Here is a 144,179-nt window from a genome sequence, read left to right on the forward strand (position 1 = left end):
CTCTGCCAGGTCTATAGGATGAGTCTCTCGGATTTCTGTTAAAGGGGTGAGGAAGCAGAAGAAAGTAAGTCATTTTCATGAGTGAAGGTCCACCTTGATGGGGTAAAGCTCAGTGTGTTCCTCTTTGTCAGTGGGAACATAATAAATGTGAAATTGTTCAGAGTAGCATACAGTCTGCCCAGAGACCTACTCCAAACAAAACATCTAAAAAGGTAATAAATATTTTTTAGAAAATAATTTTTAGGTGTGCTGTGTGAACACAAACATAATGGCGTTTTCTCAATTTTATTGCAAAAGTATATTTATACTTTAAGGGTCCATTTACATTCATGGAAGCACATTCATACACTCACATAAGCGTGAATGAGCGCTTATTGTATCGTTTTAATAACACACTAAACAGCAATGTAAAAATATGAACCTGTCACATAAAAATAGAAGGGGATTTCTACTTAAAATGTGTTTTCAGTAAAATTCATGTGTTTTACTGGAGGAAAATGGACAACTGTGAAAAGGCCTTAAGGCCCCATTCACACTAGCGCGTTTTTTGATGCATTTTGCATTTTGCAGAAATGCACGGGAATTTTTTAACATGGGTTCCTATGGAACATGTTCACATCAATGCTTTTTTGTATCTCCGCGTTTTTGGAAAGGGTCGGGGACTTTTTCTCATGCAAAATGCAGCGTTTTGCATGTAATGGTTTTCAATGGACAAGCATCAAAAACGCAAGTGCACCTTTTTTGCAGCGTTTTTGATGCGTTTTTGGTGCGTTTTTGCCGTTTTTTTTTTTTTTTTTTTATTTTTTTGTAATTTTTTTGTAAGACTGTAAAAAAAAATGAAAAAAAAAAACGCAAAACGCAAATCGCGGCAAAATCGCGGCAAAATCGCGGCAAAAACGTGGCAAAAACGCGGCTCAAAAACGCGGCAAGCATGAAAAAAAAACCTCCAAAAACGCTCAAAAGCAACATGCATAGGTGTGAATCGAGCCTAAAACCTAACTCCAACCAAAATTTTCTGGAAGTTAGGGGTGGAGTGCAGAAGAGTTAAACTTACAGTGGTTGTCAGACATGAAATGTGAACAAAGCATATGCCTCTATAGTGTGTAATTTCTGTCTGCTGCTTTATTCCTCTGCTATCTTCATGAGTCATTTCTGACAAGTTTTCCTGACACCAGGAGAAAAAAAGGTGACAGGGAACGGATCTTCAGTTGATTGATAACCCCAGCTCTGATTTTGTGAGCTGTGTGAAGGGGATGCATCCCTTCCCTCCAGTCGGCTCTCAGAGCTCTCCTCACTGAGCCCTGGAAAAGGTAATCTCAGCTCTGACAAGCTTCATAAATTCTGCACTTTGAACAGATGTAAAGAGGAGAAGACCGCAGATACAGGTACAACTTATGTAGGAGGATTTGTTTCATCTCTGTGTATCACCTGAGGCCAGTCACTTCACTGAGTATATATAAGGGTTTACAAACACTTCATCAGGTTTTTGTTTCTGTTACCCCCATTGTGTGGTGTAATCCATCTCTTAATATCTCCAATGATAACTGAGCAATAAGCTTTATGTACCATTGTCTGTGGGAGACGTGACACATTACTGTATGTCAGCGGGTCTGTATATGTTTAATTTACTGTACATTTTATCTAGGAAAAAGACAAAAAAAAGAGTCTGTTTCAGTTTTGGTTCATTGACACTTTGTTTTATGTTGAACTGTATACAAATCAAGCTGTGAACATTGTACTGAGTTGTATTACTCTGTATTTTGACTTCTCTTGTAATAAAACATGTTTAAAAAATAAAAAAAACTCACTATGCCTCTTAAAAAATATCTTGGGTTGTTTACTTTACAAAATATGGTAATTTTGTGTAGTTTCTACTGTCCTGGTGCTCCAGAGTCTCCAAAAATTTGATAGTAAATTAGATGCATAATTTATGTCCCTTGAACGCCTAAAGGTATTCCTTGAATTTCGAGCCCCTCTATGTGGCTAGACTGCAAAAAGGTTTCCCATATGTGGTATACCTATACTTGAGAGGAGTAGCAGAATATGTTTTGGGGTGTAATTCTAAGTATGCATATATTATATGTTAGCAATATGTTATTAATTGACAACTTTGTGTAAAAATAAATAAATAAATAATTTTCTTTCTTCATTTTCCAAAAAAATTCAAATAAATAAATTTTGAAAAACCCACCACGGCTCTTAAAAAATACTTTTTTTTTTACCAAAATGTGGTAATTTTGTGGGTGTCTCTGCTGTCCTGGCACTCCAGGACCTCCAAACTGTGATAGGTGGTCAGGAAATTGGATGCATAATTTATGCTTCTTCCAAGTATGATGGTGCTCCTTGGATTTTGGGTCCCTCTATGCAGCTAGGCTTCTAAAGAGTATTACACATGTGGTATCCCCATACTCAGGAGGAGTAGCATAATGTGTTTGATACTGTGTGTTAAGAACATCTTATTCATTTACAACTTTGTGTAAAAAAAAAAAAAAAAATACATGTTTATTTTCTTTCCACATTTTCTAAATGTTTATGGCAGAAAAATCAAATCTTAACAACACTCTCACCATGCACCTAAAATATATTGGGGTATTTACTAACAAAAATGTGTTCATTTTGTGGGTGTTTCTATTGTCCTGTGACTCCAAGGGCTCCAAACACTTGATAGGTAGTCAGGAAATTAGATGCCTAATTTATGCACATTGAAAGCTTGAAGGTGCTTCTTGGATATTGGGCCCCATTATGTAGCTAAACTTCAAAAGAGACTCATAAATGTGGTATCCCCATACTCAGGAGGAATAAAAAAGTGTGTTTTGGGGTGTAATTTTAAGTATGCCCACGCTATGTGTTAGAAATATCTTATTAGTTGACAGTCATGTGTATAAAATACAATTTAATTTTCTTTCTTCATTTTCCAAAACTTGTGGCAAAAAATGTGATCTTCTAAAGAAAGACTCACCATTCCTCTAATTAAACAGATTGGAAGGTCTACTTTGCAAAATGAGGTCATTTGGGTAATTTTCCTGTTCTGGCACTTTAGAGCCTCAAGAAATATGATAAATAATTAGGAAATCAAATGCATTATTTTTGCCCCTTGAAAGCCTGATTTTGGGCTCATCTATGCATCTCGGGAGTGAAAAAGTCTCACACATGTGGTACCCCCATACTGGGGAGAAGTAGAAGACTGTGTTTTGAGGTGTATTACCCTGTTTCCCCGAAAATAAGACATAGCGTGATTGTCGGTGATGGCTGCAATATAAGCCCTACCCCCCAAATAAGCCCTAGTTAAAGTCCTTGTAGGTCTCATTTTCAGGGTAGGGCTTATTTTCGGGGAAACAGGGTAGGGCTTATTTGGGGGGTAAGGCTTATATTCCAGCCATCACCGACAATCACGCTAGGTCTTATTTTCGGGGAAACAGGGTAGTAAGTATGCTCATGTTGTGTGTGGAATATAACTTGTTAAAATGGCAACTTTGTGAAATAAAATAAAATAAAATCGTATTTACTTTCGTATTTCATTTTGAGTGTTTATACTGTCCTGGCATTTTAAGGCCCCAAGAGATGAGACAGGTAATCAGGGTTGATAAACTTTCATATATACAGCACAAACCATAGTTTGTAGACGCTATGACTTTCCCACAGACTAAATAATATACACTGATTTGTTTTGTTTTTTAATTTCCCCAATAAATATAGCAGAATACATTTAGGCCTAAATTCACGAAGAATCATTAATTAATTGCAACGTTTTATAACAGAAACTAAGGAAAACATTTTTCTTCTGGGTTTTCTGTCTTTTTTTCTTTATATACTAAAAAAAAAAAAAAACAGTGGCGATTAAATGCCACTAAAAGAAAGCTCTGTCTCAAAAAAAGTATATAAAATTAATTTGGGTACATTGTTGCATGACTGAGTAACTGTGACAGTGCTGAAAACTTAAAAATGGCATGGACAGGAAGGGGGTTTAACATAGCGGTCTTCAAGTGGCAAAGAATCTTTGCCTCTGTGAGGGCTATCACATTTTAAAACTTTGTAACATTTTTTTCTCAGAGAATAGGTGCAGGAACTTCTCCTTTCTGAGCCACCCTTTGTTTCTGCCTCATACCCATCTCTGAGCACCGTCCCTTGGTTCCATCCCCTACCTACCTCCTGGTGCTGCCACTTTCAGAGAATACAAAACCAAGTGTTTCAGTTTACTGGTAGCTACAATTTGTCTGTGTAAAGTATTAATTGCAGAGTTAACTAGTCTCATTGACAATCACTCTCTGGCTGCTGGTGATTTTTCATAAACCAAGAAAAGTATGCAGCTCACCCTACTTGTGTTTCCTTCTCCATCTGTTAGTGCATGTAAATTCTCAGTCTCCTTCCAAGACATAACTGCAATAAGATAAAAGAGGCGCCCAACACAAGAAACTAGCTCAAAAATCTTCTTTTATTAGATAAGCATAAAAAAATATACAGGTGGAAGCTTCTGACAGGTTTCAGTTTACCAGGCTGATTGTTGTCACACCAGTTGGAAAATCTCTGTAAAGGGTGAGGCAAGGACTTTTGGGGAAAATTGGGTGATAGTCCTAAAACTATAAACAGCATGTTTTCATGTCAGTGTGAAGTTTATATACATACAGTATCTCACAAAAGTGAGTACACCCCTCACATTTTTGTAAATATTTTATTATATCTTTTCATGTGACAACACTGAAGAAATGACACTTTGCTACAATGTAAAGTAGCGAGTGTACAGCCTGTATAACAGTGTAAATTTGCTGTCCCCTCCAAATAGCAACATACAACCATTAACCACTGAGGACCGAGCCTCTTTCTGAGATTTGTTGTTTACAAGTTAAAAACAGTTTTTTCTTGCTAGAAAATTACTTAGAACCCCAAATCATTATACATTTTTTTTCCTAACACCCTAGAGAATAAAATGGCGGCTGATGCAATACTTTGTCACACCGTATTTGCGCAGCGGTCTTACAAGCGCACTTTTTTGGAAATAATACACTTTTTTGAATTAAAAAATAAGACAACAGTAAAGGTAGCTTTTCGTTTTTATATTGTGAAAGATAATGTTACGCTTCAAAATTGCGCCTGCTTGTGGAATGGTGACAAACTTTTACCCTTAAAAATCTCCATAGGCAACGTTTAAAAAATTCTACAGGTTGCATGTTTTAAGTTACAGAGGAGGTCTAGGGCTAGAATTATTGCTCTCGCTCTACCGATCGTGGTGATACCTCACGTGTGGTTTGAACACCGTTTTCATATGCGGGCGCTACTCACGTATGCGTTTGGTTCTGCATGCAAGCTCGTCGGGACGGGGCACATTTAAAATTTTTAATTTTTTTTATTTTTACACTGTTTTTTTTTTTTTTTTTTTAAATGTCACTTTTATTCCTATTACAAGGAATGTAAACATCCCTTGTAATAGAAAAAAAAAAGCATGACAGGACCTCTTAAATATGAGATCTGGGGTCAAAAAGACCTCAGATCTCATATTTAGACTAAAATGCAATAAAAAAAATTTACAAAAATTGTCATTTAAAAAAATTATTTCATAAAAATGGCCCTTTAAGAGCTGTGGGCGGAAGTGACGTTTCGATGTCTCTTCCGCCCAGCAATTGTATGGAGACAGGTGGGGGCCATCTTCCCCTCACCCCTCTCCATACCCAGCTACTGACAGGACGCGATCGCCTCTGCCGCTGCCGACAGCTCCGGTAAGCGGCGGAGGGAACCAGATCACGGCGCTGCCACCGATAAAAGTGATCTTGCAGCGAATCCGCCGCAGAGACCACTCCTATCTTGTAGCGGACTGCACGTTGAAGACGAGGATACCGGGGTTATGGCAGCTAGCTGCTGCCAGAACAACAATATCCTCCTTCAAACAGCTGCCGTATAACGACGGCGGGCGGTACGTAAGTGGTTAATGTCTAAAGCGCTGGCAACAAAAGTGAGTACACCCCTAAGTGAAAGTGTCCAAATTGGGCCCAATTAGCCATTTTCCTTCCCCAGTGTCATGTAACTCGTTAGTGTTACAAGGTCTCAGGTGTGAATGGGGTGCAGGTGTGTTACATTTGGTGTTATTGCTCTCACTCTCTCATACTGATTGTTGTCACGCAAGCTGGGATATCTTTGTAATGGGTGAGGCAAGGACTCAAGGCAAGGGAAAATTAGGTGATAGTCATAAAACTATAAACAGCATGTTTTCATTTGAGTGTGAAGTTTGTATACATACAGCATCTCACAAAAGTGAGTACACCCTCACATTTTTGTAAATATTTTATTATATCTTTTCATGTGACAACACTGAAGAAATTACACTTTGCTACAATGTAAAGTGTGAGTGTACAGCTTGTATAACAGTGTAAATTTGCTGTCCCCTCAATAACTCAACACACAGCCATTAATGTCTAAACCGCTGGCAACAAAAGTGAGTACACCCCTAAGTGAAAATGTCCAAATTGGGCCCAATTAGCCATTTTTCCTCCCCAGTGTCATGTGACTCGTTAGTGTTACAAGGTCTCAGGTGTGAATGGGGTGCAGGTGTGTTAAGTTTGATGAATGCCAACATGTACTGTGACATACTGAAGCAGTGCATGATCCCCTCCCTTCAGAGACTGAGCCACAGGGCAGTATTCCAACATGGTAACGACCCCAAACACACCTCCAGATGACCACTGCCTTGCTAAAAAAGCTGAGGGTAAAGGTGATGGACTGACCAAGCATGTCTCCAGACCTAAACCCTATTGAGCATCTGTGGGGCATCCTCAAATGGTAGGTGGAGGAGCGCAAGATCTCTAACATCCACCAGCTCCGTGATGTCGTCATGGAGGAGTGGAAGAGGAATCCAGTGGCAACCTGTGAAGTTCTGGTGAACTCCATGCCCAAGAGGGTTAAGGCAGTGCTGGAAAAGAATGGTGGCCACACAAAATATTGACACTTTGGGCCCTATTTGGACATTTTCACTTAGGGGTGTACTCACTTTTGTTGCCAGTGGTTTAGACATTAATGGCTGCATGTTGAGTTATTTTGAGGGGACAGCAAATTTACACTGTTATACAGGCTGTACACTCGCTACTTTACATTGTAGCAAAGTGTCATTTCTTCAGTGTTGTCACATGAAAAGATATAATAAAATATTTACAAAAATGCAGGAATGCCCACTAGCATGTCAAATAGGTGGTACTGTATATAAACATTAGAGTAATATAATATACCTATGTACACAGGCTTAAATACAAGAAAAACTTTAAGTAGCAAGTAAAGCTGAAACTCAGAGTAAACGTAAAACAATTATATAAAAGGAAAGTAAAATAATTGCTCTGGGAGAGATGCATACAACTTGTTGACTTTTGTCATACCCCCTATATTTACTCTTGCTATTCACAGGCCAAGTTTCAGATAAATATCAATGATAAATGGCTGAGCCATCTAACCAGAATGCAATAGCAAAAGAAATGGTAAGAAGTATTCAAGCCACACCAAAAGCAAGCACAATTGTTGTGCAAACTGGAAAGGGTGGTGAAAAGGTTAGTCCAAATTAGTCACTAAATATTGATTTTTATAGTGTATAAAAAATGATTCTGAGCAACGTATGTCCAGAATTACTACCCTAACTGTAATCAGTCTCTCCTGTGACATCACTTCACTTTTAACTTTCTATAAGACAAAACAGAATATCCAGTTTCTTTACTCTTACTTGTCAATATGATTGTTAAAGTGATTGTAAAGCTTTATTTATTTTTTTATTAAAATAATAAACATGGCATACTTACCTGCTCTGTGCAATCTGTTTTGCACAGAGCAGCCCTGATCCTCTTCTTCTGGGGTCCCCGCCGGCGCTCCTGGCTCCTCCTCTTTAGTGAGTGACCACCATAGGAAGCTACTTCCTAAATTTTGACGCAGGGTTCCCCTTAAAATCCATACCAGACCTGAAGTGTCTGGTATGGATTTTGGGGGGACCCCTACGCCATTTAAAAAAAAAATTGGCACAGGGTTCCACTAAATTTCCATATCAGACCTGAAGTGCCAGGTATGGATTTTAGGGGGACCCCACGGAATTTTTTTTTTTTAATTTTGGTTTGGGTTCCCCCTTAATATTCATACCAGACCCAAAGGGCCATGTAATGGACTGAGGGGGGATCCCATGCTCTTTTTTTCAATGAGTTTTATCCATATTGCAGAGACCCGACAATTCATTACAGCCGCAATCAGTTTTAGATGACAATTTTTCCTTTAGAAATGTCATTTTGCTGTGGTACTGTTCTAAACACAGGAAAAATGCGCCACTTTGCAGGCATACTATAGACACCCCCCAGGCACGATATTTAAAGGAATATTTCATTTTTATTGTTTCACTTTAAGCATAAAAAAAAAATCACTGCTCCCGGGAAAACAGCTGTTTTTTAAAAATGTTTTTGGATTGATACATGTCCCCTGGGGCAGGACTTGGGTCACCAAACACTTTTTATGACAATAACTTGCTTATAAGCCTTTAAAATTAGCACTTTTGATTTTTCATGCTCGTGTCCCATAGACTTTGACGGTGTTCCAGCAGTTTTCGAATTTGCCGCGAACACCGCATATTGTTCACTGTTCGGAAAACAGGCGAACACCGATGTTCGAATCGAACTTATGTTTGGCTCGAACATTGGGCTCATCCCTAGTGCCTCTTACCAGATCCCCATGATCTCTAAATTATAGGAGATCATGATACGCATGTGGTGAACTGATGTATGGACTCATCCAGTGTATATTCCGACCTCCGCGATAGATCAAACAGCCTGCTGATCAGCTTCCCAGCCTAGCACATTTCGATCTGGACTCACTCTGTACTCTCCACTCGATATATGTGTAGGGTTAAGAAGAGGGAAGGTTCATTGCGTATTATATAAACACAATGGATTTATTGGGCTAAAAATATGCACTTACAGTATCGTAAATAAAAAGAAATACCTATACTTAATGTGTATAAATAAAACATAACACCACTAAGCACTATTTGCATTAAACATACCCCATAACATTTCATCAAGTAGACTAGTGCAGAAGAAAAAGAGACTCCTGGTGAGCCATGCTGTGTTGGCACAGCTGGCATAGGAACTGCATCTTTTTTCAGTGCTCCCATAACATTTCATCAAGTAGACTAGTGCAGAAGAAAAAGAGACTCCTGGTGAGCCATGCTGTGTTGGCACAGCTGGCATAGGAACTGCATCTTTTTTCAGTGCTCCCAGGGTTCCAGCTGTCAAGTTTACTGCAGGAATGCACTATTAGCTTGACACCTAATCTGCTTTATGTATTTGGAGGACTATTGGAGAAGGAGAACTCAGCTGTCAAACTGACAGTAAAACCCAAGGTTTACAATGGTAGAGATTCTTTCTAAAGGCCCATACACACAATCTGACTTTTTGACAACAAACATGCAAATTAGCTGTTTTAAGGCAACATCCAACCGTGTCTACGCTCCAGACAAACTTTTTCGGTTTTCATCGAACAAATGTTGGCTGTTTGAACAGACAAACTTGGCGGCAATAAAAGTCAGACGTCGGCAAGTCCGATCGTGTGTACACAAAACCATTGGACTTTAGTACAAAGTACAAACACGCATGCTCAGAACCAATGCAAAAGATCAGACAACAATACTGAAGTTGACCAAAGGGTGGCGCCGGAGAATTGAACTTCCTCTTTTGAAGTGTCGTCAGTACGTTGAAATGTCACTTCGTTCGTGTTTGTTGCCTAAAAAGTCCTGCCGTGTGTATGCTTAACAAGTTCACGGCCAGCGCCCTTTGTACAGAAATCCACGGGAAAGTTTGTATAAAGTTCGATCGTGTGTATGAGGCTTTAGTGCAATCTTGACAGTCTAATCCTCCTCCATGTCTCCATATTGACTGCGGTTCCTGCATAAATGAAGGTCCCAAAGAAGTGACAGCCTTAATAATGTAACATAAAACTAAAGTTTTGCCTATTTTTTATTTATTTTGGATAGAGCAAACATGGGTTATAACCCGTCAGATTTTTTTTCGCCATCTGTTTCCCATTGGGGAGATTTCCCTTCACTTCCTGTCCCATAGCCAAAAAGTAAGTGAGAGGAAATCTTTGCAAATTAGGAGAATTTCTTAGAAACCCCCAGGTCCCTATTGGAAGATTTTCCCTCTATTACTTTTCTGGGGCCAATCCAAAATTTGGGATTTTCTTTTACTTTAATTTTCCTTGTTAAAAGGTTTTATTGAGTTTACAAATCACTACAGATATGATAAATAAACAAATGAACGAACATGAACAGAGAAAGTGAAGCTCAGTACAATGTGGTCCATTCGATGACCAGAACTAATAATAAATAAAAAAAATCACTATATAATTCTGTATAATGTAGCGGTCTCCCTGACTTCCAAAGGCCTAATGGTGACCCCCAGAGCCAGGGAGAACTGACATTCCTCCTCAGGGTGCAGGTTACTATGCATAGTGAAAATATTGGGCGCCAGTCACTTTTTGTAAAATGAACAAAGAATTTTATTTCTCTTAACAGGAATGGTGGGGAGAGAGGTTTAGAGCACAGGACACCCTTAGGCAAATAACAATAGCAATTAAGGCAAACTCCGCAGACAAAAAATAGGATTTTTATAACAGCTTACCTGTAAAATCCTTTTCTTGGAGTAAACCACAGGACACAGAGCCACAGTAATAACTGTATGGGTTATATAGGCCACCTTTAGGTGATGGACACTGGCACACCCTAGACAGGAAGTTTAACTCCTTATTAAACCCCTCCCCTTACCTGGAGTACCTCAGTTTTGTAGCAAAGCAATACACGTGTAACCAGAAAGAGGGGAGGGACCTCTGTGTCCCGTGATGTATTCCAAGTAAAGGATTTTACAGGTAAGCTGTTATAAAAATCCTATTTTCTTTATCGTACATCACGGGACACAGATTCACAGTAATAACTTTATGGGATGTCCCAGAGCAATGCTATCTGAGGGGAGGGAGACACAAACAAAAGTAGGACCTGAGGACCTATACTGCTGCCTGCAGCACACTGCGCCCAAAGGCGATATCCTCATGCCTTCTTACATCTACCTGATAGAATCTGGTGAATATATGAACTGAAGACCAAGTTGCAGCCTTGCAGATTTGAGCCATGGAGGCTTGGTGATGCACTGCCCACAAAGCACTAACAGCCCTGGTGGAGTGCGCTTTGATTTGAAAAGGTGGAACTTTCCTCTTCAAACCATAAGCTTGAATAATTACTTGCCGAAACCACTGAGAGATAGTAGATTTCAACGCTGCCTGTCCTTTTCTAGGACCTTCAGGCAACACAAACAAAACATCCATTTACCAAATCTGAGCAGTCGCCTTCAAATAGATTTTGACTGCTCTCACTGCATCCAGAGAATGTAGTGACTTTTCTTCCATAGAACAGGGTTCTGGAAAAAAAGAAGGTAGAACAATATCCTGGTTTAGATGAAAACCTGAAACCACCTTCCACAGAAAGCTAGGATGAGGACGCAATACTATTCTATCCTTGTAAATAATTAAATATGGCTCTTTACAAGAATGAGCAGCAACTCTGATACCTTTCTTGCAGATGAATATGGCTACCAGAAAAACTAGCTTCCTTGTCAAAAGGGAATATGCCATATTGGCTCAAAAGGCTGTTTCTGTAATGCTGACAGAACTAAATTCAAGTCCCAAGGGTTCAGGGGTGACCTAACTGGTGGATTAATCCGCGTTACCTCCTGCATAAAGCTATGGACCAATGAATATTAAGCAAGTGGTCGTTGAAACAATACCGATAAGGCCGAGACCTGGCCTTTGATAGTACTGAAGGCCAGCTTCATCTCAAACCCCATTTGCAGAAAGGCAAGGATTCTACCTATGACATTTTTTCTGGGATGCTAACCCCTGAATTCACACCAGGACACATATGCCTTCCAGACTCTATAATAAATGACTCTGGAAGCTGGCTTCCTTGCATTAATCAAGGTAGATATCTCTGAGCCTGAAAACCCACGATTCTTAAGAATGTGGATTTCAATAGCCAAACCGTTAAATTTAGCGTTTGTAAGGTAGGATGGGAATACTGGTTCCTGGGTCCCCTACCCGCATCCTTATGATCTCTGCATACCAAGATCTTCTGGGCCACGTCGTGGCCAGAAGCACCACCGACTTCCTTTCCTGCTTGATCCTGCGAAGAAGCCGTGGTAGCAGCAGAATAGGAGGGAATGCATAAATCAGTGATAACTGATCCCACGGGGTCACCAACGCATCTGTTCCGCATGCCTTATGGATCCCTTGTTCTTGACACAAAGTTGTCGACTTTGCTGTTAAACCTGGACCCAAACAGATCTACATCCGGGATCCCCCATCTTTGGCATATAGCCAGGAAGATGTCGGGGTGAAGGGACCATTCCCCCGGGGACAACTGCTGGCGACTCAAGTAGTCCGCCTGCCAATTCCCTATCCCTGGAACGACGATTGCCAGTATTCATGGCACATGCTTTTCTGCCCAGGCTAGGATATGGTTTACCCCTCCCTGAGCTGCATGACTTCTGGTGCCCCCTTGGTGATTGATATAAGCCACTGCTGTGGCATTGTCAGACTGAATTCTGACAGGATAATTCTGCAACCTGAATGTCCAGGCCCTTAGGGCTAGACGCGCTGCCCGAATCTCTAGAATGTTGATGGGCAAGGTCCTTTTTGTCCTGGACCATTTTCCTTGGACAGTGGCTTCTTCCAGGACTCTCTTGTCTTGTCTATTGTTTCCACCTTCCGGGTTACTGGTAAGAAGGATTTCCCCTCCTGAAGATTCTTGGATATCCTCCACCAACTGAGGCTCTGGTGCACCCTTGGCGACAGACGCATTGGAAAATCTAGCGCTTGGACCTTCTTGTTCCAAGCAGATAGGATACTGTTTTGCAGCAGTCTCGAATGAAACTGAGCATAGGGGATGGCTTCGAATGAAGCCACCATCTTCCCCAACAACCTCATGCAAAGGCAAATAGAAGGACCCTTCTTTGCCCTGACCACCTGAACCAGCTCCTTTATGGCGCTGATCTTTGCCTAGGGTAAAAACACTCTCTTATGGGCTGTATCTATGACCAGACCCAAGTACTCTAGACTTCTTAATGGTTTTAAAGAAGATTTCTCTAGGTTGAGGACCCAACCTAGGTATTCCAGGTAGTTGACTCTAGTGACCATGCTTTGGTCTAAGCGGGCTACCGACTGGTCTATCAAAAGCAGGTCGTCTAGGTATGCTATAATTGTTATACCTTGAGTCCTTAATCTGGTCAGATGAAGGGCCAGGAGTTTCGTAAATACCCAAGGTGCAGTAGCTAGACCGAAAGGCAAGGCTACAAAATGAAAATGTACTTTTCCTACTTCGAAATGCAAACATTTCTGGTGAGCAGGGAAAATAAGCACATGCAGCTATGCATCCTTGATGTTGATTGACGCCAGAAGTTCTCCCCTTGTAGGATGGAGACAAAAGATCGGATTGATTCCATGCGAAAAGAGCGGATATTCAGGAATCGGTTTAGATCCTTGAGATCTAGAATGGGTCTGACACCTCCATTTGGTTTTGGCACCGGTAAAAGGTTTGAATAAAACCCCAACCCCTGCTCTTTCATAGGGACTTTTTGAGACAAAAGTCAGTCTAATGCTTGAAAGAGAGATTTCTTTTTCTCTGGATCTTTGGGGACGTTTGACCTGAGGAAACGAGGAGATGGGAATTCTCGGAACTCTAGTTTGTAACCTAGAGCTATTGTGGAGACCACCCATCTGTCTAAAACTCTTCCTGACAGACCCTTGAGAACTGCAGAAGTTTTCCCCCCACTCAAGCGAGCAGGGGCACCCCTTCATAAAGAGGCTTTAGTGTTCTGTCTTGTAGGTTTCCTCCCCCAGGACTTCTTTTGTCCCTGGGGTTAATAGTAAAAAATGGACAGTTTCCCCGGTGGGGCTTTAGACAGCAAAATCTTGATATTCAGAAATAATAAAAAAATGTATAACCAGTAAGTGCTTTTATTGAACCATGAACAATTGTAATGCTATAATTCAATTGGCATTACAACATAAAGCACTGGCCAAGTAGTACAATACATATTCCACAATATAAAGTCGACACATCTTTACACAAAATTATATACAGTCATACATTTCCGGGCTGTTGACGGTATAAATCCCCGACGCGTTTCGACCTGTGTACGGTCATCATCAGGGGGATAGCTGGTTCTATAAAATACATTGAATATCTTCAAAATTTAAGAACATGTCATCATAAATCTCATTGTAAGGTTAAAAGTGGTAGTATATTTACCGCTGAAAAGTAGAGGGAATAATCCTTTGGCCAGTAAAAGCCGTAAATGGATCCGGGGGGCCCCCATATTCGCCCCTGTCTCCCCAGAGCGCATGAGTCCAGCCCAAGGGGCTTACAAGGAGCCACATAGACGCCCTCCAGGGGAAGGAGAAGTCAGCACCTGCGACAAATACCCAATCAGTCAAAATGATTCTCAGCACATTGGCAAAAGTATGAAGTGTATGGGCTAACTGCAATCCTAGTGATCAATATATATTGATCTGGTGTCCTAAGGTTTCATGATTATAATTAATTATATAGAAAATGGCACAACCATAAAAGAAATGGTTGTATAGTTATAGGGTTGTTTGAGTGGTGTGGTGTGTAAACACAGGTGAGTGGGAAGTGATATGTGGTACAAGGAATATGAAAAACCCTTTGAGTGATAAAGTAAAATTAAATGGATGGCCAGCACAATGCTGACTACAGTGCCATGTCCAGGTGAATGAAATGAGTGTGTAGTGTCAGCCAACACATGGTGGAATAAAAGTGAAAAACAAATCAAAAGGAAAGTGTGTGAATGAGTAAAACCAAATGAAACAATCAAAAACATGTGTGGAAGATCTAAACTGATTATAGGAATAGGAGTATGAATGTAGTGTTGTAATATCAGAGTAGTAAGGGTATATGTATAGTATAATAATTTACCTTGTGCCACAGTGTGGCTGATGTAGTAGAGTTTGACTTGTGTGAACCAAATTGCAATGGAGCAAAAAAGGTAAAAGGCTGGAGCCAAAAAAAAGGATTTGTGCAGTGCCATCCATTACGGTCTGCGTGGAGTCATAACAAGACTCACAGGCAGCCGATCATGGATATATGCCTAAAGTAGGCAATTAATTGAGTAGGCACAGGTGCTGATCTCCTCCCCCCCCAGAGTAAGCAGCCCACATGTGGCTCCCCCGGCATCCCTGTAGGCGAAAAAAAAAAAAAAAAAAAAAAAAAAAAAACCCCCGGCAGCTGCCGTCAACTCCGCCGCAAACCGCGAGATGTCGCGGCGCCGTGCACACGCCAAAGTAACTCGCACATGCGCACCTCGCCGCGGCTCATCCGGAGGTGATCAAGGGATGCCGCCGGCAGAGTGAAGCTCACGTCGGCGGACGATGAATACAAACGTCCGTCAATCAGAGCATGGGGGGGGAGAGCTCAGATCCTGCATCACCCCCACATTCTCACCCTGCCGGGAAGCCTTCAATTGGACCAGGACTCACCTCCATGAAGCCGACAGGGGCGGCAGAGGTCCACCATGATCCATGACGGCCATAATCTAAAGTACATATGTAAATGCAGTAGGCACTAAATTGTAGATGATAAGGTGATCATTGAATTTATGCAGGAGCTGAGTGATAGCTCACTGACCCTAGATCCTAACATGTATATTTACAGAGCAGGTGTTAGTTAAACATCTGATCTACTGCAATGCAGGAGTCTAAAAAAGATCTATCCTGATGCATGAGGTGGGGAAAGATACAGTTGCGATCTACTCCCCCATTTTGGGGGGCGTTTCCTCCACAAGAGGCAAACAAAGTGTCACCCCCAAAATGCGTATCGTATCAAAAGAGGTTTTAGACATGTGAGGGTTTGAAGGGCCGTGTGAGCAACACAAAGCTCCTGCCATGTCTCTCATGTGTCATAGGGGGGAAGGGGTGTTTAACCACCCAAAATTCAGTAATAAAGAGAAAAACACATGTGGGAGAGACGCATGCGCTGCACACCCCGAAACAATAATAGTAAAAAATGGACAGTTTCCCCGGTGGGGCTTTAGACAGCAAAATCTTGATATTCAGAAATAATAAAAAAATGTATAACCAGTAAGTGCTTTTATTGAACCATGAACAATTGTAATGCTATAATTCAATTGGCATTACAACATAAAGCACTGGCCAAGTAGTACAATACATATTCCACAATATAAAGTCGACACATCTTTACACAAAATTATATACAGTCATACATTTCCGGGCTGTTGACGGTATAAATCCCCGACGCGTTTCGACCTGTGTACGGTCATCATCAGGGGGATAGCTGGTTCTATAAAATACATTGAATATCTTCAAAATTTAAGAACATGTCATCATAAATCTCATTGTAAGGTTAAAAGTGGTAGTATATTTACCGCTGAAAAGTAGAGGGAATAATCCTTTGGCCAGTAAAAGCCGTAAATGGATCCGGGGGGCCCCCATATTCGCCCCTGTCTCCCCAGAGCGCATGAGTCCAGCCCAAGGGGCTTACAAGGAGCCACATAGACGCCCTCCAGGGGAAGGAGAAGTCAGCACCTGCGACAAATACCCAATCAGTCAAAATGATTCTCAGCACATTGGCAAAAGTATGAAGTGTATGGGCTAACTGCAATCCTAGTGATCAATATATATTGATCTGGTGTCCTAAGGTTTCATGATTATAATTAATTATATAGAAAATGGCACAACCATAAAAGAAATGGTTGTATAGTTATAGGGTTGTTTGAGTGGTGTGGTGTGTAAACACAGGTGAGTGGGAAGTGATATGTGGTACAAGGAATATGAAAAACCCTTTGAGTGATAAAGTAAAATTAAATGGATGGCCAGCACAATGCTGACTACAGTGCCATGTCCAGGTGAATGAAATGAGTGTGTAGTGTCAGCCAACACATGGTGGAATAAAAGTGAAAAACAAATCAAAAGGAAAGTGTGTGAATGAGTAAAACCAAATGAAACAATCAAAAACATGTGTGGAAGATCTAAACTGATTATAGGAATAGGAGTATGAATGTAGTGTTGTAATATCAGAGTAGTAAGGGTATATGTATAGTATAATAATTTACCTTGTGCCACAGTGTGGCTGATGTAGTAGAGTTTGACTTGTATGAACCAAATTGCAATGGAGCAAAAAAGGTAAAAGGCTGGAGCCAAAAAAAAGGATTTGTGCAGTGCCATCCATTACGGTCTGCGTGGAGTCATAACAAGACTCACAGGCAGCCGATCATGGATATATGCCTAAAGTAGGCAATTAATTGAGTAGGCACAGGTGCTGATCTCCTCCCCCCCCAGAGTAAGCAGCCCACATGTGGCTCCCCCGGCATCCCTGTAGGCGAAAAAAAAAAAAAAAAAAAAAAAAAAAAAAAAAAAACCCCGGCAGCTGCCGTCAACTCCTCCGCAAACCGCGAGATGTCGCGGCGCCGTGCACACGCCAAAGTAACTCGCACATGCGCACCTCGCCGCGGCTCATCCGGAGGTGATCAAGGGATGCCGCCGGCAGAGTGAAGTTCACGTCGGCGGACGATGAATACAAACGTCCGTCAATCAGAGCATGGGGGGGAGAGCTCAGATCCTGCATCACCCCCACATTCTCACCCTGCCGGGAAGCCTTCAATTGGACCAGGACTCACCTCCATGAAGCCGACAGGGGCGGCAGAGGTCCACCATGATCCATGACGGCCATAATCTAAAGTACATATGTAAATGCAGTAGGCACTAAATTGTAGATGATAAGGTGATCATTGAATTTATGCAGGAGCTGAGTGATAGCTCACTGACCCTAGATCCTAACATGTATATTTACAGAGCAGGTGTTAGTTAAACATCTGATCTACTGCAATGCAGGAGTCTAAAAAAGATCTATCCTGATGCATGAGGTGGGGAAAGATACAGTTGCGATCTACTCCCCCATTTTGGGGGGCGTTTCCTCCACAAGAGGCAAACAAAGTGTCACCCCCAAAATGCGTATCGTATCAAAAGAGGTTTTAGACATGTGAGGGTTTGAAGGGCCGTGTGAGCAACACAAAGCTCCTGCCATGTCTCTCATGTGTCATAGGGGGGAAGGGGTGTTTAACCACCCAAAATTCAGTAATAAAGAGAAAAACACATGTGGGAGAGACGTATGCGCTGCACACCCCGAAACAATAATAGTAAAAAATGGACAGTTTCCCCGGTGGGGCTTTAGACAGCAAAATCTTGATATTCAGAAATAATAAAAAAATGTATAACCAGTAAGTGCTTTTATTGAACCATGAACAATTGTAATGCTATAATTCAATTGGCATTACAACATAAAGCACTGGCCAAGTAGTACAATACATATTCCACAATATAAAGTCGACACATCTTTACACAAAATTATATACAGTCATACATTTCCGGGCTGTTGACGGTATAAATCCCCGACGCGTTTCGACCTGTGTACGGTCATCATCAGGGGGATAGCTGGTTCTATAAAATACATTGAATATCTTCAAAATTTAAGAACATGTCATCATAAATCTCATTGTAAGGTTAAAAGTGGTAGTATATTTACCGCTGAAAAGTAGAGGGAATAATCCTTTGGCCAGTAAAAGCCGTAAATGGATCCGGGGGGCCCCCATATTCGCCCCTGTCTCCCCAGAGCGCATGAGTCCAGCCCAAGGGGCTTACAAGGAGCCACATAGACGCCCTCCAGGGGAAGGAGAAGTCAGCACCTGCGACAAATACCCAATCAGTCAAAATGATTCTCAGCACACTGGGGTTGACCATGAGATTACCTCTTGAACCTGACGGTGGAGGCCGTCGTGACTGCCTGGAGGCTGATGCCCCTGGCCCCGGAGAAGGAGCTTGTTTAAATGAGGGACGTTTATTCCTTTTCTTAACTGGCAAAAGGGTACTTTTTCCACTTGATATTTTTTGGATATATTTGTCCAAATCATCCCCAAACAGCCTTTCACCACGCAAAGGAAAACCAGCCAGGAGCTTTTTGCATGGCGCTTCAGCTGACCAACTTTTCAACCATAAGATTCTACGCATATGCACCAACCCAAGAGTGAGGCAAGAGATCTGAAGAATAGAATCTCTGATCGCGTCAATTGCAAAACACAAAGCCCCTGGCAGCTCTGCTAAATCCTGGGCCTCCTGCTCAGGGAAAACCTTGAGCACCTGTTTCAAGTGGTCTCTCAAGGATTAACATACCCCAATTACCGCAACTGCAGGTTAAGCTACTGAACCTGCCAAAGAGAAAATGTTTTTTAACAGGAATTCCAATTTTTTATCGGTTGGATCCCTAAGCATTTGTACATTGTCAACCGGACAAGTTAAACTTTTATTCACAGAGGATATAGCAGCGTCAATTGCTGATATACCCCACATCTTTGTAAATTTTTCCTCCATAGGATAAAGTGTTCAGAACTTTTTAGAAGGGAAAAAATGCTTATCTGGGTGATCCCACTCAGAATACATAAGCTTTTCTAGTAATGAATGGACAGGAAAGGCATGCAAAGCTTGAGGAGACTTTAGTGAACCCAAACAAGAAGTGGGCTTTTCAGCCGACTCAGTTAAGGGTAGCTTAAATGTGGAGCAGATAATTTCAGTAAGAGATTGCACCAGCAATTTCTCAGATTGTGAAGCTGAAGAAGGTCCTTCCCCACTTGATCCCTCGGAAGAGGAGTCATCAGCCTCTTCATGGTCCCCTGAGAGGGATTCATCTTCCCCCTCCCACTGCTACTCTGTTTGAGGGTCCTGGGTGGTAGAAGGGGACCTAATGCATTTTCTCCCACTCTGGGAAGATGCGATTAAAGTCGCTAACTTTTCTTCCAATCCCAACATGGCTGAGGAAAAAACCTCCTCAGTAATATAGACAGGGGCTGCAGTGTTGGAAACAGTTGCAACCCCCTGACGAACCCGATGGCTCACTCTGACCAGCCTCCCCAGGCCTTTCGGGGGGGATAGTGTCGCAGAGGCAAGACCAGGGTCCTCAGCCTGAGGGAGATCCCTTTGAGCCCCTGTTTTTTGGGGTATTTGTACCTCCCCTTCTGCCAACCATAGTGCTAAGCACAAATGCAGAGGTACTACCAAAAAAAAAATGCACCCACTGCTGAGCAAATAGTCCAGCAACTGCCACTGCTATTAATGCTCAGCCTGATGCTAAGAAAATGTGCCTTGGGAATGCCTGTGTCGCCAACACTCACATGCCCCCCTCTGCTCTGTGTCCCTCCGTCAGCTGAATGCACCTGAAAAAGGTGCACTTGTAGTTTACACAGCCCCGCGTTGTGGACGCTGAAGAACGCCGACGCAGCGATAAGCCCCACCCCCTCCCTCCGACTTCCCACCGTGCCCCCCCACTTTTTTTTTTAAAAGAGACTGTTTTCCCTTGCGAGTGTGCCTCTGATCTGAGCGGATCGGCATGTGCGGGATTCTTAAAGGAATCTTACTCTTAAAAGATTTTTCAACATCCAATCCTTGAAGAACACGCCAGTCGACAATAACACCACGTCTGCCAATACAGTTCCTTTGGAAGCCACTATAGAAGATCCCATCTATAGTTCCATCAGTATATATGATTCTGATTTAGATTTCGACGAACTAGATTCTAGTCTAGAATTTAAATTACTTACTCAGCATCTTCAGACCTCACCCCCAGTCAGACATACACGGTTTAAACCTAAATCTATTTTTTTATCCTACCAAATCTAAGGACCCTTATTTGTAAAGCATTTTATAGAGTGTTTTTTTCAGATTTTCAAAAATTGTACACACTGAAATCACACATAAACATCGGCATCACAACCTAAATCCTGGTGAAAAGGTTGCACTTAAACTCTTTACCAACAATCCTGAATTAGTTTTTAAAACTGCAGACAAAGGGGGTGGGATTGTTATTCAAGATCGCATCACTTACATTGAAGAAGCACTAAGATTACTCTCAGATCCCAATACTTATACAAAACTCCCTTCAGATCCTCTGCCTCAATTTAGACTAGAGGCTGAGGCATTATTCAATAAAGGTATCTCTGACCAAGTTATCAACAAAAATGAAGCCTCTTTTCTATGTAAGGAATTTTACAGTACACCTTATTTCTACCATTTACCAAAAGTGCACAAAAACCCAGTGCATCCTCCGGGTAGACCTATTGTGGCTTCCATGAATAGTGTGACCAGCGTTTTTTCCCAGTATGTTGATTCTTTTTTACAGCCTCTAGCTCAGAACCTCCAATCCTATGTGCGGGACTCTATACAACTAATGGAACTTCTGACCCCCTATACATGGCATGATGGCTACTCCTGGCTGTCTCTCAACGTCAGCTCCTTATATACATCTATTCCCCACCATATAGGCCTACGGGCAATACAACAGTTCTTGTCATCAGATCCTATGCTCAATACAAAACAAGCGATTTTTATTATGGATGTTACATCCTTTTGTTTAACCCATAATTCTTTTCATTTTGAGGATAATTTTTACCTACAAACCCATGGTACTGCCATGGGAACAAATTTCGCACCGTCTTATGCAAATGTAACCATGAGTTTGTGGGAAGACTGGTTCATATGAAACAATAACCCTTTCACCAAAAATTTGGTGCTTTATGGCAGATATATAGACGATATTATCATCATCTGGGACGGCCCCTTACCCCTAATTAATAATTTTGTCTCCCACTGTAACACTAATCAAGTCGGCCTGTCTTTTACATCTGTATACAATAGATAAAGCCTATCCTTTTTAGATCTGGAACTTTTTCACGAAAATAACCGTATTCTCACCCGCAATTATACTAAATCCACTACGGGTAACTCATATTTACATTTTGACAGCTGCCATCACCCACAGTGGGTCAAGAATATACCCAAAGGTCAGTTTTGTAGACTAAGACAAAACTGCACTAGAGATTGCGATTACATTTCTCAAAGTGTACATCTTAAAAACAAATTTTTGGAAAAAGGATATCCTGATAAATGAGTGGATCAGGCCTATACCACTTATTTTCCAGGCAAAAAACCTAAGACCAAAAAACAACCCGACAATGAGACTGTACGTTTTGTTACCAGATATCATGATAAATATAAGAAAATGGAGCATATTCTCTATAAACATTGGAACATTTTACAACAATGAGATAATGTGATAAAATTCAGCGCTGACTAATATAACAATATAAATGCAAGCAGGCACTAAGGTCAACTCAAAAAATACCTCAAAGACATGTATATAAATAGAAAGTGCTGCGCAAATAAAGTTCATAGACAACTAATAAAATTGTAGTGTGGTAGCAGTATAGAAGAGCAGGAACCACCGGTGACAATAAATATCTGAATGGTGACTTTATCCCTCCACCGCTCTTAGATGGCCCCTCACCTCAGATATTCGACCTGAAACAGGTCACACCGCTTATAGGATTGAATGGATAAATCTGTAAGATACTCCTTCACTTCCTTCAGCTCACAATGCAGTCATTAGATGTGGTGGCTGCATTCATTTTTATTTCTTCATTACTTCATTTTCAGGAAGTATAGAAAACACCTGCTGATCCTGCCAATAATGCAGTGTCTTTGTCACTTCCTGTGAGCTGAGTGCCTCGAAAAAATGTCTTCCGCTGAGAGCTCACGCATGCGCGCATGCGTGAGCTCTCAGCGGAAGACATTTTTTCGAGGCACTCAGCTCACAGGAAGTGACAAAGACACTGCATTATTGGCAGGATCAGCAGGTGTTTTCTATACTTCCTGAAAATGAAGTAATGAAGAAATAAAAATGAATGCAGCCACCACATCTAATGACTGCATTGTGAGCTGAAGGAAGTGAAGGAGTATCTTACAGATTTATCCATTCAATCCTATAAGCGGTGTGACCTGTTTCAGGTCGAATATCTGAGGTGAGGGGCCATCTAAGAGCGGTGGAGGGATAAAGTCACCATTCAGATATTTATTGTCACCGGTGGTTCCTGCTCTTCTATACTGCTACCACACTACAATTTTATTAGTTGTCTATGAACTTTATTTGCGCAGCACTTTCTATTTATATACATTTTACAACAAGACCCTCTCTTGAATACCAATCTTGTTAAATACCAATTTTGTTATCTCATGTCCTGTGCGCTGACATATGTTTGGTGCTTTATGGCAGATATATAGACGATATTATCATCATCTGGGACGGCCCCTTACCCCTAATTGAAATTTTGTCTCCCACTGTAATGCCCCGTACATACGGTCGGATTTTCCGATGGAAAATGTCCGATCGGAGCGTGTTGTCGGAAATTCCGACCGTGTGTGGGCTCCATCGGACATTTTCCATCGGATTTTCCGACACACAAAGTTGGAGAGCAGGAGATAAAATTTTCCGACAACAAAATCCGATCGCGTCAATTCCGACCGTGTGTGGCCTGTTCCGACGCACAAAGTGCCACGCATGCTCAGAAGAAATTCCAAGACGGAACAGCTCGTTCTGGTAAACTTAGCGTTCGCAATGGATACAGCACTTTCGTCACGCTGCAATGTTAAAAATGGTTTAATACAGCGCACTCTCTTCTTCTTTATAATGTGACAAGAATTAAGTAGTTTTCCTGCTCATATTCACACACGCTTCTCACAAAGTTTTATTTTTGTTTTTTTATTGGGATTCCCTGAATATATTGTTATTAGTTGTCACATCTGACAGAATTTTTTTTTATTTAATTTTTTTGGGGATTTTAAGCCTTTTTTTTTTTTAATGTTTGAATTTTTTCAAAGGCTGATCTTTGTTCAATGTTATTTTTATTTTTACTCCAGAATATTTTTGTGTGTGTTTTGTGTGTCAAGTTACCCCAACACCATTGATATCTTTTATTATTTAATCTCAAGGAGATTGTTTGGTGTTGGTGTCCCTTGTTCATTTCACATTGTATATTTGAAATGTACCTGAATCCTCACAAACCAACTGTCCTTTTTGAAGTAAAACACATAGGAGAGTATAATTCAAAACAAAAATCCTTTATTAAGGGCTCAGAACCAAACAAAGAGGAAGGCAACACTGGATCAACAGGAGAAATTAGCGAAGCCTGGGACCCCCAGGGCAGACATCAATTCTTGAACATCAAAATTGGTGGCCTGAGGAGTCCATATGTAAGGGAGGGCAGTCTGGTCCAGAATTCGCAGAGATCCGGATAGCAGCAGATGACATGTGTGTCCCCAGGCTGTGGTACCACAAGAGGCTGCATTTTTTGGCCGACCAGACTGGATCCAGGGTCCTCACTTTCTGGTCTTCCTTTCACGCTTCATTCTGGGCTGTGGCTGTGCAGTTGGAGATGTGGCAGGAGGAGGAGTAGGACCTGGAGGAGGACTGTGAGGACCTGGAGGAGAGGGAGGATGAGGAGGAGGACCTGCAGGAGGAGGAGGAGGACCATCGCAAAGGTGTGTCTGAGCTGTCATTTGGCCCCTCATACCTTTGTTAAGAGCCTCCAATATGAGCGCCTCACACAAGACTTGTTGGCCCTCCTCCATCCTCTGCATTTTATATGCAATGACGGCAGCAATGTGCTCCTCCACGGTCTGTCGTGCTCCCAGGACCTCTGTAGCCCTCCAAAAGAGTCCTCCGGTAGCCTCCTCTAGGGCACTCCTCCTACTGTTACTTTCTCTTTTCAGGGGGGGTGGAGGGACCTGCAGATCAGCCAGCCGGCTCGGCCCGGCCACCTCCTGGCTGAGACTTCCCTGTGTATGAAAAAGGGACATGGTTGTAATGTTTTGCTTCATCAATCACAATCCTAAATTAGTACTCCAAACTAACATCTAGTTAACATCATTGATTGGACAAGCAAAAATATTTAGAGGAATGCTATACCTGGCTCAATCTGGGCTCCTCCACATGTTGCCTGGAAGGCCCAGGTTGGGCGTCAGAAGCCTCAGCAGGGGGGGGAAGGAAGCGTGGAAGGAAGACTGGAGAGGGATGGCCTGGGTTCAGTCTGGCCTGCCAGAAAATGCAGCCTGTCGTAGTACAACATCCTGGGGATGTCATCTGCTGCTCCGGATCTCTGTGAATCCAGGACTTTCTTGCGCTCCCTTAGATATGTGCTCCTCAGGCCACCAATTAAGATCTTTAAATAGGTGATGTCTGCCGTGGGGATCACCTGCTTCACAATTTCACACAATTGCACCAGTGCTGCCTTCCTCTTTGCTTGGTTCTTGTAATGGGGGTGTTTAATCTCCCACAGACATGGCAGCTCCCTTAAGATATCTATGAATACTGACATGAAGTCATTGTCTTTCACTAAGATATCCATGTTCACTGCAAGACACAACACAAGACAAAGCCTAATGTCAGACAAAACTCTCCTAATCTTGTTACAATATAGGCTTCAATGTAGAAGCAGTATAGGCACAAGTTTGTCTCTTACCTTCGTTCTTACGATCGGCGCGTCCAATGCTCCTTCCTCCGCTCACAGATCGTACGTAATACGCACGCGTGTTACGCTTTATACACACTGCGCATGCGTGTAACTCCGCCCGCCCCTGACGTTCTTTCTAGTCTATTCCCTGCCCCTTTTCGTTCGGCGCAGTGGGTGAAGAGCACATGGCGGAGTTAGAGCAGGTGCGTGCTAATTGCAGGAACGAGGAGGAGGAGGAGGAGGAAAGCCCGGATCCGGACACGTCACGATCCAGAAGGAGACGTTTTAAGGCCACAAATATGTCCTTTGGGGAGATGTTGGAGATGGTCGACATCATGAAGAAGTCCGACTATGACGGAAAGTATGGGCCTTACCCCAACCCCAACATCAGAAAGGCAAAGATCATGGCGAAAGTGGTCAAAAGCCTTCACAAGAATTTCGGGGTACGACGATCGAAAGATCAGCTCAGGAAGCGGTGGTCAGACCTGAAGTTAAGAGAGCCAGAGCAGTACCGAAAGATCCGGAGAGTGCTGCAAAAAAGTAAGTAGTTGTGCTGTGTTCCTATTCTTTCTGTCTTTATTGCGTTCGTGCTGCTCCATATGCTTTTCTTAATTGTACAGTTTAAAAGGGCAACTTTAATGTTCATGGGCCCATTATTCGTTCGTATCAAACATTTTTCTTTCGGCCTCTAAGAGCCCTTGCACACTGGGGCGGGGGGCGGCGTCGGCGGTAAAACGCCGCTATTATTAGCGGCGTTTTACCGTCGGTATGCGGCCGCTAGCGGGGGGTTTTAACCCCCCGCTAGCGGCCGAGAAAGGGTTAAATACCACCGCAAAGCGCCTCTGCAGAGGCGCTTTGCCGGCGGTATAGCCGCGCCGTCCCATTGATTTCAATGGGCAGGAGCGGTAAGGGAGCGGTATACACACCGCTCCTTCACCGCTCCGAAGATGCTGCTGGCAGGACTTTTTTTACCGTCCTGCCAGCTCATCGCTCCAGTGTGCAAGCCCTCGGGGCTTTCACACTGGGATGACAGCAGCGGCACTTTCGGGGCGGTTTGCAGGCGCTTTTATTAGCGCAATAGCGCCTGCAAACCGCCCCAGTGTGCAAGGGCTCTAAAACACCATTGTTTAGGCCATATGCATTTTCCCACATTTTTTTTGGGCCTACTTGGATGCCAAATAGTTGTTTGTGTAGATGGGTTTGTTACTAGAATGAAATGCCAACTAGATTCTGTGTAAGGAGAGGACACTCAGCAGCTGTTTTCACATCTGGACACTGGAGCACTAGTGTGGGACACAAGAACACCATTTTTATTAGGGGGCCACACAGGTGCTCCAGTGTATACTATAGGGGGGTCTCCATCTGTGAAGCTTGTACTAAACAGGTAAAGTATTGCAGCTTGACAAAGGCCAATAAAAAAAAATACATCTTGGAACTCGGCTAAAATAGACAATTGTACCCCACTTCCAAGCAATGTTTCCTATTTCTAGTTCTGCCATCAAATATCTGTGTGCTAATTATACCATTTTTGTTTTACATAGGGGAGAAAAGACTCGGAGGACACCCCTCATCCGAGGAGACCATAGACCCTCCACCTCTGGAAGAAGGGGAACTAACACCAACACAAGAAGTGCAGGAGGAAGAAGAAGATGTGGTGGAGATTGGCACCACAACAGGTGAGTGTCTGCGACCACAGGCTCAGGTAAAAGAGATGGATGGTGGCAGATTTTTAAGACCTGTTTTTGTTTTCTTTCTCTCTTTTTAGGTGATCGTGATGTTGTGGATCCAGAACGTTTCACATCAGAAAGTGCCCAGATCCTGATCGGGGAGATCATGGGGTGTAATGTCGAACTGCAAAACATACAGCAAAAAATCAATGATGTTATTAAAAAAAATAATAACATCATTGATGTTTTGGGGCGAATTTAAAACCCCACAAAATCACTTTTTGGATTGTGGTCCAATCTTTTAAATTTTTTTGCAATGTTTTGAAAAGCCAAATTTGGAGGATGCACACAGTGTGCCAACATGTGCTATCTGCCATCACGGGAGATCAATGGACACGTTTTGGGGGTGCAACCCCTTCCTCAATTATAAAGTAGCGTTGAGGAAGGGCTTGCTCCCCCAAAACACGTCCCTTGATCCCCCCTGATGGCAGATAGCACATGTTGACATTCGTAAATTGGTGTGCATCTTCCAAATGTGGCTTTTCCAGGGGTGATTTCCCCCCATCTGAACGCTATATCAAACCCAGTTCCTAAATACTGATGTCTGATATAGCCTTCAGGTTTTACCTAATGTGAACTTTGTAAGTTCAAGTTTTTTGGCTTTCTTGTTGGTTTTACACAGGCCTGTTTTATCTGAAATGGACATTTCGATTTTTGATAATGCTACTGCAAAAATTGTTATACAACAAACATGTTGGTTTGTTTTAAAAAACCTTTGGTAAATGCACATGTGATTGTGCAGGTATAAAAAAGTTGCTTACTCAAGAATGTGTGGATTATTGTCTCAACACTACAATACAACACTTTTGGGGTGATGTAATTGCTGTTTTCTGCAAAAATGGGTGTTATTTCCTAAGGGCAAATCCTCTTTGCACTACAAGTGCAGTTTCAGTGCAGTTGTAAGTGCACTTGTAGTGAAATGTGTTTTTGCATTTAGGAAATAACAGCCAACAGTGCTTTGTTTAAGGTTACACAATCACGACATTTTCTGGACTCAACACATTTCTGTCAGGGTCAGCTAAAACAAACACAAGCAGTAAATGTCCACCAAGAATTTCTTTTTTTTTTATTATAAAAAGGCTTCACAGATTTTCTGGCATATTGATAGCCCCCCTACCCGCAAAGAACTCCAGGTAGCGTAACCGGACATCACGGGCACTCAGGGAGGGCAAGCCAGGACGGCCACTTTCAAGCGCCTTCAGTGTGGTTTGATGTAGGATTCCGGCCTCAGGCCCAACTGAGCCAGCATAGTTGGCTGAATGTTTCCTTAAAAAGTTATGTAGAACACAGCACGCCAGTATAATATGGTTCAGTTTATACTCCGCCATATGGATGGGTGTCAGAAATAGTCGGAACCGGCTGGCCAGGATTCCAAATGTGTTCTCCACCACTCTTCGGGCTCTGGCCAGCCGGTAATTAAAAACCCTCTGTTCCGGGGTGAGGGTCCTCATTGGGAATGGCCGCATCAGGTGGTCCCCCAGCGCAAACGCTTCATCAGCAACTAACACAAATGGGAGTCCTTCAACATTGTCCTCTGGAGCTGGCAAGTCCAAGCTGCCATTCTGGAGACGCCTGTAAAACTCCGTCTGGGCGATGACTCCACCATCGGACATCCGGCCATTCTTCCCCACGTCCACATACAGGAAGTCGTAATTAGCCGACACCACCACCAACATCACTATACTATTGAACCCCTTGTAATTATAATAGTACGACCCCGAGTTGGGTGGTGGGACGATGTGGACATGTTTCCCATCAATTGCCCCTCCGCAGTTAGGAAATTCCCACCGCTGAGCAAAGTGGGAAGCCACAGTCTGCCATTCCTGTGGCGCGGAAGGAAACTGTTGAGGAAAAAACAATAAACATTACTATTTTTTCACAGAAACATGGCAAGCAGATTAGGCACAAACATTATGTGGCAACCTCCAGATAGCATTTAGTAAGGGGAATGTAACAAGGCCAAAGTATAAGGTACACCTATCATATTCCCCCTCCCCCCCCTCTCAGGGCCATTTCTAACATTATAGGGGGGGGGGATCTTGGACAGGTAACCCTCTTCACTTCATTGAGAGCTGAATGCCTAAATAATGGGTATTACTTGGAACAGCCCCTCCTTAGTTACGCTATTGGCAGACTACTGGACAGGTAAGAAGTGTCATAATACAAAGATATAAATACACATTGTACACATTTGAGGACATTTGGACATTCTGCTATTACCTATCAAGATAATAATAGAATACAAAAACTTGAAACAGTACCATTGGAAGGTATACAGGCAGGCCCTTGCACTACATGCTTTGGGCAATTCATCCATAAATCTGACCAGTAAAGAGGTGGGTATAGTGTGTATGGGTTTGGCAAAGTCAGCAGATAGATGATTGAGGATACATAGAGAATTGGGATCAGCTGACTTAGCAGTTGGGGGAGGGAGGGTTACAAAAAATTATTTGGGGACACCAAAAAAAAAAGCCTCTGGCACTCTGCCTGAATTTAAATAAAAAATAACATTTCCAAACATTTTAGGGGGTGTTTGGGGTAAAGCACTACTATAGAGCTGATAAAATACATTGTTAAGTGACTACATGAGGTGAATATAGGCCAGGAAAGACCATGCTGGGGAGGTTATTGAAGGGCAAATATGTATGAAGGACCTAAAATAATAATTACATAAAAATCCAGCATGCATGAGGACAAAGGGGACATTCACAGCATATTCCAATCATGGTAATTAGGGAATGAGGAAAGAAATACAATATATTAGCAAACATTCAATACAATAAAATGTGACATTAAAGGATAAAAATCTTACCTTCATATACTCCTTCTGCAGGACCTGGATGATGGCAGAACAGGTCTCTGGGATAATGATACCCAGAGCCTGGGGGGAGATGCCTGTCGAGAACTTCAAGTCCTGCAGGCTTCTCCCTGTCGCCAAATACTGCAGGGTAGCGACCAACCTCTGCTCCGGAGTGATGGCTTGCCTCATGCAGGTATCCTGCCTGCTAATATAGGGGGTCAGCGAAGCCAACAAACGGTGAAACACGGGGTCCGTCATCCTGAGAAAGTTCCTGAAATCATCAGGATTATTCTCACGGATCTCACGGAGCAAAGGCATATGAGAGAACTGGTCACGCTGAAGCAACCAATTCTTGGTCCATGAACTCCTCCCCACCCTGTTCATGGACTGGACTTGTGTCAAGGTCAGGACCCCAACACCAAGCCCCCACACAGCACGAACTCTACGAGGAATTAGCATACGAAACATGGCTAGAAAATGGTCGGCTGCTCAGAAAGAAGTAACAGAACGCACTGAAGAACAGCAAGGCCTGTGAAGAGCGACCTGAAAACCAGTAACGAACGAACAAGAATACAATGACTACTTAAAGTCACGCGGAACTTGCTTGCACGCATTGAAGAGCAGATACAAACCCACAAGCACAAACTGAACGGCAGAAAACGATCTGAAAGCCACGAGTCTGAAAAAGCGCGAATCGTCTCTCACCAAACTTTTACTAACACGAGATTAGCAAAAGGAGCCCAAAGGGTGCCGCGCTTGGTTCTGAACCGGCCTTTTCTAGTCTAGTCGTACGTGGTGTACGTGACCGCGTGGTTGGCGATCGGAAATTCCGACAACTTTGTGCGACCGTGTGTAGACAAAAAAAGTTTGACCAACATCCGTCGGAAAAAATCCTAGGATTTTGTTGTCGGAATGTCCGAACAAAGTCCGACCGTGTGTACGCCCTATAACACTAATCAATTCGGCCTGTCTTTTACATCTGTATACAATAGAGAAAGCCTATCCTTTTTAGATCTGGAACTTTTTCACGAAAATAACCGTATTCTCACCCGCAATTATACTAAATCCACTGCGGGTAACTCATATTTACATTTTGACAGCTGCCATCACCCACAGTGGGTCAAGAATATACCCAAAGGTCAGTTTTGTAGACTAAGACAAAACTGCACTAGAGATTGCGATTACATTTCTCAAAGTGTACATCTTAAAAACAAATTTTTGGAAAAGGGATATCCTGATAAATTAGTGGATCAGGCCTATACCACTTATCTTCCAGGCAAAAAACCTAAGACCAAATAACAACCCGACAATGAGACTGTACGTTTTGTTACCAGATATCATGATAAATATAAGAAAATGGAGCATATTCTCTATAAACATTGGAACATTTTAAAACAAGACCCTCTCTTGAATACTAATCTTGTTAAATACCAATTTTGTTATCTCATGTCCTGTGCGCTGACATATGTATATAGATTCTGCTTGGCATGTGGGGGGAGGGTGGGGTGGAGGAGAGGAGGAGAGCCGATGGAAGATGAACCACTGTGCTATGGTGGTGGAAGAGGGAGCGGCACGGCATACTGCCAACTGTTCCGTGCTCCCCCTACCTCTGGAGAGACAAGAGAAACTTCTGTCCAGGTGGGGGATGTTTAAAAAGAAAAACCCCCCTTCCAACATCTTACCCGAGGCTTGGGACTGGAGGAAGCCTGCAGCTTCTACTGACACAGAGCGAGACTGACAAGCATGTAACAGGTACGTGCTCTTGACAGCCCCCGTTGGCGTTTTTAGGCATGACAACATTTACTTAAAGGAGAAAACCCATAAGAATTAAAAAAATTCCTTAGGAATCTCCACTTACCTTATCCTGGTGCAGGGTTCTGTGGTAAACCAAACAGACCCAATCTTCACCCCTCACGGTGGGCTCCGTTAGAAAACCTTCAAGGACCAGGGCCCCTTTTTATCGAGGGTTCCACATCCTTGGACCCGTATAGCACCCCGCCAGGAAATATGGCTGAAAAAACCAAAGCACTGGATCCCGGGGTCCAGCACTCTAAAAAGAGAAGTGTTACAGGCTAAACCTCTTCCGACACGAGGCCCGGGTACCATTAAATTCGGCCTGAAAAGACACTTTGAATGGATCTGGCTGCATTGCTTGCCCCAGCAAGGATTACTCCAGCGGAGCTCAGCACAGCACATCTTTAGTCGTGACCAACACCTTAGACACTGGCGAAAAAAAGGAGGTACTCCTGGTAAGGGGAGGGGTTATATAGGGAGTTAAACTTCCTGTCTAGGGTGTGCCAGTGTCCATCACCTAAAGGTGGCCTATATAACCCATACAGTTATTACTGTGGCTCTGTGTCCCGTGATGTACGATAAAGATATAGAACTAGGCAGACAGCAATACAGAAAGAGGGCCTAAGCTGAATGCAGCAATCTTTATCTTGTAGCAACTGCTGTCTCCTATGGCAACAACTTCTCACACAGTATAGTACTGTGCGAGAAGTTGTAGTACTTTAACTCACAGTAGCCTACTGTAGATCTTCCAGCTTAACTCACAGTATCCCACTGTAGATCCTCAAGCACAGCTTGCCGTCTCTCACTAGACTTCTTGGACTCTCAGCCACCCGCAGGATTCCCTGAGCTTCACCCACAGCTAACCGCTGTACTTTATCTTCAAGCTTTACTTACAGCTACCCGCCGTACTCCTTCAAGCTTTACTCACAGCTACCCGCTACATTCCCAGATGAGTCTCCACTGAAGCTTTCCCATTTACTTCACTGTCCCCGGCTAGTGAAGCGTCTGCTCTGGTATTCCTTCAGAACTTCATCCCTTACAAACTTGATCCAGCAACAGGAATAGTCATCCCTTTGTAGCAACTACTTCTTCTTTACCTCCGGCAACAGTCAGGTTCTCCTCGGGCTGAGCCTCTAACACATGGTTCCGCCCCAAGCTTCAGGCTTAACATTGGCTGCTCCTCTCTTTTGGAACCCTGAACTGCTGGAGAGGCCTTAAGTACACCTAGCATACAGCATGCCAAGCAACCAGGAGCTGCTCGACGCACACCCAGCCAGGTCGCAGCCTTGGGTGGGAAGAACCCTGATCACCTGATTCCTCCCAAATAAATAGCCTATCCGAGCATACACAGCGGTTAAATAAACTCCGGCTATTTACCCATCACCTGAATTTATGGTAATCTATCATTCCAATGCCAAAAGCAACAGTGCCACCTATTGACAAAAGAGAGACTACACTAAAACTCAGACTTAGGACAGAAATCAGTGGATCAACCTACCAAGTAGCCAGGCTAATTACCACCAAGCGCAACTATTATTATTAGCAGCCCTGTTTAGAACCAGGGTACTACAATAAGGTCATCGGAGTAATAGTGCATTCAGTAACAGCAGAAATAGAAGCGAGACAAAATTATCCAGGAGTAACCTTAGAGGTTGTATATGGGGAGAAAGAGTCTGCGTTACTTAAGAAGGGGGAAGCTTCATTATTAGCGGAGAGAGAAGAAATGAAAAGAAAGAAAGGGAGTGGGAGTTCACAAGGGTGGCCTGACCTGCCAGAAAGACATACAGTGATAACAATGTAGAGTGCGCTACTATAGTAGAAGGACTGTTTGATCAAAGGTTGGTGGTAAGCAGTGAGTGATCCAGGGTTGCCACATTGTGGCAAATTTGGAGACCTGATCTTCTTCGATGGCTTCCATTTTGGCATGTATCATGATGGGTTTTTCTTTTCACTTTCAATGATAATGGTAAACAGGACAAATAGAAAGGGTGAATCTTCTTAATGGGGGGCACAGACAGCAATAAAAACTGACAGGTGTTCTAATCCACCTCCACTCTATCCAAAACTAAAAAAGTTTTGTCTTTAGTTATACTTTAAGAAGTGTTTGTATAAAAATCAAATTATTAAACTAGAAATATAATTTAAGTGCACAAATTGCAGAATACAATTTTCACTTTTGATATTAGGCCTACCTTAGTTACCAAGAACACATTTTTGCTATCATATTATTTCTGAACACCAAGTACTATTTTACCATGCTTACTACGACTACACTGGTTAAACCACATTACAACAGTCCCATCCCCATCTGCCTCACCTCAAGGGAAGAAGGAGGTGGGGGTGCACTTTGAGATTTTTGCCTTGGGTATCAAAGGCCCTTGTCCTAGCTTTGACCTCATCGTGAATCCATTCTGTTGAAAAAGAACAATTAGAGTTGTGTACAATAAAATATCAGAACTGGAGTTTCAATACTTAGGTTTGTCAACAATGCCATTTAGAAAGGACTTGTAGAGTTCCCATCTGAATACTGGTATTTCTTAGTGAATACGCCTCTTGTGAGGCAATAGATTCGCTAAGCACTGCCTGACAGTTGTCAGTGACTGGGACAGAAATCCCTGCTACTGGTGAATCCATTCTGTTGAAAAAGAACAATTAGAGTTGTGTACAATAAAATATCAGAACTGGATTTTCAATACTTAGGTTTGTCAACAATGCCATTTAGAAAGGACTTGTAGAGTTCCCATCTGAATACTGGCATTTCTTAGTGAATACGCCTCTTGTGAGGCAAAGGGTTCGTTAAGCACTGCCTGACAGTTGTCAGTGACTGGGACAGAAATCCCTGCTACTTGATGAAATAGGAACTTTTCATGTTTGCTTGTGTAAGCTTTGCTGACAATGATGATCTAATGGAGTGCTGGGCACAGACACAAAATTCTTTAGTGTCATCCACTGAATGGCATAAAAGCACCTTTCTAGTTCTAAGAAAAAAAAAGAGATAAAGGCATATCATTTTGTTAAGCAATGTCAACCCTATTATTTTAAAGTTTACCTGAGGGTCATTTTAGCCCATAAGAGGGCCAGAGGTTCATAAAGTAGGCACCAGCTGTTGCATATATTGTGTTTTTTAGCTTTGGATAGAGAGGGGAAGGGTTAGACCCGTCTGTCTGTGGGAAGATTTAACCTCTCTATTTGCTCTGGTGACCCAAACTACCAAGAAAGAACATAAGGGAAAATATCAGATTTTGGAGCTGTTGAGAGAGTAAGAGGTGAGGGGAAATGTTCTGGTGTAAACAAGAATTCCTCTCACTTTGGGGAGATTCTTCACACTTCTTGTAGCATCTCCAAGATAGGACATAAAGGGAAATTCACAGGCAGCAATAAATAAATTTAAAGGGGTTTCAACCCTTCCCTACGAAAAATAAAATTTTGACTAAACATACATGTAAAACTGAATGGCCCTCCTTGTTACTTGTGTCTCACATATAACAAAGTACAGTATCCAACGCATACAGATGTAACACTTAGCGCCGGTTCACATTAGAAGCGGCACGACTTGCAGGTCGCCTCACCGAGGCGACCTGCACACGACTGCCGCGGCGACTTGCAAGACAACTTCTGTATAGAAGTCTATGCAAGTCGCCCCCAAAGTAGTACAGGAACCTTTCTTCTAAGTCGGAGCGACTTGCGTCGCTCCGATTAGAACGGTTCCATTGTACAGAACGGGAGGCGACTTGTCAGGCGACTTGTCAATTCGCAAAAAAAAATACTGATAATACAGAGAGCACTCTATATATAAATATATATATATATATATATTTATATATATATATATATGTATATATATATATATATATATATATATATATATATATATATATATATATATATATATATATATATATATACATATATATATATATACATATATATATATATATATATATACATATATATATATATATATATATATACATATATATATATATATATATACATATATATATATATATATATATATATATATATATATATATATATATATATATACACATACAGTTGTGCTCATAAGTTTACATACCCTGGCAGAATAATAAATTATTGGCCATTTTTCAGAGAATATGAATGATAACACAAAAACATTTCTTTCACTCATGGTTAGTGTTTGGCTGAAGCTATTTATTATCAATCAACTGTGTTTACTCTTTTTAAACCATAATGGCAACAGAAACTACCCAAATCACCCTGTTTAAAAGTTTACATACCCTGGCGATTTTGGCCTGATAACATGCACACAAGTTGACACAAAGGAGTTTGAATGGCTATTATAGGTAACCATCCTCACCTGTGATCTGTTTGCTTGTAATTAGTGTGTGTGTATAAAAGGCCAATGCTTGTCTGGACTCCTAACAGACCCTTGCATCTTTCATCCAGTGCTGCACTGACGTTTCTGGATTCTGAGTCATGGGGAAAGCAAAAGAATTGTCAAAGGATCTGCGGGAAAAGGTAGTTGAACTGTATAAAACAGGAAAGGGATATAAAAAGATATGCAAGGAATTGAGAATGCCAATCAGCAGTGTCCAAACTCTAATCAAGAAATGAAAAATGAGGGGTTCTGTTAAAACCAAACCACAGTCAGGTAGACCAACTGAAATTTCAGCCACAACTGCCAGGAAAATTGTTCGGGATGCAAAGAAAAACCCACAAATAACTTCAGTGAAATACAGGACTCTCTGAAAACATGTGGTGTGGCTGTTTCAAGATGCACAATAAGGAGGCACTTGGAGAAAGATTGGCTGCATGGTCAAGTCGCCAGAAGAAAGCCATTACTGCGCAAATGCCACAAACTATCCCACTTACAATACACCCAACAGCACAGAGACAAGCCTCAAACCTTCTGGCACAAAATCATTTGGAGTGATAAACCAAAATTGGCCACAACCATAAACACTACATTTGGAGAGGAGTCAACAAGGCCTATGATGAAAGGTACAGAGGTGGATTGCTGATGTTTTGGGGATGTGTGAGCTACAAAGGCACAGGAAATTTGGTCAAAATTGTTGGCAAGATGAATGCAGTATGTTATCAAAAAATACTGGAGGAACATTTGCATTCATCAGCCAGGAAGCTGCGCATGGGATGTACTTGGACATTCCAACATGACCATGATCCAAAACACAAGGACAAGTCGACCTCTCATTGGCTACAGCAGAATAAAGTGAAGGTTCTGGAGTGGCCATCTCAGTCTCCTGACCTCAATATCATGGAGCCACTCTGGGGAGATCTCAAACGTGCAGTTCATGCAAGACAGCTAAAGAATTTACAGGAACTGGAGGCTTTTTGCCAAGAGGAATGGGCAGCTTTACCATCTGAGAAGATAGAGAGCCTCATCCACAAATAACAGAAAAGACTTCAAGCTGTCATTGATGTTAAAAGGGGCAATACACGGTACTATGAACTGGGGTATGATCAGGGTCATTTGGGTAGTTTCTGGTGCTATTATTATTTATAAAGAGTAAACAAAGTTGATTGATAATAAATGGCTTCAGCCAAACACTAACCTTGAGTGAAAAAAATGTTTTCGTGTTATCATTCATATTCTCTGAAAAATGGCCAGGAAGTCATAAATTCTCCCAGGGTATGTAAACTTATGAGCACAACTGTATATATATATATATATATATATATATATATATATATATATATATATATATATATATATATATATATATATATATTCTTTTTTGAGCTTCCTAACCATAGCAACAAACGGATTGCTTTGGATGAAGGTGGATTGGAGGACATCTGGATTGAGCAAAGGGGGAACACTACTCCTGGCATTTAACACCCTGTTTAAGGAAAGCGCATGAAACCTAATTTACATTGGGTCAGGTGACAAGGTGAGAGTATTGAATTGTTGGTGATGGGATTTGCACTGTACAAGGTGGAAGATGCAGGGATTTACAGCACATAGCTGTATTGATAAGTGTACATGGTACAAGAGGAAGAGAGTAATAATGGACACTCGATTAATAATTGAAGAACCTTTACTACTGACATGTTTAGTTGAAATGTAGACACATTTTTTGAACAACACTGGCTTATTTTTTATATCATCGTATATAGTACTGCACAGCATTTATTGATCTATGACACGGCAAGTGTGTTTATCATTCGCACAGCCAACATGAATCTTCACTGTAGTTTGTCCAATATGCTTATTCCCTAGAATCCTCAATGCCATAAAGTGGCAATAATGTGGTATTTTCCTGAATTTAGGAAATTCAGAAAAATACTGCATTATGGCCACTAGATGGAGATGATACTGGTAAACAATCATATTAGGCAAATTATGGTGAAGATTTGTGAAGGCTCTGCGAATGATTGACACATTTAGTATAGCAATGTTTTTTATAAACAAAGTGGACCTAGCATGGAATATAATGTTAAGTGCATGCATGCTAAATAATCTGTACAAATAACACTTATAGGTATTCAATATCTCTCAGAAATCACAGTACTTTGCCTAACAATGCTTCATCTGCATTTGTTTCCAGAAGGATAGGACCATCATTATTTAGGCATTATCCAGAACACATATTATTATCCTGACAGGTTTACCTTAATATAATATATTGCTTCTTGTTCCTTTATTACACTTGATTTTCTATTTACCTCCTTGACTTTGCTAATGTTAGATAAATATTGCCTCATTGGTGAATTCAGGATGATGACAGATCCCAAGATGTGATACAAATAGGCTGGAGCATTCACACACTAGGCAGAACTCTAGGTGACTTACACAAGAAAGAAGAGCATCCAATTGCTGGTGGTAAGTGCCAACATAAATCTATTTTTGATTACTTTACAGGTTACACTTTACAATGGTAAATAAGCACCAGGATGTATGAGGAATTTTTAAACGCTAAACATGTTCATGTACTTAATGAAATACAGAGACTGCTAGTTTCCTGGCTGTCATACTGAATTAATTGCAGACAATCTCAGCATTCCCAATTCTACCAAATTTGGCTGTATGTTATCAGCTCTCAGACTTGTTTGTATTGTAGGAGAGGAGAGTCAGGCTGATAAACCTTCTGGTTTAACAGATCTGGTTACAGAGGCATTTGACTGCTACACAGGTGCAATAAAATATCACACATGATAAAAGTAGGCTACAAATAAAATATGTTAAAGTTATTGAAAATCTTAAACTTTTCTAACAATTTTCCCTAAGACTTAAGCATGTTTCTACACAGATTATGAACTGTATTGACATTGTTACAACCAGTCTGTCATTACTCCTTAAAGCTTATTTTATGTTTCCAGTGGTGACTGTACACACATTATTGTTTTTAGCTTAATTTACCTTACTATTTCTTGGCTGTTACTACTTGATTTCTGATAGGGGAATGATGTTTGGACAGACCCAGCCCATTAGCGGCTGTGCTTGAACACTGCTTCCCTTTAGGCAGGGAGCAGGTGATTAATACTGTGTATTTCCACTTTTGAAGTCAAATGTGAGAAGACCACACTATAGGTTTGTTATGTGTTTATTTTCACATAGCATGCCTAAACAAAATGTAAAACATATTTCTTACCTTTTGGATGTTTCTAAGGAGAAGGTTTTGTTTTATCATGTGGTTTTTTATCATTACGTGATAGTTTACATTTTTGGGGTTTTATTTGGCAAAAAGAAATCACCCAAAGACTTGTAAAAACAAAAACTTGGAGGTATAAAACACTTAGGTAATGACAGATACAGATAACAAATGTAATAATATTAGAAAATGTAACAAGAATACTTACCTATAGATGCCTTTTGCCAAGGAGTCCCACCCGCTTCTATTGCGGCTTGGCACAGATGTCGTCATCCCAACCATAGAGTCTGGATCCCCTAGGTGCCTGGACTAACACCCAACTCAGCCTCTCAGTGAGCCGCTGAGAGACTGAGCTGGCCGGCCCCGCCCCCTACACAGCCATGTGCTACAATGAGTGAGAAGGGGGCAGAGCAGAGATCTGTGATTGACAGTCTAGAGATCTCTGCTCAGGGAGCTCTGAAAACCAAGTGATCGGCCGGACAGATGCATCATCAGACCAATGCTGCATCCACCTAGGTAAGTATAAATCTGCAAAAAAAACAATTCCTTTACTCTTCTTATAAATTATAAGCTGCCTCCCCAGTGTAAATAAATAAACTTGTTAAAAAATTGAAACCAATAGGGGGCGCTACAAAAAAATATCAATCTCAAATGTCCTTATTAGTAACAGAATTCCAATACCAAATGTGAACTACCAACTCTCTTGTTTACCAATCCTAAAAAGACATATCCGTATACCATTTATAAGTGAATATACACATATAATTGGCAGACTCTGAGACTTCAACAGGAGGACAGGCATGCAGGGAAAGGTATCCAGCAAAGCACCACATCTGCATGAGTAGGAATGCTGTCTCCTATGGCAACAATCTTTAACAGTTCCTAACACAAAGTTTAACAGTTCCTTCACTTCCACTACCATCACTTCTTGTAGTTCTTCAACCCACTGAGCTCCCAGGCTCTCACTAGACTAAATGATTCACTGTCACTGAATCCCTTGAGCTCCTCCAATCTTCCTCAAGCGTCACCCCTGCCTCTCTGCCGAGTCCCTAGCTTGACACTCAAGATACTTCTCAAGCTTCACCCCACTGGCCTGCTCAGTTCCTGGCTTGACAAACAAGGCTGCTCTACAAGCATCACCTCTGCTGGCTGGGTCCCTGGCTTGATACCCACTGAAGTTTCCTGATTCTTCACTGTCCCCGATTGGTGAGAATACTGCTCCGGTACCTGCTGCCAGAGGTGGGGGACTCGAGTCACATGACTTGACTCGAGTCGGACTCGAGTCACCTGTTTGAGGACTTGCGACTTGCTTGACAAAATTAAATAAATGACTCGACTTGACTTTGACTTGCCACTAATGACTTGCGACTTGACTTTGACTTGGGCTATTTGACTTGCAATGACTTGCAATGACTTGGCACCACCAGTGCTGTGTCTTGGCCTAGGCAAAATATGCCAAGAAAAAAGCACTAAGCAGTTTTGTTAATGTTGAAAGTGAAACAAAACCTTTCCTGAAAACTGACTTTTAACTAATTTTAAGGGTGGAAATGGGGTAGATCAGTATTTTGACTTAATTTGTGACTTGACCAAAATAAATGACTTGACTTGACTTGCTTGACTTCTAGCAGGGACTCGACTTGACTTGCTTGCTTTTCGCCACAGTAACTTGGGACTTGCTTATGACTTGAAGGTTAAGACTTGAGACTTGCTTGTGACTTGCACATGTGTGACTTACCCCCATGTCTGCCTGCTGCAGCTACTCACTGTGGTCCCCGGTAATAAGATGGATGGTCCCTTAGTGGCGACAGCTTCCCCTCTATCTCCGACCAAGACAGGTTCTCCGGCCAGCAGAATTGTCACTTCTGATTGGACTGCAAGCCGCAATCCCAACCCTGCACTGCTCTCTTGCTTCTGGATAGGCCCTCAGACAGCCTAGCAGCCAGATGTGCCCAGAAAAGGCCCAAACTCCGGGGTAGCAGCCTGGGCACAACAACACACATCCACCCAGACAGCCACCCAGGTGGCAAAGAACCCCGATCACCTGACTCCACCCAAATATATAGGCTCTCCCAGCAGGCCAAGGGATTTAAGAAAACCCCTGCCCATTGGCTGAGATATACCCCAAATACCCATAATCTGACCTTGCAGTGTCCTTCTCATATCTAATGCCATCAAGTACCCGGCCACCTATCGGCAAAAGAGAGAAGTGCAGCAATTACAGACTTATGCCCCGTACACGCGGTCGGACATTGATCGGACATTCCGACAACAAAATCCTAGGATTTTTTCCGACGGATGTTGGCTCCAACTTGTTTTGCATACACACGGTCACACAAAGTTGTCGGAAAATCCGATCATTCTGAACGCGGTGAAGTAAAACACGTACCTCGGGACTATAAACGTGGCAGTAGCCAATAGCTTTCATCTCTTTATTTATTCTGAACATGCGTGGCACTTTGTGCGTCGGATTTGTGTACACACGATCGGAAATTCCGACAACGGATTTTGTTGTCGGAAAATTTTATAGCCTGCTCTCAAACTTTGTGTGTGGGAAAATCCGATGGAAAAGGTGTGATGGAGCCTACGCATGGTCAGAATTTCCGACAACAAGGTCCTATCACACATTTTCTGTTGGAAAATCCGAGTGAAATCAATTGATCCTCAACAATTAGCCAAGGTAGCTATACATGGCAGGTAATGTTAGGAGCAACCCTGCCTAAACTCCAGGGTGCTACATCCTCCCTCTGCCTACAAAACTACATCTCGGAGTTTGCAGAAAAAAATTTTATTTGAGGTCTCAAGCCTGAGAGCGAATGTCCTGGCATAAACTGGGATGGGTGGGGAAACAGGGAAAGAATAACAAAGTAACAATGTATGTGGCGTACCATGTGAAATAAACATAGTATCAGACACATGAGAAATGGTAAATCATATATGACAATGGAATATCAAAAATTTATATATACAGTTTTAAAGGCAAGCAAAGCAGGGGTATTGCTTCCTAACTATCTATCTAATATATACAGTAATAACAAGATATAAAAAGGGTTAGTGCTGTCATCCAGTTAGATCCCGGTCTCTCCTAATCCAAGGAAGACGCACCGACTCAGCAGCACCTGAAAGAGAATAAATAGCAATGCCAATGCATCCTATCCTATTGTAACATAGTGCAATATATACATACGTGATTGAATGGTTTTCAATTGTCCTCAGCCGAAGACAGCATAGCAGTGTAAATACACCCTATAAAATATCTCTGGTATATACATGTTGAAAGCAGACCCCATTCTCAGCCGAGAATGCCACCTTCTTTCCTAAACCGAAAAAAAACCTTTCACTTAGTGCATCCTATTAAATGTTCATTATGTGAATAAAGTGCACTCAGGTCAGCGCCACTCACGCCACCTGGTGACCAACACTAGGAACAGTTCAGATGCATGGGTTAGTCCATTATTCACATGAATAATAGGAATTTGCCTCATTATCACAACCTATTCTAATTAACTACACACCCAGTGTCCACGACATGTCACCATCCGTGAATTTCACTCGGAGTGGACAGTACTTCCCAGCAGTTTCCCTTCTTCTTTAGGGACAACTCCGGGGACAAGAAGGCACAGATGCATTTCAGGCAGCAAGCAACCAGGCCATGGTGCAAGGGACCACACTTCGAGACATAGGTCCTCTTGCAAAGGTATCCTCAGTCTGTCCACATGAAAGCCAGGGACAAAGAAGGTTTATTCATCACTTGAGAACAACAACCTGCTGAAGGTCACAGGTTACTGTTCAGGGTGGAGCACCCCAACAACTTCAACTTTAGCCAACGTGGCTCAGATGGGCACTCCCTGTATCTGCCGGCAGCATTCAGTCTAGCACAGTCTGAGCAGTACAGCTCTCTGGAATGTTCTCCACTAGCAACCACTTGTATGTGAGTGTGAAGTGGCTCTCAGTGCAGCGTCCTTGACATCACACAACACACATTTGTAATCCATGGTAAGGGTAATAGCAACATCTTTATGGTGTTTACCAGTAGTACCCAGGTTCAGGTAAGTTTAAGGACTTTCCTTTTGCATTCACCGTGGTGATAAATCGTTTAATGTCTTTCTTGTCTGGCCTGCGAATGATCACACTGTCCAGATTTATCTTACGGCCGTAACCCCTGGTGTTTAGCACAGAAAGGTATTTTCCAGTTACCTTGAGTGACAATTTTGGAAAGTCCAACTGAAGAGCGATCTGGAGAAAACTGCGCACAGCCTCATCCACCCACTGGACTTCTTTATCAAGAATCTCTTCCTTCAGGTGAGCCGGTATATAAGGGCTCTTTCACACGGGGGATCCGTATGTCCGTTTTTCATCCTTCCGTTTTCGGATGAAAAACGGACATACATGTATCCCTATGGAGCGTCGGATGTCAGCGGTGACATGTCCGCTGACATCCGACCCGCTCCGATACGAAAAGTGTTTAACGGAGGAAAACCCTACTTTTCCATCCGTTTTCAGATCGGATCGGGTGACGACGGACTCTACGGTCCGTCATCATCCGATCCCCCATAGGGGAGAGCGGAGCTCTGACAGGTCCGTCGCTGCACAGTGTGCAGCGACGGACCTGTCCTTTTCCTGCTCAGTGGGGATCGGCGGAGCGATCCCTGCTGAGCAAGCGGTTGTTCACGGGGCGGATCATCACTAATCCGCCCCATGTGAAAGAGTCCTTAGGGTATAGATACCTGTATTTTTCCGCCTCTTTCTTTATCACAATCTGCTGTATTTTAGACAGCCGAGGCAGGGTTTTATGGTCTCCGTACCTGGGTAGATCCTGTGCATCTGGGGCACGCTGAACTGAGCACCCAGCGACCACATCCGGTTTATGATCTGGCCTGACTGCAGGCACGGACGTAATAGGGCGAACTTTGGGGACCCATTGAGCCCCATGGTCCTCCTCAAAGGACCTAGCGATGCTGATCAGCGGAGCTGCACTGGCTGACAGCTTAATTTGCACACTAGCGGTAGTAGTAGAAGGAGCTTCATCCTCCTGCACATCACTTATTGGCTCTTCATCACTCTCACCCCACTTCCCGGTGTAAGACAAAGTATCAGAAAAGAGTTCCGATAGGCCATCTGATGGAATGTCCGAATCGGTTATAGTGGAACACTCTTTGGGTGGGATATAGTTGCGCTTGTCACTTGCTTTAGTTGGCACTACATTATCCCCTTTACCAGCCACTGGCATCACCTCCCCCACAGGCACACTGCTCCCATTCCTTGCTGGCTTACCTGGCTCCGGTACTCTCTTCTCCGGTGGCTCAGACATCAGGGCGAGCATGTGGGCCCGACCACGGCCTCGAGGAGCAACTGGTGCGCTGGGTCCTGGGGTAGTCGTGGATACAGGGGTAGCAGTTTCCTGCACAATTCGGGAGATAGCTGATGGGCTCTGGATCTCACTCCAAGCCGGGATCGCGTCAAGCACTTTAGAATGCAATCTTTCTGTTACAGTCATGAGTTTAGATTTGTGTTGTAACAATTTTTGTCCATCATGAACATTGTAATATAACAGAAAATGGAGAGGGTTTTTTTGGGACTTTATATGAGGCACACGGGAGCAAATAAATAGGTTGGATATAAAGAAAAAGAAATATTTGAATTGGCTCATAATGCTATATAATTTCATATCTAAATTTTTCGCACATTATTTTATATTGATACTCTTTACATTACATTCGAAATTAATATTACATAACGATTGACACTCCAATAAAATTCATACATTTACAAGCACATGGGATAATTAATGCATATATACATATTATACACATATTGCACGTATGCCTATGCAGCCTGTTGGCCTAAATTACATTTCAATAAATAGCAGTAAAAAGGGATAGAATGTATTAGGGAAAACATCCATAGTTTGTTGAATATAGTCTTATCGGTCCAACTACCGTATCCAGCATTAATTATGGACCAATAAGACTATATTGAACAAACAATGGACCTTTTCCCTAATATATTCTATCACTTTTTACTGCTATTTATTTAAATTTAATTTAGGTCAACAGGCTGCATAGGCATAATGTGTATAATATGTACAGTATCTCACAAAAGTGAGTACACCCCTCACATTTCTGTAAATATTTTATTATATCTTTTCATGTGACAACACTGCAGAAATGACACTTTGGTACAATGTAAAGTAGTGAGTGTACAGCTTGTATAATAGTGTAAATTTGCTGTCCCCTCAAAATAACGCAACACACAGCCATTAATGTCTAAACCGCTGGCAACAAAAGTGAGTACACCTCTAAGTGAAAATGTCCAAATTGGGCACGATTAGCCATTTTTCCTCCCCGGTGTCATGTGACTCATTAGTGTTACAAGGTCTCAGGTATGAATGGGGAGCAGGTGTGATACATTTGGTGTTATCGCTCTCACTCTCTCATACTGGTCACTGAAAGTTCAACATAGCACCTCATGGCAAATAATCGCTGCTGAGGACAGTGGCTCTTCCGACAGATGGATACGCTGGCTCTGGAAGGCGGCCTCAGAGCGAGGCTTGAAGCGCACAATGCAGCTGGCTCAGATGGGTGACGTCATCAAACGTGGACACGTTTCGCGAGCGTGCATATATTTGGAGTGCGGCTATCCAGCCTTTCATTTTTTTCCACTATCTCTGTTGCAAACAGAGCCAGCGCCCTGTTTAACTGTGGAGACAGCTGACCTCGGGAGAGGTAATCATTCTGGAACACCTACAAGCGCACTTGGATGTGTTTACAAGTCGTGCTCCTTTCTCAACAGACTGTAAACACATCCAAGTGCGCACGCTTGCGAAAGGCGTCCACGTTTGATGACGTCACCCATCTGAGCCATCTGCATTGTTCGCTTCAAGCCTCGCTCTGAGGCCGCCTTCCGGAGCCGGCGTATCCATCTGTCGGAAGAGCCACTATCCTCAGCAGCGATCAGCTAGAATGTTCATGGCAAAGAGCCTGGGAGCGCCATCCTGACTTCTGTATACCATGCTTGTAAAGATTAAAGCCGTTTGTTCAAACTATTGCACCCAGAGGCGCCTCTCCTTTTGTGTTACCGTTCCAGAAAAATCTGTAAGGTGAACTTACACAGGACTCCCTCATCCTTCTTAGCCCCAATATAGCCTCTTCAGGGGTCCGGGGCTTAGAAATCCCCTCAGCATTCACGTGCCTTTTTCCCCGCTGACAGGACGGGCTATGCAGGTTCTGATTGTTTACTAGAAACACCTTGCTACAGAAAGTAAAAGTGTAAGGACAGGACCTGTAGGCCCATAAAAGATGAACAGGAGAAGTGACATTGCACAATACACAAGTGCATTGAATATGTCTCTGTGGCTGAGAGAAACCCATGTTCAAAACAGAGACAGAGTTGGAAACGATTAGAACATATGTCAGGTTTATATCTCTTTCTGTGGCCCAGATAGGAATATTCACCTCCTACTAGGGCCCCTTGTCATTTTTACCATTATCATCAAAATTGATAAAAGGAAATCACAAATTTTGAGTTGTCCCCAGAACAGTAATAGAGGGGAAATCTTTCAATGGGGACACTAATTTTGATGATCCTGGTGAGAACCAAGAGTTTCCTCAGTTTCAAGGGCTTTCCTCTCACTTTCTATTTTGGCTATGGGACAGAAAGTGAAGGGAAATCTCCCTGATGGGCAACAGATAGCAAAAAAACCCCAAAGAAATCAATAGTAGGTAAGTATTAGAAGGAATGGTGAGGGACTATATCCTAGAAGGTGCCATTGAATAATGTTATCATTAGAAGCAATGACCAGGGATTTAGGAAGCACCATTCTTGTCAGACAGACCTTTTAAGGTTTTATGAAGAAATGAGCAGTAATTTGGTCAAGTTAGTGTAATTGACCCGGGTTTTGCTAAAGCATTCAATAAAGTTTCGACCAAATGCTTAATTTACAAATTAAGGGTATCGGCATTAAATAAAGTGCATGCAAATGAAAACTAGAAAACTAGATAATGTCAATATTCCCATCACACACTTTCCTGGATAAGGCTCAGAAGTAGCGGGTGCTGTAGCAACAGCAAGCTGGAACTGGAGACATCGCAGATCAAGTGCACAAATTTGCTAGCCTTCTATTCAAATGCACATATACCCCAGCACACCACGGATCATCGAGCAACATCTGAAATCTCTGTATTAAAAAATTATCATAACACAATGGACATACAGTAGTGCAGTATTTCAGGGCCACGCAGGATCCCTTCATCAGACATGCCTGACAAAGGGATCCACTGTGAGGGAAGCAATTATTCTTCAATAAAGATTTCAGACGTTGCTCGATGATCTGTGGTGTGCTGGTGTATATGTGCATTTGAATAGAAAACTAGTCACAGAAAAATGCCTAGAGATTAGTGATAAATGGCTCTTTTTTTAAATGGTCTAGAGTTGTGTGGCTGTCTGGCAGGGTTGTCCTAGGACCAAATTAGTTTAACTTTATACTTCTATATATTTATAAATAATATAGAGTTTTGAATAAATAGTCCAATCTCAGTGTTTGATAATGATACCAAGCTATGCAGGGCACTGCGTTCCTCAAAGGATTAAGCAACTTTACAAGAAGACCTTTATAAATAAAGGCGTGGGCAACTACGTACAGTATATGACTGAAATTTTTTTTTTCAATTATGCAAATGGGTGTTAAAATAATGTAGGCAAAATACTTAATAGGGGGAGATCCTCTGTGGAAATCAAGGATGGAAGAAGACCAGTTTGTTCTTAAAGACCACAGAATCACATGCAATTTCAAGCTGCAGCAAGCAAAGCTAGCAGACTACTATCATGCATTAAAAAGGGTATTTATCTTTATGAAATACAAAACAAGAAGTAAGACAGCTGTGCACTTTCCTTGGTAATACAAATACATTTTTTATCAAACCTAAGTTTTTTGCTTCCTTTGCCTACACACAATGTTGGACAGACTCAACAAGAGTTCCAGAAAATGCTCTGCATCTCTTTCTCTATAGTCATATTTAGAACATGGTGGGCATGTGTCAGGGAACAGCACCCTCTAGCTACTTGATCATAAACCAGTGGAATATTTAGCATAAGGAAACGCTCTTGGTCATGCTTTTTGCTGGAACCAAGGACCATGTTTTTAGGACTTCCATGAAAGAAAGAAAAATATCTAATAAGAGTTTGATCACATTTATACAATAAAGGTCATGTCAGAAAATTGTTTTGTCAGCCTTTGAACCTGAACACGTACTTCTGTGAGTAGCTTATTATTGCAGAATTGTGAAGTTTTTTCATTCAATGAAAATTACAGAAGTATCTATAATGTTGTTTGAACTAACATTTCTGAAAATGATACCAGTCACATTAAAATGAGGCTGCAAGCTCCCTTTGCTCCGTTATTGGAAAATCTCGCATTCACACCGGGCCTCACCCTTTCTGAGTTTGCATTGTGGACAAATATGTGGCTTTTGAGCATCGCCGATTTCTATGATCACAGAGGGGTTCTGTCACTGGAAACCCTTAAGGAACAACGCGCTTTACCACCTGCGGAATACTAACAATATATAATCAGATAGCCGACTTTATCACTTCACTGAAAAGGGTTTATCTACAACAACCCCAAGGGAATATCTATGTAAATGTGTTGGCAACCGGTTTACAGCATTTTGACATCTACGGATGACAAACTCCCTTATATAGATGTAGCACCCTGGTGTTTAGGCAGGGTTGCTCCTAAATTTACCTGCCAGGTATAGCTACCTTGGCTAATTGTTGAGGATCAATTGATTTCACTCTAATGCCCTGTACACATGTGCGAACATTGATCGGACATTCCGACAACAAAATCCTAGGATTTTTTCCAACGGATGTTGGCTCAAACTTGTCTTGCATACACACGGTCACACAAAGTTGTCGGAAAATCCGATCATTCTGAACGCGGTGACGTAAAACATGTACGTTGGGACTATAAATGGGGCAGTAGCCAATAGCTTTTGTCTTTTAATTTATTCTGAGCATGCGTGGCACTTTGTGCATCGGATTTGTGTACACACGATCGGAAATTCCGACAACGGATTTTGTTGTCGGAAAATTTTATAGCCTGCTCTCAAACTTTGTGTGTCGGAAATTCTGATGGAAAATGTGTGATGGAGCCCACACACGGTCGGAATTTCCGACAACAAGGTCCTATCACACATTTTCCGTTGGAAAATCCAACCGTGTGTACGGGGCATAAGTCTGTAATTGCTGTGCTTCTCTCTTTTGCTTCTGGGTGACCGGGTACCTGGTGATTAGATATGAGAAGGGCAATGCAAGGTCAGATTATGGTTATTTGGGGTGTCCCAGCCAATGGGCAGGGGTTTTCTTAAATCCATTGGCCTGCTGGGAGAACCTATATATTTGGGTGGAGTCAGGTGATCGGGGTTCTGTGCTACCTGGACAGCTGTCTGGGTGAACGTGTGTTGTATTGCCCGGGCTGCTAGGCCAGAGTTTGGGCCTATCCCGGGCACATCTGGCTGCTAGACTGTCTGAGGGCCTATCCAGAAGCAAGAGAGCAGCGTAGGGTTAGGATTGCGGCTTGCAGTTCAAACACAGGTGATGGTTCTGCCAGCCGGAGAACTTGTCGCGGTCGGAGGTAGTGGGGAAGCTGTTGCCACTAAGGGACCATCCACCTTATTACCAGGGACCACAGTGAGTAGCTGAAGCAATTACTGGAGCAGTATTCTCATCAACCGGGGACAGTGAAGAATCAGGAAACTTCAGTGGGTATCAAGCCAGGGACCCAGCTAGCCTTGTGTGTCAAGCCAGGGAAGGAGCAGGCCAGTGGCGTGAAGCTTGAGAAGTATCTGGAGTGCCAAGCTAGGGACTCAGCAGAGAGGTGGGGGTGACGCTTGAGGAAGAAACTACAGTGAAGACTAGAGGAGCTCATGGGATTCAGTGGCAGTGAATCATCTAGTCTAGTTTAAGAGTGACTGGGAGCTCAGTGGGCTGAAGAACTAAAATAATTGATTGTAGTGGAAGTGAAGGAACTGTTACGTTTTGTGTTAGGAACTGTTCAAGACTGTTGCCATAGGAGACAGCATGCCTACACCTGCAGATGTGGCGTCTTGCTGGATGCCTTTCCCTGCTTGGCTGTCTTCCTGTAGAAGTCTCAGAGTCTGCCAATTAACGTTGCAACTACCTAAGGCCCTGTCCTGGCCCTAACTCTCTCTCCCAAAGTTCTGTTAAGAGAAATAAAATCTCTTTTGCATTCAAGAAGTGTATGGCGCCTAATCAATATACCTTATACTATACCCACTATGCCTTGCAACCCACTGTATACAGAAGGATGTCAGCAGTTCTTGGCTCTAAAGGTTCTCATTAGACTAGAGGAGGCCCTGGACCTTGCTACATAGAAAAATGGGAACAGAATATAGGGGGTCTTGGACCCTGTGGAGTGCAATAGACTGATGAAAGGCACTGCAAAGTCAATTATAAACACCTTCCTAATAGAGGCCAACTACAAAGTACTAATGCGATGGTACTTGGTCCCTGCCAGAATTGCCCAATGGGCACCGGGAGCCTCCCCCCTGTGTTTTCGAGGGTGCGGCCAAGAGGGAACAGCGTATCACATTTGGTGGATGTCCCCAACTGGATCCGCATCTACAATTTTATCTATTCCCTCACAGGAACTAATTTGACTTAATTCCCCGCAACAGGCACTCCTCGGACACCCTGCTGGGGGAGCCCCGAGACCCACCCAACGCCTAATACCTTTCATTTTTACAGCAGCCAGAATAACGATCACAAGATCTTGGAAATCCCCGGTGCTATCTTTTGTCCTCTTAAAGAACAAATTGTCCTGGATAATGTTGAACGAATGCCTACCTGCCATCCTGCAGGACAAGCTTCCCTGATTTAAAAAAAACCTGAGACCCCTAGTTTACCTATCTGATGGGGATGGCCTCATCAGATCTGAGGCTAGCCTCCTAGTGCCTTAAGAGAGGCTCACTGTCTCTTTTCCCCCCTTTCTTCTTTCTTCACCCACTTCTTCTTTGTTTTCTACCCTGTTTCTTTTCTTTCTACTTAGTAAACTCTTTGGGTAGTTTGGAGAGCGGCATGGAGCTGCTGGTCAACCACCATCGGTCCCACTTCAGTTTGAGGGCTGTGTACGTAAACACAGAGACCAGCTACCATGATTGATCCATGGCTGAGACGGTCACTTGTCTTCGATGGGAGCATCTTCCGGCCATGCAGCTCCTCTTTGGAGGATGTCTCCTGTGCTTTAAGAATTGCTTTTAGAATTATGGTCACAGCCCCAATTAGCCTTATGTCGGTTCTTTAGTGACCACTAATGTTATTATGTGCCGGTACTTTTCTAGTTTGTATTGTTTGGTTTTATAGCTGTAGTTTAAAACCTTAATAAAATGTATTGAAAAATATGAGGCTGCAATATCATTAAAACTCTAATGCCGCGTACACACGGTCGGACTTTTCGTCTACAAAAGTCCAACGGACGCTGACGGACTAAAGCTGGCTGGTAATCCGATCGTGTGTGGGCTTCTCCGGACTTTCAACGGACTTTTTTAGCCTCAAATCCGACGGACTTTAGATTTGAAACATGCTTCAAATCTTTACGTCGTAAGTACGACGGACCCCGAAATCCGCTCGTCTGTGTGCTAGTCCGACGGACAAAAACCCATGCTAGGGCAGCTATTGGCTACTGGCTATGAACTTCCTTATTTTAGTCCGGTGTACGTCATCACGTACGAATCCGTCGGACTTTTGTGTGGTCGTGTGTAGGCAAGTCCGTTCGTAAGAAAGTCTGCCGCAAGTCCGCCGAAGGTACGTCGGAAGTCTGTCGGACAGGCTGTCGGACTTTTGTAGACGAAAAGTCCGACCGTGTGTACGCGGCATTAGAGCTTTTCCCGGCTCATCGCTTAAAATCGGATATACCAATTGACAAATGGAGTGTAACGCAGGGGTTTTACCAAAGTCATCTTACTGAGTAATGTGTTGTTCCTTAAGTAAGGGAATGGCTCCCTCTAGTGGCCGCTACAACTTAGGCATAAACTTTTCTCTATTTAGCAACAAACAATTATGCATTGTGAGATTAGTAGTTTAATGAGGAAATGGCTCAGGTGTTTAACTCAGTCTGGGAACTACTGACCCACAATGCCCAGTTCACCTACCCACAAGGCAAGTCACAGAACAGCCTACTGGGTAAGCAGATAAAAGGGACAGGCATGGCATGTTTCCGGGCCTCTTTGAACACTATTCAAAACCTGCCTGCAGTGAGGTCTGTGTGTGACCAGGAGACTGCTGCCAGTAAGGCGCGGATCGGAATCATTTGGCCTCTGAAGAGTTCCAGAGCACAGTCAGCTGGACCAGCATGCCAAACCCAAGATTTCAAGAGGTTTCCTGCATTACAGTCATCAGCCATCAGAAGGAGCGATGTGACGGCGCCAGCTTGGATTGGACTGAGATATCAGGAAAGGAGCCTTACAAGCATCGGAGCCTGTTGTGGTGAGCGGACACTTGCCCAGATCAACATAGTGTACTATTGACTAAGTGTGTCAGCTATAGACTGTTAGTGAGACTTGTAGTCCCATAGAAGTGATCTCACTTATCCATAGGCTGCAGACAGTGGAACTGCAGGGTTGCCGTCCCTGTGCTGTAAAGTTATTGCTGGCATTACCCCCACTGCTAAGGAGAAAGTATTACAAGTGTCTTCTGTTTGCAAGTACACAATTATCAGTGCATCACTTATCCTACATTCTGCTGTCTACTTGTTTCCCTGTTGGATTTACAAATACTGCAGTCTAATATCCTGAGCTAGATCAAGAAGACAAAGGGACTTCTATCATCTTCTACAAAGTACCATAGTTCATTTTGCATTGGGAACATTGCATTACAACCTAGGGGGAGCCCTTGAGCACAGGATCTATGTATTGCCTTGTATTGCTGCATGTTCATAACAGTTATTGCAGATTTGGTGTGTATGCTCTGAGGTCAGTGGGAAGGCGCTTAATATAAGTGTTGAGTATATTGAGCATCTAAAACTGAATGTTCAGTTTCATGTACACATTGACTGTTATCTATTGTCATTCTCTATACTTAAGTTACCACAGTGTTTATTGTGCTAAGTATTTTCTCAGTAAACTTCTTATATGGTTAATTGACAATTGGCGTGGGACCTCATCTATTACTGCAACCGGTGAAGTGATGAGTTCCAAAGCTACGGTAAATATACTGTATAGAGTACCATTACTGTGTTTCTCTTTACCGTTAGGTCTTACACTAATATTACCATAAAGGTGTGCCAGAGGGGTTGAGACTGTTCTTGGGGTTGATAGGCAGAGTACAGGATTAAACATTCATTAGCAGCTCCTACGGGGGTAGTGCTACAGGAGGGTTGCTTTTCCTTAACCTACCAGTTGAGTAGGTTCATTTTTTATTCAGCTCACTCCCACACCTTTATGTTTGTAATATGTAGATTAGAAAATGCACCTGCTCACTCACAGAAAACCAGATACAATAAACATCCTGCAGACAATAATGGTATTCAATCCTGCTGTGGAAGTTTGTATGTTATTGGTGATGACGAATGCAGACAGGAAGTACATTACCAGTGCCCCTGTATGGAGCTATGTGTGTCTAATCTACAGGAAATTACAAAGAACTCAGCATGAGGTGAATTCTCTTACTCTAGCATAGTTGCAGTGTTTAACGAATAGTAGTAGTAGTGGCTTACAAAATGCTTTCACTTGTTGTCTGGGACAGTAAATTAATCAGAGAAGATGAACAATTGCATATAGGCATATCGGGAACATAAACTATGCATTTGTTATTTTTTTTCTATTTTCATTTACAGAAATGGCTTTAAGAACACTTAAAGTGAACTTTATGAAGCATGAGAATGCCTGTAATCATAACACGGCTGATTATGACAATCCACACCTTATTTTGAGAAGAGGACAGAAGTTCACTTTAAAGGCTTCCTTCAGCAGGGCAGTGACTCCAAGGGACAACATTGTCTTGCAGTTTACTACTAGTAAGAATATAACATTATCTTTCACTTAGAGCCAGATTTGCCTCTGTCAATATTGCAATATAAAACAAGCTGAAGATAGAAGCCGATTGGTTGCTATGCACAGCTGCACCAGATTCTTGCAGCTCCAGTTTTGATAAATTCTTATTTAGGCTTCATGTACATTGCTGCTGGTAAACGGACATTTAGGAGCAGTTGGGCATTTTTTTTTTAGCTGCCCCTGAACTCTGCTCCATGTTATCTTAGCAGTACATGTACACAGGGTCGTTTATAGTCGTTTCTAGGCAGTTGAGTTTAGAAGCATTTTTTGGAAAGCAAAAAAATGCATTCAGAACAGATGTTCAGAGGCATTTGAAACAGCAAACGCCTGTAACAGCTTGTGAACCCGTGTAAACGCGGTAACTTGCGCGTAGCCACATTTCGTTTACAGGTGTTTTTAATTTTTGGCTATTTGAAAAAGAAAAACGATTCGAAACATGGCATGTATACGTGGCAAAACTGACGTTTTTAAACGTCAGTTACTATCTGTAAGTTAAATAGTTTGGGAGAGGTTGTAAAACGTTCCGTGTACATTAAAGGCATGAGGCATTAAATGCATCGTATGCATTAAGGTGAAAAAACATCTGGCAGTGACCGGCGCCCCAGCCCCCCCATTTTACTTACCTGAGCCCTGGAACTTGACCCAGCGGGGACGCGCTGTCTCTCTGCAGGGGGTTCTCAGCTCTTGATTGGATAGATTGATAGCAGCACAGCCATTGGCTCCTGCTGCTGTCAATCAAATCCAATAACGTGGGAGCTGGGGGGCGGGGCTGAGTCATACATTCGGCGACTATGGACGCCAAATGCTGGACTCAGGAGCGCACCCCCAAGGTAACCCCCTCAGGGAGAGCGCTTCTCCTGGGGGGGTTATCTGATGTGGGGAGGAGCCGCAAGAGCCATCGGGAGACCCCAGAAGACCAGGTTCGGGTCCACTCTGTGCAAAACGAGCTGCACAGTGGAGGTATGACATGTTTGTTATTTAAAAAAAAACAAAAAAGGAACCCTTACAATCACTTTAAGCCTTACTTAATTCTCATTTTAAGTCAGAAGGTGGTGCTCTAGGCTCCTTTTTACTTGTTTTCCAGGGCATCCTTACCTGCTTCGCTACACAAAAAAAGCCTGCAGTTTACAAAGCAGTCATTCACCCCCTCTTTGAGGACAAAAAGGAGGCTTCCTGTAAAGAGGGCTCCATAACAATGGTACTGTTTGGATTCTGTGCCACAGGTGCACACAACGTTACATATTTCATTGTATATGATTAGTAAAAAAAAAAAATGTGTAGCACGTCATTTTAAAAACTTGTTATAAAGTTGACCCCACACCATTATAGTTTCTCTTCAAGCAACATTTTATGTAATACATTCTGTTTAAAACGGTGTAATTGCACCTAAATAGCAAGGTCTACTTATTTAGTATGCCCTCTTGTCCCAAACCTTGTTAAAACACTTTATTAATCTAAATGAAAATACCTATGGGGGAAAAAAAAAGTTTGATAGCATAATTACCTTACCTCAGGTTTGTCCAACAGTGCCTATGCAAGGCAACGTTATCCTTTTTCCAGCAAGATCCTGGAGAATGTTGGGTAGCCCAAATCTTGAAGATGATCCCGTATTGTGCTGTAACAACTTCTTGAAAGATTTAAAGTACTCGCCATTGTCCAATATTTCAAAGGCGGAATGATGATATCACCGCCTGCACCACGGAAGCCAGGCGAAAGATGAGTATCTAACTTTTTTCCCTTCAGATTTTTTTGGGCTAATGCAGCATTTCAGCGAGTCAGAGAGAGGCACGCTACAAAAGAAGACTTTGCTACTCTGGCATCCAGACACTGCTGGGAGGCTTTGACAACCTTATAACAGACTTTTACTGACTCTTAAGTTAATCATTTTTAGAGATCAGTACAGAACACTTAATACAAGAATGGTAAGATTGTTCCCTTAAAATGCAAGTGTACAATGTATATTGTATTGTATGTCATATTTACAAAGAAATATAAAAATGAATGAACATCAGTTTTCTTCAAGTACTCATTTTCATCTTTTAGGCCCTCGTCCTTCGAAAGCAAATGGATCACTCGTACAAGTTAATGTAACTCCAGCTGCCCTTGAAAAAGACTGGAGTGCTACAATCTGCGAGTGCAATGGTAACGAGGTAATTTCAGCAGGCTTAATCAGTTAATTTATTTAGCACTTAGAACATTAACACATCTCGGTTTTACACGAGGGATTTAGCATTCCAGTAATTCAAAATGCTCTGGCAAGTCAGAGTAATGTATGTGTTGTTTCCATCTATCAAATGTTATTATCTCAAATTTTCAGGTGTTTATTACCTGAATAGGTTTCCCAGCTACCAAAGCATGAGAACCACTTAAAGCCATTAAATATACAGTATGTACAGTATAGTGGGTTTTAACATTTTTGTTTCCAATTTTTTGTCATTAGGACTACATAAAAAAAAACAAAAACATTTTTACCTGTGGCAAATATGAAATATTTCATATTATTTTTATGCAGTTTTCTTTTTAGCCAGCAGGTGGAGCTCTAGTGTCCTTTTCGTATGTGAAGCATTGTATCACTTTCATCTATGATAAAACAAGCAAGTGAACCTGCAAGAGTACAGCAGGTTCTGTTGTAGCATATTTTGTTTCCTGCACCCTCTATTAAGTATCTCTCTTTTTAAAACGTTTGTTAACCTAAAAAAAAAAATAATAATTGGATCCTGCTCCTTTAAAGCACCCCTTGGACCCCTGTAACACCTAAATCACCTGGCTGATCCTGCCAGTTTCTCCCCTATGTAAACTGACCACGATAATCATGGCTGCTGAGCCCTGACACCGTGGTCAGTTTACGTGCCTCCGTCATCAGCAGCCCTGCTCTCCTGTGTGTCCCCCCTCTTCTGTCCCCCCCTTCTACGTGTCACCTAGTGACAGTGCCGCCCCATCCCCCTTCTGCTGCTGGAATAACAAATTTAGCTGTATACTATTCATTCTGTCTCTTAATGCAGTGCCCCTCTGGCTCTGTGTTTTATTAAAAAAATTCCTCCTTTACTGTGTCTCATGGCGGCTGCCGACGATCACGTGACTGGCCGTGTCTCCTCTCTCCTCTCCTCCTCGCATACCGCTGACATCAGCGGGGGAATCGCAGCCCCTCCCGCTGCTTCTGTCAGACAGCCAGAGAGGAAACACGGCTGGTCACTTGAGCACTGGGAGCCTCGGTGGGATACGGTAAAGGAGGAATTTTTTTAATGAAACACAGAGAGGGGGGGGGGGGGACTGACATACAGAACTGAGTATGTAAATTTGTGAAAGTGGGTTAAGAACCACTGTAAGTATCCCTCTTCTTTTTTGCTGGTGACTACCTTTACTTTTACTGGTACTTGGCACACTTTACTATCTGCTGGAGAAGGGTATGACTGTCAAAAAGGTCTTTGCCTGTCTTTCATGTAATTCTGACAACACCTTTGTTTTCTGATATGTTTATCTGAGTGTCTGTTGTCAGCACTAACCTCAAGAGGAGACCCATGTGGTCTCTTTGTGACTTGTTGCCAGTGACAGCAATGTTGGTATTTCATAGACTATACCTGTTAGAGCAAGGGCAATGTAGACTTAAGTTTAAGCAAAAATTGGTATGTGTTATCATTCTAAAACATTACCATTCTAAAGCTGGACTCCAGGCACACACCTATATACACAGATGAAACATATACGGGAACTGTCTATTTGTGAAAATATTTGAGATTCTGATCAGCTACTCTTGACTGGTGATCTAGGCATCACTAGCAGAAAGCTTTGTTAAAGGTCCTCTTTTGTTAAACAATACTGCTTTGTCACCAGTCTGCCCTAGTCTGCTGATAATGAGGAGCAACAGCAAACTGATGAAGTAATCCTTCTGCTCATCACTACTGTAAGCATGATAAGGAAAGGCATTCTGCAATTCCAGAGTGTGACTAGCTCACAATGCTGTCCCAGTCTGAGTGCAACAAAACAGGAAATATCAGGAGGCTGATATCAAGACAGATTGGAATATGTTTCATAGTCCTATATTTTGTAAATATACCATTAATATTTTTTCATGCGTACGTAATTCATTTAGATGATATTTATATGTTTGCCTGGAGTTCAGCTTTAAATAATGGTTGCTTTAACATCTATGATGTTGTAAAAAGGAATGCATTGCTTGAAAATAACATATATACTTTCTTTTTGAAGTATACCATCACCGTCAATAGTCCCGCTAATGCAATTATTGGAAAATACCAGCTAAGTGTAATAACGGGAAGAGGAGTTGTATACATGGCAGGGGATTGCTCCATTTACATCCTGTTCAACCCTTGGTGTGAAGGTAAAACTTTTACTTGCTGAATGTCAGAGACTCAAGCTTGAATATAATAGTAGGTTATACATTGGGACCACCTACATCGGAGTAATACCATAGCATGTCAAACACACATTTTCTGCAATGTATTATATGTTGTAGTACAATGCTTTCATATGTGAAAAACATATAAAGCAGCCAGAGTTTGGTTGACATGTTTAGTGTGGATCTGGGGTGTCCAAACTTTTTTCAAAGAGGGCCAGATTTGATGAAGTGAACATGCGTGAGGACCGACCATTTTGCCTGACATTCTTTGAACCATTAAAATTCAGTCTAAGTGTGTTTGTTCAAGCACTAATACACTGCCCAACAAGAATTATCTTGCCTTTGTGATTATTTGGATATATAATTGCGTGTTATTTGGATATAATGTATTTATTGGCGTATAACACGCACCTTCACTTTAGGAGGGAAGTTTCAGGAAAAAACTTAAATTTTAAATAAAGAAATGTGACGCAAAATAAGGATCAGTGCCCATCTGCAGCCTCACAAGTGCCATAAATGCAGCCCCACCATTGCCATAAATGCAGTCCCACCATTGCCATGAATGCAGCACCCCCATTGCCATCAGTGCAGCACCCACATTGCCATGAATACAGCACCCCCATTGCCATAAATACAGCACCCCCATTACCAGAAATGCAGCACCCCCATTGCCAGAAATGCAGCACCCCCATTGCCAGAAATGCGGCACCCACCATTGCCAGGAATGCAGCACCCACCATTGCCAGGAATGCAGCACCCACCATTGCCAGGAATGCAGACTCACCAGTGTCGTCAGTGCAGCCTGATTGATGCCCATCCATCTGCAGCCTTGGAGGGCCAAAAGATTACATACAGGAAAAACTCCTGTTTTCTCTGCGGCCTCTTTAATACAAAGTCCCATCTCCTTTGATGGACAGAACAGTCCTCCAATGGCAGCGCAGGAGACAGACTTCCTATTACAGAGGCTGCCGTGGAAACAGGAAATTCTCCTGTGTGTACGGCACTCATCCCGCCTCTTCCTTGTCCCCTCCAAGGCAGCCAGAATAAATATCTTTTGTGGCCCCCGCGCTGGGAGCCACAAAAGATACATATGTCCAAATGACCAGGCGAGCCGTTCAAAACCAGAACATGGGCCGGATTGACCCCCCGAACGGACGTGTCTGGTTTAGATTGTCAGCAGGCCAAGTGATCAAAAACTTGTGATCTCAAATCTCTTACTCTGGAATCTGGCGGCCACTCTCCCATATAGGGGTTTAGAGAAGACAAATAAAACTGCTTGTGCCACAGAGCTAAAGCCCGCAGAATACTGTAAGTATTACGGTTTTAATGATCTGACTACGTTTTATGCCAACCAGTCTGGTCAGGTTTGGCATGGATCCGAGAACAGGATAGCCAGGTATAGCATTGATCAGATAGGAGTATGGTATTGATCTCAGAACTGGATGGCCAAGTATGGCATGGGCCCAAGTGATGGATGGCCATCCATCACTTGGGCCCATGCCATACTTGGCCATTAGTTTCTGGGATCAATACCATACTCCTCTCGGATCAATGGCATGGGCCCAAGAGATGGATGGCCACATATGGCATAGATCCCAGAGCTGGATGGCCAAGTATGGCATGGAGCCAAGAGCTGCATGATCTAATCCTTTTCTTGATGAGAGTGGATATCAAGAGTTTAACTTAGTGTTGTGCATTAAAATAAGAGATTAGGTTAAACGTCAATTGAAGTTTGATTCAAATAAATAATATACTTTAGATACACTGAGAATACAGCAAAATGGTAAATATCTTTGGTATGGAACCTATTTTAATTCAGGATGGTTGCCCTTTGTGGGAAACCAGGGTTTTCTCTGCAGTGGTCCGATGCCTCCTGCTTAGTAAGACCTCTCCGAACATAAAAATTAATGCACTCTGCTGATTGTACTCTGAGTAAGCAGGGGCGTATTCCTATTTTTATATCCATCTCTACTGGCTCCTAAAGAGGAAATAAACACTGGTTTTTTTTTTCCGTACCTGTAAAGTAAAGGCATAATGTGCTAGTATGCATTGCAGCGGTTCCTTCAGAGCGCATGCACTGATGACTCTGCGCAGTATACAGTAAGTATCTCCTAAACTGCGTACGTTTAGGAGATATTTACAGTATCTATAGGTAAGTCTTATTCTCGGCTTACCTATAGGTACAGAGAATACATGAAGATTTACTTCCTCTTTAATGCATCCGAATTCTTTCAAAGTAAGAAACATGATACAAGCTACAACTAATAAAAAATATATTTTATATTTTTAGATGATGCCGTATACTTGCCAGATGCGGAGGAAAGAATGGAATATGTCCTAAATGACACTGGATACATCTATGTGGGCTCAAGCTCTAACATTACTGCTAGGCCATGGAATTTTGGGCAGGTATGGATCCTTGGTTGTATACTGTGAAAATTAGCTTAAAATGAATAAGCATGCAATCAGGTGATATTTGTACATTAAATTATTTCATGTTTATGGCAAGGTCAAATGTATATTTTAATAAAATATTATAATTAGAATGTAACTATATTTATAATATTATAATGGGGTATCAGTAAAAAACTAGTAAGTGGTAGGAGGTGAGAGATTTAAATATCCATTCATTAGGGTGGCTGTGATTTCCAGCAACAGCTGAGCCACTCCTATACTGTGCATACTCAATTCAGATTTGGTGCCCACCAAATCCAGCCTACCAGTGCAGTGCCCACGATTGGAAATTCAATTCCGACAACAAAGTTTTGTTGGCGGAAAATTTGAGAACCTGCAAGCCAACATTTGTTGGCGGAAAGTCCGACAACAAATGTTTGATGGAGCATACACACGGTTGGACGGCCAACAAGCTCATATCCAACATTTGTTTCGGAAAATCCGATCGTGTGTACGGGGCATAAGGCTCCATTCACACCTAAGCGTAGCGATTTTTCTGGTGTTTTTCTGGCATTTTTTAAAAGCATTTTTGCAGCTGTTTACAAGGTTTTTAAAGTGTTTAAGTGTATTACAAGCGTTTTACAGCTTCAGACATTTTTGTTTAGCCAATAGAAAGTACTAGGGGAAGGAGAGGAAATTAGGGGTGGTCTTTGAGCAGAAGATGGTCGTAAAAAAAAAAGAAGCTCATGTACATTTTTGAACTTCGGGCATTTTGCTTCAGGCGACAGAACGCTCAGATGTGAACAGGGGCCATTGAAATGAATGGGATTTGGCTTGTTGAGCATTTTAGAGCTACAAGCTTCAAGCAGAAAATAGCTCATGTGTGAACAGGGCCTAATACATTGACTGGGAGCGACTACTATAAATAGTATGCTAGTGTGAAACGCAGTTCTAGCGAACTTTTTTACTCTTTCTTTTCTTTATAGAGAATCGTGTTCTTGAATATTTCAGGCTGCTATCCTTACCACTGAAATTAACTCTAATATATGAGGCTAATATAAAACATACTGGTACTTACACTGGTTGAGTAAAAAAAAAAAATAATGTAATGATACTTTCATGAATACTCTCCAAAGACATGCTGGTAGGTTAATTGGCTTCTGTCTAAATTGGCCGCAGTATATGAATGTGAGTTAGGGACCTTAGAGTCTAAGCTCCTTGAGGGTAGAGACCGATGTGAATGTATAATGTATATGTAAAGTGCTGCATAAATTGACGGCGCTATATAAGTAACTTAAATAATAATAATAATGTATACAGTAACTGTGCTAATGGATTTGTTCTATATCTGCATGGAATTCTGTTTTACAATGTAAGCAGATAGATTCTGTTAAAATAATCTTTAGAAAAAGAAACATAAGACCCTCCTTGTTTTCCAGTTCATGTAAAGATAATCTAAGCGGTCAAACATGCACGGGCACAAGTTAATAGGTGGAGTTACTAAGGTGAAAGTCTGTATATTTTTACCCACTTTAAAATTATGCATTTTTGTTTCCATACTTTTTATTATGTTTTTATACATTTAACAAAACAGAACCCCCACGAGGGGGAAAAAAGTAGACAGACACTTGGGTACAGATTCCCTTCATGGGTCAGAGGTCTTCAAACTTCGACTGGGTGTTATTGAAGGTACACAAGAGTTTATCATTATTCATCATCCAGTTTAGTTTTTGAGTAACGTATTCAAGTGAGACCACCGACTGGTTTCAATACCTATCAATGGCAATTCTAGTTGTCAGGATAATGTAGGACAGTGTTTTTCAACCTTTTACGGTGAAGTATCCCCGCAGGTCTAAAAAAATGTACTAAGTACCCCTGTCTCGAGAAAGTAATTTCTATTGTTTGGGTGTCATGGTTTCTGTGTGTGTGTAATGTCAGTATGTGTTTGTGATGATTTCTATGTGTGTGTTTGTGATGGTTTTTGTTCGTGTGCAATATTGTTGTATGTGTGCGTGCTGTAAACACGCACATAATCCGAAATTAACATACAGGTAGACACATGCACGCACATGCAGCCTATCAGTGCAGTGCCCACCAAATGCAGCCTTATCAGTGCCCACCAAAGTCTGCCTACCAGTGCAGTGCCCACCAAATGCAGCCTACCAGTGCCCTTCAAATGCAGCCTACCAGTGCCCATCAGATGCAGCCTACCAGTGCCCACCAAATGCAGCCTACCAGAGCAGTGCCCATCAAATGCAGCCTACCAGTGCAGTACCCATCAAATGCATCCTACCAGTGCAGTGTCCACCAAATGCAGTTTATTAGTGCACATTAGACACATGCACGCACATGCAGCCTACCAGTGCAGTGCCCACCAAATGCAGCCTACCAGTGCAGTGGCCCTAAATTCAGCCTACCAGTGCCCATCAAAATGCAGCGTACCAGTGCCCACTAAATGCAGCCTACCAGTGCCCATCAAATGCAGCCCTACAAGTGCCCACCAAATGCAGCCTACTAGTGCAGTGTCCATCAAATGCAGCCTGCCAGTGCCCACCAAATGCACCAAATGCAGCCTACCAGTGCCCATCAAATGCAACCTACCAGTGCAGTGTCTACCAAATGCAGCCTACCATTGCCCACCAAATGCAGCCTACCAGTGCAGTGCCCACCAAATGCAGCCCTACCAGTGCCCACCAAATGCAGCCTACCGGTGCCCACCAAATGCAGCCTACCAGTGTCCATCAAATGCAGCCTACCAGTGCCCACCGAATGCAGCTTATCAGTGCCCAATGCAGCTTATCAGTGCCCACCAAATGCAGCTTATCAGTGCCCATCAAATACAGTCTAACAGTGCAGTGCCCATCAAATGCAGCCTACCAATGCCCACCAAATGCAGCTTATCAGTGCCCACCAAATGCAGCTTGCCAGTCCCCATCAAATGCACCCTACCAGTGCAGTGCCCACCAAATGCAGCCTACCAGTACCCATCAAAATGCAGCCTACCAGTGCCCATCAAATGCAGCCCTAGCAGTGCTCACCAAATGCAGCCTACCAGTACAGGGCCCACCAAATTCAGCCTACCAGTGCCCATCAAATGCAGCCTGCCAGTGCCCATCAAATGCAGCTTACCAGTGCCCATCAAATGTAGCCTAGCAGTGCCCATCAAATGCAGCCTACCAATGCCCATCAGATGCAGCCTACCAGTGCCCACCAAATGCAGCCTAACAGCGCAGTGCCCATCAAATGCAGCCTACCAGTGCAGTACCCATCAAATGCATGCTATCAGTGCAGTGTCCACCAAATACAGTTTATTAGTGCCCACCAAAAGCAGCTGCACATTGCACATTAGAACAGTAATAAGGAGAGCCGAAACGCGTCAGTTTATTGTTTTATTGTCACTCTGACGTACCAATAAACGTCACTTCAAGGATTACAGTTTTGCCGGCTCTCCTTATTACTGTTGCATTGGAGTGTGTTGGGACACATCGAGCCTCGGCACCTGTGAGTGGACCTGGTGTATGGATTAAGTTGTCCCTGCAGAGAGTGCTGTTACCTTTCTTCTTTTCCACATTGCACATTAGACACATGCATGCACATGCAGCCTACCAGTGCAGTGCCCACCAAATGCAGCCTACCAGTGCCCACCAAATGCAGCCTACCAGTGCAGTGGCCACCAAATGCAGCCTACCAGTGCCCATCAAAATGCAGCCTACCAGTGCCCACCAAATGCAGTCTACCAGTGCCCATCAAATGCAGCCCTACAAGTGCCCACCAAATGCAGCCTACTAGTGCAGTGTCCACCAAATGCAGCCTGCCAGTGCCCACCAAATGCAGCCTACCAGTGCCCCTACCAGTGCCCACCAAATGCAGCCTACCAGTGGCCATCAAATGCAGCCTACCAGTGCAGTGTCCACCAAATGCAGCCTACCAGTGCCCATCAAATGCATCCTACCAGTGCCCACCAAATGCAGCCTGCCAGTGCAGTGTCCACCAAATGCAGCCTTCCAGTGCCCACCAAATGCAGCCTACCAGTGCAGTGCCCACCAAATGCAGCCTACCAGTACCCACCAAATGCAGCCTACCAGTGCCCTCCAAATGCAGTCTACCAGTGCAGTGCCCACCAAAGGCAGCCTACAAGTGCCCATCAAATGCAGCCTACCAGTGCCCACCAAATGCAGCCTACCAATGCCCACCAAATGCAGCCTACCAGTGCAGTGCCCACAAAATGCAGCCTACCAGTGCCCACCAAATGCAGCTTATTAGTGCCCAATGCAGCTTATCAGTGCCCACCAAATGCAGCTTATCAGTGCCCATCAAATACAGTCTAACAGTGCAGTGCCCATCAAATGCAGCCTACCAATGCCCACCAAATGCAGCTTATCAGTGCCCACCAAATGCAGCTTACCAGTCCCCATCAAATGCACCCTACCAGTGCCCATCAAATGCACCCTACCAGTGCAGTGCCCACCAAATGCAGCCTACCAGTACCCATCAAAATGCAGCCTACTAGTGCGCACCAAATGCAGCCTACCAGTGCCCATCAAATGCAGCCCTAGCAGTGCTCACCAAATGCAGCCTACCAGTGCAGGGCCCACCAAATGCAGCCTACCAGTGCCCATCAAATGCAGCCTGCCAGTGCCCATCAAATGCAGCTACTAGTGCAGTGCCCATCAAATGCAACCTACCAGTGCAGTGCCTACCAAATACAGCCTACCAGTGCAGTGCCCACCAAACGCAGCCTACCAGTGCCCACCAAATGCAGCCTACCAGTGCCCATCAAATGCAGCCTACCAGTGCCTGGATCATGATCTCTTGCTGTGTCACAGAGGACTGCCCAGGTTTGAATCCAGGAACAACGTTCCTGTGTGACTTGAGCCCTGCTTATGGTGGCGCCGGCTCTGAGCGACGTACCCCCTGCCCTTGGTGCACATGCCCCCAGGGGTACGCATACCACAGGTTGAGATACCCTGATGTAGGATATAGGTTTTTCATGGTTTTTGGGATCCTCAATATCTAGTTTCTGAAGAAGAGCAATTTCAGGTTTTCTGGGGACGTTCACCTGTGTCACTGAGTGTATTAGAGTAAAGATCCTTATTCTAAAATCAAAAGATTTTGGGGCATTGCCACCAAATGTGGAACATGGTTTCCAGTTGTCCACATCACCTAAAGCAAGAAGAGGAAGCTTGTGGGCATATTTTAGCAACTCTGGTTGGGACCATGTACCGCCTTAACAGCGCTTTATAATCAGATTCAATCAGAGTTGTGTTTACAGCTACTTTGGCCAGATTATTTGCTACTTCTTGCCATTAAGGCTTAGTTCGCACTGCCGCTACTTGGGATCCTACTTGTGAGATCACAAGTCGCGTGACATGTGAAATCCCATGTTAGTCAATGAGAGCTGTCTTAATTAGCACTACAAAGGTTCCTGTACTACTTTAAGGCAACATCTATTCGACTTCTATTCTCTTCTATTCTATACATCTATTAGTAGTATAGTAGTGACTTTGAGGTTTCGGCAATGTGAACCAAGCCTTAATTATACATTTTTAAAGTTTTTTAAGACCTCTTTCACACAGGTGGTCAGGGGGTAATAAAAACAGGCAGTTGAGCGTGGTTATGCCCCCCTAACTATCTGCCTAGAACCTGCCATTTAGCAGGAGGGGCTGTTGACATTAATTTGTGTCAAGGCCGCTGCAAATTTACCATGGCTTGTTGAGTTGACAGCAGCACCTGTACAATGCATGCATTCAAGTCAATAAAACTGCATGCCTGGCTCACAGGTACAGTGCATTAATTCCAGTGATAATTGTCATTTGCCCAAAAAAGAAAACTAAGAATGATAGCAAAAAAAAAAGACCAAGTGGTTCAAGTCTGCCCCAATTCTATTTTTATTTATATCTGTTTTTGTTCATTTTTGTTTTGTTTTTGGGATTTTTTTTGCCTGAGTATAGATCTATGTTTGTCCCAAGTATGTTTGAATTCATTTACTGTTGACTGATGCACTACTTTTGCCGGAAGTCTGTACCAACCACCAACTACTCTTTTGGGTAAAATAATACTTTCTAAGATCAGTTTTGAATTGCTAATTTAAAGTCATGTCTCTGTGTTCTTGATCTTGGCTTCATATTGAAAATACTCCTCTTCTGAACCTTATTTACCTCCCTTAATGTATTTTTTTTTTCTTTGTAATTCCTTTATTTTCCAAAAATAAATGTTACAGTTCAGTAGACAAAATGTAAGATATCATACAGCTTATGGGTTTACAGTAAAAACCATAGTGGAGATAAGTCATTAACAGAGTAATTGGTTATTTCGATACTATATAGTAACATTTCTCCTGATTGCACGATCTATGGAGCATATATGAAACAGAAAAAAAACAAAAGAAAAGGGTCATACTAGGTAACTGATCGACTATAAAACCGGGGAGGTTTCCTAAGCGTAACCCTGATTACCAGTTAAATCGTGCACCATTCATGTCCAAATGATGAAGGAAAAACTCTCCTCACACCAGGGGTGAGAACTTCCTATAAAGTCAACAGAGTTTAGCCATGGGATACTGCCAAAGTGCAATGCACACCATGATATGCAACATATCTGAGTAGACCTTCCCATCACTGGAAAAAGATGCAAAATGGGGTAAAGTAACAAAAGAGGAAAAAGGGAGTAGAGGGTAGGAACAAGTGGGGAATAGAGGTGGTGCATATAAGGGAGAAGCAAGGGTGGAGAGGAAAGGGGAAGAAGGAGGAGATACAGATGGAGGCTGAGGACGGTGGCCGGGTCCCCCGTTCAGGCGGCGCCCCCCACCGGGGGTCATTCAGTCAGTGCCACCTCACGGAGGTAATCCTCAGAGTAAATGAAGTGTTGCCAGGGACGCCACGTCTCACGAAAGGCCTCCTCCCTACCGTGTAAAGTTCCCTTAATGTATTTAAGGCCGGGTTCACATATGAGTTGCATGCGGCTCGCAGCAGGGGTCCAGTGCGTACTGGTTCACTGTTTCAGGTCCGATTTCAGACCAAATTTTGGGCTGAATTCGCACCTGAAACAGACCAAAAGATGCACAAGACCCACTGCGGAGATATGTGAACCGGTTCCATAGAGAGCCGGTCAAAATCTCCTGCTATTTTGGATGCGAATTGGATGCGGAGGTCCCAATTTGCATCCAAATCGCAATGGTGTGAACCCAGCCTCAAAGAGGTTGTAAACCCTCGCCATTTTTCACCTTAATGCATTCGATGCATTAAGGTGAAAAACCTTCTTTACTGCAGGAGTGCCCCCGAGCCCCCCCTTATACTTACCTGAGCCCCGTAATTCCCACGATGGGAATGAGCACACCAGCTGCGGCCGGTGTCTTGTGTCCTGATTGGATAGATTGATAGCAGCGCAGCCATTGGCTCCCGCTGCTGTCAATCAAATCCAATGACATGGGCGCCGGGTGGCGAAGCCGAGTTCTGCTGTCTGTGCCAATGGACTCAGCAGCAGGACACAAGAGCGCGCCCACACGGTGTCCAGTAGGAGAGCACTTCTCCGACGGGACACTCGAGAAGAGGAGAAGCCAGGAGCACCACGGAGGGACCCCAGAAGAGGAGATGCACTCTGTACATATTCAATTGCACAGCGGAGGTAAGTATAACATGTTTGTTTTAAAAAAAAACCTGAACCTTTACAACCGGTTTAAGGTTTTAATCATGTCTCCCCTTTCCCTTCTTTCCTCCAGACTGTACATATTAAGTTATTGAGGTATCTCCAGTTTTGTTTTATCCCTCAGTTCCTTCCCCCCTATGGGCATTATTCTACATGCAGAAACATTGAACTGCAGTTTCCATTGCTTTGACCAATCTTCCAGCAACGCCAAATCATATTCCATATTACAGACACCTCCAGAGATGTCAACCCTATTGCACACCTTTGTATCATCAGCAAACAGAATTACCTCTTGCTGATCACTGATAGTAAATACACTGAGTGGACGGCAGGTGTAGGCTCGCCAATGTACATGTAGCACGAGTTTGCCAGCAGATTTTAGGCAATGATTTCACATCTGAAACCTGCTGATCGATGGTGTCCAATCACACACAGAGTTCTGTGTGTTTATAAACACACAGACCTCTATGTACAGAGAACAGCAGTCTGACTGTTTCTTCTCCCTGAAAAGCAGCACATATTACGCACATTACACTTGTTAGGCACACAGTTAACCCCTTGATTACCCCTTGATGTTTACCCCTTCCCAGTCAGTGTCATTACTACACTGCCCAATGTACAGTTTATCACTGATCACTGTATTAGTGTCACTATCGACATCAGTGTCAGTTAGTTAGTGATCCTCCCAGCCAGGATCTGTTAGCGCCAGATTGCCCTCCACGCTATCACAGATACACTATAAGTCGCTACAGTATAGCATTTATAGCTTTATATACCATAGTTTGTAGATCTTATAACTTTTGCACAAACCAATTAATATGCAAATTTTTTTTTGCCAAAATGCAGAATGCATTTTGACCTAAATGTGTAAAGATTTTTTTTTTATTGGATATGTTTTATAACTGAAAGTAGAAAATATTGTTTTTTTTTTCAAAATGTTTTATTTTTGACTTTATATATTAAAAAATAAAAAAAACCCAGTGGTGATCAAATACCACCAAAAGAAGGCTTTATTTGTGGGAAAAAAAATGATAAAAATTTAATTTAAGTACAGTGTTGAATGCCCAGCAATTGCCAGCTAAAGTAGCGCAGTGCTAAATAGCAAAACATACTCTGGTCATAAAGGGGGTAAAACCTTCCGGTGGTCAAGTGGTTAAACAGAGCAAGACCTAATACAGAGCCTTGTGGTACAACACTAGTGGCTGGTCTCCGTTCCAAATGAACCCCATTCTGTTGTCTATACTTTAGCCAACTGCTTATCCACTGAGCCACCCAAGGGTTAAGTCCTAGCTTGTACAACTTTTTTATTAGGTCGAGAGGAGGGGGGCCTGCAGAAAAAACAGGCATTTGAGGCACCCTCCTAAACAGAACCCCTGACAGCAGCCACTTAACCACACTCTGAAAAGCGATCCATCACAAATCGATTTTCAGAGAATGCACAAGTGCAAGCTTCAGCCAAGGCTGTAATATGATTTCTATATAAGGCTAAATTGGATATTTGAAAGGATGAAGATAAAATTAGAACTGCGTCCACAATATTAAAATGAGATTATTAGTTAATACCGTGGCTAATAGTATTTGTCTTTATTTCCAGCATGAAGTTGATGTACTGGACTGTTGCATGTATCTTCTTGAGAAAAGTGATCTCAAAGCTTCAGCAAAAAAGGACCCGGTCGTTCTGTCAAGAAAATTCTCTGCTTTAGTAAGTTTTATGCCACATATGATGGATCATATAACTTCATCTATTAAAGCATATACATATATAGTTGGACAATTTCCAGAAACAGAACATTACTCCCAGTCCCTAGTATTAGTAAGAAGATTCTAAAAAGGGAGACATGGCTCTCTCAAAGAGATAGTGGGATTTTAAAGGGAGATAATGTATCTATTTAGAGGTGAGCAATACCGACAATGGTTATTATAAAAATATAAATTTTATTGAGACAAACAAATAAAAGACAGTACAGTCTAATGACAATCAAAATACATAGATTACAACTTATTATATGAAATCAATTTGCCTAAGTATGCAGGAGCAGCCAACATGTTTCGCTTATCGCTTCATCAGGGCACTACATGCATTACTGATTTCATCTGGTCTGATAAAAGAAAGTGAACCACTAAACCGCACCACTGCACAGCCATACACCCATTATAGGACCACCTGGTACTGATTTCCCGTGGATGTCAGGTCCGATTGGGCTAAGCCGGTAGGGAAATTGGACCGTGTGTGTATTGTTGAAAAAAATGGTAATCTTATGAATAATATGGATAAGATTATCCTAAGGAGATGATAGAACAGCGGTGTGGAAGTTGCCACATCGCTATAGGTTTAAGATGCGCATATAAAGGCGATATAAAGCCAATATAAAGGAATAGTAGTGGTAAAAAAGCGCATGTGGGTTTAACCAATAATTTTTTTTTGTACAATTCTCTTTTAAGGGGGCGTGGCAGGTGGTGCGTCCTCTGCCTGCATACTTTTTCTAATAGGTGTCCCTCATTCCCATTCCAGAAAGTTGGGAGGTATGATATAGTGATGTGGAAGAAGGCTATAAAATGAACATGTTTTTTTGCCCTGCATGTTTACAATTTCTGTTTAACTACAGAGATGTTAAAGGAAACTAGAAAATACACTGAGAAGGAAAAAGCATTTCCTCAAGAAGGAAAGCATTACATTTTTGCCACTTTATAAATGAGTCTTGGTCTAATTTCCATAGAAAATGGGAGTAATGTGATTGTTAAGAGCAGAGCGACTTTAGTGACAAAAAAGACGGATTTAAGAAAAAAGAAAACATTGGTAATAACGGGGTATAATGGGAATAATTTACTAAAGGCAAACAGGCTGTACATTTTGCAAGGGAAGTTGTACTTTACAAGGGAGTTTTCGTTTATTTATTTATTCATTTATTACAGGTATTTATATAGTGCCAATAATTCACGCAGTGCTTCACATATATATTGTACATTCAGTCCCTGTCCTCAAAGAGCTTACAATCTAAGATCCGCAACTCACTTTCATACATACACATACTAGGGTCAATTTAGACAATTAGACAATTTAGACAAAAGCCAATTAACCTACTGGCATGTCTTTGGAGCTTGGGAGAAAACCGGAGTACCCGGGGAAACCCACGCAGGCACAGGGGGAACATGCAACTCCAGGCAGGTAGTGCCGTGGTTCATCAGAGTTTATTGAATGAAAGTGAAGCTCTGCTGACTTCTATTGTCCAATCATGTGCAAGAAAAAAATGTTTGTTTTTTAAATTTTCCTTGCATGTATTTGGGTATTCTTTGCAATGTGAAATTTGCTCACAAGCTCTGGGGAAAATTGACTTGCAAAGTACAACTGCCTACATGCCTTTAGTAAATCAACCCCATAAAGTATAAAGCTCAGTCCACATCCAATTAGAATACCTTAGTCATCTCACTACAGTAACCTGACTTATTTCTTTTGATAGTGCACTACCTTTATTGGTACTGATTTGCCTGCCTATGATTGCCTGTGTGCTTTCAAGACTGCCTTATTCTTTACACTGCCTTATAGGATGAAATTGATTACTGATTCAAAATTTCATTAGTAATAAAAATATATATTTTCCCTAAAGGTGAATTCCAATGACGATAATGGAGTGCTGACAGGTAATTGGTCAGGGAACTATTCAGGAGGTGTTTCCCCCACTGCCTGGACAGGAAGTAGCGCCATCCTACAGCAGTACTACAAAACCAAAAGGCCTGTTTATTTTGGACAATGCTGGGTATTTTCTGGAGTTTTAACAACAGGTAGGTAACAAAAACAATCTTCCAATTCTAAATATTATTTTTTTTGGTCCAAAAGGTTCTAATATTCATTTCCATAGCTAAATTGTTGGTGCCCCCAAAAGTGATATTTAGGTTACAGCGAGTTACCTTCTGACGTCTTATTTATTTTGAATACTTCAACAGCCAGATCTCACTGCTGTCATTACTAACTATATCCTTGTTTATCTGAGGATTTGGGTTGTTCCTGCTGACCTTTTTTGTTCTGATTCCTTCTATGGCATGTTTCATAATTTAATAGGAATATGAAACCCAGCAGGGAAAATGGCAGTTCCTCATAATGATCACAGCAGGTGTGCAGACCCATTTACTCAACACAAAGGTCTCATTAATACAGATCCTGAAGCATATTAAGACCGGTCAGGTGGTGGTTTAATGCACAAGAATCTACCAAAAACTTTTCAGTGAACAGATCATTTAAAAAATGGCATAATTATGAGAATGTATATATATAATGTTCTTCCTGGTTTGTGTGGACAATAGTTTAAAATATTTCTTTGAGAAAAAGAACATGTCTGACAGAACATTATGTAATAGATTGCATAAAAAAAATCTAGATCTTAGAACACATTACTGTATAAGCCATAACATATCATTCAGTAGAGGTACAAAGGAATTCACTGAACATAGTGGACAGCTTTAGTTTGTATTTTTACAAGTAAGAAGCTAAAACTGACCATATAAACATTAATTCTCTGTACATTCGATGACTTGACAAATGTCATTCAAAAGTACTTCAAAATGTAATTTGCTTTTAATATTACATTTTGGAAAAATGTACTTTCCTGAACGAAAACCACATATATTGATAGAATTTAATAAATTGAGAAAAATTCTCCATCCCATCGTAGATTAAAAATTAACATAGTTTTGACTCCACTAACCATTAGAAAATCAAACAAACATTCTTAAAATAAAAACTCAATTAAATTCTACTAGTGTATGTCCTGCTTAAGTGATTATTCCTCAGCCAATTCAGCCTCAGGCCTGTTCACACCATGTCTATTGAACTGTGGTTTTTCTATACACCACCACGTTTAGATATAAGTGCTTCTTCACATTTAGATATAAGTGCTTATGGCAATGTGACCATATGTGTTAAACATTACTTTCTCATAACACATAGGGTGGACCCAATACATGAGGTCTAGATCACACCATGTCCATTGAGCTTGAGTTTTATGCACACCACCACACATCTATAGTGTGAACAATTGTTTACTATGTGCCATGTACACACCATAGATGTGTGGTGGTGTGCATAAAACTCAAGCTCAATGGACATGGTGTGATCTAGACCTCATGTATTGGGTCCACCCTATGTGTTATGAGAAAGTAATGTTTAACACATATGGTCACATTGCCATAAGCAGTTATATCTAAATGTGAAGAGCCTTGTCTTTTGGTGCTTCAAAAAATTTCAGGACAAAATAGATACATGTGTGAAGATTGTGTGGCTCCGTTTTTCATTCTGTAGCCAGTCAGTTGCCAGTTGATCACTAGAAAGGTTTCTTTATAAAAGCAAAATAGGAAGGAGCCTTATTTGAGGTTATCATTGCCCTGTGTATAAGCATGTAACCATACAAAAGACTTAAGCCAGCCATAGACGGTTCATATCTCGCCAGGTTCAGCTTACAAACATTCTCGTAAGACAGAGTACAACTTCCCATGATGATGTAATGAATTGTATTGTATTGCAATGTATTCTTTCATTTCTGAGCATGCGCAGTCTTGTTCACTCCTTTTTTTTACAGACGAACACTATACATATTAAACGAACATTGTTTGTTCTGTTATCGTATGAGAAAAATTTTCATTTTTGTCCCTTCGGATAATTTCGCATTAACTGTCATCATCGGCTCTCGAAAGATGTGTACTAACAATCAGATTATCGTACGATCGATCCGGAAGCAATATTGTTTGTCCGATTTTCTCGTTGTGTGTACTAGGCATAACTGTACACAGTTGTTGGTAGATGTTTTTGCTCTAACACAGCCTTTCTCAATCTTTTTAAAATGAAAGAACCCTTAAAATAATTTTTGGGCTTCTGGGAACCCTGCTAATAATTATTATGTTTACAGCTCACAATAAATTAGTCTGATGGTCATTGGGAAGAATGCACCTTACATTTGTGGTCGTTGGGATGAATTCCCCACTTACAGTTAGCTAAAAAAGTTATTAGTGTCAGTGGTTACTCATCTGAGAGGCAGAAATAGCCTTTTGCCTGAGGAACCCCTTGCAACCTCTGAAGGAACCCTGGTTGACAAACCTTGCTCTAACAGATCACAGTTCAATGAAAATATAAATGAGTGTGTATGGTCTTTACAATTACATTTCACATCTTTACTAAAATTTTGCTCCCTTCTCTAGTTATGCGAAGCTTAGGAATCCCAGCGAGAAGTGTCACTAATTTTAACTCAGCTCATGACACTGAAGAGAATCTGAAAATTGATTATTACCAGAATGAACAAGGAGAAACAATAGATGATATTTCAAGTGATTCTGTATGGTAGGTGGCTTCTTCCCATAGAATATTAACCAAAACAGGTCCTAAATGAGCCTGCGTTTTTTATTACATACAGTGGGGATTTTGTAAGTTTGACCACTTACAAAGAAATGAAGGGTTTGTAATTTTTATCATAGGTGTATATTAAATGATATAGAACAGAATATCAACCAAAAATCCAGAAAAAAACACGTGATTCAAATGTTATAAATTGAGTTGTAGTTCAGTAAGTAAAATAAGTATTTAATCCCTACCAACCAGCAATAATTTTGTCTCCCACACACTGGCTACAGTAATTGCTCATGTGGTATACAGATTAGTCCTGCCAATTTAAGAAGATGCACCTAACGACAACTTATGTGTATAAAAGACACCAGTCCACAGAACCTCTGCCTTTCATTCAAACCCACCAATATGGGCAAGACCAAAGAGCTGTCAAAGGATGTCAGGGACAAGATTGTAGACCTACACAAGGCTGGAATGGGCTACAAGACCATCAGCAAGAAGCTTGGTAAGGAGCCAAATGTTCGAGAGATTATTCGCAAATGGAAGAAATACAAAATAACTATCAATCGCCCTTGGTCTGGAGCTCCATGCAAGATTTCACCTCATGGGGTAAGGATGATCATGAGAAAAGTGAAGGATCAGTCCAGAACTACATGGGAGGAGCTTGTGAATGATCTCAAGGCAGTTGTGACCACACAAACTATTGGTAACACAATACGACAAGACCATCAGCAAGAAGCTTGGTAAGGAGAAAAACGTTCAAGTAATTATTCGCAAATGGAAGAAATAAAAAAATAATCATCAATTGCCCTCGATCTGGAGCTCCGTGCAAGATTTCACCTCATGGGGTAAGGATGATCATGAGAAAAGTGAGGGATCAGACCAGAACTACATGGGAGGAGCTTGTGAATGATCTCAAGGCTGTTGTGACCACACAAACTATTGGTAACACAATACGCTGCTATTATTTGAAATCCCACAGCACCCGCAAGGTCCCCCTCCTCAAGGCCAGTTTGAAGTTTGCCAGTGAACATCTAAATGATTCAGAGAAGGATTGGGAGAAAGTGCTTTGGTCAGATGAGACCAAAATTGAGCTATTTGGCATTAACTGGACTAGCCATGTTTGGAGGAAGAAAATTGTTGACTATGACCCTAAGAACACCATCACTACAGTCAAGCACGGATGTGTAAACATTATGCTTTAGGGCTGTTTCTCTGCTAAAGGTAATGGCCAACTTTGCCTCATTGAGGGGCCAATGAACGGGACCATGTATTGTAAAATCTTGGATGAGAACCTTCTTCCCTCAGCCAGAACACTGAAGATGGGTCATGGATGGGTCTTCCAGCATGACAATGACCCAAAAACATACCGCCAAGGCAACAAAGAAGTGGCTCAAGAAGAAGCACATTAAGCTCATGGAGTGGCCTAGCCAATCTCCAGAAACTGTATGGAGAGAGCTGAAACTGAGAGTTGCCAAGAGACAGCCAAGAAACCTTAAGGATTTAGAGAAGATCTGCAAAGAAGAGTGGACCAAAATCCCACCAGAGTTGTGTGTAAACCTGGTAACCAACTACAAGAAACATCTTACCTCTGTGCTTGCCAACAAGGGTTTTTCTGCCAAGTACTAAGTCATGTTTTGCTTGGGGATTAAATACTTATTTTACTCACTGAACTGCAGCTCAATTTATAACATTTGTATCCTCTGCTTTTTCAGGATATTTGGTTGATAGTCTGTCTCTATCATTTAAGATACACCTATGATAATAATTATAGACCTTTCATTTCTTTGTAAGTGGGCAAACTTGCAAAATCTGCAGGAGATCAAATAATTATTTTGCCCACTATATATATATATATATATATATATATATATAAAATTTATTGTTATTTATTTCAGGTACTTATATATAGCACCATCAATTTACGCAGTGCTTTACATATACATTGTACATTCACATCAGTCCCTACCCTCAAGGAGCTTACAATCTAAGGTCCCTAACTCACATTCATACATACTAGGGACAATTTAGACAGGATCCAATTAACCTACCAGCATCTCTTTGGAGTATATATATATTTTAACTAACTTGTGATGTACTACTGTTTTGATAATGCAAACAATTTTGTAGTAAAAAAAAATAAAACAAAATAAAAAGCACATCCTTATAACTAGCACTGCGTTGGAGCAAAAAACTTCTTCCCAAAAAAGTTCTCCCACTTAAAAAGATGAGAGAGGCCTGTAACTGTCATCATAGGTATACCTCAACCATGAGAGACAAAATGTGGAAACAAATCCAGACAATCACATTGTCTGATTTTTGAAAGAATTTATTTGCAAATTATGGTGGAAAAATAAGTATTTGGTCAATATCAAAAGTTCATCTCAATACTTTGTTATGTATCCTTTGTTGGCAATGACAGAGGTCAAATGTTTTTTGTAAGTCTTTACAAGTTTGTCACACACTGTTGCTGGTATGTTGGCCCATTCCTCCATGCAGATCTCCTCTAGAGCACTGATGTTTTGGGGCTGTCACTGGGCAACACGGACTTTCAACTCCCTCCAAAGGTTTTCTATGGGGCTGAGATCTGGAGACTGGCTAGGCCACTCCAGGACCTTGAAATGTTTCTTACGAAGCCACTCCTTCGTTGCCCAGGCGGTGTGTTTGGGATCATTGTCATGCTGAATGACCCAGCCATGTTTCATCTTCAATGCCCTTGCTGATGTGAGGAGGTTTGCACTCAAAATCTCAGGATATATGGCCCCATTCATTCTTTCATGTACACGGATCAGTCGTCCTGTTCCCTTTGCAGAGAAACAGCCCCAAAGCATGATGTTGCCACCCCCATGCTTCACAGTAGGTATGGTGTTCTTTGGTTGCAACTCAGCATTCTCTCTCCTCCAAACACGACGAGTTGTGTTTCTACCAAACAGTTCTACTTTGGTTTCATCTGACCCTATGATATTCTCCCAATCCTCTTCTGGATCATCCAAATGCTCTCTAGTAAACCTCAGACGAGCCCGGACATGTACTGGCTTAAGCAAGGGGGACACGTCTGGCACTGCAGGATTTGAGTCCCTGGCGGCGTAGTGTGTTACTGATGGTAGCCTTTGTTACGTTGGTCCCAGCTCTCTGCAGGTTATTCACTAGGTCCCCTTTGTGGTTCTGGGATTTTTGCTCACTGTTCTTGTGATCATTTTGACCCCACGGGGTGAGATCTTGCCTGGAGCCCCAGATCAAGGGAGATTATCAGTGATCTTGTATGTCTTCCATTTTCTAATTATTGCTCCCACAGTTGATTTCTTCACACCAAGCTGCTTGCTTATTGCAGATTCAGTCTTCCCAGCCTCGTGCAGGTCTACAATTTTCTTTCTGGTGTCCTTCGACAGCTCTTTGGTCTTCACCATAGTGGAGTTTGGAGTGTGACGGTTTGAGGTTGTGGAAAGGTTCTTTTATACTGATAACAAGTTCAAACAGGTGCCATTAATACAGGTAATGAGTGGAGGACAGAGGAGCCTCTTAAAGAAGAAGATACAGGTCTGTGAGAGCCAGAAATCTTTCTTGTTTGTAGGTGACCAAATACTTATTTTCCACCATAATTTGCAAATAAATTCTTTCAAAAATCAGACAATGTGATTGTCTGGATTTGTTTCCATATTTTGTCTCTCATAGTTGAGGTATACCTTATGATGACAATTACAGGCCTCTCTCATCTTTTTAAGTGGGAGAACTTGCACAATTGGTGGCTGACTAAATACTTTTTTGCCCCACTGTACTTGGTACTGATTTACTTAGGGCTCTTTCACACGGGCATGCTGGGGGGCAGTAAAATAAAGGCGGATGAGCTGTTTTACAGCCCACAGCTGCCCACCCAAATGCTAACATTAGAGCATGCCATAGCCAAGAATCTTTTGCTTCAGGGCCAGTGCATTTTTAACTTGGGCTGAAGGTTATCACAGGAGGCACCATTTGTAAAACTTGCCCATTAAGTTCAATTGGATTGTACTGCAGCCATGAGCCAAATTCTTGGCTTGCGGTTGCAGTGTGAATTTTTTTTATTACTACGAAGACCCCCTTTGGGTTGAAAGAAAGGCACACTTTCAGGAGGCAGCAGGATCACCTCCTGAATGCTTGCCAACCACTACTATACTGCCCTCTGAAAAGCGATCTATTGTGGTAAGCACTGCCGCCAGTGTGGAAGAAGCCTTAGCAGAACTTATAACATCTTTCTAATGATAAGGCCAGTGAGAAAAAGCTGCTCCATGTGGATGATTACAAAAATACAGTTTGTGCCACAAGATAGTCAGAATGGGCCTGATGTTAAAAAAGATCTGGGGGAGATTTTATCCTTCTTACCTTGAAGCTAAATTACTAGCAGATATAAAAGAAACAGTAATTGGAGGCATTTATTCATGTAAAATCATTTAGAGTATTTTAAAATGTATCTAGTACCCCAATGTAACCTAGTGTTTTTCCTGCAATCCAGTGTACATCAGAGCTCAAACTGGGGAAGGTGAGACAGCACTAGGGGCAAATAAAATGTGATGCATGTATATGTGTTGACAAAGACTATGCTGGCAGATATGATGACCTGATCAGTCTGATTCTATTCCTTCCCTGTCCACCTGCATGCTGAGTGCTGGGTGGTGACCAGACTGTATTGCTTCACTGCAGTAGAGAAAAGTCAGGTCACCAACCTGGCTGTGCTGTCTGGCAGGGCTGTGTAAATTTCAAGACAGAAAAACATATACAGTAGACATTTTAGCTGTGTATTTAGTTGTTTGCCTGGAGTTCAAGCCTGGACTCTTCAGTTTTCTTCTTTTCAACTTTTTAGCACAATAAAAGTGAAAGAGAATATTTGTCTGGCAGCAAGGACCCTCTACAGGCATTGCTCATAAAGCCCTATGTTGTAAGGACTTTGCTATGGGGTATGTTTGTGACAAAGGTTTAAATAATTTAACATATACATAGTAAAGGTATGGCGCTTGGTTCTAAATGATGATAAATAATAAAAATAATATTAGTAATTTAATGTAATATAAAAGTATTGTAACTATATAATTACTTAGATTATTTTTTTTGTTTTTATTACAATACTTTTATTACTGTACTGTCACATGTCACTTCTATCAAGTGACATGGACATTCATTGTACTGTTCATTTAAGCACAAGAGAATCCATTTATTTCTTACTGTTGAAATGTGTTCTGTAACCTTCACCTAACACACAGACACTTCTCCTACTAAACGCTCTCTACTCCCCCCTCCCTTTTCAAGGTTTAACTTTTGCAATTGTTCTATTCGCTAGTTTTTAATAATATATTTCTATTTGTTAGCTTTTAATAACATATTGCTATTTGTTACTTTTTAATAACATCTCACACCACCCCTTTCTTATCTATGTATAAAATAACATGTAATAATAAATTTTTCACTGAACGGACATTTTAAACACAGTGATTGAGTCCTGTGAATCTGTTCCTGCAGCTGCAGTATTAACTTTGTTTTAGAGTCCCAATCAGAAATCAGTCATATCAGTCTTGGCGAGTCATAACAGGAGTTTGGCAGAGTCTCCAGAAGGAACCGCGCTTCGATCGGGATCATCGGGAAACGCAGACCTCAAATGCCGGCTAGGTAAGCTGCCCTTAAGCTTGCTATATTTCTGCCTTTTCCTATGTATCCTATCTGTCGGTTCTCAAGGAAACCAGACCACTCTCGGACCTTTCTGGTTGGGTAACGTGTGTGTGTGAATGTGTTTGTGTCCCCCTTCACGGGTTGGACTGTGTGTGGATAGGGAAAATCCTCTGCAGTTCCCTGCGTTGACTCCTTGTGGGCGACCTGGGTCAGAGGCGCATGGTAGGGTCAGATAAAACTCACAGAGAAGAGAAGAGACGAGGAGGGTCTCTTAATGAGTGTTTTGTCTATTGTCATAAACCCCTTCTATCCACGTAGATAAGTGGAGACTATTCTTGTAAATCTGCAGATTTGCTGTACTATTTGTTTTAGAGGCAAGAGGGTATAGGCACAAGTAGAGAAGAGAGAAGACTGGCCAGTCATTATGGGCATTAAATTAATTAAGGGAATGAAGGGAGAGAGGCCTTCAGAAAATGCCCAGCGCAAGATGAGCGCTAGAGAATATATGAACCGAAGGTACGGTTCTGCCTATACTGAGCCCCTAGATAAATGGGTAGAATGGACAAAGGGAACAGCTAAACCTTTAAAATCTGAAGGGACTTTTGATTTAAAAGTATGGCAAACTTTTCTGCACGATTATGGCCCACTACTGTGCAGTGAAGGAACGTGGAGAATAGCTTGCACATGGGAGACAGAAGCTAAAGTAGCGAATCAAACTGGCTTGACGGAGATATTTAATAAAAGTACTGCCCAAATTTACTACGTTTGGCCAGAAGACTCTGTAGAGGAGGACCCCCCACCTTATGTGGCTGCCAGTTTGGCTTTAAGGGGACCACGCACAAAAGCAAAAGAATTAGATTACATGGAACACACAAAAGATGAGCTATGCAATATAGTAGAGAGCAGAGGTTTAACAGCCCCATATCAACCTACAAAGAGGGATTTGGCTCGTATCCTAGAAACAGATGATTGGCATAAATCAAAAGGCACATATGCAAACCTGGATCTCTCTGAACTTAAGGCTTTGGCCAGAGAAAGAGAGATAGAGTCTGAACTTCCAGAGCAAACCATAATTTCCAAATTGTGGCAGCAAGATGAAGAGAGAAGGAAGGGAGATGCCAGCCCTTCTGCCCCTGGCATAGAGAAATCTGTTGCAGTTTATCCTGTCAGAACCCAATTAGTTTTTGAAGGTGATGCTGTTGACAGTAAGTCTCAAATTAAATGGCATGTACCTTTTAGTCCCCAAGATATGAGAGCCATATTAGAAGGATTGGGAGATCCTAGAAAGAATCCAATTGGGTTTGCAAACAAACTTAGTGCTGCACAGGAAGCATATGAGGCTTCTGCTACTGACATTCATCAGCTTCTTATTAAAGCAGTGGGAAGCAACATGTCTGGCTATATACTTAAAGAATGTGGTGTAGACGTCAAAAATCTAGGTAAGATGGTTAGTGGACGGGAGGTTTGTGAGAAATTGAAGGAAAAATTGCCCCAAATATATGGACAAACCAGACATGCTGAATTTATGAATGCTAAGCAAGGGAAAGAGGAAGCAGCAGGGGCTTATTGGAGGCGGTTAAGTGAGATGGCTGAGGAAGCAGGCATTAAAATAGAGGAAGAGAAGGCGGGAGAAACTGCAAGTCCATCTACACAACTGGTGAAACAAAGGTTTCTTGATGGTTTAATACCCCAGTTGAAAGAAAAGTTGTTCACAGCAAGGCCTGAGGCAGGCAATATGTCTATTCGAGACGTCCTGCCTATCCTGTTGTCCATAGAAAACAGGATTAACCAAAAAGACAGCAAACCCAAGGTAATGTACATGGGGAAGCAGAGAGGAAAAGGAAGAGGTAGAGGCAAAGGCAATTTCAGAAATCATGGCAATCGGGGACCAATTATATGCTACAATTGTGATGGGGAAGGACACATAGCCAAATTCTGCCATCTTCCTGACCGTAGACTAGAAAAGAGCTTAGAGGCCCCTCATGCTGATCCCAGTTCTCTGCCAAAAGCAGTGGATCAGGCATAGGAAAATGGCATGCCAGTATCAATCATGTTAAATAGGGGAGACAATGGTCCCGAGGCCAGAGTAAAAGTATTTTTACAAGAACTCCCCTATCCTGGAGGAGAAACAGAATTAACCTGTTTAATTGATACTGGTGCAAGCCGAAGTGTTTTTAATCTAGAGGACTTACCTCCAGGATTATTATCTACAAATGTTATCTCTGGTGTTGGCCTAACCGGGACCTCTACTGATTTGGTTGAGTCCAAGCCACTTAAACTTAGGCTAGGACAGCAAACAGAAATTGTCACTAAAGTGTTAGTTTCAGACACAGTTCCTACCAATCTTTTGGGAGCTGACATTTTGAACCAAATTCTAGCAAACATAGACTACACTCCTACAGGAGTCCAAGTGGTCAGTAGTCTATCAGGAGAAGTTTTAAATTCTGCCTGTGGAGTATTTTTAATCCAAGACTCCACTCTGCCATTTCCACCAGAATTGAAAGTGATTCCCACTGAATTATGGGCCACCAGCAAATATGATGTAGGTCTGCTGGATTGCACCCCAGTCATGATAAAAATTAAACCAGGAGCCCATCTCCCACAGATTAAACAGTACCCACTGAGTATTGCTCAGACTGAGGGGATAAAGGATCAAATCACTCAACTGAAAGCAGCAGGGGTTGTTGTACCAATTAAGTCCCAGGTCAATACACCCCTGTTCCCAATTGCAAAGAAGCCAGACAAGAAGGGTGGGCAGGTGACATATCGCATGGTGCATGATTTGAGAGCCATTAACAATATAATAGAGGCAGATACCCCGATCGTGCCCAACCCCCGCACTTTACTAAGTGGAATACCTGCCTCCAGCACCTGCTTTACAGTGATTGATCTTGCAAATGCTTTCTTTTCGGTGCCCCTGCACCCAGATTGCTGGCACCTTTTTTCATTTACCCATGATGCCCAAAAGTTAGCATGGACAAGATTGCCCCAAGGCTGTGTGAGTAGCCCCTCTGAATATAATACTGCGTTAAAGCAAGTATTGGACCAATGGTCCCCCTCACACCCAAACACAGTTTTGCTTCAGTACATAGACGATTTGCTTATTTGTTCTGATACAAAGGACATTTGTAGCAGAGAAACAGTAAGCCTTCTCCTGTTTCTCTATAACAGTAACAACAAAGTTAGCAAAGATAAGCTACAATACTGCCAAGAGAAAGTGATCTTCCTGGGTCACTGCATTTCACATGGAATCCGTCACCTAACCCCAGATCGAGTTAAAACTCTACAAAACTTTGAAAAGCCAAAAAATGTACGGCAACTACGTGCCTTCCTGGGGTTAGTGGGATATTGTAGGGACTGGATTCCAAATGCATCAGAACTTATGGCTCCTCTATATGAGGCTACCACTAGAAACCCTTTCAAACTCACATGGGATAATGAATTGCAGATGAAGGAGCTTATTAAAATTTTGTCTGAAGCGCCCGCCATTGGACTTCCTGACTATACTAAGACTTTCTCGTTGTTCTGTCATGAAGTCAATGGATTTGCTGCAGGTGTACTCACCCAGCTACATGGAGACAAACAGAGGCCTGTGATGTATGTATCAGCCTCATTAGACCCTGTCATCAAAGGCTCCCCCAGTTGTATGCGAGCCATAGCAGCCTGCATTTTGCTGCTAGACAAAGTAACGGAGCTTGTACTAGATTCTGCTCTGATCCTGTATGTGCCACATGCAGTACAGGAAATCATGAATCAAGTAAATACTAGACATGTGTCTGCCAGTAGATTTGACAAGTACCAGTCTGCTCTTTTTGCTCCATCGAATTTAACAATCAAACGATGTGTTACTTTAAATCCGGCTACTCTTCTTCCTATAATTGATGAGGAAGATGCAACAAATGGTACTGATGTAGAACCTGAGAGTTTTTCTCATGATTGTATGGCTCTTATGGAGGTAGAAAGGGCCTCTGTCACACCAGCAAAAGATGAGCCCTTATCAGATTGTGACACACACTTATTCGTAGATGGTTCCAGATTTTACACTGACGATGGTCAGCCACACACAGGGTTTGCTGTAACCACTACAGACACCATTTTACATCAGGAAGCATTGAAACCCCAGATGTCAGCACAGGAAGCGGAGTTGTATGCTGTAGTCAAAGCATGTCATCTCCTAGAGAATCAAAGGGGAAATGTTTACACTGACAGCAGATATGCATTTGGAATAGCCCACGATTTTGGGCCTATCTGGAAAGCACGACACTTTCTGACTAGTGCAGGGAAGCCAGTGAGACATGCAAAACTCATAGAGCGGCTATTTGAGGCCTTTCAGAAACCAGCAGAAGTTGCCATCTTGAAGGTAAAAGGGCATGCAAGGGGAAGTGACATGACAGCCAGAGGAAATGCCTTAGCGGACCAAGCGGCAAAGGATGCTGCCCTTATGGCATTTGGAGTCACATCCACTGTAGGGGTCGCCCAGGTAGCGGGGGCAGATTCCCCTCATCAAGAGCAGTGGGATGTAGAAACTCTAATTCAGTTGCAGAACCAGGCCCCTGATGAAGAGAAGGATAAGTGGATCAAATGTAATGCTACCCAAAATCAGCAGGGCCTGTGGAGCGCTGACAACAGGTGGTGTCTACCCAGGAGTTTGTACCCAGTTTTAGCACAGCTGGCACATGGCGTCAGTCATCTTGCTAAGGGCGCGATGGTGGCACTTACTGACTGCTATTGGATAGCACCTGGATTTAGTGCATTTGCAGCCAGGTTTTGTGCTTCATGTCTCACTTGTGCTCTGTACAATGCAGGGAGGCCTGTTCATGTTCCCCAAAGGCATTCTCCAAAGCCAGATTTCCCTTTCCAAAGAATTCAAATAGACTACATTCAGATGCCCAGAATAGGCACCTATGAGTTTGCTTTAGTGTGTGTTGACATGTTTTCAGGTTGGCCCGAGAGCTGGCCAGTAGCCAAAGCAAATGCAAAAACAACAGCAAAGAAAATTTTGAATGAAATAGTTTGTAGATATGGAGTTCCTGAAACTATTGAGAGTGACAGAGGAACCCATTTTACTGGGGAAGTAATGAAAGAGGTAATGGAAGCACTTCACATACAGCAAGCTTTCCATACACCTTATCATCCACAAAGTAGTGGTAAAGTTGAGAGACTTAATGGAATTTTGAAAAACAGATGTGCAAAAATTAAAGCAGATACAGGAAAAGGATGGGTGGAAGCTTTGCCATTAGCCCTATATTCTGTAAGAACTACCCCTAAACAACCACATGGGCTGTCCCCCTATGAGATTTTATTTGGAGGGCCACCCAAAACAGGGCTATATTTTCCCCAACAGTTGCAGGCTTCTCACTCTAATCTGTTAGAATATGTTCAGATTTTGCAAAGAACATTGAATAAAATACATGAAGGTGTTTATAAATCTATCCCCGACCCAGATTCTGTTTCAGGTATTCACAGAATCCAACCAGGTGACTGGGTGGTGGTCAAGCGACACGTCAGAAAGCCACTAGAACCAAAATTTGACGGACCACATTTGGTGCTTTTGACAACCGGTTCTGCTGTCAAGTTGGAAGGAAAACCCACCTGGATTCACGCCAGTCACTGCAAGAAAATCCTGAAGTGATGATATCCTTTGAAAAAAAGATGATAATGTTTTTTTTCTTTTTGTTGTTTGTGAGAACTGAGACATGGAAAAATAACCCTTTCATCCAAATGTTAAAATTGTATGCAACCCATAGCAACGCTAGTAACTGCTGGGTGTGTTCTCATTTGCATCCCCAAACAGGAACAATACCCATGATAGCAATGCCTCTCAATTTCACTGATCTAAACAGGACCAGAATAAATGGCTTATACATAGTCTCCACAGCTAATGAGCACAGATCAGTAACTTTGATGGTTTCGAAACAGATAAACACTCCACAGATTTGTTTAAACATTACATGCCCGTTTAACACTAAATGTAGACGGTTGGGCAATTCAGATTGCACTGGAGCAAAAATTACAGTTTATGGAGGAAACTATGGTCAATATTATTATATCCCAGATCCAGAACTAAATAGAACCCTTTATAGTACAAATTGCTCACAGTTTCCAATATGTGAAAATATCGGTTTCCTGAGATTCCATGTTATTGCTTCCAGTTTTTTAGGAGCAGGCATACCGTCCATACGTAGAGGGTTATATTATATATGTGGAAATAAAGCTTATGCCTGGCTTCCTACTAATGTTACAGGTACATGTTATATTGGGAAGTTAGTACCTGCTTTGGCTGTTCGCAAAGATACAGTGCGACCAGATCAAAGTCCAGAATACCCTTTAGTGTTCAAAAGAGAGCTGTTCACTGAAGGTGACATGACATGGTCATGGTTCCCTTCCTGGACAGGATGGGGAATTGAAGCAATGAAAAGACTAAATAATTACACTAGAATTGTAGATGAGATTATTAACCTTACTACCACTGATATAGGTTTATTAAATGAAGAAATGGCTCAGCTTAAAAAAGTAGTATTAGAGCACAGATTAACGCTAAATTATCTCACTGCAGCTCAAGGTGGGATGTGTAAGATATTTCACACTGACTGTTGTATATACATTTCTGATAATGAGGACATTATTAAAGGGCATCTTGCTAAGATAAGAGAACTACAGAATAAGGCCAGAGATATTGCTAAAGATGGATGGAACCCCTTTCAGGGTTTAGGAGGTTTTGGTGATTTTTTATATGGCATAGCAACATGGTTACAGAAACTAGGCGCTTACATTGTGATGTTTCTATTTCTCATGTTTGTTATTTACTTCCTCATCAGGCTATGCCTCTGTGTGACTACCCGCTGTACCAACAAATGTACCACCAGCCCTGATGAACCCATTATTGTGAGAAAGCTAGGAGAGAGCTGAACAGGACGCCGTCTCTCTGCGCCAATGTAACAGGAGTTACCAGCAATCGGCTGAACGTAACGCGGAGAAGAATGGTGTCAAATAAACAAAAGGGGGGAAATGACATGGACATTCATTGTACTGTTCATTTAAGCACAAGAGAATCCATTTATTTCTTACTGTTGAAATGTGTTCTGTAACCTTCACCTAACACACAGACACTTCTCCTACTAAACGCTCTCTACTCCCCCCTCCCTTTTCAAGGTTTAACTTTTGCAATTGTTCTATTCGCTAGTTTTTAATAATATATTTCTATTTGTTAGCTTTTAATAACATATTGCTATTTGTTACTTTTTAATAACATCTCACACCACCCCTTTCTTATCTATGTATAAAATAACATGTAATAATAAATTTTTCACTGAACGGACATTTTAAACACAGTGATTGAGTCCTGTGAATCTGTTCCTGCAGCTGCAGTATTAACTTTGTTTTAGAGTCCCAATCAGAAATCAGTCATATCACAAGCGCCATACTTTTACTATGTATATGTTGTAAGTGAATTTATCCTTCTTAAGGGGGCAACTACGGTTTTTGTTAAGTTTGTCTGATTTTTGAGTAGGCGCCAAACACTGGTTTATTGGTTTATTGTTTTAAATCATTTAAGTTGCTTTATTTATTTCATGGTGTGGACATAACTTTATTCCATATTACTTTAGGAACTTTCACGTGTGGAATGACGTGTGGATGAAAAGACCTGACCTACCTAATGGATATGATGGCTGGCAGGCAATTGATGCCACCCCACAAGAGAAAAGTCAGGGTAAGGTGTAAAATGACAAGCAAGCAATGGTTGTTACAATATTCATGCGTACTGAACTTATATCTATTTTTTGAGTAGCCAAGATGGAAGCAAAAAACTGTTTCTGACTTGTCTCCTGTAGCTAAATCTTCGGTCTTATACAGTTGTACAGGTTCCTCTTCTATACCGAAATTGCTTACTTTGTTTTCACTGCCTTTATTTTATTCATGCATGTGATGGGACTGTGATGATTGTGTAAATTGCCACGCTAAAATATAAGAATGTACAAGGTGACACAAAAAAATGAAATATAACATATAAAATATGAAACAAACACGTGCATATATAGGTGAAAAAAGTCCAGATTAGGTCTTCTACAACACCGCAGTGACACTTTGCAGAAAGGGAGTGTTCAATGCACTTTGACAATCACCACGTGAGCCTTCACCAACCACAAGTAATGGACTCTTACCAGAACATGAGGACTCCACTACAGATTCACATCAACATTAATTTGACAATCCCATCAAGCAGAGATCTGGTTCATATTGTTTGGCTGGAGTTCAGCAGTAAATCTTGTGAATCCTATCAATGGTAACATCAATGGCAACCATAATTGCATGAAATTCCACTTAAATTTAAAATGGAGGAATCAACATAGTGTAAAACTGTCTAACAGGTTTTATTGCACTTCAAAGTATGAATAAAAAACAATGCATGCTTTGTATGCAAAACATTCCAAAGATGCATGATAAAGGTTTCAAACAATGCTTCACAAAAATTACCGATCCAATTAGGCGTGGCAACGTCACGTGCATTACCTTGGTCCAACGTGTTTCATCATATGTGACATCATCAGGGTCATAAATCCCCATGTGATGGGATTGACTTTCAATACTAATCCATGGAGACTTTAGTAGAGAGGGTTAGAAGGTTTTTCCACATTATGTACAGTTTTGTCTAAAGTTCTTTTAAACTATGTAATAATTAAACAATTAAGTCCTGATTTAATCAACTTTCAGGTGTCCCTGTTGTCACACACCCCGAATAAGCCTCCCTCCCATTGTTTGTGTTTTTGTCTTTGCATTGTGGTGGATGAATAGCTCGAAATGGTCATGCTATGGATAATGACAGTTTAAAGATCTGCTAACGGAGAATCTGAGACCACAGACAAAGTTTTTACTGCTGCTGCTAAATTATCTCTCTAAGAAATCAATATTCTGATCACGAATGATATTTTAGAACATCTATTGCTCCAAGACTGACAAGGTCACATAAGCTAACAAGTCAACACTGCAGATAGCAAATGACATTGAGCATATCGTGAACTTAATTTTATATATAAATAGCTTCATAACTATCTGTATATTACAAGAAGGTAGACTTTATTACATTTATTGTTCTCCCTTTCCACTGTCTTTTAACATCTAATAAAATGCATGCTGTATACTTCTATTTGTCTTGCAGGTGTCTTCCAGTGTGGTCCTTGTTCTCTGAAAGCCATTAAAGAGGGAGTTGTGTATCTGCCATTTGATGGCAAGTTTTTGTTTGCTGAAGTAAATGCAGATAAGATTCAATGGCTGGTGACCTGGATAGATGATGAGGAGGAATTCACCAAGATCAAGGAAGAGCCGAGGAGTATTGGCAAATTCATCAGTACTAAGGCGGTTAACAAGAACTTTAAAGAAGACATTACAATACAATACAAGCACAGGGAGGGTAAGAATAAATACTCTTTATTGCTGTAAGTTGTCAGTTGCGTCATTTACTTAGAAGTAAAACAGATTGGAGCAACTTGAAGCTCTGCCGTAATTCTTCATTTCTAAGGTTTATTGAACAATTTCTACACACAGTAAACATGAAATGAGTTTATATTCAGGTACATTCATCTAAGGGAAGTACACAAGTGTAGCACTTACCCTCAAAGGAGCTGCTGGTTTAGATTGGGCTTACCGTTACCTCGTGTCCGTCACAGGGGAGTCCCATAAAAAAGAACAACATTCAATAATGTCTGCACCAAACATTACCTTTCTTTATGTTTGCAATTCTTTTATTCTTAAATGTTAGGTAGAGGGATGGAGGGTTAGGGGGGATTCAGGTACCTTGCATTGCGGATCAGAGTATTTCTTCTATCCAGAGGACAATCAGGTTCCTCAACTGGATATAGCATTTACGGGATAGGTCCCTCTCACTGACCTAGCAGCCAGTGCAATGCTCGGACACAGTCTCTGTCACAGACTTGAAGGAAAAAAAAGAATAATCATTGCGGTCGTTACACAAGTCCTCTGCCACAGAACGGTGTAACCAAACTTTTTCTAGAGTCTAAAGCTTAACTGCACAGTACCAGTTTCTTTCAGCCGACCTGGTGATACTGTCAGATAGATGATCTAGGTTGCATCCTTCGATTGAGTTTCCAGGCTCCTCCTGAGATACCAGCATGCTTTGCTCGGTCACCTTCAGAGAAGTTCTCCCCTGGTCTCCTCAAACCGAATGGCCTCTCCCCGCAGGCAAGACAGCACAGGACCACCCTTTGGATCAGCAGGCCCCAGAGCTCCTGGGCCTATTTCTGTAGTAGCAATGCCTCAGGCCAGCCGCCCCGAGGCAGCGGAGCTGCCCCGGCCCCCTTTGGCCAGGAGGGCCTTCAGGTCAGGGACCACAATGCAAAGAAAAAGGACCCCAAAACATGGTGCCTGTACCTTAAATACCCTTACCCAGAATGCATAGCGAGTTAACCACTCCCACCGGGCTGTTTCTGAGTAAAAGAGTACCCAATGCATCCAGCCTGTTGCATTTCCAACACTTACCGGTGGCCACAGCAGCACCCATGGTCAAGTGGAAACTGACACAACCCAGCTGAACTGATACAGAAACCAGTAAATTTACCATAATTAGTCTGAGCTAAACTACAGCTTCACACAACCTTAAATTTACACAAATAGCACCTGCCCATCAGGAGCAGGGCGCAACACAAGTTTACAATAACAATAATAGTACTTACTCATAGCTCCCAATTGTTAATAATTTGGATGTACTGTCTCTCTTCTGGAACCAAATGCAACTGTCACTTTTTCCTCTTCCATCATTCTTCTTTGATTTATAGAGCTTTATAAATATGTATTATTTAACTACCATCACATTATACTGCAGTAGCCTTTCATTTAGTTCACCTTTTTGATAAATGTGTCCCATTGGGGAACTTCCCCTATATTCCTGTCCCAGACAAACAGAAAGTAAGAGGAAACTTCTCCAAAGTGAGGGCAGCTCTCAGGTAGTTGTCAACATAAAAGGTGTCCCCATTAGAAGATTTCTTTGCATGTACTGTTCCAGAGACTTTATGTCAAAGTGAAAACTGTCTTCAGAACAAATAGAGAGGCTGAATCTCCTCAGTGGGGACACAGACAGCAATAAAAACCTGAGAGAGATTTTAACTGGCCTTTACTTTATCCAAAACTAAAAGATACACTTTAAATTTCCATGATCCGTATAACTAGGGGCATAGCAAGGGTATACCCTTTGCCCAAAGGGTGATACATTCATTGTAGAAAATAGTATCCTATTTATGTTCAGCATTTTTATAGTACAGCAAATAACTCGTATGCCCAATCTGATCCAGATCAAGTGCAGGTGTTCCAACCAACCTAAGTTTTCAATATATACCTGTAGTGCTTTCTGGTGGCCTCTTTAAGCCGCCGGGCAGAGCGTCGTTCCTTCACATGATGACATCTAAATAAAGCAGAAATTTGAGCATCCACTGGTATGTAGTCTTCCTTTTGGATACAAGCTTTGGTTATAAACAAGCCTGTTTGTGGGTCTGCTTTGAGGCTAGAGTGTGGACTGACCTAGAGCAGCATTTGCTTTTTTGTGTGGTGATATTATACATTTGCTGAATAATATATGGATGTAAACTGTTCTAAGACCATTCTCTTATAGGATATGTTGGGTCTTTTCCTCTATGTTGGAAGACTTAATGGGCAGAATCATTTCTATTTAAAGTTTGTAGGGTTAGGGCCTGGGCTGACATATACTTTGAGGTTACCATAAATATTAGTTGCCTGTTCAATCATTATGATGCTAGCTTTGACAATTTTGTGAAATTTTCTAGCAATTTTCTTAATGTTCTCATGTACTAATTCATTAAAATGTATGTAAACCCTAAATCTATTTTTTCAGTATGTTTGGCATCATGTTTCACTGCATACAATTGTAAAAAGAATTTTTTTTTTTTTTGTGAATTTGTTAAAACGTGCTGAGTCAGCTGATTGACCTGATATTCAGCTCACTGGCTTGCTGATGGACTTGGCAGACTGACAACATTTCTGCTAATTGTAAGGCAGAGGCTTAGTGTTGTCGGTCTGAAACAAGAAGTGCTGTTACTGGCAGGTTCTCCAGATAAGAAACTTTGCAACAGATTCACAAAAATTATTTGCTTAAGATAATTGTATACAGTGAAGTACTAAAAAAATAGAAGTGTTCTGTAAAGGAATGTAACCAAGTTTTTTTCTTGCCAGGGATGCTTACTTGGTCCCCATTTGCCACCATTTCAGACACCCACTAATCTAGCTTATTAGATAGGTTTGGCATTATGTTAAGGAGCAGCTCTATTACCCTATCAAAGCATTATATCATGTAAGCGTGGTACACATCATTGTCTCCAATTGTATCTTCTTTGTTGTTCAGGTTCTGAAGAAGAGAGGGCAGCATTCGGAACTGCCTGTTCTCACCTAAAGTCAGACATCTGCATGGTGTTTGCTGCCCCTCCACCTCCTCCTCCGGCTGGCATTAAGTTACAGATCACAGGAGACAAGGAATTACTGCCCGGGAACACTTTGTGTCTGAATATTGTGGTTGAAAATGAATCAGATGAGACAAAGACAGTCACTGTCACCGCTGGAAGTCAATTTCAAACCTATACAGGCAAAGTCATTGCCTCCTTGGCAACTATCAACCAGACTGTGGAAGTGGCAGGGAAGCAAGGTACTGTAAATATGTAACTTAACCCTCTAGCAGAAGTATTCTTGACATTATCTGCTATGATATATTTTATCAGGGTTGGATGTGGCTTTAGGCACAATAGGCAGATGTCTAAGGGATCCAGGTTCTCAAGGATGAGAGCTCTCAGCACCCCAATTTCCTGCTACCCTTCCATCTTTTACTACTACGTGTTTTTTTTATGTGTTTTATGATGTTGTATGTGATCTTTGAGAGAGTGTCAAACTATTCTCACTTAATAAGCCCTTATTAGACATCTCTGTATATAAATTAGAGTGACCAATACCAGTGGTACCTCATAGCTAGGAATGATGACCAAACAAGCTCTTCTTTAGTAAAGCAAGTAAACATGCTTGCCTCAAGAATAGGAGCTTCTGCTACGCTCTGTTATTAGATAACCTGTAGTGCTCTGGAGCTTTTTTGTCACATTTTCAATATTTTCTTTGTAAAACTAAGTATGTTTATATCGTAAAAATGTATTAAATATCAGTATAAAACATATGCAAATATATTTAGTTTGCTATCAGCAGGCCCATCAGAAATGCCAGCTGAGCTGTGTCCATCCTTCAGCCCACCATTATACATGGTGCCCATTGACTAGCATGATGCTTTTTTTTCAAACCACATCACAATATACGTAATACACATGTATTCCTTATATCAGTAGAGTATGCTTATTGTGTATTGTATGCTGAGTTACTATATATGCATTTAACATTCCTGTTTGCAAGTTTCTGTTTGTTCACTATATTTTTCTTTTGTACTTGCTTTACCCGAAACAATGTTTGTAGCTGGATCAGTCCCATTTAATGTAGCTGCCGACCTGTACATGAAGTCTGTGATATTAGTGGAGGATGAGCTTATGATGAGAGTCAATGTCATGGTAGAAACAAAAGACAAAAATGAGAAAATCAATGAGTGTCTGATGATTCCATTTACTTATCCACCACTCAAAGTAGAGGTGAGTTTTTCAAATCATGGAGATCTACATGGGTGTTCGACTTTGTAAACATATAATATACAGTATCTTAATCACATCCTGGGCATACACCATGCACCCCAAGTCACTTATATTTACCTTGAATTCCAGGTAGATAAAAACACCAATGGATATAGTTATTTATCTATTAAAAGGAATTAAGTGCCATATTAAATGCAGTTAGTGTAAATAATTACATTTAAGAACAGCTCAGTTTTTTTTTTTTTAGTCCTCAATACAGCAGCCCGCAGACTGGAAAAGGAAGCAGCAGCACTGTGGGTCAGTCAGGTGTCTTGCATGTACATGTGCTAACAAGGAACATCCTGATAGGAGAAAACAAAAAAGATGACATCATCAGTCTGCTGCTGCTCCTTCAGTGTCAAATAACAGGCTAAAGGCATAGAGGCAACCTGTGTTCCTTAACTGCAGTGGAGAAAATTCATTGCATTCTCTACCACAATTATATTATTATTATTATAATACAGGATTTATATAGTGCCAAAACAGTTTACGCAGCGCTTTAACATTAAAACATAAGGCAGACTAGGGAAATTTGGAAGTATCGCCTAGCACATTACAACATAATATCAGCTGTCAAGGCTGGAATTCATATTGGTCACATAAGTATAAGGGGCTGTAGTATTTTACAGCATCTCCTGTAAAGAATGATCTCACGTTTTGTCATGGTAATTTGTATTTTATTTTGTGTATTTATCAGTTTATCAAAGTAGAAGTTTAATCTTTTTTGCCCAACTCTCTCCCTCAATAATTGTGAAAATTCGTTTTTTAAATAAAACCTTGCAGTTTTCATTATATACTTTATTTTAGACCCAGTGATATCCTCACATAGCTTCCTGTAAACATCTTGTAAACCTACCTCAGTACTCCTTTCAAAAGTCCTCAACAAGCAGTGGGCTGACTCTTGGGAGGAGTTATGCATATATCAAAATACCTTCATGGGGCCTTTCCTAGGTAAACTGTATTTACAGCCTACAGCACCTGGTATTTCCAGGCGGTCTCCCGTTCAAGTACTAACAAAGCCCGACCCTGCTTAGCCTACTCCAAGATCAGAAGATCTGGCATGTTCAGGATGATGTGGCCATAGGCTAGCTTACAGCACCTGGTATTCCCAGGCGGTCTCCCATCCAAGTACTAACCAGGCCCAGCCCTGCTTAGCCTCCAAGATCAGAAGATCTGGCATGTTCAGGATGATGTGGCCATAGGCTAGCCTACAGCACCTGGTATTCCCAGGCGGTCTCCCATCCAAGTACTAACAAAGCCCGACCCTGCTTAGCCTACTCCAAGATCAGAAGATCTGGCATGTTCAGGATGATGTGGCCATAGGCTAGCCTACAGCACCTAGTATTCCCAGGCGGTCTCCCATCCAAGTACTAACAAGGCCCTGCTTAGCCTCCAAGATCAGCCATGTTAAGGGTGATGTGGCCATAGGCCTATCTAATCTCAGATTCTAAGTAGGGTCTGGCCTGGTTAGTACTTGGATGGGGGACTGCCTGGGAATACCAGGTGTTGTACACTGTATTTACATGCAGCCTACCCTAGGTAATAGGTGTAATGAAAGGGGTGGGCCTAGGATGTTTTGTCTTGGAAGGAATGTCCTCCAGTGTATAGAAAGGGGTGGTCCAGGGACATTTTGGCTCGGGAGGAATGTCCTCCAGTGAGGAAATGAGGTAGGCAGACTCCCTTTGACTTACTGCAGCTACTAATGCACACTGTAAGAAGCTTGTGGTGTGCAATAAAATCAGAGAAAGCTATTTCAATACAGGATAGGAGCCTGTACAACTGTGCAAGACTGTAGGCAAGGCTGGAGTTCAGTGTAGGAGCATATAGAGACAGGACATGTTTTAGGCATTCTGCTATCTCTAACAGTAATTGGATAGAGCAGCTTTACCATTTAGATCAATGTTTGTGTAAATGATATTGGCTGTTAGAAGCAGTTTACAATTGATCAGTACAAAACAAAAAGTTAGTGAATTAATATTGTCAACATTGTTTTCTACAGATGCCAGAAACTGCCAAGATAGATGAAGATTTCACCTGTACTTTTACATTTAAGAATACCCTGAGCATTCCCCTAGAGAAATGTGAGCTGAATGTGGAAGGACTTGGCATCTTCAAACTCGAGAAATTTGAACACGGGTATGTAAATACCAAATGGGGTTCAGTATTGTACATAGAAAAAGAGCCACCTAAACCTTTTATCACCTACCAGCTAGAGTGGTGTTTCTGGGGTCTGCATTCCACTGCTGGTGCATGGACATGTACCAAGTGGTCCCCACCCTTCTTCCTGCTTTAGGATGTGCTATCATTATTGGTAGATGGGAAGAACATTTACTGCTTCTCTTTTTACTGACACAGCCCCATTGACACTTGGGCGTAGCGGAAATGTGGGCAGAAACATGCGTTTCTGCAAACACATGAAAAACATACTAAAACGCGCAATGCACATGCAGTGCCATTATCTTTTATTGTCACCCCAAATGCGGGTAGCAGCAACTCATTTTGCCATGTGTTTTTTTACGCAAAAAATGCACAAAAACATACAACACAAAGCACACTTGGCTCGTGTCCAAAATTTGGAAGGGCCCTGTGCACACCTGGGTGTAGCAGAAACAAGCATTTCTGCAAATGCATGACACGCTTACGGTGCCGTTGTTTCTTAATGGCATCCCAATCGTGCATTTTTCTGAGCATTTTTCGTGTGACAAAAATGTGCAAAAATGTGTGTGGCTCATGTCCAAAATTTGGCACATGAGCTTCTTTAGTTTGTTTTTGGAGCAGAGGGAGGTCAATTCAAATGAATGGTGGCGCTCCAAAAACACACTATAAAAACATATTAAAAAGTGGTAAAAACATGTGAGCGTGACCTACACGAGCTTCTTTAGTGCATTTTTGGAGCAGAGGGAGGCCCACTCACATGATTTATTGAATTCATTATTAATTATTATTAATTAACAGAGCCCCACTCTGTTGATACTTGAGTGGCGCTACTCAAGTGCGTCATGTTTTTGGGGCTTTTTTGAACTGCGTTTTTGGAGCAGCATCATTCAATTAATCATGTGAGTGGGCCTCCCTCTGCTCCAAAAATGCACTAATGAAGCTCGTGTAGGTCCCGTTCACATGTTTTTACCACTTTTTAATGTGTTTTTATAGTGTGTTTTTGGAGCGCCACCATTCATTTGAATTGACCTCCCTCTGCTCCAAAAACAACCTAAAGAAGCTCATGTGCCAATTTTTGGACATGAGCCACACACGTTTTTGCACATTTTTGTCACACGAAAAATGCTCAGAAAAATGCGCGATTGCATTTGATTGTATGATGCTAATATAATATTCTAATATACTAATTATGATGCAAACACTACTGCTGAAACCAGAAAGAATACAAGAACTGTCTACTGAAGTCTATGACATTCCACACCCTCCACCAAAGTGTTCTTCTAACTGAAGATGTCATTATAAAATGTTGTGTATTTAAATGTATATTTTCTGTCTGTACACAGAGACATCAGACCAGGAGGAATCTTCCGGTGTAAGATCATCTGTGCTCCAAAGAAAGCTGGAGAAAAGAAAATTGTGGCTGAATTCATTTCCAAGCAGATCAAGGGACTTTCTGCTGAAAGGATGATCACCATTACCAAGTAGAATCTGGATGACAAGATGATTTTAAGTCAAGGGCAAAGCTTAAAAAGCTAATATGCCTATTCATAAAGATTTGTCGTCATCTACTACAAATATCCCTTTTTCACTCTGATTTTCCACTACAATTTTCCCCAATTTATTAAAGTTATGTATTAAGCCAGTTTTAGGATTTTGTAAATGATCAATTAAATTTTCCCCACAAAATGGTAAACAACATATAAATAAATTTGCTGAGTGTTTTTTTTTTTAACATGGCAAAGGTTGTCAATATTGCCCAGCGCAGATTTAGAGAAACGTGAAGTGCCCTAAAATGATTGTAAAAATATACGTTTGGATCTTTTTAAACAGGTAATTTAGCCTTTCATGGAATAAGCTTGTCCTCACTGAAAAAAATAATCTTATATGTATGAACAGAAAGCACAATAAAGCCCTACTTATCAAAAACCCTTAGTGTATCTATTAATATCTATTAGTCATTGATTGTCAGTCTTTTTTTTTTTTTTTTGTATGAAACCTTCATGCCTAATGTAGCTGATACCTGGAAATGAACACAGCACATGTTTATTTTCAGAAAATACAGTTTCCAAATGATCTTTGTGGTTACTAAAAAATTGTCTACTAGTTGCCCTAGATGCTACATTAAGGATCAGGAAATACTTTGTTCCCTATTATATGATACAAAGGAAAAGAAACACAGTGTCTCTAAGTGCAGTATGGGTAAACCATTTAATGATAAGGCAAAAGTAAAACTACTCACAAAAGGAGCATGAATACAAGTAATGTAGTAGTAATCCTGCAGCAAAATCCAGGTGTGGTTTTCTCCTGAAATTCTATGTCTCTAGAGTGCAGCTGACAGCTCATGCAGGTGGAATCCAGCATTCGCAGCCTCTGGAAACAGCAGGGAACACAGGGTAGATCAGAGATTATGTCACTTCTGGGTGCAGGGTGAGAGGAGGCGGCTTTGCGTTTTTGTCTGTCCCTATTATATGATACCCAAGAATAGCGCTACCCCCCCTGTAATTTAACTGGTTCTTCTTCAGAGTTTGGAAAAAAATAATTGCACTAGTAATACACGTTAATAATAATGCAGCCAAATAATGATTATAAGGAGAGAAAGGAACTCCAATAGTGTGATACCATTCTAACAATTTATCGAAAAATTTGCAAAAGCTACTTACAAGGATAAAAACATCAATCTCACATGTAAAAAGCAAATTTGCCAGCAAACTTTCAGATACGAACACCCGCACTTCCGGGTCACATGGGTCGCGATGACGTCAGCGCGTAGCTCCGCCCGACATGTTTCGTCACACACGACGTCTTCCTGGGGCATAGGCGACGCACTGAGCCATCGCGTTAAATAGAGTAACCAGGCCTCATTTTAACACAGTGGCCATGACAGATAGAAGTCTCCTTCCCATCCATAACATATACAACTACAATGTAATTGTAAATAGCAGTGTTGATGCCCAATTTTATGCCCAATTATGAATAAGGGGATTGTACTAGTAGACATCAACACAAAATGTAAAGTATAGATAGAATTATGTTAAAAAACTTTAATACAGTTATAGTTGATCATATTGAAAAATAATAATATTGAGGGGACCTCTAGTGGTCAAAAAATAAAATGTTGATATAAATTCACATATATTATAAAAAGATCCACATAAATTAAATAAATTCTAAAAAAAAAGGGAAGATTAAGAAAAAAATGTATAATGATACAAATGGATGGGAAAGTGACTTCTAAACATCCAGTAACACTATATACATATATATAAATGTATCCAATCTTTCAAAAATTATATTGATAAATTCATAAATAAAAATTATTCCAACACTGTACCTAAAAAATTCAATAATCAACACCCAATAACAACATGCATTGTTAATAAAAGCGTTAACCTCAATATCTGCATTTAAACCAAAAGGTCTGAGACAATGGACCTTGTAGATCCAATTCATCTCTAGTTTTGAAACTTCACATCTCCTTGCTCCTTCCCTCCAATGCATTTTTAGCTTATCAATCCCCACAAAAGAGGTACCAACCGGGTTTTTATTGTGAACCTCCAGATAGTGTCTGGATACTGGATGACCCTTAAAGCCCCTCTTAATGCTGCTAATATGTTCAGCAAGTCTAACATATAAGGGGCGTATTATACATCCTACATACTGTAACCCTTTGATGTACTATGAGATGTAAACTGGGTGGTCTTTTTATTACTGATACTATTAATACAGCACACTGGGCATCCTTTGCACTTATAGATTCCAACCATATTTTGAAAAAACATCAACTTAGTGTTTAAAGGATCACACACATTGGGAGCTACTATATCTCTAAGTGATGATACTCCTCTGAACATCACTTGTGGTTGTTCAGGAAGAGTATCACCCAAAATGTTGTAATTTTTTAGAACATGCCAATGTCTGCGGACCGATTCCTTCATCTTATAATGTTGATATAAATACGCTGTAATAAAAGGTAGGTAGAGTTTATTATCTTTCTCCCTAACTTTTGGTTCTTCTACCAAGAGGGATTCTCTATCCATTTCTTGTGTAGTTAATCCTGCCTGATTCAAGCTATCGATTGAATAGCCTTTATCAATAAATCTTTTGGTCAGGACTTCTGCCTGTATCCTAAAATCACTAGTTTTACTGCAATTGCGTCATAAACGCATATATTGACTCTTAGGAACAGAGTCCAACCAGGATTTATGGTGGTCCGAGGGATAAAAGAATTCCTATAGGTTACTTTAAAATGGGTAGAAGTCAGAAGTTGATCTCCTTCTATCCAAATTTTTAAATCCAAGAAATTGATACTATGTTGATCAGCCTCATATGAATTATATCCCTCTGTCATTGGTATTCAGGGATTCCATAAAGGTTCCCAATGATTCATGGGAGCCATTCCATAGGAGGAGAACGTCTTTGATGTACTTAGCCCACAAGACAAACTCTGGTCTATGTTGGGCATAGAAGACATCCTCCTCCTATTTGGCCATAAAAAGATTGGCTAGGCTTGGGGCAAACTTAGCTTCATTGCCATGCCTCTATTTTATAAAGAAAATTGATTTTAAACCAAAAATAATTATGCGTCGTAGCAAGTTTCAAAAGTTCCATAATAAATGATTTCTGTTGAACTGACAACATAAGATCTCAATCCAAAAAATGTTCCACTGACATCATCCCCCAATGGTGTGGAGTAATGGTATAAAGGGACGTGACGTCCACTGTGACCAACCAAAAACCTCCTTTAAACGTACAATTCTTAAGTATATTAATAATGTGTCTACTATCCTTGACATATGAAGGGCATAATTTTACCAATGGTTGGAAATAATTGTTGATATAGTTACCCACTCGATGTTAGGGAATCTATTCCACTAACAATCGGGCGACCAGGTGGATGAACTGGGTTTTTATGAATTTTAGGAAGGTAGTAGTTAACTGAGTGCGAGGAGGCGGGGGGGGGGGGGGGGAGCTTTTTCTTTCTTATTTAATATCCCTGAAACAAAACCCCTATCAATTATTTTTTCCAATAACACTTTATATTTATGTACGGAGAGGTGAGTAAGTATCTTGATCACCTACTATCCTATCAAGTTCAATCAAATAATCACATTTGTCCAAGACCACATCCCCCCCCCCCTTGTCAGCTGGTCGAATGACCAGTTCCATCCATTGACATAATTGGTCCAGACCTTCTTGTAGATCCTTAGCCAATGTCATGGAACGTCCCACACTCCGCTTGAGTGCTTCCGTCATATACCACTTCCTCCCAGTCTGTATACAGATATCCCAACCTCTCTGAGCACAAAACAAGGCGACACTTGCTTGTTGCTACCAAGAACTGTTTATTTAGACTCAAAATTACAAGACTTTATATGCCGTTGGAACCTCCTCTAACAATAGAACTGTAACCTAATTAAAATAATTGACATGAGCTAATTAACTAATCCTTTATACAGCCTAGGTGACTGAGACATGACCTATTGCCCAGACTGAGTTAATTATCACAGAGGTACTAGAGGGGGAGGGCATCAAAGACCTCACCCATTACTCTCTTTTTCTTTTTGGTCTTTGATGCCCTCCCCCTCTAGTTCCTCTCTTTCTTCTATTGGACGTGGTTGTCCTTGTCCTGGGAATACCCAATGTTTGGGATGACCTTGATTCCCCTGTTGCTGGTACGGGAAGTTCCCCCACCCCTATGTTGCTGTGGGGGAGGGTACCAACCTGGTTTATCTCCACAGCCTCCTCTTTGCGGAGTATGATAATTGCCTGGATGATGATCATTGACATTATCCCTATGAGGAAGAATCCTATCTTGCAACGGATAGAATCTATTCTGAGTGGGGACCGTGTAGTTGCAATATTGATCCTCATAGTGCATCCGCCTAGGGGGACCACCATATCCATAGTTGTCAGATTGATATGTCTGGTTCTGTTTCCAGGTACCAGGTTTTTGATTTTTTTTTGTCCCTGATGAGAAGATTTATACTGATTGCCCTTCGGCGGGGTCTTGTTACCTGAGGTCTCTGGTTCCTGTTGGGGCCTATTGGACCTAGATGACATTGATTAGAAGTATTAGATGCTTGAGGGTGATAGCTGTCTGTATGGCTAGAGTGACCACCAGCTCCTGTGAGGGAGGGGCAGTATCTATAGGAGTCCTAGACTCACCCTCAGCTATTGCAATTTTGTTCTGCCAATCAAAGACAAAACCCGTCTTATAATCTCCCACATCCCGGTTAAACTTCTTTCTTTTATTATTCTTTTGTTTCATTTCCTCTTTCTCTAATAAATACCTTTTTGAGGTTAGCTGATCTCTCCTTGTACTCATCGTCGTCTTCATGAGGAAACAGCTCATCATTTATGAGCTTAATCTCTCCATCCAGACGAGAGAGCTTGCTCTTTTTCCTTGAAACCCAAAATTTCAAGAACTTTACCCCTGCCTCATTGAAGTACTTGAAACACTCTTCGAGTTCTAATTCCCCTTTTTGTGGACTGACATCCTATTTTAAGCTTCTTGGAACCATTGCGTCAGCAATGTATTGATCCAAGAAAGCTATGTCCCATAGAGTGTGAATTTCAGAGACCATGAGATTTTTAAGTCTCATAAATAAGCCTCCTAAGTCACCAGGGGGTTCACCCCTCATCTTAAACACCCCATCAGTGTTGACCACTCTGGAGGCTCTATAATCAAATACATCCATATTGCGAGACTGGATGTATCTAAAATATTAATTAATGAATAGCAGCGAGTAGTTTGTATATCAAAAAAATTAAATGTTCCAAAGTATAGTGTTATATCGCGCTAAAGTGAAAAAAATATAAATTGGTATATAACTATATAACAGCAGCAATTAATCTCAGTGACATAAACAAGGAAAACTGTGTATAGAAAAAAAAATTGCACTAGTAATACACATTAAAGTGCAGTGCATAAATAACTTTAAAACTCTAAGCAATTCTAAGCTGCATAAGATAGAGTAAATGGCATATGTGGACTGTCCCCTAATTAGGTCTATGCATACTGCAGTGTTTTGCTTCATGGCATGGAAGTGCTGATTTTTGCAATATATTGCTTAATAGATACCATGAAATAACCACCTTTTATAAAATATTCTTAAAACCAAAACAGTTTGTTCCTCCATCTTTTTTATTTTTTGTTTTGCAGTGTCCTGTTGGGGAAATTCACTTCCCTTTACTTCCTGTCTCAGAGACAGAACAGGAAGTGACGCAGCACTCAGCAAAATCCATCCCCACCATAGACGACGAATCTCTTGGATTCGCTCATCTGTTGCTTGCCCTGACCTTTATCCTGATTCCTGGATTTCCTCCTCATCTCTCCTCCATATTCTCTTACACAGCTTTTCTCCACACCTGCAGTGATCCTGGGGGGTGGAAACCTGGCACCAGCACGCAGCAAAATCCATCCCCACCATAGATAGACAACGATAGACAACAAATCTCTTGGATTCGCTCATCTGTTGCTTGCCCTGACCTTTATCCTGATTCCTGAATCTCCTCCTCATCTCTCCTCCATATTCTTTTACACAGCTTTTCTCCTACCCGGAAAGTGTTCCTTAGATGATCATAGACAACCATAGAATGGAGGCTAATCTGAGGTCCGAAGGGCCAGGAATGAGGACTGACCTGAAGTCTGAAGGTGCAGGAATTTGGGCTGAATTGAGGTCTGAAGGTGCAGGAATTGGGGCTGAATTGAGGTCTGAAGGTGCAGAAATTGGGGACGAACTGTGTGAAGGTAAAGGAATTGGGGCTGATCTAAGGTCTGAAGGTGCAGGAATAGGGGTTGATCTGAGGTCTGAAGGTGCAGGAATGGAGGCTGATCGGTGGGACTGAAGATGCAGGAATTGGGGCTGAATTGAGGTCTGAAGGTGTGAAGGTACAGAAATGGGTGCTGATCTGAGGGGCCAGAAATGGGTGCTGATCTGAGGTCCGAAGGGCTAGGAATGGGGGCTGACCTGAGGTATGAAGGTGCAGGAATTGGGGGTGAACTGATGTGTGCAGGTATAAGAATTGGAGCTGATCTGAGGTCTGAAGGTGCAGAAATGGAGGCTAATCTGAGGTCCGATGGTGCAGGAATGGGGGCTGATCTAAGGTCTGAAGTTGCAGGAATGGTGGCTGAACTGATGTTTGAAGGTGCAGGAGTGAGGGCTTCTCTGAGGTATGAAGGTGCAGTAATGGAGGCTTATCTGAGGTCTGAAGGTGCAGGAATTGGGACTGATTTAAGATCCAAAGGTGCAGGATTGAGGGCTGACCTGAGGTCTGAAGGTGTAGGAATTGCTGCTAATCTAAGCTCTGAAGATTCAAGAATTTGGGCTGAATGTGCAGAAACTGGTGCTAATCTAAGGTCTGAAGATGCATGAATTAGGGTGGATTTGAGGGCTGAAGGTGCATGAATTAGGGTGGATCTGAGGGCTGAAGGTGCAGGAATTAGAGCTGATCAGAGCTGATCAGAGGACTGGAGGTGCAGGATTTTGTGCTGATCTGAGGTCTGGAGATGCAGGAATTATGGTTGATCTGAGGTCTGGAGGTGCAGGAATTGGAGCTGATCAGAGGTCTAAAGGTGCAGAAATTGGGACTGATCTGAAGGTGCAGAAATTGGGGCTAATCTGAAGTCTGAAGGTGCAGAACTTGGGGCTGATCTGCGGTATGAAGGTGCAGGATTTGGGACTTAAGGCGCAGTAATTGAGGCTGATCTGAGATCTGAAGATACAGAAATTAGCACTGATCTGGGTTCTACAGCCTACTATTATTCACTGGCAAAATGGTCATCTCAGGCTTGTAAACTGACACTTACTGCGGAAAAAGGCTGCTGATCGAATATATAACCATATAAGAGCTATACACCCATCATTTCAACAAAAAAAAAAAAAACATAAAGGTTTAATTCTAGCATCTTTACTGGAAATTTCACTGTAATAAGCATTACATGAGAGACAAAACAATTTCATCATGACAAGTTTTATTTAGAATCAAAGTTTTATTACAGTACATACAGAAAATACAATAAACACAAAAAATTATATGAGCATTTTAAAACTTAGCCATAAAGTAAACAATTCCTAATGAACTTTGTCCTCATAGCTGAGACTATCACAGCTCAACATACACAATGTAAATAGAATACAGTTTGGTATATGGGAAATATGCTGGTTTAGAGGTAAAAAGAGAGATGAAGCACCTTGTTAGGTATTTATTCACTGAGCTGTCCATCTGATCTAACATCACAGGCTCGGCCATACAGATCTATGCTAGCTCAGAGGTCCAATTTATCCAAACTAGAGGAAGGAAAAATGTTTGACTTGTCCATGGCAACCAATCCTAATACACTTTTTATGTTTGGTGTATATCCTGTCCAGTATTCTATGCATAGGTCCTGTTCACTCTCCGGTGCATCTCGTTATCTTCCACCACCATTTGCCCACCATCAGCCCCACAAAAACTTGCTTGTGTAAGTTATAGGTCACATCTAACACATTGCTATGGGCCTGCCTTATGTGATATTGTGGAAATGATGTACTGAGGCTCTCATCTGTGCATTGTGTGAGGCATTGTAGTCAGTCATGTACATTTTCATACCAAGAAATACCATATATACTCGAGTATAAGTCGATCCGAATATAAGCCGAGGAACTACTTTTACCACAAAAAACTGGGAAAACCTATTGACTCAGGGTGAGCCTCTCTGTGTCCATTGCATGCCTAACTGTGTCCATTGCATGCCTCAGTGTATGCCTCTGTGTCCATTGCAGCCTCAGTGTATGCCTCTGTGTCCACTGCAGCCTCAGTGTATGCCTCTGTGTCCATTGCAGCCTCAGTGTATTCCTCTGTGCCTCAGTGTATACCTCCTGTTTATGCCTCAGTGTATGCATTGCCGACCTCCCTACCTGATCAGCCGTGTCATGCAGTCAGACGGCGGCCATCCAGTGTTCAAAAGCCGCGTCTCCTCCTCATCCTCTGTGATAGGCGGAACACTCAGTTTCCCAGCAGTCCGTGTGCAGTGTTCTGCCTATCACGGACATCCTCTCGTTCTCGTCTGTGGGATGAGAATGAGAGGACATCCGTGATGGGCAGAACACTGACTCACTGCATGTTCCCCTATCACGGACGAGGAGGAGGCGCGGCTTTTGAACTCTGGTTGGCTGCCGTCTGACTGCATGACACGGCTGAGTGTTCCGCCTATCACGGAGGACGAGGACGAGGAGGAGGCGCGGCTTTTGAACCCTGGTCGGCTGCCGTCTGAGCATTACACGGTTGATCACAGTATAAACCGAGGGGGGCACTTTCAGCACAAAAAAATGCGCTGAAATACTCGGCTTATACGGTACTTTTTTTTTTTTTTTCTCGCAAGACTCCAGCAGGTGGTAAGTGAAATGGGGTATAGAGTTGAAGGTAAGGACAAATATCGGAGGGTGTATGCTATCCAGTGAGCCTGTAACTTTGCCTTGAATTGGGCAAAGAACAATTTTACTTTAAAGTGTACCTGGACTCAAAAAGTATAGATTTGATATCATAGAGAACATTTAAAAATGATATTTGGGCCTAAGCTCAACCTTTTTTTCATGAATTCCTCCTCAAAAATAGTGGTCGTTTCCTAGTATAGCTCTATATCTGCAGTGTGAGATCTAAAGCACTGCTGCCTCTGACTGCTAGTCACGGGAGATTTGGCAATGTCACTACTGTGCTGTTCACTGGAGGAAGCAAAATTCTACTGCTACCAAGATGGCCACCACACAAAAAGTGCAGAATACGGCATGACTAGTTGCCCACAGATGGTTAGTTATTTTTTGTTCAGCAAGTCGGCTGAATAGAAAAAAAACCCCAATAGATTCCTCCATCAAAATAAACTAGGTGGATAGAGGAATCGTCCCCATCAGGACATTGCATTATGACAGTGGGACACTCTGCTGTCAGAATACACTGATCAGCAGGTCCACAGACCTTCGGAGACCGGGCCACAGAGCAGTATATCAACATGATAACGACCCCAACAACAACTCCAAGACAACCACTGGCTTGCTAAAGAAGCTGAGGATAAAGGTGATGGACTGGCCAAGCATATCTCCAGACCTAAACCCTATTGAGCATCTGTGGGGCATCCTCAAATGGAAGGTGGAGGAGACCAAGGTCTCTAACATCCACCAGCTCCGTGATGTCGTCATGGAGGAGTGGAAGAGGACTCCAGTGGCAACCTGTGAAGCTCTGGTGAACTCAATGCCCAAGAGGGTTAAGGCAGTGCTGGAAAATTATGGTGGCCACTCAAAATATTGACACTTTGGGCCCAATTTTTGTCATTTTCACTTAGGGGTGTACTCATTTCTGTTGCCAGCGGTGTAGACATTAATGGCTGTGTGTTGGGTTATTTTGAGGGGACAGCAAATTTACACTGTTATACAAGCTGTACACTCACTACTTTACATTGTAGCAAAGTGTCATTTCTTCAGTGTTGTCAGATGAAAAGATATAATAAAATATTTACAAAAATGTGAAGGGTGTACTCACTTTTGTGAGATGCTGTATGTGTATATATATATATATATATATATATAAAATATATATATATATATTTATATTACATACATATACAAACACACACACAGATGGTATATATCTTGCACCAGTGTTAGATAAAGAGATGTGCATGAAGGAAAGAACACAATACACAGTCTACAACTCTACATGCATGTATACTCTTAAATGTGATTGGTTGCTGTAATAAACAACTCTTCAGTTCCATTCCAGCAGTTTTTTTTTTAATAAAAGGACTCAGTGATTAGTGTAATCATACAATAGTATTAGATGCATTCTTGTCAGAACTATTTTAGCCATATAGCAAATATCTTAAAACCATTATTTGTATTTATTTCATTTCTTTGTTTAATTAGTTAATTCTTTGGTATCATTTATAAAAGAAACAAGGAAATAAATCATTTGCAAAATTAAATATGATGGTAGACAAAACATTTACCATTTTGAAGTGTTCCTGCACATTTCTGATGTGCCTATAAGTTGTTTAATACTATAGAGCTCAGATGACATGCTCAAGGCTACATTATTTTACTTTTGTTTAAGAAAAGAAAGGTTTGTCAGGTGTTATTCTTCATCGAGCCACAATGTGGAGCTGTGCGTTGATTTTAGATGTGTATACACCAAGAATTAGCTGTCAGCAGTCTTTTAAATGTAAGCATTGCTAACAAAACAACTGTAAAAACTGAACTGCAGCAGCATTGTAAAAAAACAAAACAAAAATTCAAATTAGCCACTGTAAGGGTTAAAGCAATCCATTTGCTTCCAGTATGAAAAATTTAGTTTTACTTAAGCAATTCCTAACTCCTAACATTGGCTCTAATTAGGATAAGATTTTAGGGAGGTACATTATATTTTGTTTAGTAAACTTAACACCTCTCAACTCATCTATAAAGTAAATGTAAACCCAAACTGGATAGTCATTTACATTGCTAAAGAACAATTGCTATTTACCTTTAAAAAAAAAAAAGAACAATTGCTATTTTTTTTAAATGAATAAAATGGTTTTAATTTCTCCTTATCTTTATCAATGGCTGTTTGTGGTACCTCTCTCTGGGCAGATTTTCTAAAATCTCAGGAATTGAGAAAACGAGTATTGTCACTCTAGGACAGGAAATGCCTTCACAAAAAACAAAACTTGTATCAAATGAAGGCAGCAGATGTAAACATTTTAAAACAATCTTTTAAATAATTACATGAACATGTTACCGTGTATGTAATTTCACTAATTGGGTTTACATATACTTTAATTCTTAGTTAAAGCAGTACAAAATAGCATAAATAAGATGTAAAGCGCATTACCAATAGCAACCAAATTTCAATCTGCTAAAGACAGACATGTGAAAAATTAATACTGATTGGTTGTGATGGGTTACTGCCTTACTGAATAATTATTTTATACCAGAAAGGCTAAAACTGTGAAATGACTATGTCCCTTTCAGCACTGAGTTCCATCAGTATAAAAACAAGCAATCTTATTTCCCTTACTGCTAACATGTCAACATTTGCAAAAAAATGCTTTCTATGGCCTGTTGCCTTTAAAACTTGCAGCATTTTCCAGTTATTGAACTTGTGAACATATATAATAATGAAAATAAAACACCAGCTAGAGCAACCCAGAGTGATCAAGATGAAGTATGTTTTGCATCTATAGAATTAACCTGTCAGGAGAGAAACTCTGTCTGCTTGCTTGTTTTTGAAAGTAGAAGCCCTAAGGCCATTAAAGGTATCCTTACTTTAATACTTACAGAACCTGAATAAGCAGATATCAATAAAGCGAGGGAACATTTGTTACATACCTGCTTGTTTTGGTTCACTAGCTCACATTACAGTAGCAAAGGAATGAGAAACATGGCAGCTCTGGAAGCTGTGCCTTCAAAAACAAGTCAGCGAGTCAGCAACAATATGTCTGTATTGACATTAAACTTTCTAGTTTAGTTTAAAGAGTACCAAAAATCTGATTCTTGGATAACCTCAATTGTGACTGATTCTAAGTATATATGGGTTTAAAAATTGTAAAAAGTACTAGCAAATATAAATAAAATAGGTGCACTTGATAAAAGAATATGAGCCAAAGTTACATGGCTACAATACTGAAGTCTGAATTTCAGATACAGTTTATGGAGGGCACCTGTTCAATGAACAGACTGTTTCACCTCATTTGTGATGTCGGGGTGTAATACTCAAAAGGACCACCCAAAACTGAAGTATCAGCTATGAGAACACGGTAGGCTGCCACCAGATCCTTACATCTCTCAAGCAGTATGGAGGAGTTCCCAGCTCCTTCCCACAAATACTTAATAAAGTCTCCATATTATAAAATAGATGAAAAATCTAACAAGGACAGTAGGGCTTGTAATGACTGTTGCTGGTAGGCAGACATTTATACATAAACCTCAACACCAGATTTCCTGGGAGACAGTAGAAGCTATACTGTATGACCAAAGGTTTGTGAATACCTGACCATCACTCCCATATGAACTTGTTGGACATCCCATTAAAAAACCATGGGCCACTGGGACAACATAGAGATAGATGGTCCCTTATTTGTGGCTCTAACACCCTCTGGTCTTCTGGGAGGGCTTTCCACATGATTCTGGAGTGTCTGTGGGAATTTGTGAACAGTAAGGCATAAAAAGAGTATTTGTGACATCAGGAACTAATGGTAAATGAGGAGCCTTCAGTCAGCATTTCAGTTCATCCTGAGGTGTTTAATAGGGTTGAGGTCAGGACTCCGTGTAGGCCACTTGGTTTAATTTTTTCCAAACCAAACTCGGTAAGCCAGACTTTATGGAGCTGACCTTGTGTACTGGGGCACAGTCCTTATGGAGCCTACCCCAAACTGTTGACACAGTGCACGATTGTCTAAAATATGTGTTTATGCTGCAGAATTAATGTTTCCATTCACAGGAAACAACTCAACTCAATTTGTCAGTTTTGGGTAGGCTGAGCATTTAATTACCACTGATTATACACCCAAAAACATTATTGTACTATAGACGCAATTAAAAGCAGCAAAGACACATTATGCCAGATTTAAAACGTAAAAAAATAGGGAAAAAGTTCACGCTAATCTACCAGTATCAAGGCTTTTCTTATTTTTAGGTGAGAAATGTAAACAGGACGCAATATAAATAAATACGTTCATATATTTAAAAAAAAAAAATCAGATTATAGATTGTGTTCTCAGTGACTCATTGGAGCAGAAATCATGCATCATTTGTCATAGAATTCCATGATCTATTGCTGCATCATTTACTTCACTGGCACCCTATGCTAACACTATCATGTTTTTTTTTTTATAATCTGCAATTGCTTATGCAGAATTACAGCATTTAGCAATGGTGCACAATAAACCAAGGAACAACTGGTTGCAGCAATCGGCAACCAGTCAAGGTTTGTGTCATTAAAATTCAGCTAGGTTTAGAGAAGCACCCAATTAAAATACCATTAATGTACATTCCAGTTAGATTGTCAGTGATATGGAATAAGTGTATTTTCCAAGGCAGTTTTTGTATCTGAAACAGCTAACATTAAAAAGATATATAACATATCGCTCAAGTATTCACAAACAAACAAACAAACCTAAAGTTTAGAGCCCTTGCACACTGGGGCGGGGGGCGGCGTCGGCGGTAAAACGCCGCTATTATTAGCAGCGTTTTACCGTCGGTATGCGGCCGCTAGCGGGGCGGTTTTACCCCCCGCTAGCGGCCGAGAAAGGGTTAAATACCACCGCAAAGCGCCTCTACAGAGGCGCTTTGCCGGCGGTATAGCCGCGCCGTCCCATTGATTTCAATGGGCAGGAGCGGTAAGGGAGCGGTATACACACCGCTCCTTCACCGCTCCGAAGATGCTGCTGGCAGGACTTTTTTTACTGTCCTGCCAGCGCATCGCTCCAGTGTGCAAGCCCTCGGGGCTTTCACACTGGAATGAAAGCAGCGGCACTTTCAGGGAGGTTTGCAGGCGCTATTATTAGCGCAATAGCGCCTGCAAACCGCCCCAGTGTGCAAGGGCTCTTAAGGTCAGTGTTGTAAACACAAAGAGAAATAGGGTTAGCACAAACTGTCATCTGCTACCAGAATTAAAGAAGATCTCCACAGAAAAAAGGCACTTTTTCATATTTTCAAAGTATTGGTCATTAACAAATGCTGTCTCGGTTTCTAAAATTAAGGGCTGATCATTTCCAATGTAACCCAACTCCGAAACCAAACTAACTTTTTCTTTTTGCTTGCTCCACTGGTGAAGGTGTGCTGAGCCTACCATCACCATTGACAGCAGTAAAAAGCCAAGGAGCACAAATCTAGTTTTTGAAGTTCTTCCATATCATACCTCTTGCCATGGAATCCCAAAAGCTGGAAATATTCCTCCCCTGTGGAAAAAAAATCCTGCAAAATCATTCTGCATATTCCATGGTGCCAGTCTAGGAAGAACACAGTGCTTGGCGGAGTTCCTATTAAAGCCAGGAAGCATGTTACCATCTATAGTTCTACATTAAAGGGATGACTATACTTTAACCAACTCCCAACACCAACTTAAGTATTCCAGACAAGAATATTCTTCTGCACATCTTCTACTTGGCTTCCAGTGGGCCACAGAGCAAAATTGTGGCATAAACAAGGATACGACTTTGAAAGAGGTGCTGGGGAGGTGTTCACATGAAGAATAAATGCAGTAAAAGTACAGTTATGCCTTAGGCGCTTATTACTAGGAAGTTGACATAGTGCTGCAAAGAAGACGGTGGTTACATGTTGATTGCTTTATCATAGAAAGCAAAAAAGTTAGCCTTTCTTTTATTAAAGCAGGAATGCTACTGTTTTTCAGGGACAAGGTCAAATTGCCATGTACCTCAATGTAACCCATGATTACAGATAAGTAGTGTAATATTAAATGCTCGTTGCATGGCTCTCTGGTCGAACTACTTTAAGTCACAGACCCAAAACAAGCTTGTGCTTCTGGACTTCTGATTTCACTGGCCACAGCCTCAGCAGGACAGCCAAGCAACTATTCTTTTCACAACGAGTTCAGCAAAGCAGCATACATCTTTCTCTTATGAGAGGTTCAATGCAAAAAGCCTTACTTAAGTTATCATGACATCCATAGAGAAAATGCAGAAAAAAAGAATCAAAGCAATGTATTTAGTAAATAAATTAATGTGCAGAAGGAAAAGCCCTTTTCATTGTCATCATCATGAAATATCAAAGCATAAACCTAGCACACCAATGGTACAGACATTGGAAGTTTGTGTGCTGCCTGTTGTGCTTTTTACATTTTTTTAGTTATTATTTAAATGATTGGACTCCTCTTCATCTCCCACTTCTATGACTTCCACGTTTCCTACCATCTTTCCAGTGACTATTTCACCACCCTTTCCAGACAATGTGTTTTCAATATCTGATGGCACCTTCTGATATATAGTTCCTGAAAAAGGGCTTAACCATCCAGGAGAGAAACTACCACCAAAAGCTTGCTTCAACCCTTCCCAGCTGCTGGCCTTTTCCCAGGATGGGGTCTCATTCTTCAGCTTTTCAATGCCCTGAGAGTTGGAAAAAAAAGAACAATTCAAGGTAAAGTGCAACCATTGGTTGGACAAGTATTTACATATATAATAACACAAGATTCTTTAACATACTGTATTAATATTTCCATATTAGTTTAGGTTCAACAGAAGATTCTCCATTATAGAGATATTACCAAGAACATGCAACACCACAATGTATACCTAAGGCATACAAATATATGCAGAATTCAATTGCTGGGTATTGTTGCCCAGGTAAGGCGGTCTCTTCATGTTTCTGTGGAGGTAATTCACCATCTGGCTCTATACAAGCCTTTCTGCTTGTTGCTTGTAGATGGAAAAATGTGAGCCATTTCATCGCTTCAGTATCCGGACAACCATTGTTACCACTTATAATAAACTTTTATGGTGCAAAATATGGGTTTGCAAGGACATTTGGTGCACACAAAGTGGATTTATATCCTATGTGGATATTGAATATTCTATTTAAATAATATTTTTGCACCTGGAGCTCAGTTTTCATTATTTCATGGATGGCAACAGAAGCTACTTTCCTGAGCCTGAAAGGAATTCTTTGTACGGCTGTGCAGAGTGAAAGATGTGTGTAAATCACAAGACTGGCTGTCCAAAATTATAAATCCTTTGACAGTTGAAAACTGTATTGCCTAGCCCTTTACCCGGTGTGCCATTTTATTGTTTAATAAAGGTTTATTTAAAGATTTTTTCAAGAGGTACATCCACATGTCAAAATGAGAATTTAAAGTCATACTAAAGTCTTTTTTTTTTTTTTTAAATAACAAACATGTTATACTTACCTGCTCTGTGCAGGGGTTTTGTACAGCCAGATCCTCCTGGTCTTGGGTCCCACACCGGCGCTCCTGGCCCCTCCCTCCTATCGAGTGCCCCCACAGCAAGCAGCTTGCTATGGGGGCACCCTACCTGCAGCTCTGTGTGTCCATTCAGACATGGAGCCATGGTTTGGCCCTGCCCCCTCTTTCTCCTCATTGGGTGACTTTGACAGCAGCGGGATCCAATCAGGAGGGGAGTCCCAGACAGCCAAGGCACTACTGCACATCGCTGGATCGAGATGGGATCAGGTAAGTGTTAGGTGGGGTAAGTGTTAGGGGACACACTGAAGGTTTTTTTTATCTTAATGCATAGAATGCATTAAGTTGAACAACCTTCTGCCTTTACAACCAATTTAATGAAAGGCCTGAATGTACATTAGGTACCAACAATGAAAACAAATACAAATGAAAATAGGCATCATATAATCAATACAGAACAATGACACCTGGGTGAACATTTAGGGGAAAAAGTTAGGGGTAGAATGATAAAGACTGAAGGGGCTAAACAGAAAGGCGCATGGTGCCTCAGTCCCAGCTTCAGAAGTTGACTTACCCAATTTCTAGTTAGGCCTTATAAACTCTCAGATTCTCACTATACACTTCATACAAGCTCCAGGTAAGAAGGAGCAGTTTTTAAGGCGATTGTCAGGCCCATATCTTTCAGAAATGTTAGTGAGAATCACGAGCCTGGAGTGCCATTTTAAATAATTTCATACAAATCTACTTTGAACTTAAAGAGGAAGTAAAGTCTTCCTCTTTAATTGTACCTACAGGTAAGCCTATAATAATGCATACCTGTAGGTACTGTAAATATCGTCTAAACTTGCACCTTTTAGGAGATATTTACTATATACACTGCCGCCAACGTCATCGGTGCATGCACACTGAAGGAACGGCCCGCTCGTGCCGTTTCTTCAGGGCACATGCCGTGACTGGCAGCTCCCGTGCGCATGCGTGGGAGTGACGTCATTGCAGCTTCCGCCAATCACAGCGCCAAAGGCGGCAGGTCCGGAAGTAACTCCAGGAAAGATGTTGGTCCTGTGAGCGGTGTGCCAGCGCTAGGGATGAGCCGAACACCCCCCTGTTCGGTTCGCTCCAGAACATGCGAACAGGAAAAAAGTTTGTTCAAACACGCGAACACCGTTAAAGTCTATGGGACACGAACATGAATAATCAAAAGTGCTAATTTTAAAGGCTTATATGCAAGTTATTGTCATAAAAAGTGTTTGGGGACCTGGGTCCTGCCTCAGGGGACATGGATCAATGCAAAAAAAAAATTTAAAAACGGCCGTTTTTTCGGGAGCAGTGATTTTAATAATGCTTAAAGTGAAACAATAAAAGTGTAATATCCCTTTAAATTTCGTACCTGGGGGGTGTCTATAGTATGCCTGTAAAGGGGCGCATGTTTCCCGTGTTTAGAACAGTCTGATAGCAAAATGACATTTCAAAGGAAAAAAAGTCATTTAAAACTACTCGCGGCTATTAATGCATTGCCGGTCCGACAATACACATAGAAGTTTATTGATAAAAACAGCATGGGAATACCCCACAGGGGAACCCCGAACCAAAATTAAAAAAAAAAAAAAATGACGTGGGGGGTCCCCCTAAATTCCATACCAGGCCCTTCAGGTCTGGTATGGATATTAAGGGGAACCCCGGCCAAAATTAAAAAAAAAAAAAAAAATGACGTGGGGGTCCCCCAAAATTCCATACCAGTACCTTCAGGTCTGGTGTGGATTTTAAGGGGAACCCCGCGCCAAAATTTAAAAAAAAAACGGCGTGGGGTCCCCCCAAAAATCCATACCAGACCCTTATCTGAGCACGCAACCTGGCAGGCCGCAGGAAAAGAGGGGGGGGACGATAGAGCGGCCCCCCCTCCTGAACCATACCAGGCCACATGCCCTCAACATTGGGAGGGTGCTTTGGGGTAGCCCCCCAAAACACCTTGTCCCCATGTTGATGAGGACAAGGGCCTCATTCCCACAACCCTGGCCGGTGGTTGTGGGGGTCTGCGGGCGGGGGGCTTATCGGAATCTGGAAGACCCCTTTAACAAGGGGACCCCCAGATCCCGGCCCTCCCCCCTGTGTGAAATGTTAAGGGGGTAGTACCCCTACCATTTCACTAAAAAACTGTCAAAAATGTTAAAAATGACAAGAGACAGTTTTTGACAATTCCTTTATTTAAATGCTTCTTCTTTCTTCTATCTTCCTTCGGTTTCTTCCTCCATCTTCTTCTTCTTCTGGTTCTTCTGGCTCTTCCTCCGGTGTTTTCGTCCAGCATCTCCTCCACGGCGTCTTCTTCCCTTCTTCTCCTCGGGCCGCTCCGCATCCATGGCATGGAGGGAGGCTCCCGTTCTTCTCTTCTTCATCTTCTTATCCGGGCCGCTCCGCATCCATGGCATGGACGGAGGCTCCCGCTGTGTGACGCTTCTCCTCTTCTGACGGTTCTTAAATAACGGGGGGGCGGGACTTCCCTGTGACGTCACGGGGAATGCCACAGGGAAGTCCCGTCATGTCCCGTGCGTCAGAGGGGGGCGGGGTCACCGGGTGCCCCCCCCTTATTTAAGAACCGTCAGAAGAGGAGAAGCGTCACACAGCAGGAGCCTCCCTCCATGATGAAGAGAAGAGCGGGAGCCTCCCTCCATGCCATGGATGCGGAGCGGCCCGAGGAGAAGGGAAGAAGATGCCGCAGAGGAGATGCTGGACGAGAACACCGGAGGAAGAACCAGAAGAGCCAGAAGAACCAGAAGAAGAAGAAGAAGAAGATGAAGGAAGATAGAAGAAAGAAGAAGCATTTAAATAAAAGAATTGTCAAAAACTGTCTCTTGTCATTTTTAAAATTTTTGACACTTTTTTAGTGAAATGGTAGGAAAGTACCCCCTTACCATTTCACATAGGGGGGAGGGCCGGGATCTGGGGGTCTCCTTGTTAAAGGGGGCTTCCAGATTTCGATAAGCCCCCCGCCCGCAGACCCCCACAACCACCGGCCAGGGTTGTGGGGACGAGGCCCTTGTCCTCATCAACATGGGGACAAGGTGTTTTGGGGGGCTACCCCAAAGCACCCTCCCAACGTTGGGGGCATGTGGCCTGGTACGGTTCAGGAGGGGGGGCGCTCTCTCGCCCTCCCTTTTCCTGCGGCCTGCCAGGTTGCGTGCTCGGATAAGGGTCTGGTATGGATTTTTGGGGGGACCCCACGCCAATTTTTAAAAAAATTTTGGCGCGGGGTTCCCCTTAATATCCATACCAGACCTGAAGGGTCTGGTATGGAATTTAGGGGGACCCCCCACGTCATTTATTTTTTTAATTTTGGTTCCCTGTGGGGAATTCCCATGCCGTTCTTATCAATGAACTTCTATGTGTATTGTCGGACCGGCAATGCATTAATAGCCGCGAATAGTTTTAAATGACTTTTTTTCCTTTGAAATGTCATTTTGTGTTTGCGCCCCTTTACAGGCATACTATAGACACCCCCCAGCTACTAAATTTAAAGGGATATTACACTTTTATTGTTTCACTTTAAGCATTATTAAAATCACTGCTCCCGAAAAAAACGTCAGTTTTTAAAACTTTTTTTGCATTGATCCATGTCCCCTGGGGCAGGACCCAGGACCCCAAACACTTTTTATGACAATACCATGCATATAAGCCTTTAAAATTAGCACTTTTGATTTCTCCCATAGACTTTTAAAGGGTGTTCCGGGGCATTTGAATTTGCCGCGAACACCCCAAATTGTTCGCTGTTCGGCGAACTTACGAACAGCTGATGTTCGAGTCAAACATGAGTTTGACTCAAACTCGAAGCTCATCCCTAGCCAACGCAAATTCAGGGCATCGTTTTAAGGTAAGTATTTCATAATAAGCTAGCTCATTATGTCTTTGTCTTGCAGGTTTTTATTTATTTATTTTTTTTTTTTAGGTTTACAACCGCTTTGAGGCACCTTTCACACTTGTATTACCTGAAAGTTGCGCGACTTTGACGTGATTTGAAGCAATGTCTGTGTAATCTTGAGGTCTAATGGACCTTAAGTCACATCAAAGTTGGACCAAATTAGTGCAAGGACTACTTTGAAGTCGTTGGGACTTGAAGTCGCACAGATATGAACGGTACTCATTGGAAATCATGGGGTACGACTTGTCATGCAACTTTGCAGTCCCAAGTAGCAGGACAAGTCCCACAAGTGTGAAAGGGGCCTATATATTTCTACATTTTTAATGGTTGTATTGGTTACTATTTAACATTATATCAAAGTACCTCTGGGTTATTTACCTCCACAAATTTTAAGGCATTCCAAACAGATTAATATAAGACTAGTGGATGTTGTACGGCAGTCCTCAACTCTGCTTTGTGGCCAAAAAATGTGACTAGTCAAACAATTTGGCCTTCGCAACTTTTTATCTATATCCCTTAAATTAAAAAGCTGCTGAAATTATATGATCAATTTATATTTGCCAAGTCTGCAACTATTGGCTTCCTCATGCATACCTGGACACTGTACTGCCTTAACACCCCTGAAAGTCTGAAACAAGAGACAGTCAGAACAGTTGACTGTTATTCCCATCACAAGACTGAAGGAGTCATTTCTGAATGAATAGTCAGAAGTTATTTAAATATAAAATAACATACAGTATATACCGCGTGTAAAATAAGTATTGAACACATCACCATTTTTCTAGGTAAATATATTTCTAAAGGTGCTATTGACATGACATTTTTACCACATGTCGGTAACAACCCATGCAATCCATACATACAAAGAAACCAAAACAAATAAGTTAAAAAATGAAGTTATGTGTAATAAAATGGAATGACACAGGGAAATAGTATTGAACGCGCTAACTTAAACTTATTCAATACTTCGTACAAAATCCTTTGTTGGTAATGACAGCTTCAAGATGTCTCCTGTATAGAGAAACTATTCACAGATGTTGCTCAGGTGTGATTTTGGCCCATTCTCCCACACAATTCCACTTCAAATCTTGATGAATCTTCTATGAACTCTGATCTTTAGTTCTGTCCATAGATTTTCTAATGAATTCAAGTCAGGTGATTGGCTGGGCCATTCTAGCAGCTTTATTTTCTCTTTGAAACCAATTGAGAGTTTTTTTGGCTTTATGTTTGGGATCATTGTCTTACTGAAATGTCCACCCTTGTTTCATCTTCATCATTCTGATAGGTGGCAGGAGATTTCTATCAAGAATGACTTGGGGTGATGTGCAGTGCCATTTGAACTCCAAACATGGTGTGTATTATGACATCCAAAGAGTTAAATTTTGGTCTCATCTGACCAGACTATATTCTCCCAGTATTTCACAGTCTTGTCTAAATGTTGTGCAGCAACCTTTACATGAGCTTCAACATGCTTTTTCTTCAGCAATACGTGGTGAGCGTGTATACAGGACGTGATAACGACCCCAAACACACCTCCAAGATGACCACTGCCTTGCTAAAGAAGCTGAGGGTAAAGGTGATGGACTGGCCAACCCTATTGAGCATCTGTGGAGCATCCTCAAGGTGGAGGAGCGCAAAGTCTCTGATATCCACCAGCTCCGTGATGTCGTCATGGAGGTGTGGAAGAGGACTCCAGTGGCAACCTGTGAAGCTCTGGTGAACTCCATGCCCAAGAGGGTTAAGGCAGTGCTGGAAAATAATGGTGGCCACACAAAATATTGACACTTTGGGCCCAATTTGGACATTTTCCCTTAGGGGTGTACTCACTTTTGTTGCCAGCGGTTTAGACATTAATGGCTGTGTGTTGAGTTATTTTGAGGGGACAGCAAATGTACACTGTTAAACAAGCTGTACACGCACTACTTTACATTGTAGCAAAGTGTTATTTCTTCAGTGTGACAGCTCTCATGTGCCTGCTTAGTGCATCCACATGAGAGCTAATAAACTCATTGACTATTTATACACAGACACTAATTGTGATTTTAAAAAGCCACAAATGTGGGAAATTAACCTTTAATTGCCATTTTAACCTGTGTGCGCCACCTTCTGTGTCTGTACCAAGGCCAAACATTCCAGGGTATGTAAACTTTTGATTAGGGTCATTTGGGTAGTTTCTGTTGTCATTATGATTTAACCACTTCGCGCCCGCGCTATAGCCGAAAGATGGCTACAGTGCGGCGCTCAATTGCCGGGAGGGCGTCCCTGGATGTCCTCCTGTTTACTTCCCCTCTGCGTCCCTTGGACACAGTCAATCACAGATTGTGCTAAATGGCCATTTAGCGGCCATTTAGCACTCAATCGGCGTGTCCAATGAGAGGTGATCTCATATGTAAACATATGAGATCATCTCTCATTGCCGGCTCTCCCTCCTCGCACAGAGACAGTGTGTGAGGAGGGAGAGGTCCCGTGCTGCAGCGGTGAGTGTACACAAAAAAAATGGAAAATTCAGTGCCCACAGTACCTGTCAGTGCCATCTGTCCCCAGTGCTACCTATCAGTGCCATCTGTCCCCAGTGCCACCTATCAGTGCCATCTGTCCCCAGTGCCACCTATCAGTGCCATCTGTCCCCAGTGCCACCTATCAGTGCCACCTGTCCCCAGTGCCACCTGTCAGTGCCATCTGTCCCCAGGGCCACATGCTGTTATCAGTGTCACATGTCATCAGTGCCACGTATCAGTACCATCTGTCAGTGTCATGTGCCATCAGTTATCAGTGTCACGTGTCATCGGTGCCACGTAATAATGCCATCTGACATCAGTGCCACGTATTAGTGCCATCTGTCATCAGTGCCACATCAGTGTCACCAGTGCCACATCAGTGTCATGTGTCAGTGCCACATATTAGTGCCATTTGTCATCAGTGCTATGTATTAGTGCCATCTGTCATCAGTGCCACATCAGTGTCACGTGTCATTGTCCTGGTGCTCCAGGGCCTTCAAAAGTGTAATAGGTAGTCAACAAGTTAGATGTGTAATTTATTCTCCTAGAACACGTGATGGTGCTCCCTGCATGTTCGGCCTCTCTATGTGGCTAGGCTGTGAAAATATCCCACACGTGGTATCGTAATACTCAGGAGTAGCAGAATGTAGTTTGGGGCGTTATTTGTGGTATACACATGCCATGTGAGAGAAATAACCTATTACAATGACAATTTTGTAAAAAAAATCTTCATTTTGCAAAGAATTGTGGGAAAAAATCACAACAACAAAAACCTCACCATGCTTCTTACTAAATACTTTGGAATGTCTACTTTCAAAAAAGGGGTCATTTGGGGGGTATTTGTACTTTCCTGGCTTGTTCAGGTCGCAAGAAATGTGATCAATTTATCACAGAAACGAAGAAAAATTTGGGGTTTTTTTTTTCAAAATTTTCGTTTTTTTTTCATTCATAGCGCAAAAATTAAAAAACCCAGAGGTGATCAAATACCACCAAAAGAAAGCTCTATTTGTATGAAAAAAAGGACAAAAAATTAATTTGGGTGCAGTGTTGCATGACTGAGTAATTGTCATTCAAAGTGTGAAAGCACCAAAAGCTGAAAATTGGTCTGGGCAGGAGGGGGGTTTAAATGCCCAGTAGGCAAGTGGTTAAAAAGAGTAAACACAGTTGATTTGATAATAAATGGCTTCAGCCAAACACTAACCATGAGTGAAAGAAATGTTTTTGTGTCACCATTCATATTCTCTGAAATATGGCTAAGAAATCATAAATTCTGCCAGGGTATGTAAACTTATGAGCACAACTGTATAATATATATATATATATATATATATATATATATATATATATATATATAAAATGTGTATGTATATACATTTTTTCTGTATATATATATATATATATATATATATATATATATATATATATATATATATATATATATATTAGAAGGCTGCCATTGGCTAGCCTGAGTTTGTAGGAGGAGTCTGGGGCTTATAATCCCCCCTCCTTCCCTACACACTCATTGGCTAGCGTTTTCTGGTGGATTAGACAGTTGACATGTCACTTCCGGTTCCGGGTCAAGCTCAGTGGAAATTCTCTGTCTGGCAGTGCTTTGCCCCCCAGCCAGCTTGCTTTGGATCATTATTTTCTCTGCTCAGGAGAACCTTGGCTAATATGGATCGTAGGGAAGGAGTCGGGCTGTCATTTCCGGGTATCGGACGGCAGAGTGGTCGTTGTGTGGATGCTCGCCTCATTTCCATTGTTCGCTTCCGGTGGCTCATACGTTTCAGCAGCTCGGCTATCGGTACAGGTACCTATCGCAGGTATTGCACCCGGGTATGCAGCGGTCTTATAAAAGGTAGGTGCGGGGCCGGGATGGCTAGGGGGGGCAGTGGAACACATGTACCATACCTTGGGGGTGGTCACTGGCCCTATGGTTAGGGAACTGTCACTGCAGGTTTGCTCTGTCAGGGCTGGCTGCATCATTTACTCTGGGGGTTGCACTTAGTCATCTGACCCCCACGTGCATGGTGTATCACTGGGTCTGCCCATGATGTTGGTTTGGCCAGCATTTCCAGCACCAAGGGCCATGGTACTGGGCACATCACTAGTGTCATTCATACAATCCGCTGGGTCTTGTAGTTCCACTACTGGTGGCCTCGTTTAGCCCCTCATTGGGTGCCACATCACGAACCTCAGCACGATCAGGTCAGGCAGGGCTCAGCTCCAGGGGCCTCAGTTCTGGGAACGTCACTGGCGTTACTCGGACAGTCCACTGATTCTCATAATTACACGGCTTGGTGGCCCCGTTATCCCCACATTGGGCTGCCACTGTCACGGCATTTGGACCATGTCACAGCTCACAGGTGGGTCGGGTCACACACAGCCTATTCTCTCAGCCCCTCACTTGTGGGGTTTCATGATGTTTGTTCTCTGCTGCAGGTTCACCATTCTTTCTCCCACCACAGAGTTCACAATCACTCTGTTCAGGTGGTGTCTTATTTTGGGTTGCTTTTAAGTTTTGATTTTCTGCTTGCTCATTCCATCATTTTATTTAGTGCATACTTCATCATGTTGTTTCAGGTGGATTCCACATTTTACATTCAGGAACAGCAAGGTGTGTTCTGTGTGTCTTTCGGTCAGGGGTCATAGCTAGTTGCACTACATACCAGGATCTGTCATGTGTACAGATCCGTGCGGGCTGAGGTTTCGTTTTTTAAATGATTGTCGCTTTTGCAGTCTTCTTGCCTGTACTTCATACGTCATACATTGCACCTCACTTACATTCCTATTTCTACCTACCATGATCTGTAAGTTCCAAGCTCTGAGTGTTCATTTTTAATTACCTGTCTTTGCACTGTAGATTACTTGAGCTTGTTTACTACATACACACAGGGGGTTACGGTCACTAGATTCACCATCACGCGCTGTTCCTGTTTGTTCACTTTATTTCACCGCACCTATATTTTATACTGTATTAGGCACGGTAGGGTGTCTTTGTTTTTTCAGGATTTTATTTTTCTGGGGTCTGATGGTCTAAAGTTGGGTTTTTCCACAGATTCGGACATGTCGCATGTTTTGTAGAGCGACGAATTTGCCTTCATCCCTCCTACTCTTGTTAGGGGTTCAGAGCACGGCAGCGCCCCATCTCTGAGAAACTGGACTATACCGAAGCTCATTGCAGAGCTCCAATGCAGGGGCATTCCGTTCTCGACTACGGCCAGGAAAGCGGAGTTGTTCAGGCTTATATTTTCTAGCCCGTCCCAGGCACAGCCATTCACTAGTGCAGAGAATATGTCATTGCTTACGTCACTAAGCCAGATTCACACAGTCCTAAACACACTCTCCACTTCTGTTCAACTGCTGCAAGATAGGATGGATGTGATGGAGGCCCGTCCAGCCAGGGTGGAAGTTGCTGCCACTTCCACAGCCCCTGCGCTAGCTGGCACCTCTGCAGGTAATACCAGCGTGCCATTACCTGTAGCTATTCCTTCACCACTAGCGGTGCTGCCATCCGTGTCCCCTGCGCACTTCATCCCTGCCAACCTCAAAAAAGATATCTTAGAGGGGAAGGATTTAAATCTGGCATCCCTGCTCATAGCGTCACAAGACGTGGTCGAAAACAAGTCTTATGCTTGGGAAGTCTCTGTGGTTCTCAAACCTAGAGACCCAAGGCTCAATCCTAAACCCAGCATAGCGGAGTTTGTTCTGTCCTTTGGTATTTACAGAGACGTCATTTTTGCTCTTAGTCCTGGCAGGAGAGAGGAGTTGGACCTTTATCTACACAAGGTGGTGGATGGCTCACAAGTACGGCGGCTCTACGTTCTACGACTATCACCGGTCTTTTTCAGCGAAGGTCGCAGCTACTTGGGCGCAGTTTCAAATGGTCACATGTTGGAGCAATATTGACATGGAATTGTTCTGTAGGCACTTTGCCAATCAGAAATCTCCAACATGTGGCCATTGCCAGTCATCAGCCCACACCACCAATTGGCGTCCCAATCTGGAGCATTCCCTGTTGTCTGGTTCTGCCAGGCAGGTGTCCAGTGGATCCTCCGAAGGGCAATCGGGTCAGGTAGACAAACTGGGCAGATCCATTCGTATTTTAGGCAAAGCTCAGCTGTGTAACAATTTCAATTACTTGCCTGTAACTATAATCAATGCAGACTTCTTCATGTTTGTGCCAACTGCTTCAGGGCACACCCCAAATCCTCCTGTCCCCTCAAGGTCCTTCTTGACTAAGTCGAGTCAATGTTTCCAGATTAGAGTTCTGGTTGTTACACCACCCATCCCCTCCTCTCAGGCAGTTTCTCGCAGGGGGGTTTTCTGACGGCCTACATTACTTTACCTTCGCAGACTTTTGAATGTGCCAACCTATTATCTGCCACTAGCAATGCCCTATTAGTAGGTGAAATGTTACAGGTCGAGTTAGCCAAGGGGTTTGTCATAGGGCCATTTCTTGCTGCACCCTTAAGTATATGCAAGGGAAAAAGGGAGAAATTGCCCCGGGGATTGTACGGGTGGGGGTTAGTGCATATAAGGCAAGTAGGAAAGTATGGGAGTAGTAAAAATTACAAATTTTATTCAAAATACATAAGCTACACGATTAAAACCAATATGCTGAACAATTCATGTCTATCATAAAAGATACATTAGACTTGGACAAGTAGAAATGTATCTTATGTATCTTTTATGATAGACCATACAGTGTATCCTCAAAAATGAACTGTATAAACAAAATTCTGAAACATTTTTGGTATTCTGACTGTCATGTTCGATTGTGTTCTCTCACCTTAGAGTCCTCTCCGACATGCTAGAGGAGATTAACTGTATGAATTGTTCATCATATTGATTTTAATCATGTATCCTATGTATTTTGAATAAAATTTGTAATTTTTCCTACTCCCATGCTTTCCTACTTGCCTTATATGCACCAACCCCCACCCGTACAGTCCCCGGGGCAATTTCTCCCTTTTCCACCTTGATTATTTGGGATGAGGTGTGGGGTTCTCTCTCTCTCTCTCTCTCTCTATATATATATATATATATATATATACATATACATACACACACACATACACATACACACACACACACACACACATATATAATCTTGCTTGGTAGGTTTTTGTCCTCATATTTTTAGTATGTGCAGGGTCAGCCCCATTGGTGTGGTTAAGGGTAAATTTTCAAATAAACATTGGTTAATCTATGACTTGTCTGCTCCTCATTCCTCACATACTGTATACCTGGTTTTAATTCTCTTATTCCTTCAGAAGAATTTTCGCTGCAATATTCGTCAGAGGACTTGGCCATTCAGTACATTTTGCAGTCAGGTACATGGTTAACCAAAGCCGATATTTCAGATGCCTTTAAACTCCTCCCCATCAATCCGACCCTCTGGCAATGGCATGGTTTCAAATGGCGGGAGCAGTATTATTTTGCCACAAAGTTGGCTTTTGGGTCCAAGAGCAATCCGTGGCTCTTCAACACTTTTGCCTCAGCTCTCAATTGGATATTGTCCAATCACAAAGGGTGTCAGTGGGTCATTCATTATTTGGATGATTTTTTGCTATTAGAGAGCCCTGCGCAGTCTCCCAAGGATCTTGAATCGCTCGCGGAACTGTTTGCTGGTTTAAACGTCCCCTTAGCTGTTCACAAGGTGGAAGGGCCTGCCACGGTTATTACCTTCCTAGGTATTACCCTCGACACTAATCTATGATCGCTAGTTTGCCTCAAGATAGGGCTGGATAGGATTTGTGGCACCATTCACAATCTTGTCAGGTCCCCTGTTTGCTCTAAGAAGGATTTGCGGTCTCTGTTAGGCATGCTTAACTTTGCCATGAGGATTATTCCTCAAGGCAGGTCATTTGTGTCTAGGTTGTTGGCTCTCCTACCTCTGTGCCAGGACACAGATTCAGCTGTGAGGTTACAAGCCTGCTGATCTGCTCATGTGGGACCAGTTTGTTTTTGAACAATTGGAACGGTATCTCCATGTTTATCCATCTTCCTACGGCCATGCCCCCCAGAATTTTTTCAGATGCCGCAGCTGATGCTGATGCCTTATCTTGTTATGATTTCCGGCGTTTCTGCCTACAGCATCCGAAAGCAGATCGGGTGGGCAAGCCGGTACCTCCTTTTACCACGTTGACAATGGATTAGCCGCTCTCAGGGTGCAGGCTGCCAATCTGGTGAATTCTTCATTGTCAGTGAATACACTCAAGGCTTACAAGACGGCTTGGAGGCGTTTTTCTAGATTCATGTCCTTTTATCCTTGTAATTCGGTCGGGGATGTCAAATACATATTGGCTTTTGCTACCTATTGTCATGGCGAGTTGTCACTTTCATTCAATACCATCAAGTTGTACTTCTCAGGTATTCAGCACTTTATGTTACGTCAGGATCCTGATAGACCATCTTTTTTGCGGCTCATCCCATTAAAGCCATTTTGAAAGGTTTACAGAGTAATCAGGGCCAGTCACGTTTGACATGTCTGCCAATCACCGGCCAGATGTTCCGTGGGCTGTCTGATTTGTTGTCCCTATCACCTCTTGGCTCAGGTCCCAGCCTTGTCTTCAAGGCTGCTGTTTTCCTGAGTTACTTTGGCTTCCTCAGACCCGGGAAGGTATCCCAAGCATGTAACAATGTACCAGTGCTCCTCAAGGGTAGTCTCACCAGATATCCTGATCACTTTTCACTTCAACTACCCAATAACAAAAACCGGTAGACTGGTCAGGGTTTCATCATCAATTTTTACAAGACCAACACTATCTGGTGTCCAGTTGATGTCTTGGACCAGCTCTCCTCCATTTTCGCAGCAGCTCCTCTTGATAGCCCACTACTCCCTTTCCCTACGCAACCTCTAGCTTCCAGACAGTTCATCGCTCATGTTAGAATTTTGCTCGTTAGTTTGGGATTAAATCCAAAACAGTTTTCGGGTTATTCTTTTAGGATTGGGGTGGCTTCCTCTGCATCCAAGCAAGGGGTCCCATCCCACGTCATCAAATACATGGGTTGTTGGAAATCATCCTGTTACAGTCAATATATTCCCGATCCTCACAAGGAAGTTAAACAAGCTTTTGCTACTCTGCTTGACTAACTATGCACATGTTTTACATTAAACTTCACTTTGCTTACTTAGTTCTTATATTTTTGCCTGCAGTTTGCTGAAGATAAGCAGACTAAGGACATGGATTACTGGAACCATGTCCTGTGGTCTAAGACCACATTAATGGCTGTGTGTGGAGTTATTTTGAGGGGTCAGCAAATTTACACTGGAAAGTGAAGGGGTTAATGGTGGATGTGGCGCTGCTCTAGGATCCTGCATAGGTAATAGACTGTGCATGCACCAATTGTTGCCAAAAAAAGTGCAAACATATATCCATTAAATAAAGTGCAAATGTGTATAAAGAAATCAATCGATGTGTAAACAATAATCAATAAAGTGTAAATATGTATCCAGTAATTTATGCTCCAGAAATAACCAGTGATCCTTAAAAAAATTGTGCATAAACCAGTAATATGTTGCAATAAATACAAACAGGGAGTTCGTGGTGCTCCTGTGTTTCACGGACCCAATCGGAAGTGACGCAATGACGCTGTGGCTCCGCCCAGGGAGCACCACGGACTCCGTTTGTAATCATTGCATAAGTCTTTTGCACAGAATGTAAGTGCATGTCTTTTAGTAAAATAAAATTAGTGTTTTAACAAATGGTATTGCACTACGGAGTATTGCTTTTCTTTTACATATACTGCACATGAATGTGGCAATGGGGCTGATAAGGACCAACACAGCAGAGATCTACACAGCAGTATAGCTGTAAAAGTGTGACACCCTCTAGAGGGGACAACCCTCTGGTGAGTAATATATATAGGAGAGCACAGAGTGGACCACCTGCATTTTTTGATATCTTAGAAGGCACAAGGACAAAGAAGCACAAGTCACTTTATTCATCTGTTTTGCTGTTTTTGGACATATATATTTTACTGTTTGATGGACTGAATTTTGGATCAATTAGTACTTTATTGGGACTGAAGACCCATTTTGCGCACAGGATTTATAAATCAGGATTTGGTTTGGATTATTGAACAATTTTTATCACTGCAACATATTACTGGTTTATGCACAATTTTATTAAGGATCACTGGTTATTTCTGGAGCATAAATTACTGGATACATATTTGCACTTTATTGATTATTGTTTACACATCGATTGATTTCTTTATACACATTTGCACTTTAATTGATATATGTTGCTTGCCTTTTTTGGCAACAATTGGTGCATGCACAGTCCATTACCTCTGCGGGATCCTAGAGCAGCGCAACACCCACCATAAACCCCTTCACTTTCCTTGTCAAAAAAGGTTTATTGAATATGCAATAATATAAAGATACATGAAGTAGGTTTACAAGGATCTATAAAGTAAGCTCATTGTTTTACAGTATAGTTTGTATATGTATTTAACATGAAATTTCAAATATTAAATATCAGGTACACAAAACCTAAAATAAAGGTGGAAAGTAATACATCAATCTCTTTTGAAGGCATTTGAGAAATTTATACCACCTATAGGTATTAACTACTGGTAGTATGTGTACAGGTCAGATATATTCTGATAAAGAGCTTTGAATATGAGGTGGAGGAAAGAAAAGAAAAGGAAGAAAAAGGATAGAAAGACAGTGATATAGTCCACAAGGTTGTCCCGCCCGTCAGTTTATTGTCCATTGGCTTCTCCCTGAAGCATTAAAATGTATGTTTCTATAAGTCACTTAATCTGCTACCATGGCAAAAGGACAGAGTCATTGAAATTTGACAGAAATTGTTGTTTTATCCAAGGATGCCATAATTTTTCAAATTGGAATTCGGTTTTGATCGATAGCTGTCATCTTGGCATGAGACATTGCGTTATTCATTCTTTGAATTGTTTCTGCCAGAACCAATGTAGGGAATCTCCATGCCTTGGCCACTGTTTGCTTTGCAGCCGTTAGTAGTTGGATCATAAGTTCGAATTGAGAAAATGTTAACCATTCCGGTTTCAAGTTAAGCAAAGCTATGAATGGGTCTGGTTGTATTATCCTTTTGAATATTTTAGAAGCAATCACGAAAACTTCCTTCCAGAAGATTTGGATTAATGGGCACGTCCACCATATATGTAAATGTGTGCCTATGCCTGGGCACCCTCGAAAACAAAGAGCTGAGGTATTAGGTGAATATTTAGCCACTCTGGCAGGTACAAGGTACCATCAGGTTAAAACTTTATAGTTTGCTTCCAATGCTAAAACATTGGGTGAAGATGATTTAGATGTAAGCCATATACTAGACCATTCCGTGTCCTCTAAAGTTCACCCCAGGTCCTCCTCCCATCTCTGAACGTATGTAGGTTTGTTGAAATGTATGACTCCATATAATTGATTATAAAGTGACAAAATTATTCCTTTAGTAAATGGGTCTTTTTCACAGATTGATTCAAAAATAGATAATTGAGACAAGGGTATTTCCACATTTAGGAATGGTGTAAAAAAGTTTTTAATTTGGAGATATCTAAATATCTCAGAGTTTGGTAGATCATATTTTTCTCTAAGCGTTGGAAATGAAAGGAATGATTTAGATGCCACAAAATCATGTAGTGTCTGAATACCTGAAGTTGACCAAGCTTTAAGTGAATTCGGGAAAATCCATGGCGGATAGAAGGCTGGATTTCTAGTAAAAGATAGGAGAGGATTGTGTGGAGACTGTAATTGATATTTGAATTTTAGTTTATCCCAGATAGATAAAAAGTGTTTAGTTATGGGATTATGTATTTTGGAGCGGTCTTTGGGTTCAAGCCATAACAAGTTTGATATTGATAGAGGATCACATTCTGATGCCTCTATAAATACCCATAATGGGATTTCCTGTTTTGTGTGATACTTGGAGAGACTGGCTAAATGAGCTGCTCTGTAATAGTTAGTAAAGTTAAGATATCCCAGTCCTCCTTTAGTTTTGGGAAGATGTAATGTGTGTATAGGTATACGTGGTTTGGAAGAGCCCCATATAAATTAAGTTGCTCTTTTTTGCACTAGTCTCAAGAAATAGGAAGGAATTGGAATAGGGAGGACTCTGAATAGGTATAGTAATTTTGTAGAATAGTCATTTTAATTGCATTAATCTTTCCTATCCAGGATAAAGGAAGTTGCGACCAATGTTTTAATAGATTTGTGATCTGTCTTAATAAAGGAGGACAATTGGTTGGGAATAAGTCAGAATGAGATGCTGGTAATTGAATTCCAAGATATGGGATTGATTTCTCTGTCCAGGTGAATGGGAGTGCAACCTTCGCCGGAATTAGTTCCAGGTTTGATAGTGAAATATTGAGTACTAGGCATTTCTTAGGGTTAATCATAAGGCCGGAGAAGGCTGCAAATCCATCAAGAACTGGCATTAGATTGGGACCTGAAACCTGTGGTGATGATAGAAAAAGCAATATATCATCTGCAAATATACATATTTTGTGTGTAATACCTCCTACTTCAATGCCAGTTATAGTATGGTTTGTTCTAATGTATTGGGCGATGGGTTCGAGTAAAAGGGCGAATAATAGGGGAGATAATTGACAACCTTGTCGGGTGCCTCTTTCGATATTAAAAGCATCAGATTTGTATCCAGCATATTTTATATAGGCATTGGGTTTATTATACAGTGCTGTAATCCATTTTATAAAGTGGGGGCCAAAACCCCATTTTTGTAAGGAATAGTGCATATATTGCCAGGATACTGTATCGAATGCCCTCTTAATATCAAGAGATAGAAAACATAAAGGGATTTTCCTTTATTTTAGCAATATGTGCCAATAGCACTGCCCTGCGTACATTATCGCCTGCCTGTATTTGGCATAAAGCCTACTTGATCTCTATGTATTAATTTACCTATGATACTATTAAGGCGTTTTGCTAAAAATGTTGCTAATAATTTGATATCAAGATTTAATAGAGAAATGGGCCGATAATTTAGGTAGTATCCTCAGAAAGGGGTTTTGGGATCATACATACAATTGCCATTAGTGTTTCTTGTGGAAAAGAATGTCCTTCTAAAAGTTTGTTGAAAGTTTCAGTTAGAATAGGAGTGAGGATCTCTGAAAATGTTTTGTAATATAGTGCCGAGTATCCATCTGGGCCAGGTCTTTTGTTAAGTTTTAGATCTTTAATGGCATTAGCAACCTCATCTATAGTTATAGGCTCTTCCAAACTGTTTTTTTGGTTCTGAGACAACTCAGGTAAGGTAATTTTTGAGAAAAAAGATTCAGCTTCTGTAGGGTTAAATTCTTTGTTTGATTTGTATAATGCTGCAAGATGTGAGTGAAATTTGCGGACTATTTTAACTGGATTGCTAGTATAAACGTCTTTTGATAATTTCAAACGTATAGGTTTGAAAGATTTATTAGTTGAGTTTAAAGCCCGTGCCAAATATGTGCCTGGTTTGTTTGTGTTCATGTAGAAATTGTGCTTAGAGCGTTTGAGGGATTTATCTACTGATTCTGTGAGAAATAGATCGTATTCCAATCTAGTTTTTTCCAAATGAGATTTTGTACTCTGAGATGGATTATCTTGGAATGATATGGAGGCTGCATTAAAATTTAGTTCTAGTTTCTTTGCTAGAAGTTTGCGTTCCCATTTAAATAATGCCATTTGTCTTTGTATAACACCACGCAAAACAGGTTTGTGAGCTTCCCATAATGTTATCGGGGAAATGTCTGGAGTATTATTGATTGATATGTATTCCATTAAAGCTTGCTCAACAGTCATCTGATGTGATGGGTGTTTGAGCATTATGTCCAGTAGGTACCAAGTTGGGTCATGCGCTTTTGGTATTGTTGAGGCTATAGTTGTGTATACTGCGTTATGGTCTGACCAAGGAATCGGAATTATATCTGACGCAATAATCTCTGGTATCATTCCTATTGTTAGAAAAATATGATCTATTCTGGTAAAGGATTGAGGAGGATGTGAAAAATAAGTGAATTTCTTTTTTATCGGATTACTTTCTCTCCACGAATCTACCAGATTGTATTTGGAAAGAAGTTGGGAGAAAGGTAATTTAGAGGTCATTCTGGATGGGGTAAAAGGTGATTTATCTAGAAATGGGAGGAGGACCTGTTTCGAATCCCTGCACATAATCACTTTTCCCATTTTCTGCGTATTAATCACTTGTAATACGTGCGAGAGGAAAGGTGTAGGGTGTTTATTAGGAGCGTAGTAGGAAATCATTGTGACTGCTGTATCCATTATATAACCCATGAGTATCAGTTATCGACCTTCTGGGTTTTTAATTTCTGATGATAGGGTAAATGGTGTGGACCGGTGAAATGCAGAGTTCCCCTTTGTTTGGTACTGGCTGAAGCCGTAAAAATTTGTGGATAAAAAGGGGATATATATTTAGGTGTGAAATTATTGGTGAAGTGTGTTTCAATGTGGGCCTTCTTGTTATGGAAAGTACGGAATGCTTTGGTCCTTTTCTGAGGAACATTCCCTGAACATTCAGGGATAGGATATTCAATGGTGCCATGGTAACAGATCAAATAGTTTTGACGTACTTTTTATTATGCAATGCTGACTACGCGGATCAACCTGTGTGGTCTGAAGAAATGAAAAGGTAGGAAAGAATCCAGTGGAGTCTGGAGTGAAGAGTAAACAAAGAACATATAAGGTTAGATGATACATTGTATGAAATAATATGTGTAAATAATCGCAAGTTGCCAGTGAAAGAGAATAAATATCCCTATCAGGGGAAAAAGTGCCTTCGTCAGACTATCACATATTATGGGTGGGAGAATGAGGAAGGCTAATGGGGGTACACGGATCTTCCGCTTACAGGAGAGAAGTGCTATAGTAAAAGCATCAAAAGGATGCCTCAATAATTGGAGTGCAGGATACTTTATATTGTTAGAATTAGTTGTTCCAGGGTGATTGTATATAGTTAATAATACCCTAGATTAAATAATTCAGTCAAAAAAGTACCGTTTATAACTTTGGTATGGATAAAGATCATTTTAGGATTTTTGGGAGTTTAAATCTATTAGAGTAAGCAATTACATATTTTAATCATATGTATTTGTTTAAATATGGTAATTCATAGATTATGAATGTATCGAAACAGATTGGATTAAAAGAAAACAAAATTAGAGGAACGAATTAGGTAATAATATACTTATTTTGTGAAAAGAAAAAGCTCCCATTACTTCTGGATCAGCTTTTGCTCGTTTGCAACTGAAAGTAATTTGTATATTATTATTTCCAGAATTGAATAACTGAATAAGGCATTCCTTATAGCTTTAAAATGTATAAATGTAATAAGAATCAGAAGTAATAAGAAATATAACTTGAATGTAACACAGTCCCACATAATATGTGAATATCAGGATAAAGTTACATTCAGTTACATTTACAGATCTTATAGAGAACAATCTCTAAGTGAGTATGTTGAAGAGATACTAGGATTTAAGTTGTCAGCCCATGGAGTCTTCTTGGTCCATGGATGCAGTGGCATAACGGCCTGTTTTGTGAGAATGATGATTTCCATTTTGTTCTGAAATTTTCTGAGTACTGCTTGAAGGTGAGGATGACGCCATTATTCTGCGTGAAGAGGAATTGCTGCTTGTGGGTTCAGTCAGATTCAATTTTAAAAGGGTCTGTTGTAGTTCATCTGCAGATCTACTTCTGACAGAAAAGGGGAATCCCCATTGATACATAATGTTGTGACGTTGCAGTTCCATTAGTTGGGGTTTCATGGAGCGTCTTTTAGTGATAGTGAGTTGGGATAAATCAACAAAAATTTGATATTTGTGACCTTGAAAATTCAGTTCCTTTTTTTCTCTTGCAGCAGTTAATATTTGTTCTTTCGTCCTGTAATAATGGAATTTTGTAATTATATCACGCAGGGGTCCATCTGTTTTTTTGGCTGTGAGGGCTCTGTGTATTCTGTCCAGTTCTAAGCGTTCAATTGGGATATCTGGCTTCAATTCTTGTAATAGAGCTGTAATTGTAGATAGCAAGTCTGTCACTGTTTCAGGAATTCCCCTTATGCGCAGGTTGGAACGTTTGGCTCTATTTTCATAATCTTCAAGCTTAGTTTGGAGTATTAAATTCTCTTCTTTTAGGTTTTCCATTTCAGTTATATTATCTTGAGTTGTATTTTCAATTTCATCCATTTTTATTTCTCAAGCTGTGGTGCGGTTTCCCAGCTCTCTTATTTCTTTTGTTAGGCTGTTTGTTATTTGCTCTGAAGTTTGTTTTAAAGCCTTATGGAGCATTTTTTCAAATTGCAATAGTAATGCTGGGGATGCTGAGGAGGCTTGTGGTGAATTCTGTGAGAGGATTTGTTCAGTATCTGACTCAAATGGAGAGTCTTGCTGTGACATTTTCTGTCTGGGAGAGCGCACTGATGCTGTATATGGTGACTGGCGCCGCTTTAGTTGCGGTGTGCGCCTGTGAACTCTTTGTGAGGTGATTTTTTAGTTTTGCCACAGCTTCCCCCCAGTACCATTTTTCCTGCCCAAACTTTCACAGTTTGTTGCCAGGGGCAGAGTTTAAACTGGGTACCTTTTGAGCCTGCAGTCTCCGCTTTATCCGTTTCTCCTCTCCTCAGCGGTGCGGAGCTCTAGCAATGCATGTCAGCCTCACTAGACTCCGCGCATGCGCCCCCCCCTTCACTTTCCAATACACAGACTCTACCTAGGTAGGTGTTACGGTGAAGGCAGCAGCTCTTAATAAGTTGACCATCAGCGCAGAACATTAATACTATTACTTAGCAAATTTACACTGTTATACAAGCTGTACACTCACTACTTTACATTGTAGCAAAGTGTCATTTCTTCAGTGTTGTCACATGACAAGATATAATAAAATATTTACAAAAATGTGAGGGGTGTACTCACTTTTGTGAGATACTGTGTGTGTATATATATATATATATATATATATATATATATATATATATATATATATATGGTGTGTTCCACCAAACAAATACATAGAGTGAGTTGCAGCACCAAGGGTGTATTTTATTGAATATACTCTCATCGCTGCAACCCACCTCTGTTTTATTATATATATATATATATATATATATATATATATATCCCCAGAGGATCTCTGCACTCAAAATTACTTTATTGAACCAAAGTTCAAACAAGCATTACATAATGTGCAAGTTCATGAACTTACACATTATGTAATGTTTGTTTGAACTTTGGTTCAAACTTTGGTTCAATAAAGAAATTTTAAGTGCAGCGATCCTCTGGACTTTTTCATATAATATATATAAAATTTTGTTATAGACCACATGTACAAATCTTTTTTTTCTTGAAAAACGTTTATTGCATTATTGTTTTCAGTATGGAAGCATATACTGCACAGAACTAAATGAGATGCAGCTTTCAGTTCACATTTTAAATAAAACAGTAAACAGTTTCCAATCTGCGGTAATCTATAAGTCTTGGGAAGCCCGATTAGAAGCCATTATCACACCATACCCATCAGAAAATCAAGACCATGATAGTCTCCAAAATTTTTCAAAAATAACAAAAGAAAATAAAAAATACATATGGTACAGTTATTTGCCAAAATATAAGTAAAAATACTCTGCAGCAATGTATGAATGGAATGTGTTCTTCATATACATGTATATTTCTACATACCAGAACTATAGACTATTTCCTGCAAAGCAGATCTGCACAGCCTCTGCACTCCATTACTGAGCATGATAAAACAAGATATGTAGTAGCTAAAGCTCCCATCATGCTTAGATTCCACATAACTCTAGGAACCATCAGTTCTAGTCCAATCACTTTACACATTGTACAATTAAAGCAAAGTCTCTAATATCAGAGGAGTTACAACATCAAATGGCAATGTAACAGTGTAGGCTTTTGATATAAGAAACAACAGTCTTTTTTAAAAGTTGTTTTAAAAAAAGTGTGGGTGTAATCGGCTAAAGTTCATGTTGGTATAGTTTATAAATAAATATGTACATAAGAGCAGCCATTTTTTCCCGCTACATCTGTAGACTCTCCTTTCTGCTCAGTAGCACTACACAAAGATTGTTCTTTTAATGCAGTCAATTAGGGAAGATATACACAGAGATTCGCGTGGATTCAAACTGCTAAAAACATCTTACAAGAACATGCTTAAAGTGACCCTGTCACTACAGTAATGCCAGTCCGTAAGAGAAGATGATCAGTACTTACCTTTCTGGTAGCCCGTGTATTAAAACTCTGGTGTGTTGCAGTTCTCTGGCCCTGCAGGTATCCCACACTTTGGGGTAAGTTAAAAACCCGCTCCGCCGATGTGAAATGTAGACCCACCCGCCAGCTCACAAATCACTACAGGACGTATAAGCCAGCGGGAGAAACCACAGTGCATAGCAAAGTGTTAATTACCTGCAGGGGCTAGAAAACCCAAAATGCTATTTTAGTTAGTTAAAACACAAGTTTTAACACATGGGCCACTGGTAAGGTAAGTATAGTGCATCTTCTTTCACATTTTTTTATTTTAGTTGTGTCGTCGTACTGAAAGAATTCATACTAAGTGAAATTCAAGGCAAACGGCTAAACACACAACTGAAATATATACATGTGAACAGTATTTCTTGTATCAGCTGTGCAGCTTCCAGTGCCACCTGCCTGCTGCATGGGCAATGAATAAAGCCGGGTACACACTACACTACAAAAAAACTGTCAGCTCCGGTGGAAGCCGCTGTACTAATCATGTGAGGCTAGTCCAGCGATCTCCCCCGCTGAGCTGTTGTGTCCTGGCAGGGGGATCCCCCCCCCCCCCGCCAGAACACTCCGATCAGCACTCTCTGCCATTGGCTGAGAGCGCTGATCGGGAGTCAATCCGCTGTTGGTTTTCCAGCATGCATGTCCAAAAGAAGCAGGCCGAACGGCCGGCTGCTGTCGGACAGACTGACATACACATGGGCAGAATGTTGTTTTTTTTTTAAACCGGCAAATGTCTCCCGACAGTCTGCCCGTGTGTACAGGGCTTAAATACATTTCTGACACAATTTCCACTGAGCAGGTGGGTGATGTAGGAAAGAGCGAGGCTTTAATAGAGGTTAGTAATTTCACTTGCCTAGATAGGTAGTGTGTCAGACCTGTGTGAAATCATAAGATTAGCTGAACAGAATTACAAAATCTTTTGGGAGGTAAAACAGTCCATATCATATACACGAGCCATCTGTCTGGAGTTAGATTTTTAATGATAAATCAGACAAAAACAGCCTATGTTTTATTGTCAGTGCAATTTACATTAATGTAGATACATTTTAATCACTAGAAAAAAGAATTTTTTTTTTTAGGTTGTCTTAAGACTACCCTGCTTACTTTTACAGGTACCAAAGTATAAAGGGTGATATAAAAAGACAAAACCATAGGAAAGCAAGGGCAATAGGTTTAGTGCAGTTTTAAAGCAAGGTGCACACAGGTCCTACAATACTTGGGACATACTGTATTTCTTAAAAAATTTAATATTCCAAGTGATAGTCCCATGGTCCTGGTTGATATATTGGGAATTTCCTGCCACAAGCCTGTGAAGTGGCAGCTTGACAAAGACAAAAATAAGACACCAGCTGTACACATTAAAATGGACTTCACACAAAAAAGTAAGGATTTCCTGTCTTATAAGGAAATCAAAGGGATTCTAAGCAGAACCCTAAAGCAATGTAATTTTCCCCGAATTCCTTCTAAAAAATAGCAGTGCAATTACTGTGCTTAAAGCCCCAAAACTGCATATCTGCAGGGTGAGATCATCTAAAGACACTACTGCCACAGACTTCTAATCACATGAGATTTGGTGATGTCTCTATTGGACTGCTCAGTATTCTGCTTCCTGGAGAGGAAGCTGTTCCAGAGGACCTGCAAAGCAAGGATCTCCCTGCTTCCACTTGTTATCAGGGGGCAGTTCTGCTACGAGGAAGCAAAGCCCTGATTCCCTATCAAAATGGGACTTATGCGGCGTACACACAAGCGGACTTTTCGACCGGATTGGTCCGACGGACCGAATCCGGCGGACAATCCGACCGTGTGTGGACTCCATCGGACCTGCAGCTGACTTTTTCGTGTAAAAATCTGACGGACTTTAGATTTGGAACAAATTTGTCCGGTCGAAAAATCCACTCGTCTGTATGCTAGTCTGACGGACCAAAACCAACGCTAGGGCAGCTATTGGCTACTGGCTATCAACTTCCTTATTTTAGTCTAGTCGTACGTCATCACGTACGAATCCGTCGGACTTTGGTGTGATCGTGTGTAGGAAAATCCGTTCATTCAAAAGTCCTTCGGGAAGATTGTCGGACCTTTGTTGCCAGAAAGTCCACCCGTGTGTACAGGGCATTACACTCACACAGTGCAGAACAATGTATGGTAAATCAGTAATGAGGGACAGATCAGATGTGGGGAACCCACAGGCAATATTATAAATAGTCCTTTGCACTCTGCTATATTATTTCTGGCAGTTTCCAAGGTTCAGGTCCCATGACAACAAAATTGCAAATAGCAAGGCAAGACCCACACAGGACAAGCAACATTTTTGTGCTATATTTAAAGCTTGCTGAATCCACATTTGCCCTGGATTATAATGAATGTGTCGGAGAAGCAGCAGAAGGGGGTAGCATGCTCATGGAGTGTTACAGCATATCAAAAGAGGAGCCAATTTTCCTTTGGGGCTTTACTGGCAAACTCTAGTAAGTATGCACGATCCAACAGTAGCAAAATATTGTGGCTCAATGAACAAAAAGCCACTTAACAAAGGCACGTAGAAGATTTATTGCTAAAGGAGTTTTACATCAGCATGTGTTCTGAAAATAGTGATAAGATGCTAAGGCCCTGTACACACCTGGGCGTAGCAGAAAAGTGCGTTTCTGCAAATGTGTGAAAAACACGCTGCAATTGTGGTGCCATTATTTCTCAATAGCAACCCAAACATGGGTAGCAGTTGTGGGTTTTGCCACATGTTTTACACATGAAAAATGCATCTGGCTCAGTTCCAAACTTTGGTACATAAGCTTCTTCAGTGCGCTTTTGGAGCAGAGGTAGGCCCATTCAATCAAATGAATGGTGCCACTCCAAAAACATGTTAAATATATTACATAATATATATTACATATATATATATATATATATATATATATATATATATATATATATATATTAATATAAAATGACAAAAATACAACACATTAGCATCACTCAAGTGTGAACGAGGCCTTAAGATTTGCTTTTATATTTGTGCCTATTTGAGGATTATTTAAACAGCATTTACAGTTACCACATTTGCAAGCATTGCAAACATATTAGAAAGGGATAATAGTAATAAGGGGTGAATAACATTTGCTCTGTGCAGATCACAAAATAAATATACTTAAATTCAAAATAAAATTCAACAACTGGACATAGCGGGACCATTAAATAACCTTATACGAGGATAGCTTGATAGGAAAATGAGCAATTGTTTCTCAGTAAAAAAAAAAAAAATGTAATTATCCAGTAAGGATAGCATTCAATGGTTACAGTACTTTTGTTGTGTTTGTCACATAGAACACCAATACATGAAGAATCAATATTACTGCCGAGTTATACATATGATACTGTGTAGTTTCCAATGTTGGTATAAAAGGTTACTACCTTCTACCATGTATGATGATACTGGGATACAACGTGGGAGATATGAGGAAAACTGATAAATACTGCAATACAGCTGCGGTAAATTTTTTTTGCACTGAACACAATTTAACAATTACATACCAAGGATATGAATACAACCCTTGATCCACTGTTGAAACGAGCATCACGGTGTATCAATAGCATATGGAGTGCCAGAGGTTGCACATTCTTGCTCTATCATACAGTATACTTGGTTATACAGTAAATACCTCAAAGAACGGATTTTAAAGCTAAAAATTATCCTTTTGAATTTGCACTACAACCCAAAACAGTCTGTTTGTCTGTGTCCAGCACATTTTATACACACTGCCTTAGAGGGTGTCAATGTAGATTTTCCCTGTTTGGACGGGAAAGTTGTTGGTGGTCTTCTGTTTAAAGCTGAAGCAATGAGGAAGAGTTACAAACGCAACCAAATTCCACTGGCTAAAGTCCGACTGCTATAGTCTATTATCTAGAATTTAGCCACAGCGCCTTTTAGTGCTGATGGCAATAATCTAGAAATTAGCTACAATGTTTTGTTTTTTTTGCTGATGTCAGCGAGTTTACCCTACATGTAGAAAAACATTTTTAAAAAATGGCACACACTTAATACCTGGGTATAAAGCCATCCATAGATGCGGCCATATCTAGAATCTAGATTTTAAAACGTATGAAGGTAGGACACAACAGATGCTCAAAAAATCCCTAAAAAGTAGTAAGTATAAGTCAATTCAAGTGCACTGGCTGCACATATGTTCAATTCTCCTAAACCACATAATACAGTCTAATACAGAAGAAATATAGCTGTAAACCTGCCAATTTAAATGCCATGTAGCCAATATCAATAAAGATTACCAAAATTACAGCTTTTTGGGGTGAAAAGTCTCACGAACTAAGGCCTGCCTTCATAAAGAAAGTTGTGATTTCAAAACATTACTTTACCTTCACATTTACCAACATTTCAAACTAACTTTAATCTCATTCCCTTCAATAGGCATTTTCTCTGATTAGATTTCGCCATTAAAATTTGGGACGACTAAAATGAGCACTCGAAGGGGTGGCCATACAATATGCATACATTTTTAAAGAATGTTTGGAATATTATAATATATCGGACTGCCACTAAGAAACATACTTATATTCTAGAATTGTGTTGCAGTCCCCCGCCCCCCCCCCCCCTGCACTTAGTCTAGAAGGACAGAGATTTAACTAAGAAGAGATGTATGCCAAAATTGCAGTTATAAGGTCCGCTGTTACTCCACAAATGTCCTATTCATGAGCTTGGACAACGACCATTGAGGGTGGGTCTAAGGTTACAAAATCACCATGCCCATTGAATGTGTTGCAGTAAAATACATTCCATACTGTCCTACAGCAACCAATCACATTTGCCAGAACAAAAGGAAGAATTTGGTGGCTAAAGAGCAACCAACCTTTTCTTCCCTAGCTCTGATAACAGGATACCAGACATGATTATTTTGCAAGAATTAATTTGTGTAGAAAGGTCTAACAATCTGAAGAATAAGCTCTATATATTTCCTCTGTGCAACAGTTTAAATTCATCTTACAAGAACCTGTAAAATAATGATTTGAAGTATATTTTGCAAGCTATAAAGAGATGCTACTTTGAGCCTTCAAACCCCCCATAATACTACTGCAAACCAAAACATCTGAGGTTCAAGCCAGAAGAGGTCTCTCTTCACTATTTCTAGAGATTTCAAAGGCTACCAAATTCAAGTTTTGCTCAGAGCACTTGTATCCTAATGACTAAGCCAGACGTTAGTGATTAATTGGCACAGTCCGCTATGGCAAATGATGGCAGTTGAAGTCAAAAAGCCAGTTGGTTAGAAGAGACGAAGCAGTGAAGAACCAAAAGAGAAGGCATCCATTTTGTTACTGTGAAGAAAGCAGAGATGGAAAGAAAAGCCCAATCAAACGGTTCCAGAAGTCAGGAGCAAGCAACTGCTGTACGTTGGAGGCTTCTTCCCACCAGGAACTTTCAGCCAATACAAAAATAATATGTTGTATTTGTATGAAACATTCAGTGTTAAGCTGGTAAATGGTAGTACTGTGGTGTTTGTTTTTCTGTGTGGTAAAACTGGCACAGAAATCTTCAGACCACATATTGATAAGGGTCTGCTTTTCCCTGTTCTGGAGTGGCGAGGGGGTTAAGCCATGCTATAGAGAACGGATGGCCAAATACTGCTTTCAGATTCATCCATTTTGTTTTTTTAGCCCATCTTCTCTCTTCCTTTTTCAACTGTTCTATTCCCTGGAAACAGAAAGATCACAAACTTTCAGTAATGTGGGTTGGCTATGGTATCATATGTGACAGGACAATACAATGGTATAAATGTGAACTCACAGTTGTCCTGTGGGAACAGGTTTAAAAAAAGAAAAAAAAAAAGGCAAATAAAAAAAAAAAAAAAGGTGAAAAAGTTCTGTGGTATTATGAAAGGAAATTAATGTATCCTACCCACAAGAACATAAAGACACTAAACTAGTATGTGAAATCTAGGCCACCAACAGTACAGATCAGTTAAACACTGAGAATTATAGTTAAAGATTAGAAAACAGAAAGGTTAAAGAAGGGATCAAAAGTCACACAGATGAGCTATAAAAATACATGTTGTAGTAAGAAAACCAAAAGACTTCAACCTTATACATTTATATTCGGGTGGTAGTGGAAAAACTACAAGAAGAGAAAATGCTAGGATTGAACATTAGTGCTTCAGGGCCTATTTATTCCTCGTGGCTGTGTCATGGCTTTACCCTTACCCGCAATCTAGCCTTATAAGAAAAGTATAGCCAAAGCGATTTTGGTCATATTTCTCTTCTGGGTCACATTAGTGCACTTATTACTGTTCTACTGTGGCCCAGATTCAGTCGATAGCAGGCTAAAGCCTGCTGTCGGCTGATGTCACTGAGCCAGTCCAGGCTCTGCAGGGATCCTGACAATAATATCAGGATCCACCCAGATGCCTGAACAGCAGATTGATCAGCCTCTCAGCATGCCACTGAGCCTGAGCCAGCTGCTCCCACCCACTACAGAGAGCACTGGAGGGGCAGAGTAGAGAGCCAGTGACTGACAGTCACTGTTCTCTGCTCAGTGAAGACGGAGAACTGAGCGATCAGCAGTCTTTGATCGCTCAGTTCTCAGTCTAGAGGCAAAGAGGGACAGCTGCAGCACTGGATCTATGCTGCAGCCATCTAGGTGGGTACGAATGTTTGTTTTTTAATCCTGAACTTCTGCTTTAAAGTGAATCCATGCTTTGCTTATTCAGGGCATCACCTTAAGCAACTCATACTTATATTTTTGCTCTGCTGCTGCTCCTTCCATTCACCTGTGGAAGTGAGGAGCAGTCTGAGGAATCTCTACTCACTCCATGTGACAACCAAGTGGCCAATAACACAGCACCACAATTATCACATGGAAGAAAGGGGAGTAAGTCACAGGTTCCCTATAATTAGATGTACCAGCTATTTCCCATGGCTGTCAAACAGAGCAGAATGGGATCACAAGAAAGGTGAGTATATGCTGATGCAATGGCAGGCATTAAAGTGAATCTGTTGCATTGCACTAAATGGAAAAGCAAAAAGTTTAATTCAAGTCTAAACCTAC

At 41.5% G+C, this 144,179-nt stretch overlaps 2 protein-coding genes, 1 long non-coding RNA gene and 1 pseudogene across 7 annotated transcripts in view; 1 reads left to right on the forward strand and 3 right to left on the reverse strand.

Moving 5' to 3' along the window:
- Positions 1-28,233: 28,233 nt before the first annotated feature.
- Positions 28,234-39,686, reverse strand: LOC141144589 (uncharacterized). Its single transcript, XR_012244425.1, has 3 exons — positions 39,546-39,686; positions 34,057-34,150; positions 28,234-28,986 (listed from the first exon to the last, which is right to left on the reverse strand). It is a non-coding gene; the product is annotated as an uncharacterized lncRNA (long non-coding RNA).
- TGM4 (transglutaminase 4) lies at positions 38,433-98,521 on the forward strand. Of its 2 annotated transcripts, none has more exons than XM_073630419.1 (14): positions 38,433-38,568; positions 54,186-54,365; positions 56,446-56,552; positions 58,609-58,741; positions 61,050-61,168; positions 70,392-70,499; positions 72,403-72,577; positions 74,984-75,122; positions 88,367-88,470; positions 89,917-90,168; positions 93,127-93,423; positions 94,230-94,399; positions 96,438-96,574; positions 97,939-98,521. In XM_073630419.1, the coding sequence occupies exons 2-14, from the start codon at positions 54,188-54,190 to the stop codon at positions 98,078-98,080; spliced, it is 2,061 nt and encodes a 686-aa protein (XP_073486520.1). In that variant the 5' UTR covers positions 38,433-38,568; positions 54,186-54,187; the 3' UTR covers positions 98,081-98,521. The 2 variants fall into 2 exon arrangements, with proteins under 2 accessions (XP_073486520.1, XP_073486522.1); XM_073630421.1 differs by lacking the exon at positions 38,433-38,568 and adding an exon at positions 43,509-43,636.
- Positions 95,526-95,642, reverse strand: LOC141146356 (5S ribosomal RNA; annotated as a pseudogene).
- Positions 98,522-105,552: 7,031 nt separating the features above from the next.
- Positions 105,553-144,179, reverse strand: part of ZDHHC3 (zDHHC palmitoyltransferase 3) — a 135,047-nt gene continuing 96,420 nt past the window's right edge. For 3 of the 4 annotated variants that reach the window (XM_073630422.1, XM_073630424.1, XM_073630423.1), the window contains exon 7: positions 105,553-113,666. In XM_073630422.1, the coding sequence (XP_073486523.1) occupies positions 113,406-113,666 (261 nt within the window). In that variant the 3' untranslated portion in view covers positions 105,553-113,405. Of the gene's footprint in view, positions 113,667-136,211; positions 142,830-144,179 lie in introns of those variants that run through there. The other variant, XM_073630425.1, reaches the window with a different exon arrangement.

This window comes from Aquarana catesbeiana, linkage group LG05 (assembly GCF_042186555.1).
Source record: "Aquarana catesbeiana isolate 2022-GZ linkage group LG05, ASM4218655v1, whole genome shotgun sequence".
Taxonomy (NCBI): Eukaryota; Metazoa; Chordata; class Amphibia; order Anura; family Ranidae; genus Aquarana; species Aquarana catesbeiana.

What these genes read in the sequence shown, in the direction of transcription:
- TGM4 (XM_073630419.1), top strand. Translation starts at nt 54,188, where the DNA reads ATGGCTTTAAGAACACTTAAAGTGAACTTTATGAAGCATGAGAATGCC. An exon ending in GTTCAACCCTTGGTGTGAAG is followed by an intron (nt 58,742 to 61,049) that starts GTAAAACTTTTA and finishes TTATATTTTTAG; the next exon opens with ATGATGCCGTATACTTGCCA. An exon ending in CTCGAGAAATTTGAACACGG is followed by an intron (nt 96,575 to 97,938) that starts GTATGTAAATAC and finishes GTCTGTACACAG; the next exon opens with AGACATCAGACCAGGAGGAA.